Below are 144,179 nucleotides of genomic sequence, written 5' to 3' on the forward strand. Positions count from 1 at the left end.
TAAATATTACTGATAAAAATATTACTTAGCAAGCTAAGTTTCCCATTATTGTGTGACAGCATGAATGAAAGTCATGGTGAAATGCATAAAATATCAAATAAGTACCTAATGTTCATCATTCGTTCTTGATTTTTGCGATACCACAGTACATTTTATTGCACTGACTGGGTTCTCATCACATCAGTTTCTTTTTTTTGTAGGGGATTCTAAGCTGTCACACTGATTTTCTACATGGTGGCTCTGTGACATGTTGTGTAGGCTTGGTGGTCTCATATTTAAAGTGCTTTCTGTCATTTTAGCTTTACAGTGTCTTACACAGCTCCTTCACAACACAGGCGCGCAGTTGTTAATGTTTGATGTTCCCTGAGGTGAAGGTTGCCACGCCTTTGGTGGAATGTGTTCGTGAGAATGCCAGATGAAATTGTACGTCTGCGCACAGCCTCACACACATGCGTATAAATCGTGGAAATAAAGATAGGAACAAGATTTTCTTGCGTAGTGACACAAGAAGGTTACAGTTCTGGAGATGAAACTGATGGAGAAACAAACACATCTTTTGCCTGCTGGTGTTAAAGTCACAACTTGTCTTTTTCTCATCTTTTCTTTCCATCCGTTCATTGTTCCTTTGCTTCCCCTTATGCACTTTTCCACACACACACACACACACACACACACACACACACACACACACACACGCACACACGCACACACACACACACACACACACTGTATTTGTTATTCTTACTCTGAAAGGTTCAGATAAGCGTGTTCTTATCCAGGGTATTGCCCTTTAAATAAGATATTGTTATTTCTAGGGCCTACACCCTTACATTGTCAATATGACCCTTCTGGCAACTACAACTAATTTTAATCTTAAATTCCACTCCCTGTAAGTGTGTATGTGTGTTTTATGTGTGGTTGGCAGGTACAGAGCATAAGTTAAGCTTTCCAAATTCAGTTCATAGGTGTGTCTTCATTTGAAAACACACTGCTGTTAATATTAAGCGTCATTTGTACAGATCTACCTGCCATAAGTAAATTTGAATTGTCTACATAACCAGAAACCAAAGTACTTATAACCAACCACACCCATTTTATGGTGTTTAAAAAAGGTGTATGCAAAGATGTGCAAAACACAAATATTCTGTGCTCATAGTTGATGCAAATGACTTTGCGCTGAAATGCATGCTTAGGTTAATCAGCCACCAGCTGTTTGTGACATTCCTCATGACTTTTCTGGTCAACTGATTAGCATAAACAGCATAATTCTAGCCTGGGTTTTGGATTTGGAGTAGTTTACTTGTGCAGAAAGCTTTTTATTTAACTTCACACTTTAGGGAGCTAAAGGGAAAGTTAATTGTAATTAGCGTTAAAGGAATCATCTATTAATTTCTTAATTTTCCATTTTTGTAATAAACTACTGTATAATAATAATCCTTCCTTTATTTTTTAAAAGAAAATATCTATAGTAGTCATACTTCGTCCCAAGACATATCAGATATTTGAAGGTAGTGATTGTTTTTGCTGAATTGCTAAATAATCTGCTTTTTGGAGCTCCAACATTTTTAGACCTATATATGTATGTCTATTTAATAAAAAACTTCCAACATTCCACTTAATATCAATCAAACTGCCACTGTGTTGTTTTGATTAAGTAACAATAACTCAAAAAATACACCTAACTAACACAAAAACATTTATAGATAAAATTTAATGGTGTAGCACGAGTGCGATACAGTTTGGCAGGTGCATTAGACAGAGCCGCTTCTTTGTGTGAAGTGCTTTTGTCGTTGTGCTTGTTCCTGTGTGAGGTTAACTAATGGCGCACCACTATTTATTTTCGTTTTGCGATTAAAACTTGTTTTCCGACTGCATAGAGTCCATTGATCTACACTGTAAAAAATAAAGGTTCTTTGAGGAACCATTTGGGGTTCTTCACGTTGCCACGCCGGCAGAACCCTCAGGGGAAACTCAAGGCACCGCTTAATGAAGGGTGGTTCTCTGAGGAACCCTCTAAGGCTTCTTGGGGATCCCTTTTATGAAAATGGTCTGGAACCATCTTGGGTGCTTCAAGGCACCATTTCACAGTTTATATTTGCTATTCACAATGTTTTAATAAGCATAAATACTAAAACCAGTTTATTGATAAACAACAACAAGTTACATTGAATAAATAATCACAATAAAATAGTAAATATTGTACAATTCTAAATTCATGAAATCAAATGTATAATTAATATTGTGTTGGTGATATTGTTATAAATTCATCTTAACAAAAGTAACCAAATAATTTGCCTTAACTTTAAATATAAATGCAGAAATATTTCAGGTACTTTGTACAAAAGTACAATAGTAAAAAAGTCCAGCAAAAACGTAGTGTCTCATAGCAAAGCCTACACACATGGTAAAGTTGTAATTTGCCAAAAAGCAAATCATTGCGAGCAAGAAAAAAAACAATGTTGTTTTCTCCAAATGGGTTTCCTGCTATTACCAGCTGGTGTGAGCATCCATGTTGGCAGCGTCAAAATAATTTCTATAGTGTATTTCACAATTTTGTATTGCTAAAGTAGATATGTATTTATGGCAAAAAGAGAACAGGAGCTGCGGCTGTTGGCCTTCGGTGTCCCAGGCAGTGCAAGGATGAGCATCAGGGTGGGCTGGAGCTGGGTCTGTTGGCCTTGGGTGTCCCTGGGAATAAGACATGGAGACAAAAAGAGGGATTTAGTCTCATAAAACGTTACATTTAATCATTTAGCACATCACAAATTGGTTTACAAATGAATATTTTTACATGTGCAAATATAACAAATAACATAATAATATCATAATAAATATAGTACTTACTTTTTTTTGTCTGCTCAACTGGAAAATACAGAAAATTCTGAGGAAAAAGACAGAACTGAATATGACAAAATTTTTTAATTACAGACAATTTATGTAACATGGGTGGGGAAACCATTCAACACAAACAACAACAAGTAAAAAAAGAGCTATACATTCACTAAAAGTGGCTAAAAGTCATTGTTTGTCATTTAACACTACCGTTACCCATTTAACGTTAGCTCCACAAGCTTCATCATTAGCTTATATTCGTTAGCATCTCGGCTAAAACATGCGCTGCCTTCACTGTGTAAATAAACGGTTTACTTTAAACAGCCAAAAACGGCCATACAATTAGACGTGTCAGAGTATCGGTATGCATTTATATAAATAGTATATAGTTAATATATTTAAGTTATTTATATATTTTGACTTTACTTACCTCCAATGGGACAGTCGAGAGGCTGTTGTGTGCCATTATTTTGAATTCCCGCCTGTGGCGGGATGTTTGATCGCATACGGAAGGGCGTATGACATCAAAGCACAGTGAGATCTATTTGTGAACACTGACTGCTCTGTATGCTTCAGAAATGCTATTCTAATGCTGTATGCTTTTTGTCATAAAGGTGATTGGTCAGAGCTGGAAAAAGATAAACACACACAGAGTAACGAAAGCGCCACATGCATTGACGCTGCGACATTGGGCCAACAGCGCCACAGTACTGTGGAGGGCGAGACTGCACAATAAACACACAGAGCAGCTGCAGTTTGTTTGAATGGAAAGCACAACAACGTTTACATTTTCAAAAGATTTCAGTGACTTAGGATCTACTTATAGAATAAAAATGTTTAGTCTCCAATTAATATAGTAAGAAATATAAAATAATTAAAAGCTTGCAAAAAAAATTGAAAATAACATTTAGCCTTTTCTAATCATGTGCATGATTTTAAAATGTGTGTTCACTTAGCAGGGGCCAAAAACCAAACTTTGGACTATTCTTATTCTCATAAAACATCAAAATGATCAGACACTAAAAATCTCATGCAGAATTTTTGGGGGTTCCTCTAGATACTGTCTTGTACAAGAGAGATTCTCCAGAAACCACTTACAAGTTTACAGATCTTACAAGAACCATTTTTTAGAATTTGAGTTCCTTCAATAACCCGCAAAGCACTTTGAGGTCCCAGTGTAGTGAAAAGTTGACTCCAGAACTTCAGAACTGAATATGGGGTTATTCAAGAATCTTCTAGGTTCCTGGAAGAACCACAAAGAATATAGATGGTTCCACCAATAACCCTATTATGAGAAAAGGAGCTTTGGAGCACTTAAAATACAGTTTAAGGTTCTTTGAGTACACAACAGGATATTTGAGGCACGTTTTATTTTTACAGTGTAGAGCCCTATGATCTGCACGATGTGAGAAAACATGGAAGGAATCACGAAATTCTACTGTTTAAATATGTCCTCTGCTTGTTCTGCGTGTCTATGAGTGAATTAGTAGCACACTTTAACATGTTACAAGCGTGACACTCGTGAATTTGTCTGTATCTTACTATACAAGGACATGAACACATGAACTTCATCCACAGAGTTGTTCTAAGTTTATTTTACGAGCATTTCACTGTTTGTGTGAAGCTACTGTCAAACAAGCTGAAGCGCAAGCGTCTTCGCAACCATCCGCCAAAATAAAAGTCAGCTTAATTTAAACCAGATGATAAAATAATTAACTTGCAGTAAATGTATAAACTGTAGTATACTTTAATATTGACTATAGTATACAGTATTTTTATGGACAAATGTATTTACTACTGTATAGTAGAGCATTGAAAATACTAAACTCAGAAAAATTGTCACTCATTTTAATGTAAAAAAGTAGCGCAATTTACCTAAAGTTAACCCACCATTGATTTTTTTTGCATAACCTTACTTGTATAGAAACATACAGATAGCAAATTTCAGTTCAAAATGTAATATGCACTATGGCAATACAATATGTACAACAGCAATTTATTTCTCTATTTAAATGTACATTTTCATTATCATATGTGCAAAATTTGGTGCAAAAAAAAAATACCTTTATTACATGTGCCTAGTTTCAATATATAATCTAAATACTACTGTATTTTGCACATATTCAAATACATATTGCGTATTACACTCTAAACTGAAATTTGTATGCTTTCGTACGTATGCTTTGGTTGATGTTTAATCGCAATTCGGTTGTCTTACCACGCTAACTATAGTTATACCACATTTATAACATAAATTGTTTCATAATTGTAGTAAATTATTTTGAAATCTACTTGTGCATGAACACCTGAGAATCTGTCATCTTATGTAATGTGTTCAATTGACGGAAGTGAGTAATATCGAGGTTACTGTAGTTTTGTTGTGTTAAATCATTATTTTAAAGCTGTCTGGGGCATTGTGCTCTTTGGGTTTTGAACTGTGTGCTGATATCTTTCACACACAGACTTTGCTGTTTCTTTGTCTACTCCAGCATGCGTTAGTGCTTGACACATATGGCCGGTGCCAGTACTGATATCAAGAACAGACCGAGCACAGAAACCACCACTGACACTTTCCTCCTCTCATGCTTAAATTCTTACAATGTTATACAATCCTTACCACTATACTAAATGTAAGGATACATTATTGTCTACTGTATATACTCAATGCAATATAATACAGCAAATGAGATGAACACAGAAATGCTACAATGGAAAACGGTAATTGTTTGTCCATTTATAAGGCTGATCCAATGGATGAATGTCATGTTACACTGAAGTATGTCTTTCACTGTTGTCTGTTGCCTGTTACTCTTCCTGTTTAGGAAAAGCAGAGCTGATGAATGACATCCTGTGCTGTGTTCTCTAATGCAAACAACCATAACACACACTCTCCTCTACACTTAGTCACACCCACACACACTGTCACTCTTACCTTAATGCTCAGGTCGATACTCATCATCTTTAACACACACACGCTGTGTTTCAAACCTACTGACTTGCCCACTGCCTAAATAGGCTCCATACAAAGGTAGCATCAGAGTCATTAGTGCTCCATTGAAATAGCACTTCGCAGATTCAACTTGTGAGTTTAATCAAATATATTAATATTAACAAGATGCTTGACTGCCATTGAAATGAATAGGGAGGAACGCAACACTCAATATGGCCGCCCTAGCAAAGCTTTGCGCATGTCTAGTATCTAACACCGTGTCTACACCCGAGGCGACATGACAAAAGACATTAGAAACGCATTAGAACCCATTATAATTTTACATTTTGTCCACACTGGATGCAGCACGACGCGAAATTACCCATTAAGAACAGTCGCGTCCGGTGTAGACACGGCGTTAAGCAACATGAACATTTTTTTAAGCACAATTTGATCATAGGAACCAAATGTTATGGTACAGTTTACATAATTTTTATATGTTGTTTTTAAATATGTTGTTTAATTGGGATTTTAGCCGGTGATTGTAGAAATATCAGTATTCCCCATTCACTCTTGTTTGAATTACGTAATAACTGCCCGCGCGTTGGCGGTTGCAAACATGGCCGCCGAGTGGCACGACTTCCCTAAAAGGACTTTGGTTTAATGATAGCATGTTGCTAAGCTAGCAGTGTGACTCTAATAAGAATACAAATGCAATATTGCTATATTGGGTCAAATAGGTCATAGTTTGGATTATGACATTTCAGTATTGAATAAAATAAATCTGATTTTCTCCACCATCTTGTTTGTGTGTTAGATACACAGTACCCTCTGTAGGCTCCTCATTAAAAGCAACACGGTCGAATGAACACCAGTTCAACCAGTGTTTTCCTATGAGGTCATCCCAGTATTTTCATGAGATCTTTCTCTGTCGTCTTCCTGTTCTGTTTTTCCTGGTCATTCTTTTTTCTTCTAGTCACACCAGCAGCTTCTGGTTTAGCCCTAAGTCAACTGTTTATTACTTATTTCATGCCTCATATAACAAACATTATTCTTCCCCTGAGAAATGCCAGCAGCTGCCCAGTTATCCAACCGTGGCATTACCTACAGTAATGCTGATATCAGTGGACTGGTGTTTTCAGGGCAGTTTATAACAGGTTATTGAACTGATTCAGGGTGTGCTTTTGAGTCGTGTAGTGATCTGCTTTTCTGGTCTATGAAAATATGGTTTTATGCCTCTCTGGGCAGATTGCATCTCTACACTGAATGATTGGTTAATGTCCAGGTCTGATACTGTGATGTCACACCCAAAGGGAGCGGCTGACTGTATGGCTGAGTGTATGACACAGTTGCTCTGTGAGTTTAGCAGCTCCTCCTGGTGGTCGTTTGCAGTTCTGCATTATGAATCGACTGCAACCTTTAAACCTATTATCTAAAATCTTAATGAAATATTTGCCTTTTTTTGGTAGGTTTGTTTAAAAGCTGTGGCAGAAAGCACACATTTACCCATGTTTCTAGCACGTTCCACAGATTTGTAACTTGTATGACTTTTCCATTGGGTGCAGAAGGAGCTATCAGTTGACAAAGCTGTAGTCATTGGGTGTCAGTTGAAGGAGAATTTTACTCTAAACCAACAAGGTTAAAACAAATGACATATTAGGCTGTCATTGGATGCTAAATGAAAGATATTACAGTGGTGCATCTTACACATGATTGTAGAATATTAGTATTTGGTCACACCTTAGCTTATTTAGGATATGAAATGAACGTGAATGCTACTGATACTTTAATATACAATGTTTGTTTTTTCATGTCTACAGGAGCTGGTAAAACGGTGTGTGGGACAAGGACAAGAGGAGAATAAAGACACAGACAATCTAGTGCAGGAGACAGACAGCCAGTATGGCACATGGGAGACGGGACTTCGTACAGATGAAAGGTGAACACACGCACACAGTCTTCAGCATTTAGTGGAGGTGATAAGACACACTCAGCAGGTGTCAGGTTCTTGTACAGTGAGAAAGTTGAAGTCCGACATCTGATTGGCTGATTTTCTGTAGATTTATAGGCATATGCTTCATTTACTTCTGACGTCTGTGTGTAGCTGTGTCAATCAGAAAGAGAGAAAATCTGCTCGCTTCAGGATTAAATAAATGACCAACAATACAGAAAATTTAGAAAAGAATGAACATGTTAAAATGCAGTCATATCTGTTGAATTCGCTTGAATGAAGAGCTCATTGCAAGGAATAAATGCAGCTGCTCAGACCTAAAATACAAAGTTGCATAAAATAAAGATACAATAATATATCACAATAATAAACATGCCCGATAGGGTGTCTGCAGGGTCTTAAAAAGTATTAGAAGTTGATCATACATTTAGAGAAAATGAAGGCCCTTAAAAAGTATTGAAAAGACTTAAATGCCATTTTCCAAGGTATTACATTTTGTATCATCTTTTCATATTTGTCCAAAGAGTTCATATGCTAAAGTTTTCATAATCATTGTGTTGGCGAATAGTGGGAGGTCCATTTACACCCGGTTGTTAAACAACATTGTTGACTAATGGGGAAATGCAAATGGTTGGAGGATAAAGAGTTGGAACCATAGCTGAGGGCCGTCTGGGAATAACCGTGAGGTTTACTGCTCTGTGTGTCGGAAGGTGATTAGCGTAGCCTTGTTTCTCTTTCTAATAAACCTTGCATTGGGTTAGCGATTCTCTGGGGCTTCGTTCCCACCCTTCTGAATTATGTTGCATTAATAAGGAGTTATCACAAACTACGACTGTTTAGTTGTGCTATCTCACAATCAGTATATAGTAAACATAAGATAAAGTGTCGCCATTGTACGATTCAAACATGAAGTGGTGATGAGGTCTTAAAGGGGCGGTTTCCCAGACAGGGATTAGGTTAAACCAGGACTAGGCCTTAGTTTAATTATCAAATCTAAGTAGTTTTAACAAACATACCTTACAAAAAACATTACTTGTGTGCATTTTTGAGACAACACAAAGACACTGATGTATTGTAAGATATGTCATTACAAGCTGTTTTCAGTTTGGACAGCTCTTACTTTTATTTGTCTAGGACTAGTCTATTTCCTGTCTGGGAAATCACCCCAAAATGTATGGAAAGAGTCTTAAAAAGTATTCAATGTATCTCCATGATTTCTGTGTATACCCTGATCATGCACTCTTCAAAATACTGTGAATAATAAGAAATTGTTCCGATTTTAAGAATGCACCTTTTTTCCACCAGCCTGTTCAAATTTACAACACTTGTGTGCTCTGTTTTAGGGACTGGATTAAAATGCTTCTGGCTTTGAGTATACGGTAATCAAACAGACATTACATGAGAGTGACTCATAATAAAATCATAATAATCATAATTAAAGTCAAATATTATCATTTTATATACTGTATATTATCATTTTTATCTGGACTAAAACTTAATGGTTACTTCATACATTTTTATTCACTCATAATTATTTTATATTACAAAACATTTTTTTTAAGTTGAGCATGAACAAATATACATTACATACACAGCGCCAACAACATCAACATTTCAGACACTGTTTGCAACTCTACACCAGAATCTATTGAAATCAGTAACTGAGTTTTGTCTCCTTTTCCAATGATCATTTTGTGGCTAATACATCTGTATCGCAGACTTGGGCCAGTTTGGAAGGTTTTGTTATTGTACTGACTAACGCATTAGAGATTTAGAGTAGATGAAATGAGATTGAATCACTAGGTGGATAGGTTTTTTATCGTAGTGTTAATATGACCTTTGGACAAGTACAGGTTAGATTGTGTTGGCAGGAGGATGGCTTGTAATGGTTGGAAAACTCCACCACCATGTGGCCACAATGCGGTCTGCAGTGAATGCCTCTGAATACCAGTTAAAGGATTAGTTCCTCCAGCAATGAAAATTCTGTCATCCTTTACTTACCCGTATGGTTTCTTTCTTTCATGGAACACAAGAGGAGAAATTTTGTTGATGCCTCTTATTTTTTTAATCTTTTTGTGGTGCATGAAGGCCAGAAAGTCATGTTGGTTTTTATTATAGTAGTAAATGATCCTTTTTGTTCTCCTCAGCCTTACTCCAGCTACACCTTCATCTGAAAGCAACCTCACCCCATCGCCACGGAAACCCAGCCCACCCCACACGTCAGAACAGAGTCTTCTCATCGACACAACAGACGGCTATGCCACCTCTCCTCACACACAGACTGAGCTCCCATTTCCAGAGGTCAGTCTTAAAGGGACAGTTCACCAAAAAATCAAAATTCTGTCTTCATTTATTCACCCTGGATTAAATCAGTGGGGACTGTCACTGAGGCTTTCTTTCATCATACTTTGATTGTTTCGACGTAAACAAGCAAGCTTTTTGTCTCTATCCGCACAGACACCCACAACACTGTTAGACACCAGTGCACAACGTGCCAAGGCTCAGTTGAGAAGTAAGAGCACTCGCCGAGCCCCTCCCTCTCGAGCTGCCCGGCACAGCGCCGTGTTATCACAAGTACCTGAAGGGAGCGGAGCAGGAGGCGATGAATGGCGCTACAGAGACACAACAGGTATTCAACAAGTTTTAGCATCTAAACACCTGTTTATACATTCCTACAAGTGCTTCTCATCCCATAAGCGTTGCTTTTAGCAGATGATGGCTCGTAACTCAACCATAATTGTCTCTTATGTGTAGTGTAAGTGAGGTCGATAAAATCCTCAACACTCACTCTAGTCTCTCCGTCTGTCTGTCTGTAGAGGATAAGACTGACTCTTCTAAACCGGAGGAGGAGTCAGACTCCGAAGAGCAGACCAAGGGACCGAAGTCCCGTACATCTTCCAGCTCTTCTCAACCGCAGAGAGTGGCTCTCTTCCCGGGAATGGACCCATCTGCCCTCATGGTGAGAGAGCTTCCTAGACAATGTGAATGAATTAGCATTGTCATTCCATTTTAGACATGCAACATACATGTCTGAAAAATCTGAACAATCATGAAGTGTCACCAGTTTTACCCTTATGTCTCTCCTATGCTTTCTTCTCTGTCTATTTCATTGGTGGTTGTTTATTGTGGCTCTAGCTTGTTTGGAGAGCCTGCACACCTGAACTTTGGTCAGCCAGATTTTAAGCAGGTTTTCAAACAGGTTTGAAATCTGTAATCTGTCGTAGCGTTAGAAGCTAGTTGAAGCATGTCTCACAAGTGTGCTGTAAAACTGCGGCGTCAGGTGTGTGATGCGATATGTGGCATAGTCACCATGAAACGGAAGTTGCGATTGACTTCTTTTCTATATCGTGGCATAGATCCGAGTGAAACGGCTTCTGAAATTAGAAAAAAATGTAGGGCGGGGCTTTATTTTGCCCTTCCCTTTTTGATTGGTTTGTGTAAGTTGGGCCTGGAGGCGAAAGTCCTACCTCTTTTTTGTTGCTGAAGTCATGTGGTGAAGAGTTGTTGTTGAGAGGGGACGAGGAGCTTAATGGTTTTGATTAAAGATTACAAGTGCAAATGAATAAAAAAAATAATAATGGTGTGCACGGATAAATCCTTTATAATAATCACTGCAACACTGTGTAAAACACTTTTTAGAACACAAACATTTCCTGTTTGATTTCATGGTGACTAATGAAAACATCAAAGGGGACAGTTTCATGTGACCTTGGATTTAAAAAATCATGAAAGTTGTTTGAAGTGAGTTTTGTTTGTTGTTACAGGCCCAGCTAAAGAAGAGAGAGTCAGACAATCAGACAGATGGACCCTCACCCTCACAGCTCTCACGCTCACCTAAGTCTCCATTCATGCCCCGAGCCGCCCGTGTGCTGCCTCCTGCTGGTGGCAAAGAGAATGGGTGAGTGCTCTTCAAGAGATCAAAAGCCCCCTACACATCGAGTTAAAATCTGTGGTGATCTACTTTAAACATTAAGCTTATGGTTTGGTAGAATTATTTTTTGTGTGTTTTATTGACATGCCTGGAGTTATTAATCACAAATTCATTCACAAATGGTCACAGGAATAAACAGTTATGCATCTCGGCACATCGTCTATGATCAGCGGTTAATACCTGGGTAAATGGGGTCGAAATGTTTTCTGTCTACCATTTAGCACTGTGCTGGTCTTCACAAGTATTCTCGCATCTAAAGATTTCATCTCTATATTTCTCCTCAGAGAGGAGTCTTCACCTCAGTGGCTGAAGGAACTGAAGACTAAAAAACGTTTGAGTCAGTATGAAAACGATAATACAGCCTGAACAGACAGGTAAAGCATCGATTCTATTTTGTGCTGTATATTAAAACAGACTGTTTCTGACTTCAGCGTACTTCTCATGTAATACTTGAGTAACACAAAGCACATATGTGTGTTGTTCCTTACCATCTCAGGATGCCTTATAACTGCAGTATCTGTAGCTGTAAATCATGAAAGATGCCTTAACCTTTGACCGGGAGTTGACGGGAATTCTGCTGCTGCTGCTGCTGCTGACTACGACATCATTTTGTTTTCGTTTGTTTTACCATCCTGTCGTGTACGCGTGCATGGTGCCTTTCTAAAAGATTTCTGGCTGAAAAAGGGCAAAGCAGAGATCTGTGTTTGAAAGCGTGTCTGTGTTTCTGTTGGAGTCCTTCGTCATGCAAGAGAATTATTTTATTTCAAAAAGCCACTTTATCTTCTAGTGAGCAAAAGATCACGATTAAAGTGGAACTGATGTTTCCAGCTCGTGTTGTCATCAGGATTTATTCCACCTGTGGGACCACACGCATCTACAGTAACCTGAAGTACTTCATACTACTGGAGTATGGACCGGTTATTTTGTTTATATTAGTAGAGCTTTCATATTCTTTGTGTTATTTTTAACATTTTCATTTAGTTGATGGGTATAGACGTCAGTTTCACAAGCATCTCCATAGACATCATGATTTTCTTTAACTAATCAACAAATCAATGCGGCGCTAGCTGTCTGTATAGAAAATGTATTTAGTTATGGCAGATATTAATGTAATCACAAAATGTTATATTTGTATTAATGAAAGTGGAAAATGGTTTGTGTAACTCCGTGAAGAGTTCTTCATGTAAGAAGCAAGCGGACTGTGTGTGCGTGTGCGTGTGTGTTAGTGAATGCAGGAGCGAAAGAGTTTGAACCTTTGTTTGGTTGGGTCACTGAATGCATTTAGTTGATCATTTGTTTGCACATCTCCACTCCAAATAAGCCAGATTTTTGACCAGACAAGTAGATTTGATTCATTAAAATCATCTGTTTCACTTTTAGCATTCCATTTCTCATTTGAAAAAATTGCAATTCAAGCGCATGTACAATCAATCATTCCCTTTATTTCCAAAATGTTTTACTTTAATACCTGCTTTAAGGATGGGCCAAATATTAATGAGGGTAAATTGCAAGTTAAAATGTCTCGTAGACCAATCATCCGTCTTAAAATGTATTGATACAAAGGGAAAAATGTTAAAATTTTATCCTAACTGTAGGTCATACAGCTTGAGCTTAATATTTTTTTATACTAGTTAGCTTAAGCAGAATTTGAAATATAAATGTACTGTAAGCATAGTTCACGTTACATTGCACATTTGTTGTATTTTTGAAAAACACAGGGCCATGGTGTCATTCCCACCTAAAGAGCTGAGTTTCAACAAGCACTTTTCACCTGTTAAAGAACAGTACTGTTTAGTGGTCACTGACGAGTAGTCACTTTTAAGCATGAGTTGTCACCCTTGATGTCAATATTGTGATGTCTGTATGCTGAAGGTATGCGAGTAATGTGTCTTACGGTTCTTTTTATTTTCCTTTTTTGTTTTCTGCTTCTTTTCTTTGCGTACTGTTGTTATAGTCTGTTTAAGGGTAATTTGTCCTTTTTATTTTAAATATGAGTGTAAAGATGTCTATTGCACTGTTGTAATGCCAGTGTCCAGAACTGTAAATTCATAATAAAATTTACTATAAATTGACTGTTTTTTTTGGAATCTAAAAAATGTTCTACAAATTTTTGGGCTACATAAAAGTTGTAGGCTATATATATATATATATATATATGTGTGTGTGTGTGTGTGTGTGCGTGCGTTCATGTTTGTATATCCCGGTGGGGACCTAAACCTGAATACACACCAACACATGGGGACTCGTGTCACCGTGGGGACCAAAATTGAGGTCCCCAGGGGCAAAAAAGCTAATAAATTGTACAGAACAATATTTTTTACAAATCTAAAAATGCAAAAAGTGTTCTATGATCTTTAGGTTTAGGGATAGGGGATAGAATATACAGTTTGTACAGTATAAAAACATTATGCCTATGGACTGTCCCCACAGGGATAGTCAACCAAAGCCGTGCGTGTGTGTGTGTGTGCGTGTTCCAAAATGATATAAAAAAATCATGTTTTTTACTATGTTAACATGTTTTTATTGTGATAGTTAGCTGTATTTAAATGTAAAAAACTGCAGTTTGATTGATATTAATTGGACTGCACAATAAAAAAAACATGATCTCATTTTGGAACTAAAATCTTCATATATATATATATATATATATATATATATATTATAGTCTATATAATATATTTTTATCGGGAAAAAAGGAAAAGTGAAAAAATCTTTAAGAAGTGCAATTTATGGGGCAAACACAACCATTACTGTAAACTAAAAGAATCTAAAGTAATCCAAGAATTGCTGAAGATGACACATTTTACGATAGATTAAATGTATTATAGTATTTGTTGTCATATTAATGCAACGTGTTGTATGTGCGTGTGAGAGAAAGAAACCTATAAGTGCACGTGATGCCCAGACTTCCTCATTTTTCTCACTTGAAAACCTTACAATTGACGCCAATAGACAGACGGAGCAACAGTGAAGAGTGCGTGTGAAAATGAATACTGTGTGACGAAGACAAATTTATTATCCAAGGACCTATAGCTAAACGGATATTCAAAATCTTATGAAGCAAAGAATTTCCAGAAGTTTGCGCTATGGAGGAAGAAAATCATGTCGACAGCGATTTATCGTCTGGTGAGATTACACAGCAGATCTGCACACAAAGATCAAACGAAAACGACGACGACAAATGTAACGTTAAATAGGCTATAAAGTCAGTGGTGGACAGTAACGAAGTAAATTTACCTGAGTACTGTACTTAAGTACACTTTTTGAGTATCTGTACTTTACTTGAGTATTATTTTTTCTGAGTACTTGTACTTTAACTTCACTACATTTGAAAGACAAATATCATACTTTTTACTCCACTACATTTATAAAAAGGTCCAAAAGTAGAAAATGGTTTCTATGCAGCGGGGTTTCCTGTGTGCGCAATTTATCTGGCTTGCGATCTGCCAGGACCTTTTACTGTTGCCAAGTATTTCAGCTTTTAAAAGCTCGCAGTTTTCCGGCAAGCTTTGAATGGCCATTTGGCAGATTTTTTAACGCAAATCTGGCAACTCTGGGATCTTCCCCGCTAAACTAATGTAAACGAAGGCGCTGCTACACCATTGATAGCGCTCTAAAAAGGCAAATAGAACAATAAAAGACGAAAAGGCACATGTTAAAGTTTGGTGTTATCATCTGTGGGTTACGATCAGTCAAAGATCGTAGAAACATTGTCATGAAAATGATCGGCATAACGGCTAAACGGTAAATAAGCATCACATACACCTTGAGCTACACGTGCGTGTTAACTTCTGATCTGCTGCTGTATCATTTGAAGCGATTTGGAAAATGAATGATGTTTTTACTGAAGTAACTATACAGTTAGGGCCATAAATATTTGGACAGAGGCACATTTTTTGTTATTTTAGCTGTGTATCAATATGTTTTCGAGTTACAGTTTTATAATAGATATTGTCTTAAAGTGCACACTCTCATCTTTATTTAGAGTGTATTCACATCCAGATTAGCTGAAGGATTTAGGAATTACAGCTCTTTAATATGAAGCGCCCCCCTTTTTCAAGGGACCAAAAGTAATGGGACAGTTGAATCAAAAGCTGTTTTATTCACATGTATGGGCTTTTCCTTAAATAATTTTGTCATAAATGAAGCATGTTAAAGGTCTGAAGTTGATTCTACATGTGGTGTTTGCATTTGGAAGCTGTTGCTGTGAACCCACATCATGGGGTTCAGGGAGATCTCCATGCAAGTGAAACAGACCATAGTTAGATTTTAAAAACACTACACATCCGTCAGAAAGATGCCAGGAACATTAAGAGCGGCCAAATCAACAATTTGGGACATTCTGGGGGAAAAAAACACACCGCTGAGCTCAGTAACAAAACAATCCTGGGCGTCCATATGAGATAAAAGTGGTGGATGATGACATTATCCTCTCCATGATGAAGAAAAACATCTTCACAACTTCCAGACTCCAGGTGTACAATAGGGTCCTAGATGTTCAAATAGTTTGGCTTTTTAGTTACAGCATAGTAACTACTAAGTAGTTACATTTAATTCCAAAGTTTTTATACATTTCCTGGTGTTCTAAACAGGGGGTTTCAAACATTTTCATGCCAAGGACCCCAAATTTATGATGAACCTTTTGCGAGGCACCCCCTTTGTAAAATACGTGTATTTAAAAAAAAAGCACTTATACTTTTAGACAAATAGTGTGATAGGACAACATATTGTTTGTGGAAATGAAACTGTATAAATCTTCAGTAGAATTTTACAACTTTTGTTTAAAAAAAATCTGTGGATCCCGAACATTCTGGACCCCAGTTTGAAAACCCTCGTTTTAAAAAAAATATTTAAAAATAAAATATGACTCTTACTGTAAATGTTAGTGTAGATGTCATTTTGTTAGTAGTTTGTTTTTAAGTGCTCTCCAACTTAATTTTTTATGGTCTTGTTGGATATATTTTTCAATTGGCTTAAACGCTTGTGATCAAGGTCTGTTGAAAAGACAAGTAATACATTTATGAAATTCATTTATGAAGTTGGACTCCAAAAGTGTTTGGAAGTCACTTTGCTTTCAATTGCAACATTTGATTGAAGCAAAAATGTGTGAAAATAAAACAGGACATTAACATCACACCATAATCTTACAGGTGATGTGCACCATACCTCAGAGTTGAGAATTTTACTTCTAGGTAATAAAGCAGCCGGCAAGAGCTCATCTGGAAACACCATCCTGGGCAAACAAGAGTTCACTGTTAAAACTGCTCAATGTGTTAAAAGATGTGGAGAAGTAGAAGGAAGGAGGGTTACTGTGGTTGAAGCTCCAGGCTGGTGGAGAAATTACCTCATCAAGGACACACCAGCGCTACATTCAGAAGAAATCGTCCTCAGTATGTCTCTGTGTCCGCCCGGACCCCATGCAGTGCTGATAGTTGTGCGTCTGGACTCAGAAATTAACCAAAAAGCAATTGAGGAGCGTGCTGTTCAGCTTTTGGGTGTGCATATTTGGAATCACTGTATATTGCTGTTTACCCATGGGGACAATCTGCAGGACACAAGTTTTGAGGAGTATATTAAAAACAAAGGACGAGCTCTTGAATGGGTCATTGCGAGCTGTATGAAAAGATGGCATGTTTTCGACAATGATACCAAAAAAGACAACAAACAGGTAATAGAGCTGCTACAGAAAATTGATAATATGGTGGCAGAAAACAATGGCCATCATTTTGCGATGGATTGTGCACTTTTACTTGAAATAAAATCGAAGAGAAAAGCAGAAGAGAAAAGGGTAAAAGAACGACTTATGGCAATAGAAAAACAGGAGCAGGACTTATTACCTCGTGCAGGTAAGACACATAGTAAAAACACAAATTTACTGTGGTCTCATAACAATATTGGTTTACCTAGACTGTACTTTTACAATATTTTGCTGTTTTATTTTACATTTTTTTCACAAATTTCAGAAATATTGTAAAAAACATCAAATTACATTGTAATCGCACACTGTAAAAATACCTGTAAAAAATGCTAATTCCAAAATTCCAGCAGCTGGGACGCTAGAAAAAAACATAAAATAAAAAAAAAATGTAAAGTAAAATTACATTTTCAATTTTACACAAAATGTAACATTTTACTGCATTTAAAAAAAAATGTGTGTAAAAGCCTGTAAAATAAAACAGCAAAATTCCATAAAATTACATTTATTGACAGTGCAGTGTGGTATTGGTGGTAAAAACTGTGGTAATAAATCAATGAATCTGTCAAAAAACACATGGGGCCTCATTTACAAAATGTTGTTTTTCAAAGAAAACGTGTGTGCGCTCTTCTTTCAGATGTGAAATCTATAAATCGCAAATAATCTTGAAATTTTGCGCAGCCGAACAGTTTCAGATCTCTGCCTTGTAAACGATGTCTAATAATGTCATTGACATATTAAGAGCACCTGTCAACATCCAAATCCTTTACAAGCGACAGGAATGGCTTATATTTCCAAAAACATGCCGTCTGCTCAGACTCTGACATGGCGCTAAGCACTTTTTCACATCATCGAGCATTTTTAAAACTATGAACGTTGCATGGATTTTTGCGTACACACACTCTATGATCAAATCTGTGCGTATGCACGATTTAAAAATGAGCCCCATGGTTAAACTATACTTGTACTATAATAACAAGCTTCCTAAGGGTTTATGAACCGAATTACTGATCGATTTCAGCAAGTCATTCATAACTAGAGATGCAGACTGACTAAACTTTTCTTCGGTTTCTCTACCAGGTCAAATACAATCACAGATGAGAATCATTCTTGTAGGCCACAGATATTCAGGAAAGAGCTCAGCGGGAAATACAATCCTGGGCAGACAGGCGTTTAATCTATGCAGAAGTTTTCAGGCTCTGGGGAGGCAGGGAGAAGTCTTTGGAAGGAAGGTGACAGTCGTGGAGGCTCCAGGCTGGTGGAACAACTATCTCCTGGAGGATTCACCTGAACTTTACAAACAGGAATTTGTGTTAAGCGTGTCTCTGTGTCCACCAGGACCGCATGCTCTACTCTTGGTCATACGAGTGGATGGCTCATTCACACCAAAAAATAGAATAGCTATTAAGCAACACCTTGAATTTCTCACAGAAAGAGTCTGGAAGTACACAATAGTATTGTTTACTTATGGAGACTGGCTTGGAGACACTACAGTTGAGCAGCACATTGAAAGCGAGGGGGCAGCGCTGAGAAGTTTAATAGGAGACTGTGGCAATCGATATCATGTTCTAAATAATAACGATTGGAGTAATGATTCTCAGGTGACCGAGCTGCTGGAAAAGATCGAGAAGATGGTGTGCAGAAACGATGGCCTTCATTATGAGTTTGATCGAGAGTTTCTGCAAAAGATGGAAGAGAAAAAGAGAAAAACTCGAGAATGTGCAAAGCAACGAATCACGAAGGTGAAAAACAAGACAGAAACTGAAGTTTGGATAGGTGAGATGAATCATCTTGGAAATGCTGTCTACAGTAATACAATAATATGATGAAAACTGTTTTTATGCCATTTAGGTGATACACGTTTTCTTCCAAAGCTGAGAATTGTACTGTTGGGCCCTAGGTTTTCTGGAAAGAGTTCAACAGCAAAGACAATTTTAGGAAATGAGCAATGGGTTGCTATAGCAGGTGTACAGGGGGTGACACGAAAATCAGCAGGAAGACTTGTGACTGTAATTGAAAGTCATGGATGGCAGAAGACGATGGCTGAATGGATTAAATGTGAGATTTCTAAATGTGTTAAATCATGTTCTGAATATCCTTTTGCTGTGCTTCTGGTCATAGAAGCAGACACCTCCTTCACCGAAGCCAAGAAATCTGAAGTTGAAGAATACATGACAATTATGGGTGATAGTGTGTGGAAGCGCACTATAGTGTTATTCACTCGCGGTGACTGGCTGGGTGACACAAACATTGAGCAGCACATTGAAAGTGAAGGTGTGGCCCTTCAGTGGCTTGTAGAGGCATGTGGAAACAGGTATCATGTATTCAACAACATGATACAAGATGATGAAACACAGATCTTGGAGTTGATGAAGAAAATAGAGCAGATGTTATCTGAGGGTGGTGGCCATTTTTTCACGAAATCATTGCCAAGCATGGGTGTCATCACCAATGATGTTTCTGAACCATGTTCTTATAGTACCAAGGAGTGGAGATTATCTGATGTTTACATCCGGGACAATCAAAGTATTCATCATCCACCAACAAGTGAGAAAATACTAATTTTACTACGTTTTCCTTCTTTACATTATGTAAGTTAGTATTTATGTTTTATTGTTTTTTGCTTTTTTACAGTGGGTGCATATGACAGATCTTTAACTGGCTCAGACTATGACTCACTTCCTGGATCCAGTCAGAGTGGATCAATGACCTTATCACTGAGCTCTGGGATTGGCTCACTGAGAGAGCAACAGCTCAGAGCTTTCTATAAGAGCAGAGCAGAAGGGGACACGTGTAGTGTATCATCAAAATCAAGTAAAAAGGAATTTCTGGATGAACAAGACTGAGTTGTTGGATCCTGCCATTAAAACTGGGCTGCTGTAAGGACGGAGTGAAGTGGCCCATAGGAGAATAAAAGAATGACTCGATATTTTTTTTTTCTAAACTAAACCATAAAATTCTAAATATAAAACGGTTAGTTCTGGTCCTTGATTCTGATTGGTTGAGCCGTGTTCTTAGCTGTTGTAAAAGTCACAAAACATACAGCTGACCTCATACTGTTAACCCGAATGTTCAAAGTAATTATGTTGGCTTGACAGAACCAACATACTGATCTTGTATCTAAGCTTATTATTCTTCCGATTCTTCTTCTGATCCCCAAAATTTCTGACTGCTACTCCTCCTAGAGCTTTCAAACTACATCCACCAAACTTTCCACAAACCTTCAGTCTGGTCTGACTTGAGTTGCTATATCTTTTCTAACTGATCCGGGTTCTGGTTTTCAAAAACCGGACTCTCAAAACCGCCTAATTTCCCATAGACTTAACATTCGTGTGTGTTACATCACTCTACAGTATGTGAAGGCTGTTTGTTAATTTTTGATGCAGCTGAAATGTTTAGGTTGTCTCAATAAGTTCTTTCTATTATTTAATTGTAAATAAACAAAGTTACCTTAGTAAATGATCAAAATTAAAAGGAATTCATATGCATGAGAACAACAAACTCAAAACAGAGTTTTCCCAACTTATCCGGGTTTTCAGGGACTGCGCCACTATATGTTGCTGCATCTGTGTTGCTTGGCAACCGCTTTGTTGTTGTAGCAACCAAAGTTTCTTGGGGCTTATTGCTCATTGCGATTGCTTTGTGTTTAGATTAGTATTTTATGAAATGTTAAAATTCAATGAAATTCTATCATAATTTACGCATTTCTCTTTAATCCTGTATGATTGTTTTGTCCTTGAAAGACAAATGAATTGATGACTTTTATGCCACAAGCAGGTTTAGTTTTTGGTTCTTATTACTTGAAGAAATGTTCTTGTTTTACAACATAAATTTCACAATCACTGAAATTTCTAAATTGTTGTGTGCTTTAAAGAAATGTTGCTATGTTCAATAGGTTGCAAAGTAACTCAAAATGTTAATCACAGAACCTTATTTCAGTTTTCTTTTTTATAGTTTTCTTTTAGAATATAAATAATGGTGAACCTCTTTAAAAAAATTGAAATTTCAGTTTTATAGGATGTGGGTATTAGTTAATTTTATGTGTTATATATTGTGGTTAAAGATTGTGACTTGTTTTATCATTCTCCATGCAGCTCTGACCTCTTAAAATAGCTTGTTTTGTTTCTGTTACACTTGGGTCATAAGTGTACTGAAACCCAGTCCAACTAGTTTTCAAACTGATTAAAAGACGTGTTTTATCAGTACTTCCACATTGTCATTTACTTTGAAATATCCTGAGAAAATGGTGAAAAAATATTGAAATATGTAAATGTGAAATATATTCTTCCTAAAATATTTTTCCGTTTACTGAGCATGAGCAACTGCAATAATTATCATATATTGATTTCATAAAATTCAAGCCAGTTACAAACTATAAAACCCTAAATAAAAACTCATAGTCAACCATAGCGCAAAATCAGTTATTTTTACTCTGCAGTGGCAAATGGAATCACTGACACAACTGAAAGAGGCTTGGAAGATCAGCATTCAAAAGTGAAGAAGAGAGAAAGAGTGTCAGAAGCTGGGGGTGAAGAGATGTGCTGGTCGCTTAGTTAGAGGGGTGAAAAGCTCCTCTTTGGTGCCATTGCATGTCACGAATGCGCCTCACTGACTGGATCTGCGGCAGCACAGCCCCGAACTCAGAACACTCCTTATACTCTCCTTTCTCAAACAAGTACTGATAGCCTCTGTATCCCGGGTACTGATAACCCACCCAGCTGTTAAGAAGACAAGCACGAGAAGATGAATAAACATGCTCTCTATACAGAAAGCCAATGTTTGCATTAAATATCAAAATACCATGAAGTATTTCGGCTTTGGTTTACTCACGTGCCACACTGCACACGGACTGAGGAAACTTTCTCATGATATCCATGAGCGTGAAAGCTGGGGACATCATCATCTATGATCTCAATCTTCCTCCCAGCGAAGCTTGGGTTCTCGTACAGCACGATCTTGTGTTCCTGGCTGTCCTGCAGGGATACAGTGATGATGTTCAACAATGTATTGGAAGTGTTATGCTCATGAAATTAAAATAAAATAAATTCATATGCACTACCAGTCAAAAGTGTGATGGTCCAAAAGTTTCACAAACAAAAAAAAAGGTTGTGCCTAGACACTTAAAAACATTTTTTTGTTTGTTTTAAATAAGTTGGACCGGGCCCAGCTCAAAGGGAACGTATTCAGAAATTGATTAAATGTTTTCTGAATGTTCTTACAAAAGTTATCAAGAATGTTCCTGCAGCAACCTTAAAATAACATTTTATCTACATTGTATGTTCTTTCTAAATGTTCTGAAAAGATTATAAAAATGTTATTCGTATATCTACATAATGGGAACTTTAGCAAAACATTTTCAAAACATGTTTTTGTAAGCTGGTCGATAATAGCCCTCAAATGTCCAGCACACATGATAACTCCTTGTAAAGTGTTTTGAAATATTCCCATGTGGATACCTCATGAGGCCGGTTGAGAGAATGCCTGAATAATATAGGCATTTTTTTAAAGGAAGCTAGCTTTGATGTGTTTAACATTTAGACATTGTTACTGTACATAATTCTTAAATTTCTATTTGTGTTATTTTATAGTATGGTACAGTATAGTATGCTATAGGGTTACTCTGTAGTTGGGTTTGTCCATATATGATCTAACCATTGGTTGAAACAACCTAGCATTGTTTAGAGAAGTGCAAAGTTTTACTGGTAGTGTATACATAACCTGCAATTCAAAGTTCTATAGTAAAGTCTTAAAGTTACCACTTTAATGGGGCGGAAGGCGAAGATGCAGTCACTGCGTCTGCTGTTGGTCCAGGCATCCCAGCGAGGATACTCACCCTTCTCGAACACATACTGCTCCCCCTTACAGCCGGGCTGCTCATATCCCACCCACCTGCATACCAATTTTGCTCTGATTCACTGCACTATAGTCTCTGTAAACTACTATGCTTTCATAGCCACTTTCTTTTACCATATCTTTTTCAGACACATTCAAACAAACACTCACGGTCCACACGGAACGAGTATTGAGCCCACTTTCTCCACGCCCGCCTCCTGGAGGTTGTTACAGGGCCCAGTCAGCTCATGACAGCGGCCTTGGAAGTTTTCCTGTTCGTAGATCACCAACTGTGGAGGGAGAGAGAGAAGAAAACAGTATTAGGTAGGAATGACAGATGAGGCATACTGCCACGGATCGTGTGAGAATGTGCTTGTACCTTGAATGCACTGGTCACTGGTTGCTTTTGTTTGGTTGCAGGGTTCTGGTGATCAGTTGCCATAGTGAACCAGGATGGGTGTGATGAGCTTTGTTGAGAGAAATGACATCAAAAACATGTACGATGAAGAAAGCAATTATTATTTGTGTCAATTAAATAATACATAATTTAATGTATATAAACAAGATGGTTGAGTTGTTTCCCATTTGTAATGCCATTATAAAAAGCAGCAGTAATATGTAGTGTTCTCTTACCAGCTCCGGGGTGCCAGTCGCTGTGGGGTGGCATCAGAGGCTCAATATATATTGCATGCTCAGGGGCGGAAACACTGCCAAAACATTTCAACTGAATACATTCATAGGCCGGTCCCAATAGGCTGACCGGCTGGCACTGGGAGGGCAGAAGAAATACCAGCCAAACACACACACATCATTATCCTCGCCCTCTCTATATCGGCCCTCCCTGTTTTTTTGATGCCCCACAAAGTTATTTCATTAGTTGTAAGTTTCGCCCAGCCATGCTTTGTTATATATCCCATGATTCAGCACAACCTGTGCCAAGAGTCCAGCACCTACAACAAGTGCAACAGACTCTGGATGTCCAACTAAAAGAGTGAAACATAGTTGTAAATTTGCTACTTTCATTTATTTTAGTGAAAATATGTTAATGATTTTCTGTCAGTGTCAAATGCCATTTTTGAACTTGCTTTGGGAGTTGAGTTCGTCTTTTTTTAATAAACTCTTAGCATTTACTTTACCATCAGTAAATGAAATTTCTGAACTCGTTCAAAAATAATTTATATGAACAATTCCATTCTGGGTTCCGTCCCCTCCACAGCACAGAAACAGCACTCCTTAAAATCACTAATGATCTCCTTCTAACGGCTGACTCTGGTTTACTATCCATTTTTCTTCTGCTTGATTTAAGTGCGTCCTTTGACACAATCTCACATACTATACTTCTAGATAGACTTTCTTCTATTGGTATCACTAACATACCCCTCGAATGGTTCCATTCATATCTCTCTGGTCGCACTCAGTTTATTCAATTAAAATCATTTACCTCTTATCTAGTCTTAATACAGGTGTGGCCCAGGGCTCTGTCCTGGGGACACTGTTGTTTATCATCTACCTTCTTCCTCTTGGTTAAATCTTTCACAAACATCATGTTAACTTCCATTGCTACACAAATGACACCCAGCAATACCTTTGTACCTAACCCAACTCCAAACTCCCTCAATCCTCTCTCATTAATTGTCTTCTCAACATAAAATCCTGATTTACTTCAAATTCTCTCAAATTAAACGGTAATAAAACTGAACATCTTCTTATAGGCTCAAGATCAACATTAAACAAACTTCTGAACTTTTCTATTCCCATTGATAATTCCTTCTAACTCTCTTCAGATTAAGAGTCTGGGAGTCATCTATGACAGCACTCTCTCTTTCACCTCCCATGTTAATAATGTTACCCGGTCTGCTTACTTTCACCTACAAAACATTAATCGTTTATGTCCTTTCCTCACGCCTCACTCCACTGCCATTCTCGTTCATAGTCTAGTCAGTTCTCGCTTAGACTGTCATGATTCTGTCCTTCTTGTCTTGAGTTTTCTAGTTCTGTGGACAGAGTCGTGACAGTACCATGTCTTTTGTGCTTGTTGTTTTGTGTGTTATGTGTGGAGACACGTGGCCTTTGTTGTGACTTTGCGCCACGTGTCCTCCTGTCTTGTCTCTTAGCCCCGCCCCCTTGTTTCCCGTAATCTCATCCTTAGTGTTGATTCCCGTCACCTGCCCAAGACATGCCTTATTCATGTCTTGTTGTATTCCCTTGTCAAGTCACCCCTGGATTATATACTGTGTTCCTGTTTTTGCCTAGTACTGTTTTTGGATGTATATTATTTTATATTATTATATCATCTGGACTTTCTTATTTTTCCCTTCGTGGGAAGTTTTCTGTTGGAACTATTATTTCCTGTTTTGACATCAAGTAATTTTTTATCCCTTCCCGCTGCCTGCGTTTGGGCTTTCTGTCCGAGAGCAGTCCTGACATAGACTGTAATTCCCTTTTGTTCGGGCTTCCGCATAAAACCCTCAATAATTACGATTGGTACAAAACTCGTATTATAACTCGTACCCCCTCTATCCATCACATTACACTTATTTTGTACCTGTGCCAGCAGCCATATCACCCTGTAGCCCAAGACTGGTTGCCCACTGAAGCTAAGCAGGGCTGAGCCTGGTCAGTACCTGAATGGGAGACCTCCTGTGATAGCTAGGTTGCTGCTGGAAGAGGTGTTAGTGAGACCAGCAGGGGCTCCTCACCCTGTGGTCTGTATGGGTCCTAATGCCCCAGGATAGTGATGGGGACACTATACTGTAAAAAGCACCGTCCTTCGGATGAGACGTTAAACCGAGGTCCCGACTCCCTGTTGTCATTAAAGATCCCATGGCACTAGGGGTATAACCCCGGTGTCCGGGCCAGATTCCCTCCACTGGCCCTTGTCAATCATGGCCTCCTAATAATCCCCACTCTCTGAATTGGCTCTATCTCTCTCTCCTCTCCACCTATAGCTGGTGTGTGGTGAGTGCACTGGCGCCGATGTACTGTGACTGCCGTCGCATCATCCAGGTGGATGCTGCACACTGGTGGTGGTTGAGGAGAGACCCCCCTCATATGATTGTAAAGTGCTTTGTTTGTACAGAAAAGCGCTATATAAATGCCTCATTCATTCATTTTACAACAGCTTCATTGGCTCCCCATCACTTACCGCATTACCTACAAAATACTATTCATTATCTCGCACCTCCATATCTTCTTGACCTCCTCCATATTGCCATATCCGATCGCACTTTCAGATCTTCTTCCTCTATTCATCTATTTGTTCCTCCTGTCTGTCTTGTTTGGGTAGCAGAGCTTTCAGTCGCTCTGCTCCCTAGCTTTGGAATTCTCTCCCATCTGAGCTTCTTAATATTGACTCTCTCTCACATTTTAAATCTAAACTTAAACCATTTGTTTAGCATAGTTTACTCCCTTTGATTATAATTGTATTGTGTTTTTAACTGTATTGTATTTGACTGTCTTTATTGTTTTTGTTTTGCTAATAGTGTACGGTGACCATGAGTGTCAAGAAAGGTGCCTTTAAATGAAATGCATTACTATTATAAAACGAGAGAAAATTCTGGCTAAAAACTGGTTTGTGTGTTCATGCAATTAAGCTGCTTAAAAGCTTCATTCAACATTAAATATGTTTTGATTTGGTCTTTGAAGAATACATTGTCTAGGTGTCATGATCGGGTGGTGAGACAAGGAGAGAGGACCCAAGTGCAGACAGTGGGTAAGGGGTTAACAGGACATTTATTTCACAAAAGTACAAAACATAGACCCACGTGGGGGTAACATAATAAAACAAGGGGATAACACGACATGACAAGACAGGACTGAGACTAACTACACTGACCAGACTGGAGATAGAAATTAACAAGGACTACAATAAACTAAACTAGACTAGACTAGACTAGACTAGACACGGCAAGAAGCTCACCAGACAAATGAAACATACACGCACAATGAACCAGCACAGGACAGAGAACAAAGGGGCATTAAATAAGGGATCAAATCAAGAGGGGACAGGTGTGGGGCATGAACTAATAACGAGCACTAACGAGGAAACAAGAGGGCAGGAACAATGACGAGACGGGAGAGAGTATGGCAAGCCAAAAGGGCCAAAACGCCTCTCTCCACATGAAACAAGAGGTTCTGCAATGGCTCTGCCACAAGATCAAGAAAATAAAGACAAGATGGGGCAGAACCATGACAGAAGCCCCTCCTTAAGAAGCGGCAACCTGACGCTCCTCAAGGAACAAACAAGACAAGACAGACTGTGACATTACCAAAAAAAAACAGGGCAACATGATAAATATAATGGCTCTGGGGGGGGGGTTTGGTGGGGGGAGCACAAGAGTCCACAGGAGGAAGGCAAAACTGGCGAACACAAAAGTCCACACAAGTCCAAAGACACGGACTGGATGCTGGCGCTGCGGCCGGACCTGGACTGGATGCCGACTGACACACAGGCTGGATTGCCGGCTGACACACGGACTGGATTGCCGGCTGACACACGGACTGGATTGCCGGCTGATACACGGACAGGATTGCCGGCTGACCAACCGGCTAAGCAGGGCTGGGCGTCGACAGGACAGGATGTCGGTGGCTGGGCAGCGCTCTCTGGCAGCTGGGCAGCATTCTCCGATGGCTGGGCAGTGCTCTCTGGCAGCTGGGCAGCAACTAGGACACCGGCTGGATCGCTGGCGGGACAGGAACACATAGGACGGGGTGTCGACTGGACAGGCCTGGGTACCGTTTGGGATGCCGGCAGGGATCTGTGGCGGGAACAGGATACCGGCGGTCTCGACCCTGGAGGGGAACCCGACGACCTCAACCCTGGAAGGGAGCCCGGCAGTCTCGACCCCGGACGGGGTTCCAGCGGCCTCGACCCTGGAAGGGAGCCCGGTGGCCCCGACTCTGGAAGGGACACCGGCGGCCTCAACCCTGGAAGGGAGTCCGTCGGCTTCGACCCTGGAGGGGAGCCTGGCGGCATCGACCCCTCCCGCTGCGATCCCTCTGTCTGCTGGGTCCAATAATGGCTGGTTCATTCTGTCATGTTCGGGTGGTGAGACAAGGAGAGAGGACCCAAGTGCAGACAGCGGGTAAGGGGTTAACAGAACATTTATTTCACAAAAGTACAAAACAAAGACCCACGTGGGAGTAACATAATAAAACAAGGGAATAACACGACATGACAAGACAGGACTGGGACTAACTACACTGACCAGACTGGAGATAGAAATTAACAAGGACTACAATAGACTAGACTAGACTAGACTAGACAAGACTAGACTAGACTAGACACGGCCAGGAACTCACCAGACAAATGACACATACACGCACAATGAACCAGCACAGGACAGAGAACAAAGGGGCATTAAATAAGGGATCAAATCAAGAGGGGACAGGTGTGGGGCATGAACTAATAACAAGCACTAACGAGGAAACAAGAGGGCAGGGAAAATGACGAGACCGGAGAGAGAGTATGGCAAGCCAAAAGGGCCAAAACGCCTCTCTCCACATGAAAGAAGAGGTTCTGCCATGGCTCTGCCACAAGATCAAGAAAAGCAAGACAAGATGGGGCAGAACCATGACACTAGGGGTGTCATCTTCAGCTTTTCAAACCATTTTTCTGTCAGGTGTGTGTGTACCCACTTACAGTAACTATATTTTGGAGATAAATTTGTAAAGTGTGCAAAACCTGAAACCTGATAAACAATGTCTAGTACATAGTTTTTTTCAAAATGGTAAAAGTTTTATAGAGGTTGTAGGTTTCTGAAGTTTTCTGAGGTTATAGCATGTATAACTATAACAACCATAGACGTATATGAAATGTCCTAATTTCTAATGTAAATAAATACTCTGATATAAGAGTCATTCTAATTAGGGGTACATGTCATGTCCATAGATCATTTGTCCATTATCAATTTTATTAATTTTTCATTAACTACACTTCAAGCAATGATCACTTTTATATCAGGGGACATTTGTAATTAATTTAATACAAAAATCCAACAAATATCTTTTATCTTACAAAAATGGCATATTCTATACTGGAAGTTGCTGTTTTTGTGCTGTCCGATTTGGTCAATGTGAGGTTTTGCTCTTCAGATTAGCTCTAAACGACAAGTTTCTGTATATATTTCTTATAAATATTTGTCCAAAATATTCATTAAATTATGAGAAAGGTGTTTTAAAAATATTTTGCTCATGCATCTACATTAAATTATCCATTTTGTGTATGTCCGAGAAATCAGTGTCAACCGTGTTACTCCCTATAAAACCCCCTATAAATCAGCAATGGTTTGTTACCAAGTCACATGTCCAACATCACATGATGTAATTTCCTTTTTGGGGGGAAATTTGAAGACAGTGTGGTAAGTCATAACTTCTCCTCTTCAATATTTTATCCATAATATTGCCTTCACAAAGAGTAGATTAATTGACTGTCAACTTAACTGTGTTACCAGCATGTTCTGTTGAACTTGCATGACATGTAGTTTTTATAAATATGTAAACAGACACGAGGAACAGAGAGATGCATAGAGGAAGATCTGAAAGTGCGAGTGGGTGTGGCAATATGGAGGAGGTCAACATAAGAGAAAACATAAGTTAATCAAGGTCATGTACTAACTAGTCCGAGGTCAGCAGTTTGCACAAGGCCCTAAAATGGCCAAAATGTCAACTGTGTTACCTGTCAATGGTTGACAATGTTGGCAATAGTGTTGATTTATTATATAAAAAGTCATTAGAGCTTAAGCTTGCCAAATAATTAATTTTGCACATTACGGGGATATATTATTCAACCACCTAGTTTATTTATAAAAAAGAATAGTCATTTTCTGGCTGACATGAAATGTACCCCTAAATATAGAATGACTCATAAATTATGTTAAAAACTGGATGGACCGAAAATGGTTTCCATTTAGATTCACACCCAGTTTCTAATGAAAATTGCATGGTTTAACAACCAGTTTTTTGTAAACTGGTTCACTTTAGCAAACATTTTTATATTTTTTGTAAAACCATAATGTCTCGGTTACGACTGTAACCTCTGTTCCCTGATGGAGGGAACGAGACGTTGTGTTGAGAGAACCTATCATCTCCGAGAGGAATTTTAAAATGCCAATGGGCTTGGCGAATGGCACACGAACGCCAGTCCCGCCCCGTGCATACGGGTATAAAAGGAAAATGGCGGCGGTCATTCATTCACCCTTTGGGCTGAGGAACCTGAGATGTATCTCCCGGTCACTGCAGCGGGTCGGCGAAGCGTTGTGGCATGAAGACACAACGTCTCGTTCCCTCCATCAGGGAACGGAGGTTACAGTCATAACCGAGACGTTCCCCTTCAGTCGGTCTCTCAACGTTGTGTTGAGAGACAGACTGGGGACCTATCTTTACATGCCACGGCACTGAGCCGTATCACGACCTCAAGCGGAACGACACTGACTGGACTAGCGAGTCACAAGTGAGCGCTACCGCTAGATGTAATCTTCCAGTGGGATCAGCACTAGTAGCATACTGAGAAGCTTGTACCGAAGGTGGCATTCGTCTTTAGTAACGAGACGCCGTCCGGCACTGTAAGAACACTGGGAAAACACTGCTCTCCTCTTTGAAGAGTGTGTTAGGCCACATCCTACCACAAGGGGAGGTTACATGTGGAGACACCAACATGGTCTCACCAGTGGGGAGAACAACATGTGAGAATTTGTGTCAGCCCGGATGGGGGGACAGAACCCAGGTGGGGTAACCACCGGAGGGGAGGTCACAGGTTCACCAACAGGGGAAACAGGAGTGAGGAATTCAACATACGGGACGACCCTGCAGGGGAGTCACTACATATGGGGAAACAGTCCTAGTATAGGGGTCCACCTGAGCAGGGGCGACTCTACCAGTACTGGACTTGGTTCCAACAGACTTCTCTGCCCGGTCTGTTTACCATAATGCCAAAAAATACTTAGTGATGGATGGAATGCCTGTAATTCACCCTAAGGGGGGAAGTAGGGAGGCTAGATAGTGCGCTAGACTCACCTGGAGAGGGGAGAAGGCGCTTTCGCAGGCGTACACCCAAACCAGATGCCTGTCTTATACGCCGGTAGCGTGTAAGACATGGGCTGACACAGGTTCCACGCGGAGGTTGTAAAACCTTGCAAAGGTAGTGGGCGTAGCCCAACCCGCAGCATTACAAATGTCTGCCAGAGAGGCGCCCTGAGCCAGTGCCCACGAAGAAGCCATACCCCGAGTGGGCTCTCACTGCAAGCGGGCATGGGTGATCTTGGGACTGGTATGCCAAAGCAATGACATCCACAATCCAGTGCGCCAATCTCTGTTTGGAGACAGCCCTCCCCTGTTGCTGTCCCCCATAACAGACAAAGAGCTGCTCAGAGTTTCTAAGGCTCTGCGTGAGGTCTAAGTAGAGGCGCAGTGCACGTACTGGACAAAACACGTTGGAGGTTGGGTCTTTCTCCCCAGAGGGGAGCACCTGCAAGTTCACCACCTGGTCCCGGAAGGGAGTGGTGGGAACCTTGGGCACGTAACCGGGCCGGGGTCTCAGGATAATGTGAGAACCACCATGCCCAAATTCTTGGCACCCATGGGACACGGAGAATGCCTGGAGGTCCCCCACCCTCTTGATAGAAGCAAGGACCATCAAGAGTGCAGTCTTCATCGTGAGATGAGGAAGACTGGCGTCTCTGAGGGGCTCAAAAGGGACCTTACCAAGGCCTTGCAAGACCACATTAAGGTCCCAAGAGGGTACGGATCGCGGTCGAGGTGGATTCACCCTTCTCGCACCCCTAAGGATCCTGGTGACCAGGTCATGTTGGCCGAGAGACTTACCCTCCACGAGATCGTGATGAGCGGCAGTAGCGGCTACATACACTTTCAACGTGGATGGGGAGAGGTTACTCTCTAGTCTCTTTTGTAGGAAGGCCAACACTGACCCGAATCGAGCAATTCCGTGGGTTCTCCCTGCGGGAAGAACACCAGGACGAGAAGAGACGCCACTTATAAGCATATAGACACCTAGTGGAGGGGGCTCTAGCCTGCAGGACAGTCTCTCTGACCGCCGGCGGCAAGCCACTCAAGGTCTCCTCGTCCCGTCCAGGGGCCAGACATGGAGATTCCAGAGGCTTGGCTTGGGGTGGCACACCGTGCCCTTCCCCTACGACAGAAGGTCCTTCATTGGGGGAATCGGCCAGGGGGGATCTGTCGTCAGAGCCACCAGGTCTGAGAACCAAGTCTGATTGGGCCAGTAAGGCGCAACTACCAGTACTTGATGTCCCTCTTCCCTGACCTTGCACAGGACCTGTGCAAGGAGGCTCACTTGGGGGAAGGCATACATCCGCTTGTCCCGCGGCCAGCTGTGTGCTAAGGCATCCATGCCGAGGGGTCCCTCGGTCAGGGAGTACCCAAGCGGGCAATGGGTGGAGTCTGGGGAGGCAAACAGGTCCACCTGTGCCTGGCCAAACCGCTCCCATATGAGCCGGACTGTGCGGGGATTGAGTCGCCATTTTCCGCGGGGCATCCCCTGACGAGAGAGCGTATCGGCTGTCTGGTTCAGGTCGCCCAGGATAAAAGTGGCTCGCAGGGACTTGGTCAGGCACGACGCGCCTAGAAACCTGCCCAAGCAGAACTCCCGATCGGAGAAAGGCCAGATCTGACCAGGGGTTGAGGGTGAGAAGACACTGAGCCGTTACCATAATGCGCCTGGTGCCGCTGTGCCACGCCATCCAGGGAACACGACTCTGAAGCCAGTGCTGAAGCGGCCGCATGTGCATCAACCCGAGAGGGATTAACCCTGTCGAGGACGCCATGTGCCCCAGGAGCCTCTGAAAATGTTTCAGTGGGACCGCTGGAGTCCGCCTGACCAATTTCAGACAGTTCAGCACAGACTGCGACACCGACTCGTTGGTGAGACGCACTGACATACGGACAGAGTCTTGTTCAATACCGAGATAAGAGGAGCTCAGCCCTGGGGAGAGCTTGCTCTTTTCTAGGTTGACCCGTAGGCCCAGAAGGTCTAGGTGCCGGAGCACAAGGTCCTTGTGCATACACAACACATCTCGCGAGTGTGCCCATATAAGCCAGTCGTCGAGATAGTTGAGTATCCGCACGCCTTTCTCCCTGAGGGGCGTTAAGGTGGCCTCTACGAGTTTGGTAAAAATCCGAGGAGACAGGGCCAGACTGAAGGGCAGGACCTTGTACTGATATGCTCTTCCCTCAAACGCGAACCGCAGGAACGGTCGGTGTCGAGGGAGGATGGAGAGGTGAAAGTATGCGTCCTTCAGGTCGATTGCCACGAACCAATCTTGGTGACGAACTGAGCCCAAGATGCGCTTCAGCATCAGCATCCTGAATGGCAGCTTGTGTAGGTGCTTGTTCAGGAGGTGCAGATCCAGAATGGGGCGCAGCCCCCCACCTTTTTTGGGCATTATGAAATACAGGCTGTAAAACCCGGAAGACATCTCGGTTAGAAGGATGGGTTCGATCATGCCTTTCACCAGAAGGGCGGCAACCTCGTCCCGAAGCACGGGAGCATTCTACACTCGAACAGAGGTGTGGAGAATACCCCGAAACTTGAGCGGGCACCTGGCGAACTGGATCGCATAACCGAGACAGATCGTCCTCTCTAGCCAGCATGACGGGCTGGTGCCAAGAACCGTGACAGCGGAACCAGAGGGACAATCTGCTTCACCGTTCTGTGGGAGGCTAGTTCGGTGACTAACAGAGCGGTCACCTCGCACGGGGCGGAACCCCGGGTAGGTCGACGGCTCTGTTGACTTACCTGCTTGTTGTCGCTGACCGACGCAACGCGCGGTGCAGCAGGATCTGTTTTACCGCCTCAGTCTGCTTCTGCACCACGGAAAACTGTTGTGACACATCCTCCACGGTGTCACCAAACAGCCCAGCTTGCGAGATGGGCGCTTCCAGAAGGCGGGCCTTCTGGGTGTCGCCCATCTGCGCAAGGTTGAGCCACAGATGCCTCTCTTGGACCAAGAGTGTGGACATCGACCAATCCAAGGCACGTGCCGTGGCCTTCGTCACCCGGAGCGTGAAGTCAGTGGCAGTGCGTAACTCGCTCATGCGAGTTGGGTCGGCCTTCCCATCGTCCAGGTCTTTCAGGGCTTTAGCCTGAAAAATCCAAGGAGACAGGGCCAGACCGAAGGGCAGAACCTTGTACTGATACGCTCTTCCTTCAAACGTGAAACGCAGGAACGGTCGGTGTCGAGGGAGGATGGAGAGGTGAAAGTATGCGTCCTTCAGGTCGATTGTTTTAATTTGATGGGTGCAATAATATCTAATGTACAGTATTTAAGAATATGGTGTTCATAGTACTAGTGACTTCTTCGAGATCATGTGTGTTTACAGGTGCACATTTTCCTTCTTTGTGGTTGCCCAGTCACAGATGTTGTTAATTTAATGTGGTTTATGTGGCCGCTGAGCCATGACCAAGCATTGTTTTTAGTGTTCACTACTGTACTATCCACTACTACTGTCCTACTGATCTGATTATGGCGTTGTGTTGTGTTGCGTCTGTCAGATGTGCATGTGTGTGTGTGTGTGGTGTGGTCATCATGCTAATGCTGTTTTTATCGTTATGTTCTTAACACTGTTTATAATGACATACAGGCTTCGATTAAATGGTGGAGTACTCATGCAGGTGTAGTTGTGTATGTTGATAACAGGTGAATTTTAAATTTGGCTCACCTGATTTCTTCTGGGCCCACCTACATTCTGATTCCTGGCTATGCCACTGTCACAGCCTCCTAGAGATCACATTAGTATCAATAATGTAATATACTGTATGTATTAAGACTGTTTCACATTCAGGCTGGTATCAAATATTTTTCTTTTTACTTCTGTGATGTTACAAACACTCTAGACTCTCTAGAAAGAACATTTAAAGCTGACACAAGCTGACAGAACCTCACCTGATGTGCACGGGCTGGTTTAGGTCTGTGCCCGGTTGCATAAAGCACCTTAAGTGTAATTTTCCCTTAAGTTTTCCCTTAAGTTTCCCTTAAACTTAAGGGTGTTGCAGAAAATAATCCTTAAGTGTTACTTAAGGAAAATTTTAAGGGGTTTTTACGTTTCACTTAAAAAAAAACCTTAAGTATATCATTTTCACTTAAGTAATCCCTTAAAAACCGTTAAGTGTTGCATAAAGCCCCTTAACGTTAATTTCCCTAAGTATTACTTAAGGGCTGAAAAACGCAACCTTAAGTGTTTGACGGACAAAAATGGCTGAGTTTATGGAACTCGTTGAAGAAGATTACGTGCCAAGGCGAATATTTCGCGACAGGGAAAACCCTTTGGATCGTCTTAGTGATGAAAAATTGTTGGAGGATTATCGATTTGAAAAAGAGGTCATTCAAACCAGTTTTTTTCAGAAAGCAGGTTTTCCTCGAATAAGTGGTGTAATTGACGGAACACACATCAGAATACAGGCGCCCCGGACACACGAAGATCAGTACGTCAACAGAAAAAACTACCATTCAATAAATGTGTAGTTAGTGTGTGACCAAATGTGCAGAATAACAAATGTCGTTGCATCGTGGCCCGGGAGTACACACGACTCTAGGATTTTAGCAGAGAGCAAGATTGGGAGAGATTTTGAAGCTGGAATGCACACTGGTCTCCTACTCGGGGACAGTGGTTACCCCTGCCGACCTTGGCTCATGACACCCTTCATGAATCCTCTTAATGCTGCACAGGCATGTCAATTATAAATTCTTATGTCTGTTTTACGAATGTAACTTTGGTGCCTAAAAGATTTGCATGCGTATGTAAGGTTTGCAAAAAAATTTATCCAATAGTAAAAAAACGTAAAGTATGATTTTTTGTAACACATTTGCACCTTGTCGACCACTAATTTACTTTCCTGTTATTTATCTTATACCATTGTTGGTACTGATGCCGATCATGGATTTTCCCCTGTAGGAAAGATACAACAATGCCTTGACCCACACAAGGTTGATAACAGAGAGGACCATCGGACAGCTGAAACGCAGGTTTCACTGCCTGCACAGCGAGCTGCGTGTCGAGCCTCAAAGGGCTTGCAAAATTATTGTAGCCTGTGTTGTGCTCTTCGAAACAACATTTCGAAGATGTATTATGCCATTGAAGAGGAGAATGAGCACGAGGAAGAACAGGGTCCTGAAGAAGTGCAACCGATCCATGAAGATTTCCAGCAGGCTGGATATACTGCCCGAGATGCCATCGTCAATGCATTCTTTAATTAGTAGCCGTATAGCAACATTAGTAATTGGTGTATGATTATTAGTAGTAAGTAAATATTTAAGCTAATTATCGTAGGAACCGTTTCAAGTAGGGCTAATATTAGTGATGTTTATTATTATTAATAGCAGAAGTAGTAAAAAAGTATTTAGTCATTAGTCATTAGTATTATTTATTATATAATTTTTTTATATTATTGTTGTTGTTATTATTACTATTATAACATTAAAAACATAATACTTTTCAGATCTGCCATACAAAAAGTATTTATTCCTCAAGGTGTGATTGTTATTTTCCCTTCTCTCTGAAGCTGCAAAAGTTGGTTGTTTAAAATAATTTGATAGAGTTCCTGATTTTCCTTCTCCTTCCTTATTTTCTCAATCTCTAGCTGCAGTTTTTCTTTTTGTAGCTGCAGAACCTCTCTCTGTAGTTCCAACACTTCTTCTCTTGTTGGAACTGTTTGCGGTCTTCTGGAACACAGAAGCGGGAAGAAATTAATATTATAGTTGTTCTAAGTCAAAATAATAATAGCTTAATACATTAGATAACATGCAGCAATAAATCCTCACATAGCTGTTGCCTGGGCAGGTGCTCCTTTGGCGCTCTGGCGGTGCTGTATCTGCTGTTCCTCAGACGGCTGTAAAGGTCTAAGTGTAAAAGGAATGTCTGAGCCACCAGAGTGAAGTTTAATGATACATTGTTTAATGTTACACTGATACATATTAACAATATTGTCTCACTCTGTGATACATTGTTGCACTGGCTCAACTTCGCTCTCTATTCTACCAGGAATGCCAGCTAGGATAGGTGAGTCCGCCCCAAGGATGTCTTGCACAATTTTGGTACAGTCCGACAAGTCGGCTGGCGGTGGTCCTCCACCTGTTTGTTAGTTTAGTTTTCGTTAGCTCTCTGTGACACTATACGGCAGCACAACGCACTCTCCACTATACGGTGCAGTGATAACATAATCTTAAAAATGCAATAGTGTAGTTTTAACTTACCCGTTTTGTTGGATTCCCTCTTATGAAGACTCAACTCTTTTTTTAGCTACCACAGAGATGTTTTCGTATTTTTTATGACCTCCTGAACCGTCCTCTTCACATCGAGATTTCGTGCATTTATTTTTTCCGTTATTTCATCCCATTGCTTTTGTTTTTTTGACGCAGTTACGTTTGGATTTAGTTTGCTTTTTAAAATGGCCTTTCTTTTCTCGTATTCATCTAGAAGAATACATTTCTCCTCCTCTGTCCAATTTGGCTTCCTTTTTTTGTTTTCTTTATCCATTTCTCAATGGGTTTTGTCCTCCAACTCCCGTGAAACCTCTGCCTGCGTTTGTGTAAACAGTAGCGTATCTATGGCAACGACATAATTTTATAACGGCAAACCTGCGCCGATGTCGTGAAACACTTAAACACTTCCCTTAGGTAAGGGAAATCTTTAAGGGATTTTATGCAATGGCCTTAAGGTATTCCCTTAGATAAGGGGAAATCACCCCTTAAGTGCAACCGGGCACTGATGTTTACTGAGGTGGTAGATGAGAGGAAAACAGTATGGACCCTCTGGCTTGAGAGTTCTCCAAAAAAGATGGTAAGGATGTAAAATAAAAAATATGGAGCGAAAAACATTTAAATACAAGGAAATTGCTGTCAATAAAAATATTTTACTATACCAACGACCACAGCTAAACCTAACACTATAAATGTTAAAACTAAATTATGTTTTATTAACAAAGTTCGGGAGGAGCACGTGCAGGTAACTAACCCGGCTGGCTTGCTATGATCAATCTCACCAATCAGATAATTAAACCTGCTGGCTTTCCATGACCAATCTCACAAATCAGATAACTAACCAGGTTGGTTCTTGGATTGGTTATTTAAAGCCGGTGGCTGGTAATGATTTACACGGCTGCTGCAGCACCTGTCAGTAATGTTTGTCATTTGGCACACTGTAAAGGTTCACGAGTTCGCCTCACAGATAATAAGTACATATGATAAGGGATGGATGGTATGCGTATTTGGCGTGCTGTCCCGGGGAGAGAGCCCCCGGCACAATATACTGCGGTAAAAACGGGATGATGATGAGGAGTTGGGGTGGAGGAGGGATGCTGCGAAAATGTAGAGAGAATGAGGGTAAGGCATCTTGTCTCTTTGTAGGGTATTTTTTTCCGAACTAAAAGGATGATTGGTGAGATTGGTTAAAGGAAACTCTAGTTACTGCTCATTAGATGTGAACTGATGAATTTAAGACGTATTGTATTATGTTTCCCATACCTCTCGGTGAACCTGTAGACGTCGATCAACTTTTGCTGCCAACATTTACATCCGGATCATCTCTTTAATCATCGTCACCCTCACTTCTCGTATAGGCCCACGTGCCTCCTCCGAAGATTCGGCAAGCTTGATGAGCTTCATCTCTGCCTCGTCTCTGTAAGGGAGGAACAACATCTTTGTAAACCAACTCAGCTCTCTAACAATGATCTATATTCTGATGATTATTCTCCGTCACAGCCTCCTAGAGATTATCATCAATATAGAGTAATCACACATTGTATTAAGACTTTTGTGATGATACAAACACTCTAGCTAGGCTCTTTTGCTTTAGCATCAGCAAGTCTAAGAGGCCTACTTTAGGATTTTAAAATAAAGACTACTGATAACATACAAACAGCATGAGCAAAACTGGTTCTAAGTCTTCCTAATTAAAACATGGTTAATATGAAATGCTAGTAACATTATTAATATCCTTATGTATAAACATATACAATGTGCAATGTAAGTCGCTTTGGATAAAAGCATCTGCCAAGTGCATAAATGTAAGACGTTAAGGTTTATAATCTGTCCTGGTATATACAGTATAGCAAACAGTACTGACTGACCGATAAAAATTATTTATTACTACTGCATTTTCGTTGACTTCAGTACAGTTACAGACAGTAAAGGCGTGCATTTATTTACATGCTTTCGGTGTCTGTGGGTTTTTATGCGTACGCCGTTTTGGGAGAGGCAGCGCTCGCGGAGCGAGTTCAAAGCGCGATATCCCAAATAGAATGATTCACACGCCTCGTGGTCCGCCACTGCCCTAAACTTTATGATTAAACACTTGTTAGCCAATTTTCAAATATTGCCTTCATTTCATTGAAAGCAAACGACTTTTCGATCTGATATTATAACCAATAAATTACAAATAAAAATACTTACATTTAATTTAAAGATTAAACTTAGAGTGCATACCGCCACCTAATGGCTTGTGTTAAGACTTTACAGATTTTGATACAACCCCAGCTAACACAGTACGTTCTGTCGACGTCGCCAGTTCGTCTTCATTTGGTCACCGTGACATTACTTTATGACCACGTTCTGAGGACGTCTTTGCAACGTTACGTTTCTTAGAATTTTTGCTTATGTTCCAGAAACGTCCTAGCCACGTCCTCAAATAACGTCATGAATTAATCCCATGGATAACGTTGTAGCGACGTGATGTACTGGTCTTCAGATAACCTGGACACTGGTCATTTGATTAATGAATCTGGTCATTGCTATGTATTATGTTATTGTGTGAAACATTTATGATCAGAGTAAAATCTGTTATAATGTCAAGACGAATGCAATAAATCCCACTTCTGACAGCTATTAAACACGAGTTTAATTCGATACCACAATTAAAACTGCGTTTCTATTTATTTAGTGCGCGGCTGCGCGCACGCGCCTTTTCTGTTCTGCAAAGAGCCGCGCGCTCGCAGGCCATTTCTTTTTTCGTCACTGCCTGATATTCCTTTGGAGGTTTAATAAAATTCTTTCTATACTTTATGCCTTACAGATGTGAGAGTAAACACATATTTTAGTGATTTTCGATCGATTTGGCGCGTTTAAATGAACGGACCCTGATGTTTGTGAATGTGACTAAGAAGCTTTTGATTGTTGTTTTTAAAAACGGACAACCTGCTAAACGTATGTGGTAAGACAACAATAATGTTAAGCTTAAACATAATGTTTATTCATCTCTTTCAGTAAATATCTGCTTTAAATCCTCTATATTGTGTTGAAGTCTTTGATTATTTATGTCATGTACTACAGTATAAATAAAATATCTGATTGTGATGTACAGTGCTGTGTTGAGTTTTATAATCGTTATACTGTGCTTTATGCATATTTGAATTACTCCAATTTTAATCTTCAACGCACAGATTAAATAACAAATTAATTTAATCCTCCATGTGAGGGATGATAATTGTTTAAATTAAATAAAAAAAAAAGATTTTAACAACGTGACTGCTTGGTGGTTAGGAAGTGCTCATCACGTCCCAGAAACGTTATTTGGGACCTAGCTGCGACGAATATGGTACGTTCCAGGTATGTCTTCAGGAGGTAATCACCATGTCCCAACAACGTCCAATGTTACGTCCTCAGGACGAATATGGGAATCACAAAGTTACGTCGCTGGAACGTTAATATGGTACGTCGTGGCAACGAATATGGTCCGGTCCAGGTACGTCGTCACAACGTAACTGTGTTAGCTGGGACACAGTCTCAAGGGAAGCTGTCAATGCATTTAGACTCGATATCGTTCGGCAAACCAGAAGTAAAACACCAACACACACCATCAAGTTTTTCTGCACGTCGGACATCCAATGGGACAAAGTTGGAAAATGGCAGGAGTGGGGGAGGACTACGGTGTTTATTTTCCTCCAGCCACAGATGGTTTTAAAGGCTGTAGAGACACACAGAAACACAGTCGGGGATGCATGAGACCACAGCTCTGCCAACATCAAAAGCGACGTTTATCATCTGTTATTTTAAAACGCTATTTTTCTTAAGAGACTTATAGTGGAAGTTACCAAACCATAGTCTGGCGAACTTTTATTTATCTTCCGTTTGTTTTGTTGTTTTACCCTTTTCTTGAAAGTGAATTTATGTCTATGATCAAGTCGCTTTTAATGAAGTCCATGTGCATTTGGAGAGCAGTCTCGCATCTGATGAAGACCCGTTTTAACACGAACAGAGATCTTGCTGCTTACTAAGAAAAATATCTTGAGGGAAAAGTATTGCTTGGACAGCTCGGGCACAGGACACAAGCCCTAATAATGTTAATGTTCGTGCTCTTTTCAGTTGTCTTATCCATACGAGCTGGCGAAGGTTTTCCCAGTTACAAATATGACTACATGGATGAAGACCTAGCCACCTTCGACTATTATAAAGGTGCGGATGAGTTTGACGAGCGGAACGGGGCGGAAGTGTGCGAGGAGTGCGTGCCGGAGCTGTGTCCGCTCGCGCAGGGCTGTAGAGCGGGGCTGGTGAAGGACAGCTGCGGCTGCTGCTATGAGTGTGGGAATCTAGAGGGACAGGCATGTGACCTCGGACAGAGAAACGTCTATTATGGGCTGTGTGGAGAAAATTTGGAGTGCCAGCTGGAGAGGTCTGAAGGAGTCGACGGAGAGGAGCAAGAACACCAGTGTGTGTGTTTGTCTCAGAAGATTCTGTGTGGGTCAGACGGACAAACATACATGAATCTCTGCAAGTTTATAGAAGCGAATTTTTTAAAGCCAGGACTCAATACGACCGACGGGCCGTGCAAGACAGGTATTAATACTTATAACTAATCGCTAATAATAAAATAATAGTCAAAACACACTCATTCACACACTTTCTGTCTATCTCTCTTCCATTCTTTCTGTCTATCTTTCAATCTTTCTTTCTGTCTGCCTGTCAATCTTGCTTTCTCTCTGTCTTTCTTTTGTGCTTGCTTGCTTTCTGTCTATCTTTATTTCTTTCTGTCTGTCTGTCTGTCTCTCTCTCTTTCATTTTTTTCTGTCTGTCTATCTTTCACTTTTTCTGTCTTTCTCTCTTTCAATTTTTCTGCCTGTCTCTCTTTCCTTCTTTGTTTCTTGCTGTCTGCCTGTCTCTTGTTCATTATTTCTGTCTGTCTGTCTGTCTGTCTGTCTTTCTTTCTTTCTTTCTTTCTTTCTTTCTTTCTTTCTTTCTTTCTTTCTTTCTTTCTTTCTTTCTTTCTTTCTTTCTTTCTTTCTTTCTCTCTCTCTCTCTCTCTCTCTCTCTCTCTCTCTCTCTTTCTTTCTTTCTTTCTTTCTTTCTTTCCTCTTAAGTCCCCGTCATCAAGGTGCCACCACATAATCTGGTGAATGTAACGGGAAGCAGTGTTGCATTTCTGTGCGAGGTGTTTGCATTTCCCATGGCATTGGTGGAATGGAGGAAAGATGGAAAAGAGGTCGTTTTACCTGGCGATGATCCCCACATATCAATTCAGGTAAAGAACTTTCAACTGCAAGTGCTTTGTGTGAAACTGAAACTTTGCGGGGTAATAAAAAGTCTTGATTTATGTCAGATGATCTTTTGAAGGTGTTTACAGTTCAGAGATTTAGGGGACACCGGACATTCCAGGATATATGTCTCAATTAACATGCCAAGGGCTTCAGCAGTTACATATGGACCTCAGCTGCCTTAGCCAACAGGAAATGTTGTTTTTTCCAGTAGCCACCTCTGCTTTTCATTTCTCCATTTGCCCTGCAGTCACGAGGTGGTCCTCAGAAGTATGAGCTCTCTAGTTGGCTGCAGATTGAAGTGGCCAGTCAAATGGATTCTGGCACATACAGGTGCATCGCTCGAAATGAGCTTGGCCAAGTTTCAGCCACAGCAATTTTAGGGGTGTTGCCACCAGGTACAATATATACCACAAGCTCCAATACTACTGGTTTCATTAGCTGTTTATAATCTCTTTTCCCCTTTCTTTTGCTTAGATGAGATGTCTGCTTATTTGGAACAAAACAAGAATGCAGCGATGGACTATGACCAATTACAGGACTACGACAGGGATTATTACTAAACCTTGGATGCAAACACCCTCAAGCATACATTCTTACTGAGTGAGACATTCAATTTAAAACTTTAAAAAGAAAAGATAATCAGGACACGATTGTATATAAGCCTGTAAAGAACAAAAAAACATCCCCTCCGGAATTTATGGAACATCTGGGCAATGAAACATGCAGATGGATGGCGAGGAAGAGCTCGAGTGAATTCCCAACGGTATGAGATGGATGAAAAACACAGAATGAGACGACTGGAGGAGTGAGTAGGGCACTTCAGGAGCTAGATGTAGAAGTGTAGCTCAGTGTAGAAATGAGGATCAATGTCTCTTTTGTTCTACCAGTGCTGTTCTTCAAAGCCCTTGTGACCAGCTGGATAACAAAACACACAAAGTGAAGAGACACGAGAAACCGAAGAGTGAATTCTGAGCGCCTTCCAAGTTTTCACAAAATTGTGACATCTTTGCGCAACCAAATTTAGAAGAGCAGCACAGTTTTGAGTCATCCTTTTTCTCTTCGAAGCAGAATGCTTTGTATCAGCCTTTGGGTTTATATACAGTTTGTTCCCACATATGGCATCTCTTTAACCAGACATCTCTTTGAGCGTGTGTGTTAGATTTGGGTGAGCCAGTCCACAGCTGGCTTTAATACATCTTTATGATCTCCTGGTTAAAAGCAGCCATCCTGTTTTAATGTTTATGTGCTTACAAGTCACACTTACAGGTCTTTCTTCATTGAAACACCATACGGCCGCTTGTTGATACAACAAACATCTTGACTCTGTAATTTCACCTCTGTTAAGTGAGGGGAGACCTGTAGTTAACAGGAAGGCTGTGGATAACGCAGCTTTTTAATCTCTGCTCTCCTCTGGCCTCCCCTTTCATAATGTTCTCTGGTTTCTTCAACTTCTTCATAATTATGGTAACAGTAATTGCATGTAATGGTAGGTTAGATTGCTACCACATTATATAAACAGTGTAAAATGTTTATGTTTTGACACCATGTTGTTTCCAACATAAAAGGCCTCTAATTAGAGGATCTGTGAAACTTTTGATGTTTTGCATACGTGTGTTTTACTGTATAGAGAGTTACGCAGATTCATATACTATAGCATTCTTTCCAAAAACATTATTTGGGTAATAAACCAAATGTAACAACAAACGGTTGCAGAGTCCATTTGCGCGACTTCGTCTCGACATCAGCTGTTAAAGCAATTAGACTGAGGTCAGAAATCATTCCTCACTGCGAGCACCCGGGGACATATGCCTATTTCCTTTCACTTTAAACAAGCAAACACTAAGAAGCTGCTGGTGCTGAATGCTTATACAGATTTCGTCTGATGTGTCAAATATAACTATACTTTTTAAATGTTTAAGGACAATATGTTATGGTTGTCCCAGGGCTTGGGACAATCTTCCAGCACCAACCAATATAATGTTACAATAACAGCGCTTATTCAGAAAATGCATGTTTCCCCCAAACAAGTAGATGGTTTTATTTTCACAGGAGTCCGTTTTTTTCCCATTCCAGTTTCCCCTCGATTTCTATGGAAAACTGGGTAAATAGTCGGGGGATTGTATGAAAATCCAGAGCCAGAAACGAGGGGCTTCTCATCTCAGCCCAAGTATCCGCCAATTTCCTGTGTCGTGAAAAGACATTACTGGCACAGAGATGGGAGACCAAAAAAGTCAGAGGCCTGAATTCTTATGGACTGAAAACCATGTGTGAAATGCAGTAGACCACCACATACTGTAGATGCCTCTTTTTGTTTGAAGACTATCAGGGAGTGGGGAGGCTTGTTGGTTGTGGTTCGGGGCGTTTCATTTGTTGGGACTGTGTGGGTCTGGTCTGGTTGGTCTTGTTTTGTGGTCGATGTCGGACAACAGAGGAATAAAGTTAATTATGCCATTACTACTTTTCCCTGGTTGTTCCTCTGTTGTCTGTTGTTGATCGCGGAATGGGACCGGGTTGGACCTGCACGGTTTCGGCGGGTGGGGCTTCCTGGGTCGCGGCTCGTGGGCTCTCCCTGTTCTTCATGGATGTTGCTCGGTGGCTTTGGTCGGGGTCACTGAGTGCAGCTATGACACGTCATAGGAGATCTGGCCCTCCCGGCTGAGCCTGGTTTCTCCCGAGGTTTTTTTTCTCTCCATTATTCATCATTGGAGTTTAGGTTCCTCGCCACAGCAGAGCAGTGCAGTGTTGGCTTGCTCACCGGGAGACTGCATTTATTTATTTATTCATTTATTTATTAGATATTATTTATTATAATGATCTTGCTTGGTCTATAAACACCATGCACTGTGCTGTGTTTTACCTTTCTGTGTTTTTCTTATTTGCTCCTGTAAAGCTGCTTTGGAACAATGCACAGTGTGAAAAGCGCTATATAAATAAAATTGAATTGAATTGAATTGAATTGACTATCAGAAGAATTAAAGGGACAGCTCACCTAAAATGAAAATTCTGTCATCTTTTACTCATCCCCGAATTGTTCCAAATCTGTATACATTTCTTTGTTCTGTTGAACACAAAACAAGATATTTTGAAGAATGTAGGAAAGCAAAGAGTTCTGGGGCACTTTTGACTACAATTGTAATTTTTCATACTAAGGTAGTTAATGGTGGCCAATTTGCATTCTTCCAAATTTCTTTCTCTGTGTTGATCAGAACAAAGAAATGTATTCAGGTTTGGAACAACTCGAGGGTGAGTAAATGATGACAGTATTTTTATTTTTGGGGGAACTGTCCCTTTAATATCTAAACAATCTGAGTTTGTGCTTGTTGGAAAATCATAGTTTCCCATATAAAATATATAAACAACAAAAAGTTGTCATTAATTTTCCCTGTTGGTCTCTATCAATGAACAAAATCACCACAAGCACTCCAATTTCCCTGTAGAATTCGCAGCATGGCCAAACCATGCTGAAACCATGACAGCCATTTAGAAATGCCTCTGTGATCTCCCACAGTCTGATTTAAATAAAGACAAACATTCCCAGACCCGCTGGTTATGAACAAGTCATTCTCAAGCTTGTGTTTTCTTTCCAATTTTGAGCAAAATGAGATCCATGTGCTCTAAAATCATAGCTCTTGTAAGTGGATTTATTGCAATCAATACAGTGAAATGAGAGCACAACATAGGAAGAGTTATTTTTAATGACTGTGGAAGAATAACAGACAAAGCAGGAACTCGGAGTAGACAATGAAAAGGAAAAAAGAAGTCAGATGAACTTATGAACCAAACATAAATCATTCAAGTCATTGGAGGTTTGCATATTAAAGAGTCATCCGATTGTTCAAAAGGCTTGCTCAGTGGAGCAAAACAACAATGACAAATCTCACTGGCTTTGAATAATAATATAGGCTAATATATGATATATGTCTCATATATGTAGTTGAACAAGACCACTTACTACCATGGTTTTTGAACAATTTACACATATTTCAACAATGTGACAGGATCAACATGTTTTTAATTTAGCCATAATTTAACACCACAACTGAATTTTTTGTAATGTTGACTGATCTTGTGCAGTATCTGTTTTCAGGCACTAGAGGGCAGTGAGAGGACACAGCGTGAATTTTAAAGCGTTTCTATACATTGGATTTTTTTTAAGCTATAAGGTAAGAATTACTATTACTGTTGTAATGCAATGTTCTCACATACTGTAAAGCATGTTAAATAGCTTACTTTTAGGCACGTGGACAGGCTTAGGCATTTGGGGAAGTAGTAAACCTCTGATGTGGTGATGTTTACCTGCATGAGTCCTCAAATTGTGCAACTTGATGACGAAAGGTGTGCTGTTCTTCTGAGACTACATTCACGATTCTCACCTGAATGATGAAACAGGCTAAAATGTCCCGCAGACCTACATTGAGCAAAGAAGTCGAATCATCCATACTTGCAAATTTTGACATTATCATGTTTAAGAACTCACGTTTCCAGATATCGCGAGATAGCGCTGACGACATTCCAATTATTAGGCTACTACACCATGTACATGAAAAATGTGTTTTGTGCAAATGTAAAACGTGTTCAAATGTTTCTTGAATATTTTATTGGTGCAGACTCAAGAGATGTTTGTTTTGTAAAACGTTTATAACTGCTTTTTATCACTTAATTTGGTTGATTAAGTCCACTTTCCAATTACACATTTTAGCACAATATATAAAAAGTATACGTTTTAATAAAATAACTTTTAATGTAACTTTTCAATATAAATACAATATTCTCATATTAAAAACAACTGCTATGGAGCAAAAACATTAAAACACATTACATTTAAGTAGAGGGATAAAGGAGACCTGACATAACCTAAAGAAACAGTAATTGATGTTGTGTCTACTTAATTTAACAGGCTTTTCGTGATCAACCAAAAGCAGCCTAGACAAATTGTGATGTAGATCGGAACCACTGAACAGACATTCACATTTAAAAGAACAATGAAAATGAGAACTACTGCCACAACTGAATCAACATTTTTGCACTTGCTAAGTGTGTCTCATTGGGCAATAAAGTTCTACACACACTTGTGACTTGGAATAATGCCACTTGAAGGCTTGGAATATATACAGGAAATAAGTCACAAGTGGTTAAGTGCAAAGACCGTAAATGTGGGTATTTGTGCAGGCCCAGTATAATGTGGCTGGTTAAAAAAAACTAGTTTTCATATTTGTGTGACTTTGGATAACTAAATAGTAACTTTTCTGATGAAGGATGACTTGTTGTGGTATTGGTTTGACAAGCCGCACAGCATAATGAAGACAGAGGCCAAAATGAGTGAAAGCTAGCCTATAGGTTGCTGGCTTTGAGTCACTGCAGTTATTAAATTATATAATTGATTTCACATCAGATGCTTTTTTTTAAAAGAAAGTACCCACACTGGTCATCGGTATTTGTTGTGTTTTAGCTGATGTCCCCTCCAGTTTTCAGGGCTAGCTGTATTTGCAAGACAAAACTATATATAAACTTGTAAAAACTAACACAGATGGAAGGTATAAGCTGATGTTTTCTGAAGGTTTTAATAATTAGCCTTATACTACAAATGCAAACTAAAGTGTTGTGAAGCAGAAAGACGCTGAGCTGTAATGATAACAATCATGTGACTTATAAGTGTTTGTTTGTGTGCGTGTGTGTGTGTGTGTACGTGAGTATGAGTGATGGAAACTTGACACACCATTGAAAGGGAAGTTAGCAATTGACCACAAAGTCAGAAAAAAATGTTCCAGTCAGATCTTAAAATAGCTATAATGTGACAAATATAAATCAGTGATGATCTTATATTTTCATTAAATGACTGTTTTATAAAAAAAAACAATTACAATTAGTTAACAACAACAACTAACAACGAACACCTTTGTTAGTTGTTTGGATTATAAAAACAACACGCAGAATGAGGGAATCCTCATCTCCCCCTAAAAAAAGATAACTTTATGAAATTAGCATTTCTGTACTGTATTGGTTTGTGATGTTTTATCACAAATCAATTTGTTTCTTCACCTATTTGTGAAGTAAGTTAAAACACAGTGTTGTTCCCATTTGGGTACATCAAAACATTCAAGATCTTGAATAATCATTGTGGCTGAAAGAGTACAGCATGCACACACACACACACACACACACACACACACACACACACACAACACACCACACACACACACACACAAACACACACACACACACACACACGCACACACACACGCACACACACACACACACTTTTGCAGAGTTCTGCAAAAAAAAATGTGTGAACTCTTTTGGGCTCTACAGGAAGTACAAATGGCGGAACTTGGAGAGCTTGTGTTGTCGTCACAAGCACATTCAGCAGAAGTACTATGATACACTAGACGCAACAGTCTCTTGGAGTCGATTCGGAGACGTACAGTGAAATGGAGGAGGACATTCGAAAACGGGGTTTACTGTATTTACAGCAGCAGAGGTTTGGGAAGGTAGGACAGAACATGCTTTACTCGCCAAGTGGCTTCAGGTTATGTTAACTTCAAGATATGTTAAAATCATGTTTATTGTTTGAGAATTGTTTATCGGTAACTTGTCATAGCACACAAAAGGCAGTGCTATAACCAGAGGGTTAAAATCGATGGTCTCACTGTATTATGCAGACACTACATTACTTTAATAATCAGAAAGCAATGACATCCACGAAAACTTGTTTTATCATTGTGTAAACATGCGAAGACTGATGTGAAAGTCACAAAATGTACATTTGAAAAACACTACTACTGTGTTTTCTGTGGAGCACATTTCTGTGTACTACTTTGTCAAATTGCAGAACAAATCATATTGCAGACAGACAGCTAGAAGGATGGAGAGAAAAACAACAAAAACAAGAGCCAGGCATAAAAGTTGTAAATATGTATTACCCCACTTGGGAAAATATTGAATTGTTATCTGCCGTGTTTGCATGAACATCCAGAACTGAAGAATTATCAGTGAATGATATGGTGTATTTGTGTGCGTTTAATGTGCCTTTTATTGCAGTTCACTGGCAAATAATATTAAGAAAATAATAAATATGTCTTTGAGAGATGACTTGTGCATTGTACACTGGTGTTGAGCTTGTTAAGCCCTGCCTATACATTTCAATTAGCAGCTTTCACTTTGCTTAATTTGAGCCACATGTTTGTTGGCAAATACTGTATTTGTGGACCATTTACAATAGGAGAGAGATTCATGCATCATATTAACTCGCTCGCAGTGTCATGAACTATAAATGAGATCCAGATATGTTCATATTCTCATCTAAAACCTTTTTTTGCCTCATTTTGATTAATGCCACTGATAATATTGTCGCTACCGCTATGGGATTGCAGTAGAGCAGTTCTCAAACTTTTCATGTCAAGTACCACCTTTAATAAAATTAGTTCTTCCAAGGACCACCTAATGACCCCCATAGAAAATCATATGAATAAACACTTAAATTAGTAGTAGAGCTGTGAATCTTCCTCTTTACACCTAGTCCTCCAATTCTAATGTCGGCTATTATTAATACTGTATTACAAACACTTTTTTATTTACCAGGTGTTTTCAAACTACTGAACATGTTTTTTCAATGTTTTCCAAGTTAGTCAGCAGTAATAGTGGACACAAAACACTTTAATGAACTGTAAACAGGGCTCTGTAAATTACTCTTAAGGGGGATTTATTAACTTTGTGGGCACTTGCAGAAAGACTACAAAATTATATTAAAGACAAACAATGTGAAAAGAATATTTAACACAGAAGATAAATAAATATACGTATACTTAAACATCAAGAGAACAGCTGCACTGTAAAGCCAGTCAAGTTGAGTGTACTTAAACATTTTGAGGTAACCGATTACCTTAAAAAAGTTAAGTAATGTGTATTTGATATTTGAGTAAAGAGAACTTAAAATGTTCAGCTCATCCAGCATATTAAAGGGCATTGCACTAAATTCTAAGTAGACTGAACTTTAATAATTAGTAACATCAACTGCTCTGACAAACTGTGAAATGCAATAAGTTGACTTTACTTAAAAAATATGAGGAAACCGATTACTATTTACTATTTACTACGATTACTATTACCGATCAATATTTTTATAAGTAAAGTAGTGTTTTAATTTTAAGTTAGTTGAACTCAATAATAATTGTTGGCTGAACTTACTGATCAAATATAATTAAGTACTGCTGACTCAAAATCAGTACTTAAGTTAACTTATTATAATAGGTTTCACTTTACTAAAAAAATATTAGCAAGTGATTACCATTATGGTGATCAGCGTTTGCTTTAGTTGGGCTCTTGACTCTTGGCTTCTGTTAAGTTAACTTCTCTGTCAGTGCTTGTGTGTGTTGCGCATTGACGAGAAATAGATCTTTAAAAGGTCAGTTTGGAGTAGATTTCCTAATGTCAATTATTAATAAAGTACAGAAGCTGTTAAATGAGTTTGATCCTTTTCTTACTGATTAGAATGTTTCAGTTCATAAACGCACAAGGATTGTGTCAAAATTAAGAACGTTTTACTGACACACTTCATCAACACTCATCACACAAACCTCAACAATGGTGACAATCATCAAACAAATTCAGATAAACAACTGCAATGCATGCTGGGAATAATGAGTTTTGTACTTTGATGTTACCCAGCATGCATTGCAGCATGAAGTTTTATTTTGTTGATTGTCACCATTGTTTAGTCAGTGGTCTCAAACTCAATTTCTGGAGGGCCGCAGCTCTGCACAGTTTAGCTCCAACCAATTCCAACCCACACCTGTTTAGAGGTTTCTAGTAATCCTAAAGACCTTGATTAGATAAATCAGATGTGTTTGATTAGGGTTGGAGCTAAACTGTGCAGAGCTGCCGCCCTCCAGGAATTGAGTTTGAGACCACTGGTTTAGATTCATGATTATGATCTGATCATGTCTAATTTATTTATTAGTTAAAAGGTTTTTAAGCATATTTAATTTGTCTCTGAGGATATGTCATAACACTAATCTGTAATATAAATCAGTTTACAAAGTAATAACACAACACACTCTTTATCAGTGATTCTTAATGATCACCAATTGAAATCAGCTACCGGATTTCTTTGCATTTTAGCCCAAACAAACGTGTTTTAACACACTGTTTCAGCAGTTAAAGAGAAGCTAAGCAAATGTTCTACTAGTGAGTAGTCAAGAGCCCAACTAAAGCAAACACTGATCACCATAATGGTAGTCTGGTTAAATTGGAACCTTTTTAAAAAATATATTCAATGGTTGCTTGCTATCTGGGACACTTTAAAGTTTTAAGTAAACAGAACTATTTCAGTTTTGAGTACAGTTAACTCATTTTAATGAGTTGTACTGTTCAGGATTACAGTGTGTATATAACAAACAGAGACATACACTTTACTGCAGCAGCTCTTGTCAAAGTACGCTTCATTGATTTAACCTCGAGTAGATGCAGACGCATGTTGAATTAGCACTTTACAGCAATAACAACAGCTTTAAACAGCGGTTCAAGTGCAGAAATACATAAGAAACTTAATTTGCACGCTGCTCGTCGGAAGAGAGGGAGCGAGAGGGAGGGAGGGACTCACAAGCGTCCGTCTGCTCCCGCTCTGTGTTTGAGCTGCCCATCATGCGCCAGAGTTACATCGACCAATGATAAATAAACAATAATTCATACAACTATGAATGTTTGGTTACTGACATTCTTCCAAATATCTTCCTTTGTGTTTAGCAGAACAAAGAAATTTATACAAGTTTGGAAAAACCTGAGAGTGAGTAAATTATCATTTTTGGGTGAACTATCCCTTTAAATGGCCCATGTTCATGCTCTTTTAACCAATATTAACATCTCATTATCTCAATGAACATCTAATATGCTTTGTGAACATGATTTGAAACAGGATGGTGGAAATCAAAAGCCGAGAGCTGAAGTTAAACTACTTGTCTTCTTACTACAAATTTTAAAACCGTTGGTGTAAAATTCTAGAACAGACTGTGTAAAATGTGCCTTTATAACTGTGGGAACACACACTCTGAGTATTTTTGCCACTTCGCATATGCATTTTGACCACTTCCCATTTTAAGGTCAAAGAAAAGCTAACCATTTGACTGACAACACTGACCTTAAAACTTTACTTAGTTGTGCCATTTTCGTTCAGTAAACTATAACATCAATAACAATATTGCTGGAATTGACATGTTTTCCTCTCAACCTTTGTAACAGTCCAGCAAACTTCTTTCTCCCATTCATCTTGTTTGTCTCCGTTTCAGAAATGGCGAAAGGTCTGGTCCGTGCTGTACAGAGAAAGCTCGTGTTCCATCTCTCGTCTCGAGTTCTTCGAGTTTAAAGATGGAACTGGGAACACCATTGAAAGAGCCAACCGCAAGCAGGAAAACAAAAAGGTGAGGATGAACGCAACAAATAGGGCCGCTCAGATTTCCCCTGTGCTGTGAACATAAGAATTACGATCCGTACCTTGTCATTCCTTGATCTGTCACGGCACACCAACAATCACACTCGGCAGGGGGTCCGGCACAAACGGGAGGCTATGTGTGGGAAGATGTGCACAAACATTTTGCAGCAAGTGTTATTTAATTTCTTCCCACTGCAGCTATGAATTATAACTTTTTTGTATGCTTGAGAGAAAAACACCTCCCCAAGAAAAAGGAACAGGCATACGAAACATTATCACAGAAAATGCCACCTTCAGAAATAAATTTGTGCGGATGAGGATCAGTTCTGTAAAAAAACATGCTCAAATGTCAACCCACCCAAATGACAAATCTGGATAAGCTTGAAGTGTGTTTGAAGCAGATAGTACCTATGGTGGATGTTAATAAAACCGATTCACCTCATCAAAATGTTTGAACGCTTTATTACATAAACACAGAGTATCTGGGATGTTCAAGAAGTTTGAATTTAAGCATTTGATGGCTGATTGTTGACATACTCTCAATGCACATGAATTGCAGAACACCAAACATTTATGAAACAGTAATTCTTGAGTTTTATGTCATTGCAGGTGATAAAGTTAAACGACTGCATTCGAGTGTCAGATGCTGATGTGGAAGGCTGTCCACGGGACTGCGGACCGTTTTTGGTCGAGACGACAGAAAAGACGTTTGTTTTTGCTGTCGAGACAGCTGAACTGGAGGATTGGATGCAGAAACTGTGTGAAATCGCTTTTCCGGTAATTAACACTGAGGGAATGTTTCCATTTAATATACTGTGCAATGACTTTGAGGGAGGTCAATTCCTATTGGAAATGTTGTACACGTTGAGTTTGATGTCATGCAAGTTGTTTTTGGCATGGCTAACATGGATAGACAAACATAAACATCTTTGGATCTTATACAAAGTTTATGCAATATTTTTGAAATATGTTTATAATTTTTGGACAGTTTTTATGTGCTGTCTATTTTCCGTCCAACCAGAATGCTAAGGAAAATTGATAAAAATGAATAAAAATACATTTTAAGAGTAACTTATGAGCTTATTGGTCAACCTCTCTGTGAAAACCAGGCAAAAGTCTTAAAGGGACAGTTCACCCAAAAATGAAGATTCTGTCATGAATTACTCACTAGTTGTTCCAAATCTGTATAAATTTCTTTGTTTGGTTGAACACAGAGAAAGATATTTGGACGAATGCTTGTAACCAAACAGTTCTTGGACCCCATTGACTACCATAGTAGGAAAAATAACAATTGTAGTCAAAAGTGCACCGGAAATGTTTGCTTTCCTACATTCTTCAAAATATCTTCTGTTGTATTCGACAGAACAAAAAAATCATAAAGTAATTTTTCCTACCATGGAAGTCAATGGGGTCCAAGAACTGTTATCTTTCTCTGTGTTCAACCAAAAGAAGACATTTATACAGGTTTGGAACAATTCAAAGGTGAGTAAATTATGACAGCATTTTTATTTTTCGGGTGAACTCTCCCTTTAATGTAATTCTGAGATAACAAACATCAAAGTTTGATTTCAGTCATTAATTTTACTATGATTTCAATCATTGACATGGCATTACTCTGTTAATATGAAAGATATTAAGGTATATTTAGGTGTATTTTTACAGAATGTTCTTTACATTATGTAGGATGATTTTATGTAGAAACCTTGGTGACAAGATATATTTTACCTTTAAGGTTTTGACTTCAGCCCAAAATTTGCACGCTGAATTTTAAACCACAAATGTTTCTTTTTTGAACTGTTATGGCCTAACACGTCCTCTGACACATTGCAACAGTCTATAACGCTTATGTTCAAGTTTCCAGGCCATTTCGTAATCGCGGCAACATCATGTTTGTACTCTAAAACTTGCTTCTGTCCTTTGCCATAACTTTAAAGAGTACATTCCTCAATATTTTTAAGGGCTTATTTTGGTTTATGGAGTGTCCGACAACAAGTTTATGTACATACATGATGTAAAAATACTATTATTTCGTAATAATAAGCAGTTTTTATTACCTTACTTCTTGACTGACTCTCAAATGATTCGTTCCGCGATTCATCTGTGTAATCTCCGCCTTTCCGCCAGCGTAGTCTGATCTGATTGGTCAGATAGTGTAGTCTGCTGTGATTGGTCAGATGGTCTAGTCTGCTGTGATTGGTCAAACGCGTTCAGCATGTGTCGCAAATGGACCGCCTATCATTACTGCTGTATTACGGTTTGCAGGTGGTTGGATATTAACAGTGTATAGAGAGAGATGGCGTCGATTTTACCTTACCAGTTCGAGCCCGAGTCTGACGAATCATTCTTTAATCCTTATACAGATGCCAGTAAGAAAAAGGACTGTTTTAGACACTTCTCTTGTAACAGTTAGTTATCACGGCATACAGTGTACGGTGTTCGTATCTTCAGATGTTATTATAACTATAGTACACCACGCAGTTCTTGAAATAAAGACTTTGCGAGTTAATATGGTTGAACACTTACATTAGCGCAACGAGTTTATAGCTACCGTTAGGTAAACAAACAGTAACAACCCCAAAAATAACGGTAACGTTAGCTAAACACAGACATGAGATAACGTCACACAAATTTAATTTTAAGTAAAGACAAAAATAAAGAGTCACACTTACAGGTTGTGATTCGGTGGAGCTTACAGGTCCAAATAAAGTTGGTATTGCAACATCTTTTAAGGAAAGACGTTTAATGTATCCTGCAGTAAAGGCGCCAAGATTGATGAAGCAATCTTAGGTAAAATGACGCGCGCAAAGTAAAACATTCGGTTTATACTCCTTTGGTGTCGTTTGAAAAATAAATAGTAACCATTTTTTCCTCAGAAGTTCTTCCTTTGGTAGTGAAAATAAGACTGACTTAGTTTCACTACATAGAACACAGCTTCTCTTAGACATGATGCACACGTCACGAACGAGCTAGTACAGTGTTTGGGGAGGAGAGAGTTAAGTTTTCGCAGTCAGTAGGCGGGGATTATTTCTAGTGACGTAGGTACATTGTGGTTAAAGATTCGGACAGGTCATGACTTGTTCGAGTGATTCAGAGTCGATTACCTTTTTTATAAGCTAATAACTTTGTTATTCGTTCACCTTCGGATTTACAACTTGGCAGATTGCTTACATTCAAACACGGCAAAATTAAACACTTGAAATGTATTTTTTATGATCTCGAGGAATGTACTCTTTAAGGTAAGATATTTTCTGACATAGCTGTTATTTTTAACACACACTAAATAAGATAAACATAGCTCTTATTGTTAGGAGTTAGCCAGAAGTTGGTTTTGTTACACTTACAGCATACCCGTACTTGCTTTTTTATATACAGTATAAAAAAAATGTTGTGTTAACTTGATTTATTTAAGTTAATTGAACAAGCATCAAATATTATTTTGATCTACTTGATTGAAACATGTTAATTTAAAATGTAAACATTTAGTTAGGCCAAAGCATTACTGCTTTTGGTCCGTTTAACACAATGCAATTGTGTTTGAAAATAAAACCTAATACAATGGTTTTAAAACAAAATGAATTGTTTAAATAAAGTGAACAGTATCGTAAAATCATTTCTGAGTGCAGCTTGTCAACCTCATACTAAAATTTTTACTTACAGACATGAGGCAAAGGATTTGAATTACAGCGACTTGCCACCGTTTCTTGTCACATCAGCAGCCGTAAAATGTCTCTTGAGGCTGATCAGAAACCTGCAAGTATTTGTGCTTTGATGCTGTGACTCACTGTGTGTGAGCATTCTAATCCTGCTCTTGTTAATGTGAGTGCAGAGAAGAGCTTTTATTTCCAATGAGTTTTGTCAGAAATGTTACTGTATAGCATATGTATAGAAAAGCAGTCTGTGGGGAAGTGTGTGTTTCTATCTGATGGTTCTAATGGTGTTTTTTGCATTGTGGGTGACAGCAATAATTTAAATAAAGGAAAGAAACAAGTAACCTAAATGGATGCTAGAGATGTATATGTAACATCTCATCAGGCAGTCGCAACTGGCAGAACCTCGGTCTTGCTCAGCCCTGGCCATGAGTCAATGTAAATTCATTGTGACTTTACACGAGGTTGAAGAAGATCCAGTGAGTGACCCCACTGTTTTTGTGCGGTGCTTTGCGATCTGTATTGTCCGATTTACCTCTGCGGGCAAAGGAAAATGAATATTTATGTGACAGCAGAACACTCACGTGTAAGAAATACAGAGTTATTTTGGACTAGCTGTATTTCAACCTGTCGTAGAACACGCGTTTTATTCGGCTGTGTACTGAAAGGATGACAGTGAGCAGCTAATTGACAACAGGATGCATTTCCAAAAAAAAGCTTACTTGGAATTTCTTTCTTTTGAGAAGAACTTGGAGGATATTTTTAACTCCTTTAGCCTAACTGATAAAACCGGGACCAGTTTTAACATTTTAAACCTTATGAAACTACTGTTCCAGGTAAATCAGGACTGTTGCTCACCGTAGTAATACGGGGCCTTTGCAAATCCCTCAATTGTTATGATGACAATGCATTAAAGGGATAGTTCACACAAAAATGAAAATTCTGTCACCATTCAGGGGCGATTCACATTTCGTGTCTTTTGCGCTTGCAAATTTGTTATTATGAATGTAGACAAGCTGCAGGCGCATGCAAATTGGGTGCGATGTGGTCGTGACGTGCAAATGGTGCGGCACGCACATTTTTGTAGGCGCGTTAGCGCAGCATCGAGATGGAAATAGTTCAACTTTTCAGAGTGCCCGCATTTTTTGCGTGGTTTTAGATGCTAAGTTTGGATCGCCCCTTACTTATCCTCACTTTCTGGGGCACTTTAGACTACCATAGTAGTATTTTTCCTTACTATAATAGTCAAGAGTGTCTCAGAACTGTTTGGTTACAAATATTCTTCCAAATATCTTTCTTTGTGTTCAATAGAGCAATAAACTTTAGACACGTTTGGAACCACTTGAGAGTGAGTAAATGATGACAGAATTTTCATTTCTGGCAGAACTATTTAAAGAAACAGTTCATTGGAAAATAAAAAGTCACCCTCATGCCATCTGAAGTGAAAATGACTTCCTTTCTCTTTTCTTTCAAACTTTACATTTGTGGGAGAGAACTATTAATTTTAAATTATTTAATTTTAAAATATTAAATTTAAGTTTAAAAAAACTATAAACTATAAATTTGATGATTGTCACGTTGCATTCATGTAAAAATTGAAGGCAAGTAAATTCAAGTATGGCAGCACATCAAATCTCAATAGTTGTCTTGTCTTGACTAGTTTTCATATGTGTGCTTTATTAACTAACTTTTTAAACGTATTGTTCTGCTTCACAAGACATTTATTAACCTACCGGAGTCATATTGGTGACTTTTATGATGTATGGATGTGCTTTTGGAGGTTTTTGTCCCACCTGAGTTCTGGCATCACTTTGTTGTTGTAAGGCAAAAATGTCCAAAACAAAATCATCCAGATGCCCATTCTTGGTGTTTCAAGGTTGTTACCTCATGACTCAAACGTCAAAAGATCTCAACTCTAATTGTGATCTTTTATTGTAAGTAGATTTATTACCAGTTTTTCTGAAATCGGGGAAAAATTATGCATCCAAAATTGCATACAACAATCCAGGGTCTGTCATTTCTGACAGTGGTCTTGTTTTTTTTTTATATTGTCCATTTGTTCCTGTAAGAGTAAGTAAGTTTGAATTGTTAAGTCTTATTTATCTTATTTACAGATTCTGTTGTGTGTTGTGTTCATTTGAAAAAAGAAAATTTTATTGCAACCGGTGCCTTGATCTTACTGCAGGTGTAATTGTGAATGTTTTTGTGTCTTTACAAAACTGCAGTGTGTTTGTTATGATACAGATGAGCTGGTCAGAGAAGGGAGCAGTGAGAGGAAACAGTTTACAAGCTGAATCTGATGATGTCACGATGGCGGACAACACCCTTTACTGCAGCAGAGAAACCGGTAAGACACAAAATTGAAAATTCCATTGCAACAAATGTGAATACATCAGTCACAAAAGAAGCATGTGGAACTGACTGGTTGGTGTTTATCCTGTAAAAGGTCAAAGAGACTCTTTATAATACACACATAAAATAGAGCCAAAAAAAGAACATTCATTAACCGCTCAGTTACCGCTTATTTTACTTGCTTGACACTTGTGGTTCTGCTACTGCTGAGAATGTGGAACAAACTTCTTCATTTTGCTACTACGTAGTGGAAAATTGTGGCATATCTTTGTGTTCTTGTGGTGGAAAAGATGTCAGACAAGTGTCCACCAATCTGCATAAATGCGCAACATCCTGCTGTTCATCAAGATAATTCACTAATCGCTCTGACCTTCTTAACACCAATCTCTTATTTTATAAAAACACTTGCAGATATGTGAGATTTTAAAAGAGAAATTTGGGATCTTTTCAAAATTCAACGCTTCTTTTCGAGTAGCTTTTCGGTTAGGCGTGGGATGAATCAGCCGACTCAGGACGAATGACCTCAACGGTTACACCAACTCATTGCACTGCACAGTATTTTAGTGCGCAAACCTGCGCTTATTCACCAACCGTCCTGTTGTGGTTTAAAAAGACACTGCTACTTTCTATGTAGATCAGAATTATAGATTCACATTAGCATAGCATGAAGGTATGGGGTAAATTAAGTTCTTGTGATTTACATTTTCCTGTGATCATGGTAGCAGTGATTCATATAAATGATGATCAAATGATGGAGAGCAGTGTTATAGCTGGACATATGCATTGACAAGTGCATTCTTAGCATCTTAAAGAGCCAGATCGGGTTTTTGTAGAAAGAAACACGAAAAATTATAATGCCTATAAATTGGTAAAGACAAAGTTTTCAGCAGACACTGTGGCTAATGCACACATGACAGCTGAAAAATAATACATGGATAGGAATTGCACATATACTGTATATATATATATATATATGATGATATATTTATTGCTTATTGCTTTTATATGCATTTAATACATGTAGAACAGGATTAAAATGAAGTGCTCATTCTTACACCGTTTCTACACCGGATGCGACGCGACATGATGCACGGCTTGTTCTAATGGGATTATCGCCTTATGCCGCATCCAGTTTGGACAAAATTTAAAACTATAATGGGTTCTAATGCGTTTTATTGTCTTTTGTTGTGTCGCATCGCGCCGTGCCGTGCCCGATGTAGACAGGGTGTTATATTAAATTTCTTATCGGCATGTTTGTTTTCTGTGTTTCTAACCCATGATCTTTGCTGTGTGACTAGCGAACTGGCTCTTAAAGGGAATGGGAGATGAGACTCTGATTGGTGTACTGCACGTTTTGCCCAAAACACACCCATGACTCATTAAGAGAATCTGGACAACTCGTTTAGACCATGCGCCGGGCGCGCCAACCGTTTTCCTGTTGTTAAACTATGGCGTTATTATAATGACAAATGTCGCGAGCGCATTATTACAAGGCGAGAGCGCATTCTTGTCATACGAGCGCGCGAATCTCTCCGCTCGCACGCCGATTTCCTTTGCTCGTGCACAAAACTGGATGCGCGCTTTCAACTATACGCTGCTCTCTTGTGAATTTTCTCTCCTCTCGCTCAGTGAGCGTGTGCGCACTCAAAATGCGTTCCGTGCGTCCACGAATCCTTTGGTACTCTTGCTCTCGAGAGGTCCTCCTGTGTGTTCCAGGCATTATAGGCTGTCAAAAGTAGTCAACCAATCAGGGATAGGCTTCCACGTCGGGCCAATGAAAACGCGACCTCTTAACTACAGTAGGCCTAATTGTTAAAAATGCTTGATGAAAAGAGTTGTTTTTCGTGTTCTTTTCTACAAAAGTGTCATGTTAATGTGTAATTCTTGTAAAATAGTACATTGTAAATTGCTGAGTTTCATTCTTATAAAATCGTTTAATATATAAATCTTTTAATGAGTGGATTCTTGCGTGTGGGTAGGTGGGTGGATGGGGGGCACCATGAGGTCTTAATACGCCTCTGGATCCACCACGTTCTCAGGTAACAATTTTAATATATTTGATGCAACATTATTAATCAAATGTATATTATAAACGAACGGTAAGGGAGCGTTTGGTATATTGCATAGAAGTTCAGTTTTATGCCCTGAACTTCTGGAACACTGAATGCAGAACACTTACAGTGTCTGTCTGCAAACGCATTAAATGCATAACCAAATAGGTATAGAATATTATATGATTTTCCAAATGCTCCAGTGCTATTATTGTTTTGATATGTACCGTTACTTGTAGTAAATATTATTTTAGAATAAAGCTAACTTAAGACACCAATCTAAATTGTTCGGTAATCAATATAGTACTATTTTAACAATACTATGTTTAGTGTAGGACATGCATGAGGACCACATGAACTTGAGGGTGTTGACCTGTTTTGTCTGAATAACATGGTAGTTAAACTGACGTTTATATGTAGCCTACAAAGCATCCTAATGCCCCGTTCATTTCTAATACACATTTGACTAATAATGTTGCATCAAATATATTAATATTGTTACCTGAGAACGTGGTGGATCCATCTAGCTTCGTTGAAAACGTCGAGTCACTTTCAACCAATAAGATGCCATGTAAAAGGTCGCGTTTTCATTGGCCCGCCGTGGAAGCCTATCCCTGATTGGTTGACTACTTTTGACAGCCTATAATGCCTGGAACACGCAGGAGGACCTCTCGAGAGCAAGAGTACCAAAGGATTCGTGGACGCACGGCACTCATTCTGAGTGCCCACACGCTCACTGAGCGAGAGGAGAGAAAATTCATAAGAGAGCAGCGTATAATTGAAAGCGCGCGTCCAGTTTTGTGCACGAGCAAAGGAAATCGGCGTGCGAGCGGAGAGATTCGCGCGCTCGTATGACAAGAATGCGCTCTCGCCTTGTAATAATGCGCTCGCGACATTTGTCATTATAATAATGCCATATTAAACTAGCAAAAGTGGATTCGGACACGCCCTGAGTGCACCTGCGCGGTGAGCTTTAGACCATGCACTTAGATCGTGAAATAGGGCCCTAATACTTTTGTGATATAAATGCATCTTTCTATCTCTAATGACTATAGATGGTTTCGTCGGACACGTGCCTGGCCCAAAGTTAATTTGTGGTCTGTGTTTGGTTATAATATAACAATTTATTTGATATTTAATTTACAGTATAACCGATAAACCGATTATATTTTCTAAGAGGAGGTTGGGAAAGTTTCTCAGATTAACTTTATACTTAGTCAGTGGTCACCGCCTACTGACATTCTGTTAGCAAACCTGATGCCACAGGAAATCCTTCACCTCAGCTGATAAAGCCATAGTATTGCTTTTCTAACACAGTAAGGCTAGCGATATTGTTCCAATGGGACTGAGAATTGGTGTACAGATCACTGAATCTGAAGAAAGCATCATACTGTGAACATTCAATAATCCAGATGATGATACACTGCAATCTATGCGCAGTTTTACATGTTAAAACACTAAAAATATCATCATATCACACACCAATGGGCATCTGTGGAGAGGGTAATGCAATTTTTTGGAGAGTTTGCTCATTTGCTTCAGATGTTTTTTGAAACGTATGAATTAGAAGACTGATTCTGATATTTGTGCACAATAATAATAAGGTGACATTTTCCCAATGATGGGCTCTTTAACAGATGCACACTGTAAAAAATGATTGAGTCATGGTAGATTTCATGAAATGAATTGAGTAAACTTTACTCTATTATTTTTTAACCATATTTGAGTTAAAATTGTGGAAAAAATCTCAGAATTGTAAATGCACAAATTATTGAGTGAATTCAACTTAATTTTATTATGTTCAACCCACTTAAACTTGTATAAACAATCTTTACTTAATTATTTTGTGTTGGGACTACATTAATTATTTTTGTTAATGTCACTAACTGAGCAGTGGATTTGGAGTTCCCAGCATGCTTTGTATGCGACAGCAGTAGGAGAGTAATTTTTGTAAAAAAGGGTGTTATTTTATGTGCTTTACAATAAAATGAAAGAGAAAGAAAGAAAGTTTATCATGTGACGTGCTTTATTAGTTTAGGTAATTTTACTTGATTTATTCATGGAATATTGCATTAAAAATAATCTTTAAAAATACTTAAAGGGAACCCAGCGTATAGAGAGATGTATGGCTTAATAAGTTGTAATAGCCTTACACTACTAGCATTTGTCGTTAGAAACACATCAAATACTTTCAATTCTTTAAAAAAATGTAATACTCATTTTAACCTAAGGAGGCCGCCATGTTCTTTTTCGATGACGTAAAATGGTTGCAGGCACAGCTAGGCAGCCAAATTAAACACAGACACACTAATCAGTTCTTCAGTAAATATAAGGTGCTGCAGGTAAAAAAATAATAATATATATATATATATAAACAATGCTAAAATACTAAAGAAAGAAAATAAAGACGCTATTTGGTGTATTTTCATACATTTTCATTTTGTTGGTCAGAAACAATACAAACATACATATAAATAAGCAAAATCATTTCGAATTTAATATATACACGATGTTTTTAGCATTAATAAGATGCATTTTATCCAAATTTTGACTTTTTGATGTTGATTTCATCAGCCTAACGTTATTGTCTTCTCTCTCTCTCTGTCATTAGTTAACGGGGCTAATATTCACGTGTGCTCTAATACAGAATAAATAACCAAACTGCAAGCATCATTGTGATCATTGTGTTTATCAGTATATTCTCATAATGTATAATGTATACGATAATGGTGGATGATAGTCTTAACTGTCTTAAAAACGGTCATTTAAAGCTATGATTTAATGCATGTTTACTAGACGCTTACTGAACGCATTCTTCTATCATGGCAGGCAGGCTGGCTTGTGTCAAGAGGACATACCGCCACCTACTGTCCCTGTGTATTTATATATATATGATCTTATGTTTGACGTATCATATTTTACTGTTATATATGGAAAAAGTGTGTGCTTCGCTGTAGCGAAAGAGAACAGGGGCATGTTCATGCTCAAACCGGTGCGCAACGTTTTGCAACGACACGTTTAAACAGTTTGCAACGGTGTGCAACAGGGTTTGAGATACGTTTTCTCTTGTTTGGTGGGTGTATCAAGAATGTCGGCCCAATCAGCAGCAACATGTATATAACCCACGCGGTATTAAAGAGACAGCTCGCACAATGGGTTCAAGTCAAGTCGTTTAAATGTGTCCGCTGCAGCTCGGTATACGCAACAACTGAAGATATTAGAAGACATGTATTTTGCAGTATTAAAAGCATATTTATACCGATTTCATCAGGCTCCGAAAATTATTCAAAAAGAACTCAAAGAATGGCCTTCTCAGCTGCCATAGTTAAACTCTTGCGTCATCACAACAGGGCGTCTAATCGCACCACAGTTTCCGTTTAAAACACGCTTTGCAACATTTTGTAGGGGCTGAACGCAGCCCTGGTTTAGGTTGCAACCATTTGACGTCACGGATTTTGACGCAAAAAAGGCGGCCTCCAAGTAATTTTTTTAACAATTTTTCAATTTTAAGTTTATGAATACTGTGACATTTACACCGTTTTTTAATTTCAAATTTATAAAGTCAATGCCATTGTTAATATAGTAAGCCATATAGGGATGCTCATATTGACAGTTTAACCGTTAACTGATCGTTAAAATTTTGACCGGTTAATACTATCAGTTAAACGATTTAAAAGGTATGTTTATTTTAAGTTTAATAATATTAATAATATAACAATAAAAATAATTTAATAATACGTTTTTAAATGACTATTAAATCGTACATGTTTTTAGTTTTCTGTATGGTGAAAGAAAAACATGCTAAGCATTAACTCACGGAGCGTGCAGACGTGCGACTAGGTGTAAATGCCCTCCGAAACGTTTTCGAGACCGATTAAAATCCGATCACGCAAATCACTTGACGAAACAGGACACGTGTAATTCATCTGATTGTTGAGGCCACCTTTGTCAGGGCTTTACTCCTCCAAACGGAGTGCCACTGGCAGCCTTGCCCAAGTTCTTTGTTTTAAATGTAGACACGGGACAATCGCACTCACAATGTGCTGTGACATTCTCTGTCTTCCCGGCGTGTCTACGGCTCAGCAAAGCTAATAGCGGAGCTACTGCAAGGGAATTTCGGTGCTAGCCATCAATTTATCCTTTACATAAACTCAAGGATGCCGGCTGCCCGTGCGCTTTGGAGAAGAAAACGGCGCGACCGGTGGTTTCACTGCCTTCTTTTAGACGTGACGTAAAAATACGAATGTGAAATATGAATAAGTAAAAAATAATGTTTGTATTGCGGGTGGTATAGGAGATCGCATTTATATATGTTTAGCTAAGATTGGCTGGTGGAAAGCAAATGTGACGCGCTTCCCCTGATGTAATCGTTATGCTGCTGTTTGCATGATAAAATAAATCTGTGAAAAAAAATGTTTGTATATTTAAAGAGTACATTCCTCAATATTTTTAAGGGCTTATTTTGGTTTATGGAGTGTCCGACAACAAGTTTATGTACATACATGATGTAAAAATACTATTATTTCGTAATAATAAGCAGTTTTTATTACCTTACTTCTTGACTGACTCTCAAATGATTCGTTCCGCGATTCANTCTGTGTAATCTCCGCCTTTCCGCCAGCGTAGTCTGATCTGATTGGTCAGATAGTGTAGTCTGCTGTGATGGTCAGATGGTCTAGTCTGCTGTGATTGGTCAAATGGTCTAGTCTGCTGTGATTGGTCAAACGCGTTCAGCATGTGTCGCAAATGGACCGCCTATCATTACTGCTGTATTACGGTTTGCAGGTGGTTGGATATTAACAGTGTATAGAGAGAGATGGCGTCGATTTTACCTTACCAGTTCGAGCCCGAGTCTGACGAATCATTCTTTAATCCTTATACAGATGCCAGTAAGAAAAAGGACTGTTTTAGACACTTCTCTTGTAACAGTTAGTTATCACGGCATACAGTGTACGGTGTTCGTATCTTCAGATGTTATTATAACTATAGTACACCACGCAGTTCTTGAAATAAAGACTTTGCGAGTTAATATGGTTGAACACTTACATTAGCGCAACGAGTTTATAGCTAACGTTAGGTAAACAAACAGTAACAACCCCAAAAATAACGGTAACGTTAGCTAAACACAGACATGAGATAACGTCACACAAATTTAATTTTAAGTAAAGACAAAAATAAAGAGTCACACTTACAGGTTGTGATTCGGTGGAGCTTACAGGTCCAAATAAAGTTGGTATTGCAACATCTTTTAAGGAAAGACGTTTAATGTATCCTGCAGTAAAGGCGCCAAGATTGGTGAAGCAATCTTCGGTAAAATGACGCGCGCAAAGTAAAACGTTCGGTTTATACTCCTTTGGTGTCGTTTGAAAAATAAATAGTAACCATTTTTCCTCAGAAGTTCTTCCTTTGGTAGTGAAAATAAGACTGACTTAGTTTCACTACATAGAACACAGCTTCTCTTAGACATGATGCACACGTCACGAACGAGCTAGTACAGTGTTTGGGGAGGAGAGAGTTAAGTTTTCGCAGTCAGTAGGCGGGGATTTTTCTAGTGACGTAGGTACATTGTGGTTAAAGATTCGGACAGGTCATGGCTTGTTCGCGTGATTCAGAGTCGATTACCTTTTTTATAAGCTAATAACTTTGTTATTCGTTCACCTTCGGATTTACAACTTGGCAGATTGCTTACATTCAAACACGGCAAAATTAAACACTTCATGAAATGTATTTTTTATGATCTCGAGGAATGTACTCTTTAACGTGTCACAGACCCTCGTCAACTGTAGCTGTGTCTCATTTCGAAGTCTGCGTCCTCCGGATGTCACATGCGAAGGCGTATGCGGCAGACAAACGCGACCTCCGGAGGACGCAGCCTTCGAAATGAGACACAGCATGTATTTTTTTAATTCCAGTTTATTATTAGAATCTTATCGGTTAACGGTTAATGTTCGGATAACGAGTGTCGGTTCTCGGTTAGGGAAATTAACCGAAATGATCATCCCTAAGCCATACCTCTCTCTATACCCAAGGTTCCTTTTAAAAATATTTTGTGTAATATTGTTACCATATTTTTTTGTAAATATCACGTATAATTTTTTTACAATGTACCCAGTAAGCACCATACATGGCAAAGCACTGTATGTGTGAGGCATTACTACTGTTTCATATAAAAAATAGATACTATAATTTGTAATATATACAATTGTAATACATTAGAAATATGCAGAATAGACACACTGGACTCCACAGTATATTTAAGCTAAATTAGTTATTTGCTCAAAATGCACCCTTACGGTTTGAAGAAAGAATTCTTTACTTCCTGCAGACAACACACACCTGGAGGGGAGAACGATAGAGTGTGAGAAAATGTTATGCAAATGAGGTCATGTGGAAAGTAAGGTGGTAAAGAAATGGAAGGTGGGGGGGGCAGAACCACAGTTGCTGTAATTTGGTGCATTGCCAATGTGTTTTGAATCCGAGTCGACATGAATCTAAATTTTGCTCACTAACAGGATGTAAATGTGGAAATGCACAGAGACTCTTGTTACAGTTCACACTAGTCTATATATTTTGTGGCTTCTCTGTTGTTGTGCTGAAGGAAGGAACTGTGTCATTCTTTCATTTGTGGAGTATTCGCCTCTGTTTTAACAGCTGCAAACAGAAGCCGGCATTGTCTTTGCGAAGGCACACTTCCTCGAAGAAGTTTTACTGCGGCTGGAATAGCCACATGCTTCAAACGGAAAAGATACCTCCAAACCACATGGCTGTTTCTTTCTCTGTCTCGCTCCCATTTTTGGTATTGTGGTGGTGCCTAAAACAATGGCATAACGAATGCATGCAGAATAGAGACAGTCTTGTGCACTTGACCAAACTGTGATGGCTTTCCTGGGATATTTCACGAATTATTGAAGTATAAGCTCTCCTTTAAATATGCATATATAAGTATTGGTTTTAATTACATACTATGGATAATTTCAAGGGTATTTTTAACTACAGATATACAATTCTTTGTTGCGTTGACTGCGATGAACATTTTCTGGGTCACACTTTTTTATCAGAAGTTTTCTGTATATTACGTAACAAGTCTGGGATTTTTAATTTTGTAACTTTTTAAAGCTCCACATTAGCATTAAATGTGTGCAAAGTCATACCCCACACGATTAGTTTTATTAGGTTATTTTTTGGTTCGAATAGCATTAGAAAAGGTGAAGCACCTTAGGACATTTATGGAATTTGAACAGTCATGTCTCTTGCAGAAAATCTGCATGGCAAGCCCGCCAACATACGAACCCACTGAAAACCAACCAAATCTTGCTGAGCCACAGAGTTCACTCTGCACAGCCGCTACGAATGAGGTTTTGACCTTTCTACACAGAGAACAACTAATGAGATGCTTTCTTTCAGCCGTGTGCGCGCAACCGTGTGCACTTGTGGGAAATACCAATTATAATGTGCACAACTTCACTTAAATTGAAACAACAACAACACTTATACAGCTTTCGAACAATTTGAGGGTCAGTAAATGATGACAGAATTTTCATTTTTGGGTGAATTTATCCTTGAATTATTACAGTTAGTAGCATGTTTTCATTTTTGTTCTTGAGTGACATTATTGATTGTTACAGTACCAATGATGTGCTTTATAATAAAAATGTTGATGTTTGTTAATTTTCTTCTCTTTTAAATAACAATGATAGATGGCACAAGAGGACATCTAAGCCCACAAGTGTACAGAATGCACTATTCTTTTTTCATCTGAGAACATTTCAGTCCTTGTGTTAATCTGGTTGATAGTTGTCTATTTGTTCTTTTCAAACATTGTTAATCTAAAGCTTTTACTCTCTGTTGTCTTCAGCTATGAAAGACTTCAAGGTAACAGTGAGACGCACAGAGGCTTCTGAGAGATGTGGACTGAAAGGTTCACTGTTGTTGCGGACAGATCTTGATAGCCTTCTTCTGAAAGACCCTAAAACTGGAGAGGTTTTGTATTCCTGGCCCTACAGATTCCTCCGGAGGTTCGGACGTGACAAGGTACGACGATCTTGTGATCTGCAACCATTGATTTAATCCCTTATACAGTGTCCCAGTTCTATGATTTCTACTGTCGCTGCAAAAAATCTGTTAAAAAGTTTATAAAATATTTGTTATAATTTATGCAACACATTCTAATGTATATTAGTTTATATATATATATATATATATATTACTTTCAGTAACTTTGTAAATAACTTTCAGGAATTGTTTTCATTGCAAAATATAAAGTGGCATCTGTTTTACTGTAAATGTAATGCACATTCTTGTAAATAATATAATATCCATGAAAATATAAGTAATTCATGCTTCTTATTAAAAAAACATGCATTTTACAGTATTTTTAAAGTAAAATTACACAATTTATATAATGGACAGTCAACCAGTTAATTTTTTTATTGCTACTTTTTAATGAAATTTTGTATTTCAAAATTCATAAATGAATTTAGTATTCTTTTACTACTAATTACATTGTCATTAACTCTTGCACAAACAGGCAACATTCTCCTTCGAAGCTGGCCGAAGATGTGACTCAGGGGAGGGTAACTTTGAGTTCGACACAAAGCAGGGAAACTCTATTTTTCAATCCGTGGAGGCTGCCATCAATGTGCACAGAGCCACTTTACCTCAAAAGCAGGTGTCGGGTGCAGAGCGAGAGCCTGTGCCCTCTGTTCCTTGCTTGAAAGCTACCGTGGACGACTCCAGCGTCTACAGTATGGTGTCCGAACATCAAGTCAGGGAGATGCCCAAACAACAACAAAACCCCCAGCCCTCAAAACTTGAAGCCCCATCAGAAAAACTTCTAACTGGTGTTAAGAGTCTGAACCTGGACTCCAGACCTCCACCACGTAAAAGCCAGGTCAAGAACTTTAGAAGTTGCCCCTTGGTCAACACCGAAGAGGAGACTTATTCCCGCGCCATGGCGCCAGCTCTGGATCGGGGCAGTCCCGGGGAGAGGAGAGAACCGAAGGACAGACGTTCCACATGCTCCAACCCTGAGGATTCTGACTACTCTTTGCCCTTTGACAGCATTTCCAAAAACGTCATGGCGGACATTTTGGCAGCATCTAACCCGCCACCAACTTTAGTAGAGCCAGGTTCTGAAAACGAAAAAAAAAAAGTTCCAGAAAACACAGAACCGCTGTACGACAGTATAGATGAAACTGCCATTAGAACCCGTTACACGCATAAAAGCCATTCTCGCCCGACCTCTTACAAAAGAGTGGAGCACATCTATGATGAACCTGAGGGTTGTGCTATGACCCCAGGTGGTCATCCGTCACTCTATGATGAACCAGAGGAGGTCAAAGGTCATGCCTGGAAGATGCTGGGTACGGTAATGGATCCAAGCGGTCACGAGTATCCGTACAACGCTAGTGTGGATGACTATGCCGTTCCCAAACCTCCAAGGAGGGCCTTGCTGCCAGAGCAGGACAATGAGGAGGAGGACAGTTCACCGTATGATAATATCATGGTGAAAGTAATACAAAAGAATAACTAAAGACTGCTTTAGAACCATTCTGTTATGATAACTGAGGAGAAATATGAGAGAGTGAGTGAATGCAAATATTTAATCAGATAATGAGAAGAATGGACAATACTGCTTTACTGTTCTCCAACAGCTGTGACCTGAGGCTGAACTGAAATTCATATGGGCCCATACTATTATCTCACAATATCCGTTCATTACATATCCGTTTTCAAATAAAAAACGGAAAATGGAAAAACTTTACACAAACTTAACACAAAATAAAAAAGGAAAAACGTTTTTTAAAAAAGTAGAAATATTAACTTTTTCTATATTTTGTTTAAACTGGGAAAATTAAATAATGAATATATGAAATAATGAATAATACCTGTTTTTTTTCAACCTAGAGCTACAGTACGTTTTTTGCAAACAGTTGCAAATGTCACCAACAGGCGGAGCAAAGACGTTGCAAAGCAGCTACAGTCATTCAGCTCTGTACATGACCGCAGTAAATACACAGATTGTGTATATAGCCTATGTATAGGCTATGGTAATGTATAGAGCTTGCGCTTTGCCAGACTTACGTTTATTACTCGCGGGAATAGTACGTTATTTTCGCACAAGGCAAATTTCTCGCCCGAGTTTTTATTCTTTCAACGTGCCTGTCTGTGTGTTGTGCATGAGGGTGTGTTCGGTGAGTCTGTGTTGTGAGCGTATGTGCTTGCTTCTGTGCTTGTGCGTTGTGTCTGTGTCACTTTGCTCTTCATTTTTTACTTTCTTTCTTTCTTTCTATACATGTTATGGATTGCTTGTAGGTATCATGTTTCACGTACAGCTGCTTTGTGAAAACTGTAAAAAAGTTGGGTTGAGTTCACCCGCTATTTGCTTAAGAATGATTTTTGTCCCACGCAGCACATGCACATGCAGTCCTCAGATCAGGCTGTACTTGTGATCTGTTAGAAGGATGTCGGGAGTTGGCTATTTTATAGGCAACGAAAATTTAATCCATCTCCGCAAGAATTCGGGGAGAGCCGCAGTAATGCAGACCTCTAGTAGACAGTCTATTATGCACACCACCCTTAATACAAACCCGTTAAGTTTGCATCAGACGCATTTATACTGTAAAATATTAGTGATCAAGGCTATAAAAATAAGGCTTACATTTCTGAAACTGGCCTTAGATGAGTCATATTAGACTCAAATAGATTATTCAGAGTTTTTGCCTATTAGCCTAACCTTTCCTAATGAACATAATATGTGCGCCTCCTTGCTTTGCAGCGTCTTTGCTCCCCCGGTTGGTGACATTTGCAACTGTTTGCAAAAAAACTTACTGTAGCTCATGGTTGAAAAAACACGCATTGTTCATTATTTCATACGTTCATTATTTAATTTTCCCATTTTAAACAAAATATTGAAATATGAATAAGTAAAAAATAATGTTTATATTGTGGGTGGTATAGGAGATCGCATTTATATATGTTTAGCTAAGACTGGCTGGTGGAAAGCAAATGTGACGTGCTTCCCGAGGCGTTATCTCTACATTCGCTGGACATCCGTGCCATCTGAAAGGGTGTCTAATTGTCAACAAGCTTCAGACTGTCACCACAACACGTAAACATGTTACTTTATTAAATAAAAACTCCAAGCTTTGGATTGAGGTAGGCATGCTATTTTTATTTGATGAAAAAACTTTCTGACGGATATAAACTTTTCCGGTTCTTCTGTGTTTTCGTTTTGTCATATTTTGTTCATTAATTCATTTTTTTCTTGCCTGTTTATTTTATGCTTTGGATTTATATATTATTTTAGTTTTTCTCCATTGTCCAAAACGCTGCAGGTTCGTGAAAATGTGATAATATGTGAATGCAGGTGCTGTTGTTGATGTAATCATTATGCTGCTGTTTGCATGTTAAAATAAATCTGTGAAAAAAATGTTTGTATATTTAATGTGTCACAGACCCTCGTCAACTGTAGCTGTGTTCTCATTTCGAAGTCTGCGTCCTCCGGATGTCACATGCGAAGGCGTATGCGGCGGACAAACGCGACCTCCGGAGGACGCAGCCTTCGAAATGAGACACAGCATGTATTTTTTTAATTCCAGTTTATTATTAGAATCTTATCGGTTAACAGTTAATGTTCGGATAACGAGTGTCGGTTCTCGGTTAGGGAAATTAACCGAAATGATCATCCCTAAGCCATACCTCTCTCTATACCCAAGGTTCCTTTTAAAAATATTTTGTGTAATATTGTTACCATATTTTTTTGTAAATATCACGTATAATTTTTTTACAATGTACCCAGTAAGCACCATACATGGCAAAGCACTGTATGTGTGAGGCATTACTACTGTTTCATATAAAAAATAGATACTATAATTTGTAATATATACAATTGTAATACATTAGAAATATGCAGAATAGACACACTGGACTCCACAGTATATTTAAGCTAAATTAGTTATTTGCTCAAAATGCACCCTTACGGTTTGAAGAAAGAATTCTTTACTTCCTGCAGACAACACACACCTGGAGGGGAGAACGATAGAGTGTGAGAAAATGTTATGCAAATGAGGTCATGTGGAAAGTAAGGTGGTAAAGAAATGGAAGGTGGGGGGGGCAGAACCACAGTTGCTGTAATTTGGTGCATTGCCAATGTGTTTTGAATCCGAGTCGACATGAATCTAAATTTTGCTCGCTAACAGGATGTAAATGTGGAAATGCACAGAGACTCTTGTTACAGTTCACACTAGTCTATATATTTTGTGGCTTCTCTGTTGTTGTGCTGAAGGAAGGAACTGTGTCATTCTTTCATTTGTGGAGTATTCGCCTCTGTTTTAACAGCTGCAAACAGAAGCCGGCATTGTCTTTGCGAAGGCACACTTCCTCGAAGAAGTTTTACTGCGGCTGGAATAGCCACATGCTTCAAACGGAAAAGATACCTCCAAACCACATGGCTGTTTCTTTCTCTGTCTCGCTCCCATTTTTGGTATTGTGGTGGTGCCTAAAACAATGGCATAACGAATGCATGCAGAATAGAGACAGTCTTGTGCACTTGACCAAACTGTGATGGCTTTCCTGGGATATTTCACGAATTATTGAAGTATAAGCTCTCCTTTAAATATGCATATATAAGTATTGGTTTTAATTACATACTATGGATAATTTCAAGGGTATTTTTAACTACAGATATACAATTCTTTGTTGCGTTGACTGCGATGAACATTTTCTGGGTCACACTTTTTTATCAGAAGTTTTCTGTATATTACGTAACAAGTCTGGGATTTTTAATTTTGTAACTTTTTAAAGCTCCACATTAGCATTAAATGTGTGCAAAGTCATACCCCACACGATTAGTTTTATTAGGTTATTTTTTGGTTCGAATAGCATTAGAAAAGGTGAAGCACCTTAGGACATTTATGGAATTTGAACAGTCATGTCTCTTGCAGAAAATCTGCATGGCAAGCCCGCCAACATACGAACCCACTGAAAACCAACCAAATCTTGCTGAGCCACAGAGTTCACTCTGCACAGCCGCTACGAATGAGGTTTTGACCTTTCTACACAGAGAACAACTAATGAGATGCTTTCTTTCAGCCGTGTGCGCGCAACCGTGTGCACTTGTGGGAAATACCAATTATAATGTGCACAACTTCACTTAAATTGAAACAACAACAACACTTATACAGCTTTCGAACAATTTGAGGGTCAGTAAATGATGACAGAATTTTCATTTTTGGGTGAATTTATCCTTGAATTATTACAGTTAGTAGCATGTTTTCATTTTTGTTCTTGAGTGACATTATTGATTGTTACAGTACCAATGATGTGCTTTATAATAAAAATGTTGATGTTTGTTAATTTTCTTCTCTTTTAAATAACAATGATAGATGGCACAAGAGGACATCTAAGCCCACAAGTGTACAGAATGCACTATTCTTTTTTCATCTGAGAACATTTCAGTCCTTGTGTTAATCTGGTTGATAGTTGTCTATTTGTTCTTTTCAAACATTGTTAATCTAAAGCTTTTACTCTCTGTTGTCTTCAGCTATGAAAGACTTCAAGGTAACAGTGAGACGCACAGAGGCTTCTGAGAGATGTGGACTGAAAGGTTCACTGTTGTTGCGGACAGATCTTGATAGCCTTCTTCTGAAAGACCCTAAAACTGGAGAGGTTTTGTATTCCTGGCCCTACAGATTCCTCCGGAGGTTCGGACGTGACAAGGTACGACGATCTTGTGATCTGCAACCATTGATTTAATCCCTTATACAGTGTCCCAGTTCTATGATTTCTACTGTCGCTGCAAAAAATCTGTTAAAAAGTTTATAAAATATTTGTTATAATTTATGCAACACATTCTAATGTATATTAGTTTATATATATATATATATATATATTACTTTCAGTAACTTTGTAAATAACTTTCAGGAATTGTTTTCATTGCAAAATATAAAGTGGCATCTGTTTTACTGTAAATGTAATGCACATTCTTGTAAATAATATAATATCCATGAAAATATAAGTAATTCATGCTTCTTATTAAAAAAACATGCATTTTACAGTATTTTTAAAGTAAAATTACACAATTTATATAATGGACAGTCAACCAGTTAATTTTTTTATTGCTACTTTTTAATGAAATTTTGTATTTCAAAATTCATAAATGAATTTAGTATTCTTTTACTACTAATTACATTGTCATTAACTCTTGCACAAACAGGCAACATTCTCCTTCGAAGCTGGCCGAAGATGTGACTCAGGGGAGGGTAACTTTGAGTTCGACACAAAGCAGGGAAACTCTATTTTTCAATCCGTGGAGGCTGCCATCAATGTGCACAGAGCCACTTTACCTCAAAAGCAGGTGTCGGGTGCAGAGCGAGAGCCTGTGCCCTCTGTTCCTTGCTTGAAAGCTACCGTGGACGACTCCAGCGTCTACAGTATGGTGTCCGAACATCAAGTCAGGGAGATGCCCAAACAACAACAAAACCCCCAGCCCTCAAAACTTGAAGCCCCATCAGAAAAACTTCTAACTGGTGTTAAGAGTCTGAACCTGGACTCCAGACCTCCACCACGTAAAAGCCAGGTCAAGAACTTTAGAAGTTGCCCCTTGGTCAACACCGAAGAGGAGACTTATTCCCGCGCCATGGCGCCAGCTCTGGATCGGGGCAGTCCCGGGGAGAGGAGAGAACCGAAGGACAGACGTTCCACATGCTCCAACCCTGAGGATTCTGACTACTCTTTGCCCTTTGACAGCATTTCCAAAAACGTCATGGCGGACATTTTGGCAGCATCTAACCCGCCACCAACTTTAGTAGAGCCAGGTTCTGAAAACGAAAAAAAAAAAGTTCCAGAAAACACAGAACCGCTGTACGACAGTATAGATGAAACTGCCATTAGAACCCGTTACACGCATAAAAGCCATTCTCGCCCGACCTCTTACAAAAGAGTGGAGCACATCTATGATGAACCTGAGGGTTGTGCTATGACCCCAGGTGGTCATCCGTCACTCTATGATGAACCAGAGGAGGTCAAAGGTCATGCCTGGAAGATGCTGGGTACGGTAATGGATCCAAGCGGTCACGAGTATCCGTACAACGCTAGTGTGGATGACTATGCCGTTCCCAAACCTCCAAGGAGGGCCTTGCTGCCAGAGCAGGACAATGAGGAGGAGGACAGTTCACCGTATGATAATATCATGGTGAAAGTAATACAAAAGAATAACTAAAGACTGCTTTAGAACCATTCTGTTATGATAACTGAGGAGAAATATGAGAGAGTGAGTGAATGCAAATATTTAATCAGATAATGAGAAGAATGGACAATACTGCTTTACTGTTCTCCAACAGCTGTGACCTGAGGCTGAACTGAAATTCATATGGGCCCATACTATTATCTCACAATATCCGTTCATTACATATCCGTTTTCAAATAAAAAACGGAAAATGGAAAAACTTTACACAAACTTAACACAAAATAAAAAAGGAAAAACGTTTTTTAAAAAAGTAGAAATATTAACTTTTTCTATATTTTGTTTAAACTGGGAAAATTAAATAATGAATATATGAAATAATGAATAATACCTGTTTTTTTTCAACCTAGAGCTACAGTACGTTTTTTGCAAACAGTTGCAAATGTCACCAACAGGCGGAGCAAAGACGTTGCAAAGCAGCTACAGTCATTCAGCTCTGTACATGACCGCAGTAAATACACAGATTGTGTATATAGCCTATGTATAGGCTATGGTAATGTATAGAGCTTGCGCTTTGCCAGACTTACGTTTATTACTCGCGGGAATAGTACGTTATTTTCGCACAAGGCAAATTTCTCGCCCGAGTTTTTATTCTTTCAACGTGCCTGTCTGTGTGTTGTGCATGAGGGTGTGTTCGGTGAGTCTGTGTTGTGAGCGTATGTGCTTGCTTCTGTGCTTGTGCGTTGTGTCTGTGTCACTTTGCTCTTCATTTTTTACTTTCTTTCTTTCTTTCTATACATGTTATGGATTGCTTGTAGGTATCATGTTTCACGTACAGCTGCTTTGTGAAAACTGTAAAAAAGTTGGGTTGAGTTCACCCGCTATTTGCTTAAGAATGATTTTTGTCCCACGCAGCACATGCACATGCAGTCCTCAGATCAGGCTGTACTTGTGATCTGTTAGAAGGATGTCGGGAGTTGGCTATTTTATAGGCAACGAAAATTTAATCCATCTCCGCAAGAATTCGGGGAGAGCCGCAGTAATGCAGACCTCTAGTAGACAGTCTATTATGCACACCACCCTTAATACAAACCCGTTAAGTTTGCATCAGACGCATTTATACTGTAAAATATTAGTGATCAAGGCTATAAAAATAAGGCTTACATTTCTGAAACTGGCCTTAGATGAGTCATATTAGACTCAAATAGATTATTCAGAGTTTTTGCCTATTAGCCTAACCTTTCCTAATGAACATAATATGTGCGCCTCCTTGCTTTGCAGCGTCTTTGCTCCCCCGGTTGGTGACATTTGCAACTGTTTGCAAAAAAACTTACTGTAGCTCATGGTTGAAAAAACACGCATTGTTCATTATTTCATACGTTCATTATTTAATTTTCCCATTTTAAACAAAATATAGAAAAAGTTAATATTTCTACTTTTTTAAAACCGTTTTTCCTTTTTTTATTTTGTGAAAGAGATTAAAAAATGAAAGTTTTTCCATTTTCCGTTTTTTATTTGAAAACGGATATGGAATGAACGGAAGATACCCTGATTATTAATGTCCACTGGGGTGAATTCACTAAACGGTTATGTGTATTTTAGTCTAAAAAACGTATGATCATCTGCAACCCAGATTAACCAGGCACTGAATATAAGTATATGAATGAAGTCTTTCTAATTTGTTTTGACAAAACATTGACTCCTTTTATGTGAATTATTATATATTTCAAGAACATTATATATGTTTACATGTGTATATCATAGAATAAGTTATATGTATAGAGGGTTTGCATTGATGTGACTTTCCCACGCTCCGGCGTGCTCACGTGGTGTTCACGGGGTAAATTGACAACACATCCATACCCATACTGCCTGTCAGATTTTAGAACACTTAGCCTACTCACTTATAGGGGCCATTCACATTTCGCGGCTAAAACCGCACGGAAAACGCAAGCCTCTCCGTTCTTCCGAAGCGTTTGGGAGTTTGCGCTCTCCTGGTGTCTGCCGTTGCTAAGCAACCATGGACCACGCTTGCCGATTAGATGAGGAGGTATTAACAAAAGATTTATGGATTATATGCACTGAAAATACCTTTCAATAACTTTGATGATTTGTGTCTCCATCTTCGCTGAACTATTCTATATTGCTCCACAAAAGTTGAAGCTGATTGGTTGGTTGTTGTCACATGACCTGCGGTGCGCGTGCAGCATTCTGAAAAGTTGAAATATTTTTATCTTGATGCGGCTCCCACGTGCCTAAAAAAAAGGAGCGCGTCACACGCATGCCTGTAGTGACTGCATCGCTCTCCATTTCAGTTTGCTTGCCACGTGTCTAAATTTTAAACAGAACTTGCACTCGCAAAAGATGTACAATGTGAACGGCCCATTATTCAGATTTTTTTTTTACACATTTTGTAATAATACTCAGCAAAATTATAAAATAAAACAAAGGGGAATTATGTTGTAATTAGAAAAAGAGAAAAATAAAATCTTAAAAAAGTACATATTTATATAATATTGAATATTAAAACAGCTTCTTGATATCTCACCCTGAGATGCTTTTTAATCTGTATTGAAGGAGTTCCCATCTTTTCTGAGCTCTTCTTATTAGTTGCTTTTTCTTCATTATTTTATAAAAAAAAAATATATTTTTAAATAAAATTTAAATTTTGTAATAAAAAAACATATTTGCAAAATAACTTTTTGTTGTAATTTCAGACATTTAATCATACAAGTGTTATAAAACTTGACCGGCAGTTAAAAATCACTTTAAATAAAAAAATATAATTGTGCCAACATATTATTTTTATTAGAAAACCAAATTTTTATAAAAAAATGTTTAAGAAATGGATTATTTGGACCAAATAATAAATAAAAAGCAGTTAATAAGAGTCCAGCATATAGATGGAAATTCACTGTTTAAAAAAGCTTCCCAGGTTGAGACCTCAAGTGTAAGATTCTACAAAACCCCAGATGCACATATGATTTTTATAGTTCCTTTTGTGAGTAGGCCACTAAAACAACGTGACAATGACATATATGCATTTCATTCTTTGTGACCCCCCCCCCCACGTGTCCTAATAGCATCCGAGTGTATCCATTATGGCCTTTACTGTCTACAAAGTCATAGCTGATTTTATCTGCTTGTAATAATAGTAATTTGGATTCAGTAGCTCACAGGCTGTTCACGAGCTTTACAAGCCCATCTTCTCTTCTATTTTATTTGTCCTCATTTCAACAAGACTGTGATGTGCGCTCACACAGGTAATTAAAGTCCTGCAGATCTCACACACAATGGATGATGGCCATCACTTTATCCTCTGCTCGCTAATTGTGGAGAAGGGAGATCCGCAGCGCGCCGTGGTCTTATTCAGGGCAAACTCTGACTTTCCCTCTCACAGGCTTCCTATTTTGAGGAACACATGAATAATAATAGCTTGACTTGCAGAGGAAAACTGGAGCACTGTTGGGATGCTGCCGGGCTTCCTGCCTGCAACGGTTCATGAAACCCACACAGTCTTGACACTTCGAAAAGTCTCAACGTTAAAAGACTTGATAGTTCTCATCCATTCAGTTTCTGTTCTGTTCTTTTGACATTGAAATAATGTGATGTGCATCATCCTCTGTTGTACTACATGTACTACGTGGTACATCATTTACTGTATATAACCGGCTCACAGTTGAAAGAGTTCAGTAAATTTAAAACCTATGTGACCTTCTGGGTTGTTTTGTTTTATTTTGTGAAACACAAAGTGTGTGGTTTATAGTAAAACCTTTTCAATACATTGAAAATGAATGGTGACCAGAGGTGCAAGATTTTTAAAAGAGTTTAAGTGAAATTTTAATTCAATTGCTGTGTTTACTTGACACAAAGCTATCATATTGCTTCAGAAAAAATTGTGTACAAGCGTCTACTTCTGTGAGTTTTCCACTGTGTTTTAGAGCTTAATAGCCCCTGATCCCCATCCACTTTCATTGTATACAAATTTCAACAAGAATAGCTTTTAAAACCTTTCTATTCTTTTCACAGAAGAAAAGGTCATGTTAGTTTGGAATGACCTAAGGTTCAGTAAATGATGTCAGAATTGTCATTATTTGACATTCTGTTCATGGGCACTTTAAATGCACATCATTACCATCTTTGCAATAAGACCAGATACTGATCAACACATACTGTACATCAGGGCAATTCAAAGTTATCTTTCACCATCAGACTGCAGAGAGGAGTGGACCTTCATACGGTACAATGTCAGTCTCTTGGAACAGATTTTCACCGTCGTGCCACTCATCAAGTTTGAGTAAATTGGTGCAGACTTCAGACGTCACGCCATGCAGGCTGATGCACTTATTCCAGCTTTGTGAGACTGGTGTGAGATGAGCTCTTTGCTGAAATGCTGAAAAAGATGAAAGCTCTGCTGAGTACAGATTCTATGGCCTAGTTCCCGGTTTTGTAAAATGGGTTGTTAAACACCGGGGGGCACTGTTTCTCCTCAACAGGGAAGCTGTGTGATACTGCAGGGTTGGATTGATGGTGCTTGAGAGTGAAAAGCTTCAGGGATGTAGATTTTTTTAATAAAAAAATATTTTTCTCTGTTATTGTTGCGCAGAAATCGAGTTGAAGTATTCAATGATATGTTTCAAATTATTAATGGAAAAAGTAAACCGAAACGTGCTTGGTGTGCCCGCTGAATAAATACGAGCACTGTGATCTTATTTTAGGTGGAAATCATGAACCTCATGCCAAGTTATGTTTCATGCCCACGATTCCTCTGAGCTAAACTTGACAGTAAGTCTGTGTGCACCTAATCTGTGCTGATACATACAAGCCTCTTCCTGCCATTACAGTCTATGTTTGCTTTTTGTCTTGGTTTACGTATGTGTGATGTGACACTGCAGATACAATAGCTGCAAACACCTTTAATTTAAAGGGCTAGAAAAATAAATGCACAAAATGCACACAAAATGAAAACTTGCTTACCCTCACGTCGCTCTAAACTCTATGACTTTCTTGTGCGGAACAAGTGAATGGTCACCACAGCTGTCCCTGGTCTCCATCCACTTTAATTGGAAAAAGGTATCTTGGACATTTTGCTAAAGATCTCTGTATTAAAAGGATAGTTCACCCCGCATCCACCCCCCAAAAAATACATTAATTTACCCTTATGTAGTTCAAAACCTGTATGTGACTCTTTCTCCTGTGACCCACAAGAAGACATTTTGAAAAATGTCCCAGTGGTTTTGTGTCAATACAATGGAAGTCAATGGGGGCCAGTGTTGTGTGGTTACCAATATATTTTTTAAATGTCTTCTTTTGTGTTCTGCAGAAGAAATAAAATCACACAGGTTTGGAATGACATGAGGGTGAGTAAATGATAAAAGAATTTTCATTTTTGGGGCGAATTTTCCCTTTAAGGCAAGAATGTGGTTGCATGCTGTTATGTTTATTATGTAAGGCATACATCCTCAAGGCGCTTCACTGCAAAATAAAAAGACTTTCTTACTTAGTATTTTTGTCTTGTTTTCCTCTACAAATGTAAAGAAATTCTTGAAACAAGATGCATTTTCTTGATGAGCAAAATTACCTAAGCAAATAAGTCTTGCCATTTGACAAAAAAATATGAAACTTCAGTGAATTTGTGCTTAAAACAAGCAAATGAGGGTAAGAAAAATGTAACATAATGTTACAAAACGTAACCCTTAAAAAACCATTCTTACCCCATTGGCACAAATTCACTGAAATTTATTTTTTTTGTCTAAAAACAAGCCTTTTTTTCTTAGGTCATTTTGCTCATCAAGAAAATGCATCTTGATTCAAGAATTTTTAGACATTTGTTCTGGAAAACAAGACACAAATACTAAGTAAGAAAGTCGTTTTTGCAGTGTTGTAAAATCTAGCATGTTTCTTTCTCTTTCTAAGCCCCTCCCCAGAGCTATGCAAAAAATCTAATAGAATTTAAAGAAAAAACATGATTGTGCACCAGATATGGACGAAATAGTTGTTCTGCAGAGTATGCTAAGGATATGGATGGCTAACATGTAGGTTGCATGTTCAATCTCAGTAACGCAGCAGGGACTGTTTACAGTCAATCATTATTGTGCCCTTCAGCAAACCCCATCACCCCAGGATATCCCATGGGCATTGTGCTCACAATTAGTGCACTGTAAGCTACCCCGGATGAAAAGCATCTCCGCTAAAATGGCAAATATGTACCCAGAATAATAAACTGCAGTTGATGCAAACGGAGCTGATCTTGCTTTCTTCACTTGCTTCAACGAACAAACAAACTTTTATTATAATTAGACAAAATAACATACTTAGCACACATTGACACATTTTCGAGAAGCGTGCTTTACAGCGCAGATGACCCCACTTTAAAGCAATCTCGCGTCTGATCAATAAATACATGAGGACGCGCGCCGTTCAACGCCTTGGAGTGGTTAATTGGCTCCAGTGGATCCAATTTACCACTGACACTTTCTAATGATAAGCAACTACCTAATAGAATAGATCCAACTTAACTGCCGTTTCATATCCAGAAGCTCATATCCAGGCTTTTAAACACCAATTCATCAACACTGATTACACTAATGACACGATCTAAAGATTTTTGGTCGTCACGATCTTCGATGCATTTAAATATGCTTGAGTATGGGACAAAGATTCAGTTTGACTTTACCAAATGTGCGCTCATTTCAAAACCTCAAAAGGAAAGCACAACGCTGATGTTTCTGACTCCCGCGAAAAAAACAGAAAACAGAAAGAATTTCTTTTCCAGCAGCCTGCCACAAAGCAATGCTGTTCTGACAGCTTAATGTATGGCACTCAAAGCTATTTCGACAAAGGCACTTCTAGCCTCTGTGTGGCTGTGCGTCAAGCTGGGTGACAGGAAAAGCGGGGCGGCCGTCACTTTGAAGATGCTACAGGAAGTACTTGCATAATTAAAATAAATAAATAAAAATAAAAACGAACACCTGTTATGGTGCTGGTTTCGGAATTAGATGTCATACAGGGAGGTTGTCAGTGGATGGATAATATTTGTGAATTCTATCCTCCAAAATCCTAGTGTCTGCAGAACAAACTCCTTTATGTTTTTTATTTTATTTTAAATGAACATGAAGTTGCTATTTGCAGCTCTACAGTTCTTGACTCACGATCATAAAGAGGTCTAAGTGCATACTGTAACAGATCGAAACTGGGTGACAGGCAACACAGAATCTCGCTGTATGATGTATGATGAAGATATGGTTAATGTTTGCTACATGACTGCATAAGATTTCAGGGCTTGATTAACTTAGAGCTGTAATACTGCTATAAAAAACCCTAACCTATAGTCTAATGGTGAGATCACACATTAAAGTTACAAAGGGAACATACTGTTCTTGTGGAACTGATGATCTCAACACAGTTAACTTTATTTAAACTACAACTTATTGGAAGTCCAAATATGTACTGGACCAAACAAGTGAACTGGACCATGTGCCAGACTTGGCTATATCAATATTTGTAAATGTAACCAGATTACAAAAGTAACAGCTTGCAAAATAACACATAAACGTATTAAACATATTACTTCTTAATTGAAATACTCTGTCAATAATTAGGTTTGGATCATTCGCTTAGCTTCAGTTATATTACCTTTTTACTAACATTTTGCATGTAGTGGAGGATAATATGTGCAATACATTCAAAACAAGAATTATGTTAAATTTGTGATGATGGCCTTCAAAAGACCCCTTGGTGTGATATATCTGATGGGAGAGAATCATGACATAAATTTGTACTTCATGTGATACAATAGTTTCCAAAATTTTATTTCTGGAGCCAAATGTAAGTTCATGACTAGGTAACATGCTAGGTTTTGGGAAAGTGGCTAAACTTTCTTCGCCTCTGATGAAGAATTACCGCTTTTCTGTTCCTTTGCCATTTTTTCTGTTATGGATTTGCAATAACATGGACATATGATATTCCTTGATCAAAAACACTTAAAACTATGTATAGGGTTGGGAACACCAAAAATCAATTCTGATTCTGGAAGCGGAACTTAAAGCGACAACGATCAACTTTTTGACCTTAAAATAATGTCTCTAAAATTATTTAAGTGGTAGGTCAACTTTTAACTGGACGAATTTTACTGCCGTTGCTACCTGAGCAGCCTCCTATCGGCTGAAATTGCACTTGTAACTTTAGTGTTCGAGCCGGTACAAGCCCCGCCTATCCCCTGCTTTACGGCATACGTCACGTTTTACTCGTAGCCTGGGAGAAGTTGGCCAACAGCAGAGCTAACAGTAAGACGAAATGAACCAAAACATCACCATGGCACAGCCAGCCAAAAAAAAAACAAAGAGGGTTTTGTCGGAGGAAGCAAAGAAAAGAAAGCGAGAGAGTGATCGGACACGAGGCCGGTCACGAATCAATATCGGACGGGCTTACACTCGGTGGCGCGAGCAGCAAGAAGCAACGGGTTGCAAAACGGATGGAGACCTAGCGGTCCGGCTCCTGGATTTGTAAGTGTTATGTGTACCTTTTTTGTTAGTGAGCGTTAGTGTTATTAGTCTGTGTCATTGGTGCACCACCGGTTCACACTAGCTGAGAGATAATATAGAGATAAATAGCAGGGCAATGTTGGCTTGCTCACCGGGAGACTGCATTTATTCATTTAATTATTTATTAGATATTATTTATTAGAATGATCTTGCTTGGTCTAAACACCATGCACTGTGCTGTGTTTTACCTCTCTGTGTTTTTCTTATTTTCTCCTGTAAAGCTATTTTGGAACAATGCACATTGTGAAAAGCGCTATATAAATAAAATTGAATTGAAATGAAATAATATATGGTTGCCGGTGTCGATAGCTAGCATGTTGTCGTGTCTCATCATGAATATGTGTAGTGCTTGTAAATGAAGACTAAAAAACCACACTAAACGTGTTGTGGTAAAAAGTAGCAGATTATTTTGTTCAGACCAGTAAACCGCGTAAATGTTGAACAGTTCAGTCGTTGAGTAGGCTAATGTTGTCGTTATATATACTGTATATACATTCTATGCGCTGTTTTCATAGCGTATCTGGGTCCGCCGGGTCCGTGGGGCAACAGTGAGCAGAAGTTGCTCGTTGTCGCTTTAAAGGTTAGCAATCGTATACTTGATTTACGGAAAAAAAAGTAAAATTTCAATTCCTCTTATCAATTCCTGTGTGCATATTTTCTGAAATGTGCATGTGTTAACTTGTGATCTGCCAATATCTTAAAAGCCCTTATAAAAATTAACCATATTTTTACTATAATAACCATAGTTTAACTACAGTATAGTGTTTGAAGCGCAGCAATCACAAATTTACCATAGTTTCATTATCTAGTAACTACGGTTTAACCTTGATATTCATAGTTAAACTATGGTAAAATAAATTGTAATAAATCGCCGCAGAGGTGGGTAGAGTAGCCAAAATCTTTACTCAAGTAAAAGTACAAGTAAGAAATTGTTACTCAAGTAAAAGTAAAAGTCACTATTTTAAAAATTACTTGAGTAAAAGTAAAAAAGTATGCAATGAAAAAACTACTCAAGGAGCTAGTTACTTAGTTACTTTGTATCTGATTATATAGGCCTACTACATAAAATTAATATTAACGCCAATATTTTAATATTACATTTTAATCAATATTTTTAATTATCATAAGCAGATATCTTTGCAATATACTAGAGAGACTAAAGAATAGACAAACACAGAAGAGACAAGCATTTCTGTAAATTTCATCTAGTCCTGATGTCAATGTAGTTTACACAACTTATTTAGAATAATAGACCATGTCAAACTAAAGCATGAACTAAACTCAGAGCATTTCCTAAGATGATCTAGAGCATCTGCAGTGCTCTCTTAAATGATATACACATTTTTGAACAAAGCTCATGTTTTCTCGTGTTGTGTCACGTGTGTGTTGTGAAACGCTCTTACTTGTAAACAAACAGTAAACAGTGAACCACACGCCCATCAACAAGTTTTCTTCCTTCTGTTCTTCAAATGTATGTTTCTGCAAGCCCACGTCTCTGTGTCTGACAGGTAACGCGCATGTTGCTGTGTCTGACGAACAGGTCGCGCGGGTGCGCGCAAATGGCGGGCATTTATCATCGCTGGCAAACAATATGACACATTTGCAGTTTTGATTGTATAGATATAGATTAATATCCACTTCATCCAACGCTCTTTGTGTTCTGCGTGTTCTTAAGTTTCGCGCTAGGAGGAGTGAGTAATCCTGCTTCAGATGATTCAGATCGTGCTGCGAACTGAACAAATCATTTGAACTGATTCATTAGCCTATTCAAATGGTTTTGCCCATTGTTCAATTAATGCTTTCAAAAGAATCGACTCAAAAGAATCGATCACTCGGGAATGCCCGTAAAAAGAGACGACAACCTTGAAATAAACAACGCGTTTTATAATGCATATTTTAAAATGAAGGAATGAAGGAAGTCAAGCAATGTAAGTTATGTAACGAAGTAAAAGTACAGATTTTCTATTAGAAATTTACTCAAGTAAGAGTAAAAGTACACACTTTTAATTTTACTTAAAAAGTACATATTTTCCAACATATTACTCAAGTAAATGTAACGAAGTAAATGTAGCGCGTTACTACCCACCTTTGTAAATCGGTCAAAACATGATTGCTATGTACATATAGATGGTTTCATCGGACGTTCGCAGCTGGACTGCAGTTAACTTCTGGTCTGTGTTTGTTTATCGGTCTGGCTACTGCCTAATAATATAACTATTTATATTTTATTTAATTTGTGTTGATATTAATTTATATTATTCTTTTATTGTATAATAATTGTATTAAATAAACGATTTGTTGAATTTAGTTGTATGTTACCTTTATTGAGGTAATGCAGTTTTGTCGCATTTAAAGAAACCGTATGGGACATTGATATCTAGTGGTTGAACTTGGTATTGCAGTCTAAATTTAAAATATTGGAGAGGCAAGTTTAGACAATCAACGGTTCTTCTAGGTTTCTTTTGTTTGTTATCAGAAATAATCTACAGGTGCTCTATTGTTTGCGAATGTGTACCGAAAGTTAAGGGCAGCCCACGAACGCGTGCATGCGCAGTGACGTTTCTTTATGTTGTTACTTTGAAACTGTCTATATAGGCTAGATAAAACAGTGCTCACATATAATAAATTACCAAGTAGGTTGATATTTAATTTTTTTACAACTTTGAAATCGAAACTGTGAATCGATAAGAATCTTAGTTTGGAATTGATCAAATTCAAACGATACCCAAGCCTACTTAAAACTAAAAACACAGGGTGTCATGATTCTGCCCCATCTTGTCTGTCTTTTCTTGATCTAGTGGCAGAAGCATGACAGAACCTCTTGTTTCATGTGGAGAGAGGCGTTTTGGCCCTTGACATACTCTCTCCGGTCTCGTCTCTGTTCCCGCCCTCTCGTCTCCTCATTATTGCTTGTTATTGGTTTCATGCCCTACACCTGTCCCCTCTTGATTTGATCCCTTATTTAATGCCCCTTTGTTCTCTGTCCTATGCTGGTTCATTGTGCGTGTATGTGTCACTTGTATGGTGAGTGCCTGTTCTGTGTCAGTGTAGTCATTTGTAGTTCATGTTTATGTTAATCTTAGTCTTGTTAGGTGTAATTAGTCTTAGTCCTGTCCTGTTGTAGATTCCCCTGTTTTGTTATGTTACCCCCCACGTGGGTCTTTGTTTTGTATTTTTGTTAATAAATGTCTTGTTAATACCCCTTAACCGCTGTCTGCGTATGGGTCCTCTCTCCTTGTCTCACCACCCGTTTCATGACACAGGGTCTGCAGAGTACCGAATCTTCTTGACTGGTGCAGTTTAAAAATAGTAATAACCATAAATAAAATATAAAAATGCCTATTTAATAACATACAGTATATGAGATTATATTTACAAACAATTAAACCAAATTTATGTGGTTTGAATTTCGCATCTTGGCTTAATGTCACTGGTTTATCTTTGTGGTAGGTTTGCATTGTTGCAAATTGTTACAGTACTTAATAGTAATATTTCAAATCCTGGACATCCTGTTAGGGTTTATTCTGTGATTACATTGTAATATAAAATTCTTTGTTTAACACATTTTTGGCATCTATATTTGACATTAAAACCTGTAATTCTGCCGACCCCAGGGTGGATGTAACAACCACTATGCTTGAGCCGGCCACGCCCCCTGCATCCGCGCACTCCTCTGGTTTCACATGTTCCCGCTCACCAGCCTTCTAATTATTCCCGCACCTGACACTCATCACCCGGACTATTCAAATACTCTCACTTGTCCTTTGTTCTACGTCTGGACTAGTTGTCAGTTTGTCTTCCTGTACCATACCCAGTTGTTATCGTGTCTTCCCTGTGGATTTATGTGCTTGTGGACCATTGACTGTATTCCCGAGGACTTCGTACTCTATTTTCCCGAGGATTATATTTCGTGCTTTCGTGTGGATTACGTGTTTGTGGATATAGACCGTGTTCTCTCCGTTTGTGTTACTATTAAAACCCCTCATTCTACAAACATCTGTGTCCCTTTTTATGTCATGACAGAAGACCAGACCTACACCAGCGATGACCACTCCATCTTCACCATCACCGTACCCCTTCGCCGCCCTAGAGCCGTTCACCGACATCCTTTCCGACCTGGACTTTGACTTCACCTCTTCAGAGACCCAGTTTATGCAGCTCTGCCAGGAGGGCATGGATCTGGAGAGGTATGCGGAGGAGTTTTTTGAGGCGTGCAGACTGGTGACTTGGAGCGACCCCGAATGTAACCATTTATTTCTGTTGGGACTGGATGATGAGCTACTTGCTCTCATTATGCTTCCCGACGCGGATGAATACCCCCTGAAGGACCTTATTAACTGAGTCCTCCAGGCAGTGGGGTGTGAATTCTGCGCTGGGGAAAGTGATGAGTCCCGGACGTAAATGGCGGGGTTGTTTCGGCTCACCCGGGATGCGTGCCTCCATCCTCCGCAGTCCAGTGCTCTGAACCCCACGGATCCGGCCACAAACCAGAGACCAGCCAGCCACCACCCCTCAGCACGGAGCGCTCGACTGACATCACTGCAGATAGAGAGCATGAGCACACAGAGGCACTGACCCCAGCACGCAAGTCAGCGACTGAGCCTGCGTTCGCCCTGGAGCCTGAGCCCTGAGATGCGTCTGACCGTGAGCCGGCAACATTGTCCATCGCCGTGGGAGTTCTGGTGGACTTCGAGGGGTTTGAGGGAAGCCCCGCCTATACTCCCGCTGCTGAGGGTGAGCGGCAAACTGCTGGACTCTTGGACTGGACAAATGATATAAACTTTTGGCTGCTCCCTTCTCCGCTGGTCCCGCCCAGCCTTTCCATGCCCCCGCTGGTGCCGCCCAGCCTTTCCATGCCCCCGCTGGTCCCGCCCAGCCCTTCCTCAGCAACCAACTCTCCTTCGCCAGTCCCCAAGCTCCCAACCTTCCTCCCGCTACCTCCTCTGCCTTCGTCAGCCAGTTGTTCAGCCCTGGATGTGTTGAGAACAGGAAATCCCTCTGCTCACACTGATGAGCCTTTTGGATCTCCAGCTGCTAACTACACCTAAAATGGAGTATCCCATGTCTCCACCCTCGGACTTCGAGACCCAGACTCCACCTCGGTCCTCTGACCCAGCGGCTACACCTCGGCTCCTACCTCCCTCATCGTCACCGTGGCCCATCATCTCTCTAGCTTCACCAGGCTCCCTCGTCCCTCCGGCTCCGTCTTGGTCAGTCGTCGACCATCCGCCGCCTCGGGGCTCCTCTCCTCCAGCTACGCTTCATCTCTCCGCCCCTCTGTCTTCGTCAGGCTCCTCCTTCCCCTCAGCTCCACCTCCATCTTCAGTCGCTCTGGCTCCGCTGCCATCTGCCTTGGCCACGCTTTCTCCTCGGTTGCCTGAGCCATCGGCTTCGCCTCGGCCCTTCGGACCTTCAGTGTCACCTGGGCTCTCCGGTTGCGTGGCTCCACCCTGGACTCCTCCCTCATCGTCTCGCTCGTCCCCAGGGTTCCATCTGTCTGCTCTCCACCATGGCTCCTCCCTCTATCTACACATTCACAGCCCCATGGGCTACCCCCTGCCACCTTCCCTATGTCTACCCGCTGCCACCTTCCCTATTTCTACCCCTCGGCCACCTCCTTGACTTTATTCCCGAGGTCTTCGTACTCTATTTACCCAAGGATTATATTTTGTGCTTCCGTGTGGATTACGTGTTTGTGGATATAGACTGTTCTCTCTGTTTGTGTTTTACTATTAAAACCCCTCATTCTACAAACATCTGTGGTCTTCCCTTTGTATGTTGTGACAGTGGGAACCACTGATGTGGTAGACTGTACAACATTGTACCGAACAACAGGTTACCTGTCTTCCAACCCCTGATCATACTGATGACCCAAGCAGGGCCTTCAAAACATTATGTAAAATCCCAATGCAGTTAAGAGTTCAAATATACAGTAATATAAATTTTGTGCTGCTGCAATTTTTGAAAAGGTTATTCATTGATCTGCTGATATCAGTAGCTTTTTATTACACCTCTTTTTTGAGCCCAGACGACATTTACAACCCATATCATCTTCTCTAATTGCACTTCTAGTACCGCTAATACACAGTATTAAACAGAGACTGTGCCTTTTGTCCATACACATGCTTTTAGGATGAAAATTATGTGAAGTTTTATGCATGAGGCTCCAGGCTTTTAGGAAAGGGCCAAAGAAGCAAAGTGAACTGGGAGCCTCTCATTATGAGTCTGTGTGAATGTGGACTTTAAGAGGGCAATGGCGCCACAACTCACCCACTCCTAGACCTCGCACAACACGCCAACATGGCTAAACACATATTATTGCTCAATCATATGTATGAGCACACACGCTTACGCACGCACGCCGCGTGCACTGACCTCTGACCGAAGGCACTGCGCGACTTCTGCAGACTGACAGGTCAGTGGTGAGAGTTACCGGCTGCGTCAGGAAAAAAGATGGGAGAAAGCATGGTGCGTACAGCGACGGCCGCAATTCAGAGCCCACGCAGCATGAGGACAATTATCCCCATTTTTCAGCCCACCCTCCCTTTCTCCCCCTCAGCTAAGTCTTTGACTGCCAGCTCGAGCAAGTGCAGGAGGAAAGCGCTAGAGCGGTCCGCGTGACACCTGCATCTATTACCTCACCACAGTTCAGCTCGGTCACACCAGCGACTCGCAGAGCTGCTGTTTGCATAAAGCCCTGTGTATAATACTATCAAGCTGTTTTACCCAACTACTTGCCTAGAAATGAGAAAGATAAATAGACAAGTGCTCATATTAAGATACTCGGGCAAGGATGCGTGCAGTCGAAAGGATAGTCAGCTATGTGGAAAAGTAGTACTTGGGAAATAATAAAAGAGAGAAGGTGAGGAAATATTTTTAAGGAGTAATGAAGAAAAATACAAGTATTTTACACATCCTTCCTGCTGGGGTTCGTCCTCAAAAACACAGAGCAGGTGTCAGTTCACACCTGTTGCCTGTGTGCAGTCGGCTCCCACAGCCAATCCCACCAGCACTGAAATGCCAGATGAAGATTTAACGCTCTGTGACTGAACAGAGGACATTTTGCTTTCTGCACAGTAAATTAGTGATGCATCTGGATTGATACTGTACAGTATATGTCACCTTAACCCAGAGATATGTGGATCTATATCTGTTATGTGTCACAGCATAGCAGTATTGACAATAACCGTGATATTAAATACCATGATGATCATTTGGTTTATCTTGTTCATTCTACATATCTTTATATTGTAAATAATTTAACACCTAAAGAGCCACAATACAACCTTTCTCTCTCTCTCTCTCTCTCTCTCTCTCTCTCTCTCTCCCTACGCTTGTATTTTGAATGTGATTTTTTCCAGATAAATTGATGTTGTTACAGTTTTGTTTGCTTGCTTTGACCTGGTTAAAGAAACTAGGATCCACTCAGAGCAGAAGACACGTCTTTCAAATGTGTTAACCCTTTCTCATTGGATTGACACATTTTCCCCACCCTTTTGCAAAACAGTTAACACGGATGTCATTCAAGCAGTCCAAACTTCATTGTTTTAGCTATGGTAACCAAACAGAAACCATCTATTCCTAACTATTAAGGGCTCAGCATAGTCCAGGCGAATTGTGCTTTCGTTCTGCGTTTTGGGGTAAAACGAAGCTTGAAAACGTTGAGAGACGGTATAGTGTTTTCGAACAATCCAACACCCCTTTGTTTCTGGAGGCGGGGTTTACATGACGTATCCAAATAGCCTCTGTGCACGTGGCCACACAAACAACACACCCACCTATTACGTAATGGCCATGGACCAATGGTGGCTCGAGGGTGTTTACCGGCCAACACAAACTTTCCCGGAGAGTTCTGTTTGGTTAGATGCTGCGAACTAGTGAAACGAATTGTCGTTTGGACCAGATTTTGTTCGAAATAAGGTCACAGATGGTTGTTTTTCGATTTCGAATGTAGTATGCTGAGCCCTTTAGAAACTACCTAGATCAGTATGAAATCACTGAAGCACCTGTTTGACACTCCTTCACACAAATCTTCAATTAGCAATCAGTCTGCAGGCCTTATAAAAAAAAGGTGCCACGTCTGTGTTGTTCTCTGCCAGCATGAATGGAGGAGGTCTAAGGCAGATGAGAGTGAGAGTAAGAGGTAGAGGGGTCCGAGGAAGAGGAGTCCATGACTGGAGTCACCTTTCATTGTAATTTTGCCTTTTTTACTTGGAGAATAATGGACCTTGAAGTTGAGGGGGCACATCATGTCCTCATTTATGTTGATGAAGCTGGCTTCAATCTCAGCAAAGTGAGGAGACGTGGAAGGAACCTCATTGGTACAGGGCCACTATCACAGTTCCAGGACAGAGGGGTGCCAACATAACCATGTGTGCTGCCATCTCCAATGATGGTGTCCTATGCCATATCCCCACTATTGGCCCATACAACACCGAACGCCTCATAAAATTCTTGAATGCACTTCATGAGAGGCTGATCCCACCCGAGAAGAGAGGGCTGTTGAGGCCTGGCATGCCACTCTTCGTCATTATCTGGGACAATGTGGCGTTCCACCACTCTCGCCTTGTCAATGAGTGGTTTGGAGTACACCCTCATATGATGATGCTGTTCCTCCCAGCATATTCCCCATTTTTGAATCCCATAGAGGAGTTCTTCAATGCTTGGAGGTGGAAGGTTTATGATCACCATGCCTATGAGCAAATGCCCTTGCTGAATGCAATGACTGCTGCTGCCCAAGAAATAGGTGCAGAGGAATGTCAAGGTTGGATAAGGCATGCAAGAAGATTTTTCCCTAGGTGCATTGCAAGAGAGGATATTGAATGTGATGTGGATGAGGCCATGTGGCCCCATTGTCCTCTCTCATCGTGCCTTCCTGTCGCTCCTCCTCTTATGCTTCCGGAGCTCCTCCGTGAGAGATGCGAGACCGGTGTAATGCACAGCTGACACGCATTATCACTCGCGCCACCGGCCTCGCTTCCTCCTCTCACGGCTCTTGTCCCGCATCCCGCATCCCTCGTCACATTCATATTTATGTTTAAACAACACAAATGTTTTTATGTGTATTTTAGGATCTGTTCAAAATTGAATATTTGTTGGAATTTTTTTTACAACTTTCATGCATCTTTGAATTGCTGTTAGGTGACTTTGTCATTCCTAAAGTTTGTTTCTGTTGAAATTCAACAGACACTGGACTGGATTTGCCACAATACCTGTATAAATGCTGATTAAAGGCAACACTGGATTGATCTCTTAAGTTTTTCTGCGCCTGTAGTTTGTAAAGTGGGACAAAACAATGAAGAGTTTCTTTAAGAGTTGCTTAATATTGAGTTCCTTTGTACTGTAAATGGCCCATTGTAATTCTCAATGTGAAATTGTGTTATTTAATAGCAAATCTTAATTTAACAGCTATTAAATTTTAATTGCTAAGATCCGCACTTTATATGTGCAACTAAAAAGAAATTAATTAATTAAACATGCGATAATATTAGCACATGCTAAAACAAACAACTTAAGACACTTAAGCCAATATTTATATCTCCATCTAAACTCAAACCAACACATTCCAAGCAGCCTTTCCTTATTCTCTTCCATCTGTTTGAGATCATCCCCAGGCTCTTCATATGCAGCCAGACCTTGCCTTGTGTACAGAAAAACCCAAGCCTCAAGCTCACTAGCCAGATACACATCCACCGCGACAGCTAACTGATAACTTCGGTCCTTTTCACATATGGCCTTTGGCGAAACCCTTAAACACAGAGCCTATAGTCCCAGCCTTATTTGTTGGACTGGGCCTGATCTTAATCACTGACTTGTTATCCCTCTCCAACAAATGACAGAGAGAAAGAGGCCCAAGACTCCTCATCCCCGTTTCCTGAGAATAATTGAGCCCCGGCTCCTTCCCGCTTGTTTCCAGCAGATTCTCCCTGAGCTGCCCCCGAGGGAAAGCAGGCAGGAAATGAAATGATAACATCCATCCGCACCTGAAGAGAAGAGATGCTGGGAGGAGAGGAAGGAGGAAAAACAGTGGAAGGAAATAAAAGAGGAGAAGGGGGAAGTGAAATATAAGGGGAAAGAGAAAGATTGTAAGGATTTTTTTCTCCAAATGAGATATCTTTAATATCTGCATTGTTTTTCCTAGAAAACTACGAGATTTAATGGGGAGTTCAAGATAATTCATTTTCAACTTTTTAACAAAATGCACTGTAAAAACAACTATAGGATTTACTTATTTTGCATACTTCGTATCTTCGAAGAGTCTTTAGTTTGATCTCATTTATAAAAGACAGATACAGCTGTATTTCTGAAAACAGGCGAGGCTGAATGCTTTCGGGGGGGGGGGTGGCTTCAACAGCACGAGCTCACAATACATTGTCGCATTATCACTGCATAGCTGTTGATTCACTATAAGTTTGTGTTGTTTACATTATGCACTTACGTGCCGATGGCCAACAAAACACAGACATATGACTCAGTTTTACTTACCGCGTGCGGTTCATGACCGGCATCTTTTTACCGCTCCATCTATCAGTTTCAAACGATATCTAAATCCAGCATTATATCCAACGTTTATATAACATAACACTGCTGATCTTTGCGAACGCAGTGCTCTCTCTCTCTTGCTCCAGCTGGTTGACGTGTGCGCATGCTCCTCCTGCTCTCCCTGGTTGACACGTGGGCGTGCTGTTTCATCTCGCCCTTGTGGGTTTACACGTGGCCGTGCTTTTCCGGAGAATTGTCCAATAAGGGACTAAGAAAAGTTAGGGGAATATCATGTTTGAAAAAAACTTTCCGAAACCTATACGAACGCTGGGGGAGTGTATCGAGCACAGAAATACTACGTCACACATCCAACTCATTTTTTGACAAGTTGACAATGTCAAGCATGAGAAACCAGCACGTTCAACATTCCCAGATGTACTTCGTGATTTAATCCTTTTAAGCTTTTAATAATTTGGCTTTGTGGATTTTAGAAATTATTTGGCTTATTTGTCTTTGTAAATATCTGTGCACACTAAAACCGCCAGTGTTAAAAAAGGTCAAATTAACACTCGTGGATTATATAAACACTGTGAGAGTTAATTTGACCTTTTTTAACACTGGCGATTTTGCTGTGTGGAGATGCCCCCTTATGCAATATAATTCAATGTACACTCTTAACAAGCAATTTTTTTAAAAGTCACTTTTGTGTGCAGTTATGCAATGCCAAGATGTAAAAAGACACCCCCTATGTAATAAACACAGAGCTCTTATTCCTATCCAAATCAGTGCATGAAATAACAGACATGATAAGAATGCTACAGGGTTTTTTTAAATATAAAAATCGTCCTTATAGGCACACTTCGTGGTTGTCAAACATTATTGTAACATTAAGATAATGTGATGAACTATACATGTGTTTACTTTGCTAGTACACCGATGTGAACTTGAGGGAAACAGACATCATACTGTACATCCACTAAATTTGACCTTGAGGCCAGATGGTTGCAACTCATTACAACAATGGCTCTAAGAAATCAGCTCTGGCATACTTTGTTTGCAGATATTGCTGTGTTTTTGTAATATATTTTAGGTATGAATTCAGTTTACAAATATTGCTTTGGGTCAGGCTATACATTAACTATGTCAATCAGTCATTTCATTTGCATCTATTTTTAATGTTAAAGGTCCAGCATGTATTTTTTTGGAAGATCTATTGTCAGAAATGCAATGTAATATACATAACAATGTCTTCAGAGGTGTATAAAGACCTTACATAATGAAACGTTCTGTTTTTATTATCTTTGAATGAGCTATTTCTATCTACGCACACCGCAAGTCGCCTTACAGTACATGGAATTCACCATGTTGTTTCTACAGTAGCCCTAAACAGACAAACTGCTCTACAGAGCGTGTTTGGTAAATACGTTATCTCCTTCGGCAAAGAAGCGAAAAAGCGATGAGATCTTAGTCTTTTGTCAGCCACTGTAGTGCTTTGAAAGGGAGGGGGAGGGGTGGAGTGAGCCATTTGTTGCACAGCGCAACCACTAGATGCTGCTAAAATACCCACATTGCTCCTTTAAGCTTTTGCCGATATACCTAATAAAATATTTGAAAATAAAAGGTTTTGCAATAAAAGAGCAATCTCTGCAATATCAGGTAGAGAAGCAGAAAGTAAGATTTGTAGGAGCAGATACAGGGCTAGGACGGAGTATGAACTACTAAGCATACTCAAGGGTTTCCCGTGAAGATCATGATTTCCACAGTTAATCCACATTTACATCTCAGCTATCAATAATACATATTAGTCCCATTAAATCCTTATTCCATTCCCCAGAAAACCCCCTCATCTGCTTTTGTGACTCTTAAGATGAACGTTTCCCCAGCAACCTGACACACTTTTTATGGTTCGAGTGTGAGAAAGTGTGTGCGTGCGTTCGCATAGGTGGCTTTACCATCAACACATCCTCTGTGTTTTGGCAGAGCTCCTGCATTGCTCCTTGTTCATGGCTATTTAAAATTTCAGAAGCCTGTCGCCTTGAGTAACACAGAGCCGTGCTGTAATGAGGACATGAGGGAGGTTGTATTGATTTACTCTCTCGCCTATATTGTCAGTCATTGGGGCTGCTATATGTGCGTGCAGTAGACGGACCTCAGGCCTGTCGGTAATGCTAAATGTCGTTGCCTGTACCTGTTTGCCTATTAAGCGAATTGTGTTATGCAGCTGATGCTGTTGATGTAGTGTTTTAGCCACTTCAGTGGTTGCAAATTGAAGCCGGAGCACTGAAGAGCGTTTATTGAGTAGCTGAGATGGTTTGAGGTGGTGTGGATTTGCATGTTTTTTGTGCACATATACATTTACATTATGTCTATTATGTGTGCTGCAGTATAATGCACAGTGAAAAAATAGTAACATGATGGTAGAGCAAAAGTGTCATTAGTTACATTTATAATATTTTATATTATGTTTTTAGAAAATGAATTAATATCAAATAGATGTATAGGGACGTTTGTCTGTATAGTATAGAACATAATCTGAATAATTCTATTCTATTCCATTCCATTCCGTTCCATTCATCATATAGGCCTATTCAAAAATTGAGGTTATCACAAAAAAAGTAATGAACTTTTCCTAAATACATGTACAAATATTACAGTTGTATTGCTTAAAAGTGAATATGAACTTATTTTCTTTGCAGTATTTGAGGTCTGAAAAAATACAGAGCATCTCTGCAGTTATTTTGACCTGTTTCTCCAGTTTTCATTTTCTGGAGAAACAATATTTTTATTCGAAATTTGGCAGAAATACTGTTAGTAGTTCACAGAATGAAACTGTAACGAGGAAGGCCAGACGAGAGCTGTGAGAGATGCGAGACCGGTGCAACGCGCAGCTGACACTCATTATCACTCGCGTCACCGGGATGTTTTTATATATACTGTAGGCCTATATAGTATATATATATATATATATATATATACATATATATATATATATATATAAAAGAATGTAAACAAGCTATGGAACTGAATAACAAGTAGGTAAAGCCAATTAGATGTTTATGTATGCACACATACATTTGTCTATGTTCAGTTTGTGCAGAATATTAACTCACAGAAGTAGCCTTGGGAATAGACCTGGACTTTTCTTGTGCGCTTGCATCCGTGTAAGTTTGAACCAGTGGCATCCAGAAAAGAACCGTTCCCTGAGCAGGCAAGCAATCTTTTTAAGGAGTTCCTCCCAGTGCAGAGAACATTCATGAAGAATTCATGCAGAAGGATAAAAGTGCAAAAAAGAGCCATAATGAAGCTGTGACCAGGGCAAGTGTGCATCTAAGGGTGTAGGTGTCAGTGCTGCATTAAACGTAATGAGTGTATTTCCTCCTATATATGGCAGAGACCCAAGAAATAATGAAATACATGAAGATCGAGCCTTCTACCATGTGTGTTTAGCACATGAGACCCCTCACAAGGATAATATCCTACGATATTTGAGTAATGCACACTGCACAGCGAGACTATATCTATGCTAATCATCTACATTTGACAGAGGGAGCCAGACGCATAAGTTAGGAGGGAGAACATGAATTATGAATATGCAGTTAACGCGAGGCATGCCTAAATAGGACCAAAGATAAACGAAGCCTTTAGAAAATCAACAAGTGCTGATTCACTAAAGGAATTATGCAAATTAGGTAACAATGAGAACTGGGTTGTGGAAGATGCAGAAGACTTCTGCAATCTAATATATTTGATGCTGGAATTGTACTGCATTCCTTCACCACAGTTTTCTAGATACCTTAAAATGCTGAAAGTACACCCGACTACATCGTCCATCAGGATATATGCGCCATTATAATGTTCTCCATCATTTGAGCAATTATTGCTGTCATGATTAATAGAAAATGTGAACAAACATCTCTCATAAAATTAAGTTTACCGCCTGCTTTCATCCGGTGGTAATAGAGCAATGTTAATGGCTCTAAGCAAACAGAGTTAAGTTTGGGGAATTAGGTTTAAAGTTTAATAAGCCTAATTTGCATAGAAATAAAGAACAGAAAGACGACTTCATTTAAGCACATAAAAGGCGACTGGTTGGATTGTGGGTTCATAAATACATTAAACTGTCATTTTACTATAATATAAGTGATGATGGTTTTGCCTAAAAAGGATAGTTCGCCAGAAAATGAAAGTTCTGTCATCATTTACTCACCCTCAAGTAGTTCCAAACGTCTATATTTTTTGTTGTTCAAAGATATCTGGAAGAATGTTAGCAACTGACAGTTCTGGGACATCATCCACTACCATAGTAGAACAAATTAAATGGGAGTAAAAGGTGCCCCACAACTTTTTGCTTTCCCAAATTCCTCAAAATCTTCTTTTGTGATAAACAGAAGAAAAATGCTACATTGCTCCACCCACACCACTGCTCTGGGTGTACGTGTGGTCACCACTTGCTGTGCGTGTGTTCACTACTGTCTGGATGGGTTAAATGCAGAGGTCACATTTCGGGTATGGGTCACCATACCTGACAAATAGGTCACTTTCACTTTCACCATAGTAGAATAAATTAAATGGGAGTAAAAGGTGCCCCACAACTTTTTGCTTTCCCAAATTCCTCAAAATCTTCTTTTGTGATGAACAGAAGAAAAAAGTGTATAAAAATATTATTCCTATGGTAGTCATACTAGTCAATGATGCCCCAGAGATCTCAGTTGCTAGCATTCTTCCAAATATCTTTATTTGTGTTCAACAGAACCAAGACATATATACAGGTTTGGAACAACTTGAGGGTGGGTAAATCATGACAGATTTGGGTAATGTAACCTTTAATGTTTATTAAAGATGCTTTTGTATTGTGATAAACATAATGACAAGAACACAGATGACTTCTAAAGTTTTATGACATCTGTCGACTTCCGAATGATCTTTTACAAGGTCTCTGTCATAAAGTTTTAAGATTTCCACCTGACCTAGTGCTAAGCTGTGTTTGGAGAAACTGTAAATAGCGCTGATAGACGTTTAATAGTCTCCTTTTAGGCTGACCCTGAGTTTTAAGTGGTATAGACAAGCTATAAAAACTAATAAACAGAAGTGTATGATTAATGGGCTAAATAAAAGCTTCGACGCTGGACAGTAAAAGCTGGAACAACACAGGAGATATTTGTGTGATGCCAAGTGGCACAACAGAAATTACGTTTTTGAGAATTTGCAACAATAATAGGGTCATATATGGGCATTCTTTTTCACAGGACGGTTGGCGCAGGTGTTTGCTTCAACAGAGGTGTAATATAAATGACTTAAAGTGTATTGAATGGGTAACCAGGGGTTAAGTACTTTAGCTTCTTGATCTGGCAAGCTCTAATCTGATCGGCTGACCTTTGATATTTTAATTAATCAAGAAACAAAGTTGTGTGTACAAAGTACCAGGCTGATAAAATAAGTGTTTTTGATAAGATAAACATTTTACATAAATCCTCATTGAAATTAATGTTTTAATGATTTCTGTATGGCGTGCATTATTTCAATTAATATTTCACACTCTGGTTTTTTGTTATATTCTATTTCAGATAAATAAACTACGGATGGTAACTTCACTCTTCATGTCTAAGTGAATGGAATAAGCTGCAGAATTTATGCCATCAGTCAAAGGTCTGTCTATGAAACACCAAGATTCTGGTTGCCCCAAATAAGCAAGGCATTTGGGTGAAACCTCTCTGCTACTCTTTTCTCATTCGCTTTCTTTCCCCTCTCCTTGCACCCCCCTCCCAACACTCAACTTTCTTTCACCCAGATTTTACCGCTGTCCAGATAATAAACAGCTATCGGGGTTTGAATCATCTGCTGCAAAATTGCCTTTCATAGAGAGCCAAGCCTGGTGGCAGTCCTAGAGAATCCTCTGAGCCTTGCAGCCAGATTTCTTTCCCTCTCTCTCTTTGATAATACTGATTAAACACATCCATTCAGACACAAACAAGTACATAATTACTTAGCTATCAAGATATGCTTGCACGCATACAGAATATTTCATGTGTTTATCTAACATGCACTATGCTGAATACAAAACATGCAATTTGAGCTCATCAGAAATGTACATTTGTCAGTGCAAAGTCATGAACATGAACAATATCGATGGCTATAGACTGTTGTTGCACACACACAGAGACTATCACACATTTTGCAGTGTTATATTGCTCCGGGAAAGATTAGAAACATCAACCATTCAGCATACGCTGAGACAAACAGTACAGAGAGGGCCTTAAGACACTATCTATACCGGTTTTAAGTCTTCTATTTTCTTCTGTACATATGCTGCCTGTGTTTTTATTCAAGCCTGGAAAATCTCCAGCTGTTTTGCCGTTGGAGCAAACATTTCTCAGTTTACCCCTCAGACACATTCTGACTACATATCAACATCTCATCTTACGGATGTTAACCATAATCGCTTGAAAATTACTTTGTTTTTAGAAATGCTTTGTCCAGATCTCTTGTTCTACTTTAAGCAATATGGCGATTGCAAAAAAGCTAACATTAGACAACAAGAAATACGTAGTAGTAATGACGTACCCTAAGGGTTGAGTATCAGCTTGTCAAGAGTGTGCCTAAATTTGCTTTTTGCCTCTGAGGCAAAGCGAATACAAAACCATTTTCTAGGCCTTTATGATCAATCATAGAAGCAGTGAACCAGGAACTGATTCACAGGAAGAGGTGTGATATCTGAAAGAGAAAGTTGGAACTCTGAAAGAGTTCGGTGAGAGTTGTTGTACACAGCAGTTTTTTTTTCTGGCACCACTGGACTGGGGTCTTGTTGATGGACTAGAATGCCACACATCACAGTGAAAATCTGTTGTACATGCTGTGGCATTAAAGTGCCTCAGGTTCAGGTGAGGTGTCATTAGATAAAGCAGGCTAATGAAAAAAAATGATATTGAACATTGTATATTCAGTAAACAAAACCCCACAAAAAAAGTTTATTCAAGTGTGATATTAGTATACTTTTAGACACAGGATTAAGATGTCGTCACGTTTTCCCTTCTTTGCCGAAGGAGATAATGTATTTATGAAATGCGCTCTGTAGCGCAGTTTGTCCGTTTAGGGCTACTGTTGAAACAACATGATGAATTCCATGTAAGGGGTCCCACGGTGTAGATAGAAATATTGCTCATTCTAAGGTAATAAAAACATAACGCTTCATTATGTAAGATCTTTATACACCTCTGAAGACATAGTTATCTATATTATATTGCATTTCAGAAAGAGCTTTTAGAAAGAGCTTTATTGCCAAGTGTGCTTGGACACACAAGGAATTTGTCTTAGTGACAGAAGCTTCCAGTGCACAGACAGGTTAAAAAAGTGACAAGGCACAGGTAACAAAAAGTAAAAAATAAATATGCGAGAGACAATAATACACATTTGACAAAAAGGACAATATTAGACAAAAGGGCAATAGGCAGTATGTTGTATGTACAGATGTGCTATATACAAATTATACTGTTATATACAAGTTATGCATGAGAATGTGGATAGCTGAATATTATATCAACAACATTTGTATAATAAATATGAGTATATAGTTGTGTATTGCACGTGTTTTTATTGCACAGTAGAACATTTAACTGTTCAAGAGGTAGATGGCCTGAGGGAAGAAACTTTTCCTATGTCTGGCTGTTTTGGTGCTCAGTGCTCTGTAGCGCCGACCAGACGGCAGCAGTTCAAAGAGAAAGTGTACGGGGTGTGAGGGGTCCAGAGTGATTTTGTGAGTTCTTTTAATGGATGAGTACAGTTCTTGTAGATTGGGGAGGGTTGTGCCAGTGACTCTCTCAGCAGTCCGGACTATCCGTTGTAATCTTCGGAGGTCAATTGTAGTCTTTCTGTCAATGGGTCCTCCAAAAAATTACACACAGCACTTTTAAAGTCTGAAACCGAATGTAAACACTAGTAACTTTTTTATTGGCAACATTTCAATGAAAGTGTATTGCTTTTCTAATGAGATAATCAACAATATCTCTATAATGATGAAGCAAAAGAATTCACCATTACAGTCACCATCTATCTCTCTAATATTTCGATTAAGACTGGATTAATTTGTGGTAGTATTTTCTTGAATATCGTCTATTAAGTAAAATATAAGTATAAATAAAAAATAAATATAAGTAAATCTATAGACATTTTGTTTGCTAAATAAAAGTAACAGCGCGAAAAGGTGGTGTGCTACAGAGAAATCTTATGACTTTCTGACAGAAAAATTGCTTGTTGCAGGAATCTACATTTTATTTTATATTTTTAGTAGGAATGAGAGTTACTTAACGAAGCCAGCTAAAAATAACTTTTAATAGCTTTACTCAACCAAACCTACAAAGACATCATAGTTTATACAGATTAACCACCATTTTTTTTAAGTTGCCAACAGCTGATTTATTAGCAGGTTATAAGGTTGTTAAGATGAAAGACATACAGGATCGCCTGTGTCTCTGGCCTTCAAAAAAGCATTCAGATGGTCTTATGTTGGCGTCCTGTTAAACATAAAAAGTCATTACCTTCTGGAGAGCCTTCATCTCTGTCATTGCCGTTTGTGCTTTCTTTGTACGTTTCTGACAAGAAATGGGCTCACGTCGTTGTTGTCATGGACACACACTCTCTGCTTTTTGTTTTTGAAACATGACTTTAAAAGTGCATGTTCAAGGCGTACAGCCACCCACAGCAGAACAATTCAACTTTTAACAAAGATGGCTGTCTTTAGAGAGCTGGAAGATGGTTCAAAGTCAAGTTTCAAAAAGATGTACTATCGTGCATGGATAAAGCAATGTTTTTATGCATCACATTTACGAATAACCTGCGAAAAGTGGAAATCTTGCAGATCATTTTAAAGCACTTCCTATAGCTCTTATTTCCTTTTAAGATACAAGTCTTAAAGGCGTTTGTTTAACATTTCAATTGAGTCCTAAATATTCTGTTGGTTGTATTTTGTTCTAACATTTGCATAGTGTTAAAAACTATAACAGGAAGTGTTTCTGGACCAGTGTTGTTTAAATCTTGCAGACATTTTCTCTAATGAATAACCAGCATCCAGATTCTGGTGCCACCATTACAGAAGTATAGACGATACTTTTATGAACCATGTCATAACAGAGTAATATTTTAAAATGCCCCTTGGAAGCACATTTTAATATAGCCTACTGATTATAAGTTTGTTTTGTCATGAAAACGCATAATACTGTGCGCTGAATATATATATATATATATATATATATATATATATAACAAGCTCTCCTCAGCGATCAGCCACACCCCCTCCAGCAACTCCGCCTCCCAGAATCACCCGTTCACTCTCACCGGACTATTGACACTCACAAACTCCAATTCCCATCATCCCTTGCACTCATCATGATTACACCCGCACCTGATTCACATTACTTGGACACTGTACCCTGCCCTGTGTATTCCCAGGTGTCAGATCTAGTTGTTATTTCCGTTACTGTCTAGTGTCGACCCTCCTGTGTTTCCGAGTTCTCCTGTTTCTTACCAGTTGGATTATACCTTTTTATGGTTTCCCTTTTTGTGCCTATTACCCATTTTTGGATTTACTCCTTTGGGGTTTTTGGATTAAATATACCCTTTGCACCGTCTCCTGTTGTGGCATCGGTCTTCCCCTTATGTGTAGTGTTACAATATATCAGTGCCTTTACTTTAATGGACTTATACCGATACTAATACTTGAGCTAAACTTGAGTTTTCTACTCATTATTTGGGCTTATAAGGCTGATGCATTGCCTTGGAATTGTACACACTTGAAAGTGTTTCCTGCAGGCTACTGTAGTCATTTATCTCTACCCCACAAAAAATGTGTTATTTATATAAAGTATGTACACTCTTTGAGCGTTACTGTGTGAAATTCTGCTCCCCAGCCATAAATGAAAAGAGGAAGATGTCAGATAGATGAACCAAAACAGAGGTCTGCCGCTGTTATTTCTCTGACCAGCTTCAAACTTATGATGAAATGAAATTCCTGACACATACTGATGTAAAACAGAAATGATTGTCGCGGTGTGGAAAAACAAAACATAAAAGAACAGTGACCCAAATACAAACAAATAAACAAACAATTAGGAGAAGATAACACATGTAGGTTAGCAGAATATATATTCATTTAATAAGGTCATGCTGAACATGTTGTATAAATTGTAGGTAGTGTTCAATTATAAATAACATAACTGTGCAGTTGTACCCATTTCACAAACGGCTAACACTGTACAATCTTGCAGTAATTGTGTACTTAAGTGTCAAATTCAAGAGAAGCTTTAGTAATACTGTTGAATTCACTGTTACTATTAGCAACAAAATAGCTAAGTCAGCTAGTACAGTACCAGTATGGGGTTGGCCAGCTCACTGATTTACTGTGATTCTGACACTGTGCTTACAGTAAGGAATTTCAGCAGTGTTTCTAATCTAACTGCACAAAATATGTAACTATATGTCATTTATTGGCTTTTGGCCATATTTTAAGAGGCACTTTGTCCACCGACATGCAGGGCCTTGAGTGAATGTAACCGGATTTCTTTCTTTTGCTTATTTGAATGTAAAATTGGTTTAAGAAACTGAAAAATGTATTTTGTTTTAACTTTTATTACATCATTTAAAGTCCCAGTGAAATTAGAAATGACAATTCTTATTTTTTCATGAAATATTGCAGCGTTTATAGTAAATAGCTTATCAATGTGGGTCATTTTCTTTTTAAAAATTCATGTACCCTCATAATCTTCAGTTAAAATCTGAAAATGCACTTCCGCCCTGAAATGACTATCCATCGCAAATGATGTAAACTAGACGGCTTGGCCGGAGCATCCGTTAACTCCTCCCCTTCAACTGTCAGTCTGCTGCCAGCTTCATATCAAAATCAATGCAACAGCTGATTTTACACATCCAATCAATTTGCCGTGAAAAACGCAAGCCACGCCCACTAATTTTCTCCCTTGAAAATCCTTTTCACTTGGAAATGTGTCAGAATTGAAAACGATCTCAACTTCTGGTTCACGGGGACTTTAAAGAAAAGGTATGTTTTCAGAGAGGCTAGCAATATAGCAAGCTAGCATTTAGCATAAAATCGCTCCTTTCCTTCAGCGCACCTCCAAAACACAAGAACGTGATGATGACGGAAGATTGTCTGAAAGAATTGGTTACCCTGCCTCCAAAGCTGCAATCCATAAATTGTGTGTCTCTTTCACCATTTCTCTTTGAAGCATAAAATTGCAGGTTACTTTATGTACTTACTAAACTGTAGTTTCATTTGATTTTAGACTCATGAAACTACAGTTTAAGCTCCCAAAATTATTTTTTTATTCAGAAACATTTCCTAACTTCTCTAGATCTCTCATTCACTAACCTAAGTTTTGTGGAATTGCCTGCATCCATCCCCACTCCCCTCAACAAAATAAGAATAATCTCTCAGCTCTTGACAAGCCACTTGCACTGCAACAACCAAACATCAGCTTCCTCTCTCTCTCTCTCTCTCTCTCTCTATCTTTCTTTCTCTCTGTGTCTTTCATCATCCTCTTGCTGATGATATAAAATGATTGGGCACCATTAAGTTTGTGTGTGTGGCTCGGATGGTCTGGGGTTGTGAGGGTGCAGAAAGGCTGCTTGTGAATGTCAGTGATATGCTAACTATAAAACTATTGCATTTTTTTATAAAGACTCTTATAGATACAATATATAGATATATATCGTATATACTGTATATTGTATACATATTGTATAGATACAAAATACAACCAACAGAATATTTTTAACCGATGTAAAACAAATATATTGAAGATTTAATTATATATGCAAGATTAAAAAAAAACTGAAACCGGAAGTGCTTCTGGGCCAGTGTTTACATCTTGCGAAGTAGTCTATAAACGTATATGCTTTTATGATACTTACTGTACATGATAACAGTAGGGGTGTAAAATAAAAAATAAAAAAAACATATTGAATATAAACTTTATTTGGCAGACCAAGCATCTGAAGTGAACTACAGCTTCAACTGCATGTACACAAATACCATCTGTTCCTCTGCTAAAGATAGTTCATTATGACTTGGAAATCTAAAATTGACATGTCTCACTGAAACAAAACGTCTCGGTTACGGTTGTAACCTCGGTTCCCTGATGGAGGGAACGAGACGTTGTGTCGAACCGACAGATGGGGTTCGTCCCTGAGAACCAATCGCTTCCGACTTCTTAGAAAAGGCCAATGAAAATTGGCGAATGAAATTTGCATGCCGGACTCCGCCCCCGGATATCCGGGTATAAAAGGGAGACGGCATGCCTCATTCATTCACCTTAGTTCTGAGGAGCCTGAGACCTCTCACGACTGCTGCAGTGGACAGCACGTGTTGTGGCAAGGAGGACACAACGTCTCGTTCCCTCCATCAGGGAACCGAGGTTACAACCGTAACCGAGACATTCCCATTCTGTCGGTCTCTCGACGTTGTGTCGAACCGACAGATGGGGTTCCTATGGAAAACGCCATAACACTGTGCCCTGTCACAATCTCTAGCGAAGCGACGGTGACTGGCCTGGGCGTGTCAACCGTGAGCGCTACCGCGAAATTGTAACCTACCAGTGGGTAGGTAGGGGGTCCCAGAGCTTTCTTGAAAGGTGGGAATGCCCCTGCCTTCGGCCTCACAGGTGGCGGCCTTGTTTCTCTAACAGCGAGAAGCCGCCCCGGTACCGTAAGGCCACTGGGTAAGCGCTACTTCCTCAAGTGGGGGATGCGCTACAGAGACCACTTCCTACCGCAGGGAGGAGTCTAGTGGAGATACCAACATGGTCTCACCAATAGGGGAGAGCTCATGGGAAGAAAGTGCGGACTGAAGGAGTTAACCGCGAGGTGGAGGTCCACCTAAGGAGGTCATGGGTTACCAAGGTGGGAACCAGCATGAGGATACATCAGACGGAACCGCCCTACTGGGGGGTTGCAACGTCTGGTAGCACTAGGTCCGGTTAGAGCTATGTTGCGAATAACTCAGGAGATACCCGGCCTAAGGGGCAGGGCTGCTCTGCCCAGCCCGCCCGCAGGAGGTGCTCGCTAGTGATGGATGGAGTGCCTGTTCTTCACCCAGTGGGGGAAGAAGGGAGGCTAGTTAGTACGCTGACCCCCTTAGGAAAAAGGGGGGGTACTGTCATAGGCGTACACCCTACCGGCCGCCAGTCTTGCCTGATGCCTGCAAGACTCAAGCCGATACCGGTTTTATGCGGAGGCTGTAGGACCTCGCGAAGGTGATGGGTGTAGCCTAACCCGCAGCTCTGCAGATGTCTGCCAGAGAGGTGCCTCGAGCCAGTGCCCACGAGGAGGCTGTACTCCGTGTGGAGAGAGCTCTCACCCAGTGGGCGTAGGCGATCTTAGGACAGGTATGCCAAAGTGACGGCGTCCATGATCCAGTGCACCAATCTCTGTTTGAGACAGCCCTCCCTGCTGATCTCCAAAACAGACAAAGAGTTGCTCAGAGCTTCTGCGGCTCTGCGTGCGGTCCAAGCAGAGGCGCAATGCGCGTACTGGACACAACACGGATGGGGTTGGGTCTTCCTCCCCGGTGGGGAGCGCCTGTAAGTTCACCACCTGGTGTCTCGGGGGAGTGGTGGGAACTTTGGGCACGTAGCCGGGCCGGGGTCTCAAGATAGCGTGAGAATGACCGGGCCCAAGTTCTAGGCAATCTGTGGACACGGAGAATACTTGTAGGTCCGATAACCTCTTGAGCATCCTCCCGAGAGCAGTCTTCATCGAAAGTGAGAAAGAGCGGCATCTCCGAGGGGGCTCCAGGACCGCATCAAGGTCGTAAGAGGGTACGGAGCGTGGGTGAGGTGGTAGCCTTCCCGCGCCCCTTAGGAACCAAATGATCAGGTTGTGCTGTCCTAGAGACTACCAGCAACTGGGTCGTGATGAGAGGCAACAGCGGCTACATACACGTTCAGTGTGGAAGGGGAGAGATTATTCTCGAGTCTCTGGGAGGACCGCACCCACTTGATCAAGCAACTCTGCGGGTCTTCTCTTCGAGAAGAGCACCGGGATGAGAAGAGGCACCATATAGGCGTATAGTCGCCTAGTGGCCAGGGTCCTAGCCTGAGCAGTGGTCTTAACCGCCGCAAGGGTTAGGCCACTCAGGATCTCCTCGTTCCGTCCAGGGGCCAGACATGGAGGTTCCAGAGGTCTAGCCCATGATGCCATAACGTGCCCTTCCCCTGGGAAAGCAGGTCCTTCGTCAGGGGAATCGGCCAGGAGGGAGCTGTCGTCAAGAGCATTAGCTCCAAGAACCAAGTCCGGTTGGGCCAGTATGGCGCAACTAGTACACTTGATGCTCCTCTCCCTGACCTTGCACAGGGTCTGTGCAATGAGGCTCACTGGGGGAAAGACGTACTTCCGCTTGTCCCACGGCCAGCTGTGCGCTAGAGCATCCATGCCGAGGCAGGGAGTACCTTAGCGGGAAATGGGTGGTGTCCAGGGAGGCGAAGGGGTCTACCTGAGCCCACCCGGACTGTACCCAATGAGCTGGCTGCGCGGGGGTGGAGTCGCCACTCTCCGCGAGGCGTCAACTGACGAGAGAGCACATCGGCTGTCTGGTTCAGGTCGCCTGGAATATGTGTAGCTCGCAGGGATCTGCTCACCTGCGGACTCCACAGGAGGAGGCGTCGGGCGAGTCGTGTTAGCTGCCGTAAGCGAACGCCACCCTGGCGGTTAAAAACACTACGGCAGTTGTGCTGTACGACCGGACCAGCACGTGCTTGTTCTGCACGAGAGGTTGTAACCCCTTCAGTGCGGGTAGCACATCCCACAACTCTACGCAATTTGATATGCCTGCGCAGGCAGGGGCCCGTCCATCGCCCCGACACTGCGTGCCCGTTGCACACGGCACCCCAACCCTGCCATGAATCCATCTTGATATCTGATAATTGCCAGGATGTGCTTCTGTGTGAGCATCCTGAACGGCAGCTTGAGTAGGTGCCTGTTCAGGGTACGCAGATCTAGCGACCCCCGCTCTTTTGGGGACGATGAAGTACGGGCTGTAAAACCCGTTGAACATCTCGGCTAGAGGGACGAGCACGATCGCTTCCTCACCAGAGGGGTGGCGACCTCGGCCCGAAGCACGGGGCATCCCTGCCTCTGCTGAGGTTAAGAGGATGCCCCGAAACTTGGGCGGGTGTCCGGGGAGTTGGATCGCGTAGCCGAGACGGACCGTATCCCGTAGTCACCGTGACGGTTTGGGAAGCTCTTGTCAGGCTCCCAGGGACCGACAGGGAGGCTAGGGGTACGTTCTGGTTCATCGACCTCCCGGGGGTGGTTCGATGGCTGGCAGTGTGGATCCCTCGCCGTGGGGGGGACCCCCGGAGAGGAGATCGGCTCTGCAGTTTTACCTGCCTGGCGATGATGCCTGATGATTATCCTCGACATTGGGTCTTGCCGCAACGTCGAGTTGCCGAACACCGTCGTGTAGAGGGTGAGAGCGGCTGTGATAATACCCAGACGATGATGTGGCACAACGCACCGTCGATTGAGAGTGCTTAGGCTGCTGATTATCCTCAACATTGGGTCTCGCCATGACGCAACGTCGAGTTGCTGAACACCGTCGTGTAGAGGGTGAGAGCGGCTGTAATAAACGCCTAGAGAGGGAGAAAACTTTTAGAATGGGCTGTTGGGACGGGGCAGGAACCGTCCCGGATTGACCACCAGCAATGGAATGGCTGGGGTCGGGCCTGAAGGTATTCTCGATCTCCCTGGGGTCTTCCCATGAGGGCCGCATTGGCTTTCGCCGCGGCTGCTGACGGGGTGGTGGTCTGCTGACCAGGGCTGCTGGGAAGCAGACGGTGCACGGGATCTCGGCGGCCAGAGAGCGGTCGAGTCGCGGCTGGGGAGGACATACTTGATATCCTCTGTCTGCTCCCTAACTGTCGAACTTGACAGTATCACCAAACAGCCCCCCCTTGCGAGATGGGTGCATCGAGAAAGCGGACTTTCTCAGTATTACTCACCTGTGCAAGGTTCAGCAAGGTTCAGTCTCTCCTGGACCACAAGTGTGGACATCGCCCGACCCAGGGCCCGCGCGATCACCTTGGTCGCCCGAGAGCGAGGTCGGTGAAGCCACGGAGTTCCTGCATAAGCGCTGGGTCGGTCTTACCCTCGTGGAGCTCTCTCTGCGCATTGGCCTGCAGGAAGGCCATAGCGTGGAGAGAGGGGACAGCTTGGCCCACAGCAGAGTAAGCTCTCGACACCTCAGATGCCGAAAAGCCTACGTGCTTTGCACGGGAGTCTAGGTCGAGCCCCTGGGGGACATCGACGTATCCTCTAGCTGCCCCCCATCGAGGGAAGAAAGGGTGATGGAACTAGTTGACGTGCACGCGCCGAAGGGGGCGTTCCAGGTTGTACTAGGTTCCTCATGCACTTCCGGGGGAACACGGCACTGGGGGCGAGTGCGGCTTGGAGCAGCTCTCAAGCCCGATGTACCATGTATCCAGCCGCGAGCGTTGGGAGAGGCAGTGCGGTGCACCGCAACCCAATGCCGGCTGCCCTTGAAAGCATGGCTGACATTTTGACGTCCGCTTCTTCCTGATCTCGACCCTCCGAGGGAGGGAGCTTCAAGGAATCGTCGGAGTCTGATGCCAGTAAGTCACCCTCCGATGCTGCAACAGACATCTCATCATCATGTACCGTGTCCGATACGTGATTGAGGAATAAGACGGCGAACCGTCTCATGGGGAACGGTCAGACGAGCAAGACAAGGTGCGAACGGTCCGCGAGCCAGTGGCTGACGGATTAGTGCTCACAATAATCCTCATATCACCCTCGCTGCTCGCAGTAGCGGGCGGCAGGGCCGTAGTCCTGCCGTGACGGAACGGGATGCAGACAAGGTGGTGGCTGAGTCCCTTGGGAACACAGCCACCCGTGACGCAACGTCTGAATCGACAACCGCCCGCAGTGAGGGCAGGACGTATCCACAACATCTGCCCCAGCGTACTGGAAGCAGACATCGTGTCCGTCCCCCTCCTCGATGAGTGTGTTGCACCCACGAGAACAGCGGGACATGCCACGCTGGAGAAATTTGCTCTTTTAGAGAAAAAACTCGAACACTTCTGGAACCGCCGAGGCGCCCAGGGGAAGTCGCTGCAGGAAGGGACAGTCCGCACCACGTCGTAGAGCCGGCAGTCTTGTAGCGAAGTCTGTTGATCATGAGCGAAGGCTCCGAAGAACAAAAGGTGAATGAATGAGGCACGCCGTCTCCCTTTTATACCCCGATATCCGGGGGCGGAGTCCGGCATGCAAATTTCATTCGCCAATTTTCATTGGCCTTTTCTAAGAAGTCGGAAGCGATTGGTTCTCAGGGACGAACACCATCTGTCGGTTCGACACAACGTCGAGAGACCGACAGAAAGGGAGCTGAAGATATAATTCCTCGAGGGCAGAATCGGGTGTGTACCCTTCACATGATGAATTCAAAGAGTACTGTGCAATGACAGCAGCCTACAACAAAATTATGTTTTAAAAATGTTTGTTAACATACCCATTACATTTTATTCTGAATGTTTCAAATAATCCATTGATAACTAGGAAAAACGTTTTATACCAACGTTTTTATAAAATTTTGAAAATGTGTAGCAATTTCATATAACGTCGATAAAATACTATTTTAACGTTACTGCAAGAATGCTTTTTGATAACTTTGAGAGAACTTTGGGAGAATGTTAGAGAAGAGAGAAAGTTCTGAGAGGTAGGAAGGTGAGAGATACAAACCAGATTTTTGCATAATAATATTTAACATCAGATGTGCTCGCAGTAGAAGTGCTTGCAAATGTATTTACATTTAAAGGGGTCATATGGCGCGAATACGTGTTTTTCTGTGTCTTTGGTATGTTATAAGTCGCCCATGCATGTATTAGAAACGTAAAATTGCAAGTGTCAGAACAAAAGATGCATTCTATCTAAAAGCGAATGCTCACCCAGACCTGCCTGAAACGCGTCGCCCCCACAAATCTACGTCAGTTCGTGGTATGATTTGACTAAGACCGCCAAATTTTTACGGAAGTAAGATGGGCGTACCTGTCAGTACAATTGCTTTGGAACCTGATGTTCCAAATATGATAAGAGGCGTTACATTTCCGTCACATGCTTGCAGTATTCGACCAATCACTACACACTGGTTAACTGGCCAATCATAGCACACCTAGCTTTTCAGAGCTATGAGCTTTGTAAAAAATCTGTGCGTTTCAGACATGCACGGTATGTGGAAAATACAGCGTTTTTTAACCTTAAATCGTGTATACACATTGCATTACATCTAAAACAAAAGATAATATTAGTTTTAGCCCCCTGTCATATGACCCCTTTTAATGTATTTGTTATTCCATTAGGTATAAAATAAATTGCAGGTACCTACTGTATTTCAATATTCAGTCCAGTGTTTATTGCTCACAACAGTACAGAAGTGAGACGGGAAAGGGAAGGACTTTCAGATCCAATTAGGTCTGTGATACGATGTGGGAGTGCTATCATCCACAGCAACATTGTCCCCACCTCCATAACCACACTATACACTAAAAGAAGTGCGAGACAGAAAGAGAGAGAAGAGCGAGCGGGTTATCAAAAGGAGAGTAATGGATTTGCCGTTGTGTATTCTCTTTGCTCTGCTCTTTTCCCCCCTGCACACACATTAATCTCTGTCATAAATGCTCATTTTGTAGGCGCCTGCTTTTGCTACCCACCGTGCGTGGGAGAAGAAAGAAAGAGAGAGAGAGTGCAAGACAGGGACTCCCAGACTCACCTTCTACTGTGGTACTAAGGGTTATGGCAGACATGAAAGATGGAGCCAGCTTCTGACAAACATTGACTGAAATAAAGTTTCCAGAAACACTCTTTGACGCTTTGGAGAAAGAGATAGAAAAAAGCAGCTTCATATCTCAAGAATGTTGAAGCTTTCCCTAGACTTTCATGTTCTATTAAACAGATCAGTACGAAAGTTGTAGTCATCAAACTGACGAAGTCCACAAGACATGTCTCTTCTCCTTGTATCCACTCTTTTGCAGTTACCGGAAATGTACGTAGAATAATGGAAATTTCGCACACCATCTGGTGTTGATGGTGAGTAAATGGCAGGTAAGCCACTACAACATACGTAGAAAGCAGTGATCAGCAAAAAAGCACTGATGTTTTGTTGGCTTACACTGTAATCACATTTTTGCTATATTTAGAATGTCAACATTTTGTTTGTCGGTACGGAAAGTGCTTCTTGATTCACAACAAACGCATTTGAATTATCTTTGAAATTCACAGCTATAAGGCAATCTGCAAATGCACTTTTCATAAAATGATTAAGAAATATTGTATTTCAAGAAGAACAGTGCATTGTCCTTTTCACCCATCACACAAAGGGTATTCTTTAAATAATTTAAATGTCCGACTGAACAAGGGCAAGTAAGGTTGAAAATTCAGCAGGAAAATTTCACATAGTAAAAGGTCAAAGGCTCGTCTAATAACGCAACTTTTCCTACCTGCAAAAAGATATTAGACTTACTGACACGAAGCCAGCTGCACTTGTCCAGAATTACACTGAAGTGTAAAAATGCAATAATGGTCTAAATAATCGCTTCACATGGAAAGGTTGCTCTGTGCTCCTAAAAGGCCATTTCATAATGAAAGGAAATGTGTAGTGGCGACCCCTTGCTAAAGGTCACCGAATCGGTGGTTTTCCTTATACATTCATCTTACTCTGCAGATCGGTTTATTAAACTGTGACTTGATCCACCTACAGTATGTGTATCAGTCCCACTGGTAATCCCTACATCATATCCTGTTCTTTCATTTCTTGGATTCCAATTTTTTGCCTCTTGATTCCAGACCAAAGTCAGGAGGTTTGTAGTGAGAGCCAGTCGACTGTTTATGGTTAGATGGGAATGACCAAGTCAGACTTTTAAACAATTTATGTTGCATTTATTCATTCGCAACATGCTTTTAAGCGACCAATACTGCAGTCTACATCAGTTTTTTTGTTTCTTGGGATTCAAACACAAGGCTACTTTTTTACAGGCAAGCAACTGCCTTTGAGATTAATGTAAATGCTGATAGAATCTCTCTCCAGGTATAGTTTAAACTTCCTCGCTTGAGACAAGTGAACACAGCTTTTCTTTTAACAGTATAATGACATGCTCTCAAAAAATAATAATGGGTGACACTCATGAAGTTCTCAGGAAAACTTCTTTCAGACATGAAGTTTGAAGACTTAGAGTTCCTGATAAGAGGCAGGGAATAGTTACAGCAGTGAGTGATGAGACACAGCGAGGGATAATGGACACTATCTATAAATCATCCTGCGCAAGTCAAAAAGGAACAAGGAGACAAAACAAAAAGAATGATTGAGGACCAACGGCGAGACGTTTTGCAAATAGCTCAAAGGAAGCAATCAAGAGAGGATGAAGAGAGCAGAACTGGTGTAATCCACGCCAGTCATCTCAGCCAGTCACAAAACCCATCACTGAGTGATCCGTCTTTCAATTTATGAGTGTGACGGTTCACTCAAAGTTGGGAACAAAGGGAGAAGATATTACACAGCGGCGAGTCTGTGCTGTGGGACTGGCACACGTGTCAACACGCTCTGTGAAAAATTATCCTTATGAAATAAATGATAATAATTCAGTTGCTTATTCTTCTTTAACTTTTCTGTCAAGACACAGTTGCAAACTGTTGTCTTCATGAACATTTTATTTTTACAGTATGTAATAAAAATGTTACGGTAAGTCACAAAGACATAAACTGCATTAGTCTCTCAACTGTTCTCAACACTTCTTGTAAAATGGCGATAATGGGCAGATAATGGAGAAATTTTCACACTAAGGGTCAAACGAACCTTTATCATTTTTGACATGATCCTCTTGGATGTTTGGATCTCTCAGAGGCTCTAATGTGATTACGAGGCGGCTACTTTTGGGGTCGATATGTGGTTTGCATTATTTGGGTAAAGCCCTAATGTGGTTAGTCGGTTCAGATTCGCTGTGCCATCTGCCGCTGTTGGGTTCCATATGTACATACAAGCTTTGTTCCAAAACCTCGGGAAATGTTTACCTCTCATTGCAAAGGCTGTTCCAAAAAATAACTTAACCTCAACTTTTAATAAACGCTAATGGTTTTCAAGCAAAAACAGTGAGGAGACAGTGTTTGGTGATCTTCCCATTCAGCTCCAGGTTGTAAACAAGGTGGTTACATTACCTCCTTTTTCCATGTTAGCAGGGATTACTGGCTTTACCGTTATTACCTTAACATGACAACACCGTTGAAAGATTGGGTCACGCAGACTAGTAAGCCATTCTGTCATCATACTAGTCTCAGAGAAACATGTGTAATATTTAAGTCTTGTGACTATATACTAGGAGAGAACCGGGACGAAAGTAACGAGGGACGAAAGTAGCATAGCATTTTTCTCAGAGCCCTGACTACATTTGCGTTCCAAGCTATGACAGCATGTTCAGCACGCAGCCCTTGATGGAGCTGCTGAATATCACACGATTTCGTCATCGTTTTTTCACAGTTAGGTCCGGAAAGCAGTTTTCAAGCACAGAAAGAAAATTACTGAAGCGATGCTTTATTCTAATTACAAGTTGTGTTTTTCATTTCATGTGTCACAGTAATGATCAATCTACAGGTTATTTAGTGTTCTAACACATCTTGAAGTTTGACTTGTCAGAGTTTTTTCAGTATACAATAAGTATAAATTATTATTAAGACATGTTATGCTAATTTAATTTAACTTAAATTTCATGTTGTTCATACTGTTAAAATAGTCATAAAATGGATTGAAATTGCCAATCAAAAATATTTCAAAACAATTCAAAATTTTTACTTTTGAAACATTTGATAAAACGTTAAATAAAATATTTAAATTAAAATGTAATTTTATATATATTTTTTGGCAAAGATAAAGGACAAAATATGCTTGCAGTTACATATTAACAAGGTCATAGTCAGTTATATTTGATAAAAACAAGAGTAACACAAAAAATCTAGCTTGCATTGGTGTGTTACCTTCGTCCCAACTGACAGGGTTTGAAAGAAACAATGTGCAAATTATCTTCAAAGTGAAATTATACATAAGTCGTTCAACATTTGAACAAAATACCAGCTGGTATTGCAAAACCCCACTTGTGAGTTATTGACCTCTGCAAAAATCTATCTATTTTTTAAAAATTATATTTAAAAATTACATTTTTTTAGAAAAATTGTACTTTCGACCCTGTCTCCCCTACTTAGTAAGAGCCTCACTGTAACAACATTTTTGACACTAGGGACAAGTAAACCTTATTTTTCCTCAAATGCTTATTAAATTCCTTCAAATGAGCTTAATTTGCAAGCTGGAAGTCCTTCCTTAAATCTGTAGCCAAATTCTGGGGTTCCATTGCAAGCCTTTCCCAATCCCAAAATGCATTGCAACAAGCACAGTGAGAAACACATTCAATGGATGAGGAAAAAGAAAAGAAACGTGAATTAAACTTGCATTTTATTCATTACTTACAAGTACAAAAATAGTTCTGTGTAATTACAAAATGATTATTTCCATATTTATGTGTGCTGTTTATTTGAATCGTCTTTAGAGTATCGCACCACTAAATTAGCAACTTGTTGACGTCAAACTATTTCAATTACTCTCTTCAATCTCCAATTCTCTCTTTCTTTAATAGTGTCTCTCTCCCAATCCTGACAATGGTGGAAATTAAAGTAGGATGTGCTAGTGGTAGAATTATTATGAGGGTCTCAATAACTTGAGTTCATTCGCTGTGATCTCATTCCTCTCTTGATGTGATTTGAAGGCAGTGCGTCAGTCTTCGGTGACTAGAGAATGGTTCTTGTTAGTGACACCAGCGGTTTTCCGAGAAGGGGCTGAACGTCTTATCCTTGATTATTACATTACCTTTTGTCTTGCAGATAAATTGTGAGCACTCAGAGTGTAATTCCAGCGAGTCTCACAGCCGGAATAAAAGAACAAAGAAATAAGACCAGATGGTTTCAGTCTGGTAAATTATTTATACTATGCTAAGAAGCTGCGACTGGTACTTACTGCTCATTGTTCACCAGCGACGATGTAACAAACGTATGTGTGATATTGAAAGCCACAACACATTCAAGTCACAGGATACTGGTTACAAAATATTACCACAAGAGAGGATCAACAAAATATTAATTACTGAATAAATTGCACCAATGTGTGCTTCATTTCTTGTGAGCTTTTTGTATATTCGAATAAATTCCATATTTCCTGATACACGACAGTTTGCCATTTTGCCAAGTAAAACAAAAAACACCAAAACTTTGTGCAACATTTTGTAGCATACACCTCATACAGTATATGCAGGGTTTAAACTTCAGGCGGTTGTAGTCCTTGTGTACCTTCTCATAAAGGCAGTGAGTCAAATTACATGAATTCAGCCCGATTTGCATGTTGTAGGGTTTTAAGATTACATCGCTTCGTTCTATATACTTTTGTATAGAACAATCAAAACTGCACGACACCAGCATGTTTATTTTTCCTCAATGTTCACGACAGGTTCTGTCACAAACATTAGGAGCACAGATGCTCTTCCGTGGACAGCTTTCAAACATGGCAAAACGAAAGAGAAACTGATATGTGTGCTGCTGTGTGGAATTAAACGATGAAGAGAAGGTTTGTGGAGCTATGGCAGCAATACTTCAGCCTTTATGGTGTTTTTTCAAGCGAATACCACGGCAGAGTAATAAAATATGAATACTGGAAAACGCTAGTAGATGTGCTTGTGAGTATTTAACTAATAAATCTTTCATTATGGCAATGCGACAATCAAAACACATCTCATTGGTAGACACTGTTAGTTTACACACTTGTTTGTGGAAGTCACACTAGCTAGTTCTGCCTTTTGTCGATGACATCACGCAAAATGTAAAAGACTAAAAGATTACTCGCCAGAGAGCAACGTATAGTTGTAAAGGTCCTGTCTGCCCCCTTGTGTTCCCCTGCCAGTTTTCCCAGTGTTTTCACCCCATGGACTCATATTCACCGAACCTTTAACAGTCACGAACTACACTCCCCATAATCCTTTGCACCAGTTCGTCACCATCTTTGATTACACCCGCACCTGATACTCATGATTGTACGGAGCCCGTCTGATCACCCGTCGGAGAAAAAAAAACAAGACCCGCAAATCCGTGGCCACAGTTTTGTAATTCGTTCCCTCAGTTTATAAAACCGTGCTCTCGGATTAATAAACTGTACCCACGAGTTTTTGAAATTTGTTCCCACAAATTCATAATCTGTGCCCATGCTTTCGCAATCCGTTCGCAGTTTTGCAAACTGTACTCGCGGAATTGAAGCCTCTGCATTTCATAAGAACAAGCTACTGCAGGAACATTAACGAATATTGTATAGGCTACTGTTTTATTTTAGATTATATTATAAATTGTCTTAATGTGTTTACACACGCGCGCATTAAAAGCGCGGATAAAGCACGCGTTCATATGGAGGACTAAACCTGCAAAAATTATAAATAAATAAATGTATAAATAAATAAATATATAAACGAATAAATGTAATAATATGAAAATAAATAAAGGAATGAATGGTTTGATAAAACAAAATAATTCGTTTTAGCTATTATTGATCTTAGCTTTAACTTTTCTTTTCATTTTTTAAATTGATTTATTATTTTTTGTGTCCATTTTTAATTATTTTTAATTATTATTATTATTTATTTTTAGATTATTTTATTTATCATTTCCTTTTATTTTTACATTTATTTATTTATACGTTTATTTATTTTTATATTTATTTATTATCGCATGTATTTATTTCCACTTTTATTTATTTATTCTTGAATTTATTCTTACTTTTCTGTGTCTTGTATGATAATTAGATGGGTTGGTCTTGCCTACTATTGGTTCAGCGTAGATTGAAGCGTTTGATCGATTACTCTTGACTTGTTTTGGACTAACGTCACGTCACTCACTGATCGTTTGCTTCGTGTATAACGTTAAGTAACTATGGCGGGCGCACAATTAGCTAGAGAGTTACAGCATTTAGCCAATGAAGTCGATAACCATGCATCAAATGACTGTGTGTCATTTAGATTAGGTGCGCTTATTGATGATTTATTACAGATTGACGGCGAGATAAATGACAAAGTTCTTCAAAATCTGTGCGAGTCAGGGGGTGCTAAGGTGGTGACCAAGTTCCGGTTACAGGTCCTCTGCCAAAGAGGTGCATGAACGACCTCAGCAGATTCGTCGATTCTGAAAGCACAAGACGACTTGATATTAAGATGTCTAATAAACACAGACTTTCTTGTTACATGATTTTGACATTCTTGTTAAGATTGCAAATTATTGGTATGATCGCCCGTAACGGCTGAAGCGAGGTGAAAAAATAAATAAAGCGATTTGACACGGGATTCGTACCCATACAATAAAGCGAGGCAGCGTGTCACTACGGTAACAATCACACTAAGCTATTTCGCAATGCTAGCTGCTGCGGATCTTTGCAATAATATCAAGATGTCACACAACAATATGCAGCTGGATGAATCAAGGGAATATGCCCGTCTTAACTTGTGACCTCTGTGTTATTTATCTCTTATGGAATGTAGTTTACGAGTACCGTTTAGTAACCACGTCTTTTTAGAAGGAATGGTTTCCATTTGATGGCCCCTGTAGTGAAAGAACGATGCTCATTACTACCGTGTTAACTTGTGACTTAAGTTCACTATGTCTCAATTCATTTACATTATGTTACATCATGTTACATTAAATCTTTACGCTTTTTCTAACCGAAAGGCTGCTTATAACTATCACTTTGACAAAGCGTTAGCTTGCGACTTCGGTTTACAAGCTCATCTGTGTAGTTAAACCTTATTACATTTTGTGCTTTATGATTTTCACCAGTTGAACTGTAACACCACCATAGCACCCTCTGACTCGCACAGACTTTGAATGTGCTGCAAAGAGGCTAACAACCGAGGGAGAACTTTGTCATTTATCTCGCCGTCAATCTGTAATAAATCATCAATAAGTGCATCTAATCTGAATGACACATAGTCATTTGATGCATGGTTATCGACTTCATTGGCTAAATGCTGTAACTCTCTAGCTAATTGTGCGCCGCCATAAACGTTATACACGAAGCAAACGATCAGTGAGTGACGTGACGTTAGTCCAAAACAAGTCAAGAGTAATCGATCAAACGCTTCAATCTACGCTGAACCAATAGTAGGCAAGACCAACCCATCTAATTATCATACAAGACACAGAAAAGTAAGAATAAATTCAAGAATAAATAAATAAAAGTGGAAATAAATACATGCGATAATAAATAAATATAAAAATAAATAAACGTATAAATAAATAAATGTAAAAATAAAAGGAAATGATAAATAAAATAATCTAAAAATAAAAAATAATAATAATTAAAAATAATTAAAAATGGACACAAAAAATAATAAATCAATTTAAAAATGAAAAGAAAAGTTAAAGCTAAGATCAATAATAGCTAAAACGAATTATTTTGTTTTATCAAACCATTCATTCCTGTATTTATTTTCATATTATTACATTTATTCGTTTATATATTTATTTATTTATACATTCATTTATTTATAATTTTTGCAGGTTTAGTCCTCCATACGTTCATTGCCGCATTTAATTGGCATAAAGTTGGTTTGACATTAAACGTTCAATATTCGTGAATTTAGGGACCGTCTCTAAAGTTCCATGCACATTAAAATACATGTATCCAACTTCTATAGCATTTAAAGCCACAAAACTAACTGTAATGAAACACATAGGAATATTTGCATATGGTTTGACGGTTTTTCTTAATAAATATCAATAATCCATGGAAACATGTATTTTAATGTGTATGTAACTTTAGAGATGGTCCCTAAATTCACGAATATCGAATGTACAACGTCAAACCAACTTTATGCCAGTCCGCGTTACTTACGCACAACGGAACAATCTGTCTGCTGCAAATATAACACCTTTTTATAACATACTATTTTATAATTTTTTACCTATTTTGTCTACAGTTCTGATGAGTTTTAATTAATGCGTTTGAAATAAAACTGACCTGATCATAAAATATTTCGGGAGCTGTTTTTTGTTTGTTTATATAAAAAAGTGACATATAATTGCTTTCCAGAAAGTTATACTTAATGTTAAATCTAATATTCAATAACAATATCAAGGGGAATAATTAAAATGAACCTTTATGGGGTTTTTTTGCCATTGTGCAGCTCTAAAGAGAAACAAATGTGTATTTCTTCTATATTTCTATTGAAAAACGGTCCTGGCAGGGCCGGATTTAGGAGGATGGGGGCCCCTGGGCTTGAGTTGTTTTAGGGGCCCCCGTACTATTTAAAATCATATGTTTGTTAGCATTAGTAAATGTTTTGACCAACAATGACACTTGTTCATAGGTTTACACATTTATAATGCTTGTTTTGACAGTGGGAGCCACAAGTGGTGCATATATAGTGTGTAGGAAGTTTCAAACATACTTAAATGCAAAATCCAACATTAATAATCAACATAACAATATCAAGGGGACTACAGTTTTTGACATAACCATAAAGCCCTACCATTATGTATATTAAAATTAAATGTATTGATTCATAATAAGAAAACTACTAAAAAGGAACAAATGTGTGTGTTCTCCCTGTATTTCTGGAGGATCTTGAGAGATTATAGTCTCGGATCTAAAATTTGCGAACACCTGCATTAACATGAAACCAACAATGAACAATACAGTCAGCATTTATTAATCTTGTTAACCGTTTATGGTCACAGAACGGGAAATATTAGAAATAAACTCTATATTACCAGTTTTTATTCAGAGATGTCTGCAGAACACAACACTTTTCATAACACGTTTTTTGTAAAAGCAAAGAAAGTGTAACAACAACAACAGCTAGTAGACTCTACTGCATCTACCTGTGGATGAACCGATCTGTCGTGTTCAGTGAGCGGACACAGACTGTGAGGAGCGAGCGTCAAACGGATAACGCGGAATTTAATCATATAGCGGTGTATTCAGAGAAAGTTTTTCGCGGGGATGTGAATCCTCTCTACTCTACTTCATCTACCAAAGGGCGCCAGCCTGTGAGGGCAAATGGGCAGCGGCTCAAGCCACAGAGCCACCCAGTGAACGCGTTCCGGCTCCCGTCCCGAGTTTCAAAGGAGAAATAACTGAAATAAAACCGGAGGGCTGGCGGGAGATGGGTGTGAAAAACGGGATTCGCGTTCTTGTCTCTCAGTTTTTGGTTTTCTTTAAGCGCGGCACTGCGATTGCTCTTGTCAGCCATTAGAACAAGCGTCTTAACGAGCACGAGCAGACAGGTTTCAACTGAGGAAAACATGATGGATAGAATCCACAAATAACCAATCAGGAAACGCCAACATTACTGACGGAACGTTTAGCCAATTAAACGACATCATTCCTTACATAAGGCAGTGCTATTGAACCTTCGTAGGCCAATGCACAAAGTTTAAATGAAAAATAAAATGATTGGCATATAACTAAACAAATCAAATGAACGAGAGCAGGCGGGGCCCCTGAAGGGCGGGGCCCCTGGGCTGGTGCCCAGTCAAGGCCAATGGTAAGTCCGGCCTTGGGTCCTAGCATTTAAAAGGTTTGGCACAGATATCCGTGCTTCACAATCTTCCAAAGTCCATGTGTTTATTTGTAATGTAAGTTCACAAGGACTTTAAGAATAAAACCTAATCAATGTTATAATAATTACAGAAAAGCTCGAAAGACGTCTTCTTGTACTTGTGCTTCAATATTCCAATGTGGAGCTCATGCGCATTGACTTGTGTGCATTGTTTTTGCGTTCATGTTTTTATTGTTTTAACTAATTGACGATAGATATGCGCATTGTCCGTACAATTAACTAATAGGCTACGTTTTAATTCATGAAAAAAAATCTGACATATAATTAATGAACACTGACATAATTCTTATTTAAGATGTTCATTTATTTTAAACGTTTTGGGTAAAATTAGGGTCTAACTTGCTAAAACTATGGGAACGGATTGCGAAAGCTTGCGCACAGTTTATGAATTTGTGGGTACAGATTTCAAAAACTGAGGGGACGGTTTACAAAACCAAGAGCACGGATTGGAAACTCGTGGGTACAGTTTATTAATCCGAGAGCACAGTTTTATAAATTGAAGGACCGAATTACAAAACTGTGGCCACGGATTTGCGGGTCTTGTTTTTTTTTCTCCGACGGGTGAGCAGACAGGCTCCTCATGATTGCACCCACACCTGATCTTCATTCCCTGGACTCTTTATATTCCTTGTGTTTTGTTATTTTAGTTTGTCAGGTATAGTTGTACTATGCTTGTGCTAGCGCAGACTACTTTGTATTCCGTGGATGTTACCTGTTGTCTCTTGGATCAGTTACCTGTGAATGTTACCTGTTGTCTCTTGGATCATTTCCCTGTGGATGTTACCTGTTGTCTCTTGGATCAGTTACCTGTGAATGTTACCTGTTGTCTCTTGGATCATTTCCCTGTGGATGTTTCCTGTTGTCTCTTGGATCAGTTACCTGTGAATGTTACCTGTTGTCTCTTGGATCATTTCCCTGTGGATGTTACCTGTTGTCTCTTGGATCAGTTACCTGTGAATGTTACCTGTTGTCTCTTGGATCATTTCCCTGTGGATGTTACCTGTTGTCTCTTGGATCAGTTACCTGTGAATGTTACCTGTTGTCTCTTGGATCATTTCCCTGTGGATGTTTCCTGTTGTCTCTTGGATCAGTTACCTGTGAATGTTACCTGTTGTCTCTTGGATCATTTCCCTGTGGATGTTTCCTGTTGTCTCTTGGATCAGTTACCTGTGAATGTTACCTGTTGTCTCTTGGATCATTTCCCTGTGGATGTTACCTGTTGTCTCTTGGATCAGTTACCTGTGAATGTTACCTGTTGTCTCTTGGATCATTTCCCTGTGGATGTTACCTGTTGTCTCTTGGATCAGTTACCTGTGAATGTTACCTGTTGTCTCTTGGATCATTTCCCTGTGGATGTTTACAAATCTAGTTTTTTTGGATTTACTCACCTGTCTGTCTTCAACCCTGGGAAATAAACCGTTACGTTACACCTCAGTTCCCCTGTGTGGCATCGTCCTTCTGTTCTCTGGTAGTGTTACAATAGTCTGCTACTGTTTCTTGTGCATGACCCTACAAAAATTCGCAAAATCTGACACTGTGACATCGAAACAGACAAAACACTTTTTTTTCTGGAGCGGGCATTAAAGGTATAGTTTACCCCAAAATGAACATTTTGTTATTTACTCAGCCTCAGGTTGTTCCAATCCTGAATAATTTTATTTGTTCTTTTGAACACAGAAATATATTTGGCAGAACAAAGTAAAAAAATGTTTGAGTAAATGATAGAATTTTCATTTTTGGGTGAACTATTTAACAACAGAATTCTACTACACAGATTTTTACAGTTGATTGCGTATTAAATAAATAAGAGAATATGCAAAGTTGGGATAAAAGTAACACAAAATGTGTTGTCCTTAACTTGACACAGAAATGTGTTCAGTTAAGTACATACAGTATGTGACCTCTCTAAAACATAACAAGCCTTAAATAGCACTGGAAGACTTAATAAAAGCCAAAAATACATTCTATGGGTCAAAATGATCAAAAAATTATTTTATGCTAAAAATCACAAGGATATTAAGTAAAGATCATGTTCCATGAAGATATTTTGTAAATTTACAACCGTAAATATATCAAAACATTATTTTTGTGAGTGGATGGCCAGCTACAGCACCTGATTAATAACTTTAAAGGCAATTATCTCAATATTTTAAATTTTTGCACCCTCAGATTCCAGAGATTTAAACAGTTGTATCTCCACCAGATATTGCCCTATCCTAACAAACCATACATCAATACAACACTTGTTTATTTGGCTTTCAAATTATGTTAATCTCAATTTCGAAAAAATTGACCCTTAAGACTTTTGTTGTCCAGGGTCCCATATTGTTTTTTAACGCAACAGTTTTCAGAGTGTAGCAACTTAGCATCTAGCATCAAATATTAACTTTAAGCAATACAACAGTTTTACAATTCAGTTAGGTATGACTGCGTGTCATTAATGTTAAAACAGGAAAGTCTCTTTAATAACGGTTACTACCGACTTTTAATATATCCGAAACCTGTATAAAACTGTATTTTAAAAACCAACTCCCAGAAGTTCTAATTGTAAAACTTTTAACTTGACTAGTTAGCTTTCTTGGATGATATGACCTCATTCATGAAACGCAAGCAGAACGATTTTTTGTGTAAATCGTTCGTAAAGTCGTTTTGACGTAAATTTTCGGATTCATTTCAATCACATAACCCCAATGTTATCAACCCTTCACTGGTTACCCATTAAGTATCGTATTGACTTTAAAGTTCTTTTAATTACTTATAAAGCCTTAAATGGTTTAGCCCCTACCTACATAACAGAGCTTCTACCACACTACAACCCATCACGCTCTCTAAGATCTCAAAACTCCAGACTTTTGATAACACCTAGAATAACTAAATCCACCAAAGGGGGTAGAGCTTTCTCATACGTAGCACCTAAACTCTGGAATAGCCTCCCCGATACTATTCGAGGGTCAGACATGGATGTTACCTGTTGTCTCTTGGATCAGTTACCTGTGAATGTTACCTGTTGTCTCTTGGATCATTTCCCTGTGGATGTTACCTGTTGTCTCTTGGATCAGTTACCTGTGAATGTTACCTGTTGTCTCTTGGATCATTTCCCTGTGGATGTTTACAAATCTAGTTTTTTTGGATTTACTCACCTGTCTGTCTTCAACCCTGGGAAATAAACCGTTACGTTACACCTCAGTTCCCCTGTGTGGCATCGTCCTTCTGTTCTCTGGTAGTGTTACAATAGTCTGCTACTGTTTCTTGTGCATGACCCTACAAAAATTCGCAAAATCTGACACTGTGACATCGAAACAGACAAAACACTTTTTTTTCTGGAGCGGGCATTAAAGGTATAGTTTACCCCAAAATGAACATTTTGTTATTTACTCAGCCTCAGGTTGTTCCAATCCTGAATAATTTTATTTGTTCTTTTGAACACAGAAATATATTTGGCAGAACAAAGTAAAAAAATGTTTGAGTAAATGATAGAATTTTCATTTTTGGGTGAACTATTTAACAACAGAATTCTACTACACAGATTTTTACAGTTGATTGCGTATTAAATAAATAAGAGAATATGCAAAGTTGGGATAAAAGTAACACAAAATGTGTTGTCCTTAACTTGACACAGAAATGTGTTCAGTTAAGTACATACAGTATGTGACCTCTCTATAACATAACCAGCCTTAATTAGCACTGGAAGACTTAATAACAGCCAAAAATACATTCTATGGGTCAAAATGATCAAAAAATTATTTTATGCTAAAAATCACAAGGATATTAAGTAAAGATCATGTTCCATGAAGATATTTTGTAAATTTACAACCGTAAATATATCAAAACATTATTTTTGTGAGTGGATGGCCAGCTACAGCACCTGATTAATAACTTTAAAGGCAATTATCTCAATATTTTAAATTTTTGCACCCTCAGATTCCAGAGATTTAAACAGTTGTATCTCCACCAGATATTGCCCTATCCTACAAACCATACATCAATACAACACTTGTTTATTTGGCTTTCAAATTATGTTAATCTCAATTTCGAAAAAATTGACCCTTAAGACTTTTGTTGTCCAGGGTCCCATATTGTTTTTTAACGCAACAGTTTTCAGAGTGTAGCAACTTAGCATCTAGCATCAAATATTAACTTTAAGCAATACAACAGTTTTACAATTCAGTTAGGTATGACTGCGTGTCATTAATGTTAAAACAGGAAAGTCTCTTTAATAACGGTTACTACCGACTTTTAATATATCCGAAACCTGTATAAAACTGTATTTTAAAAACCAACTCCCAGAAGTTCTAATTGTAAAACTTTTAACTTGACTAGTTAGCTTTCTTGGATGATATGACCTCATTCATGAAACGCAAGCAGAACGATTTTTTGTGTAAATCGTTCGTAAAGTCGTTTTGACGTAAATTTTCGGATTCATGAAAATGTTCGTATTTTCAAAATGCTAGTTGGTACGAAAGAAGTTTACACCTGCTTCCTACCATGTGTAACTGGTGCTTAAAATATTCAAACGTTCTGTATTCTTTTAGACAAACTAATGACACTGCATTTTGATGCACTATGTATTATAATGATTTTTCACGAGTTCTTTTGCCCTGTCTTTCTAATTTTTTTACTCTTTAACTTTGGGTAAACCGCAGAGCTCGTCACTAGTGGTGGGCGGATTGATCCTGAAGTATCGTTACTTTCGATACTGAGGTTGTATCGAAAAGGATCGATCCTAACATAAAAATATTGATACTAATGTGTTTTTAGTTTTTTACTACTGATTTTATTTATTTACTAATGTAGCTAATAATTGTATAACGAAGAAAAACTATTTCCCCTACACCTAGTTTTGCACACGTTGCTCCTCCCTGCCCTGCTGTGTTTTGTAGTCCGCTATCACGTGACTCAAGTGCAAGCACGCAGACGCTGCTGCAGCCAGCGAAAAGAAGAGGAGCATCGTGTGGAGGTTTTTCACCTCGGTGAATAAAAACACTGCGAACTGCGATGTATGGCAGTGGGCCTTTGGGGGTAAAAAGCCAAAGATTGAAAGTACTTTATTGTTTGAGACACAAAGTAAATAAAGTGCTTAAATAATAGTGTGTTTGCACTTATAAATTCACTTAAAAAAGTGTAATGAAAGGTAAACTTGTTAATTTGTTCTATTATTTTGTCTAATTATAACACTGAACAAAAACGGAAAAGCAGTTTTAAAATCTTTGTTCTTGAGTAATAATTTTGTGCACTTTGTTTTTTTTAAAGCTAGAGAAGTAGTACTGGGATAATGAGAAATTGTTTTGTTACATATCGTTTTTCTGTTCTGTTAATCTGTTATNCACTCTCCCAATTTAAATCTAGATTAAAGACACATCTTTTCAGCCAAGCATTCACTAATACATAGCTAATGAACAGCAGCTACGCTAATTATTCTCTTTCTGTTTCTGCCCTCGCCTCGGGATGCCCATCCCGAGGTAGGGAGAGATTCCGCCAGGACCCAGATGAACGTCATATGCCCATCCACAACTAGAGATTACGCCAGCTACATCTGAAAATCCCGTGCCATCCTCCTGCGAGAGCCTGCGGACTGACTGACCATCCAGCTCCATCCAAGGCAATTCCATCACCACCCAAGAAAAAGGCGACCATCTGGCCGGCCCAGCTCAGACAATTCCATCCCCAGCCGAGAGCAAAGACGGACTACCTGTCACATAAATGCTAAATTTACAATACTTGGTATTTAATGCTAAACTTACATCACACGACAGCAGTTTGAAGTTATGGCTGCACTCAGTGACTTTGATTGGAGGTAGCTGGGTGGGTGTTGTGGGGAGTGGGGGGGCTTGTTGGTTGTGGTTCGGGGCGTTTCAGGCACAGAGTCAAGGCAGAGTAACGGTCCACCTGCGGGGAGGGATGGGGTCCCCGAAGAGGTGGCGCCGGTGGTCGTGGCAGGGGACCACAAACCCCACACAACCCGGGGCAACACTTCCCGTCACCTTCCAACCTACAGGCGCCTGTGCACCCAACATGGGGCCCGGAGGGTGGGGCGGAGGAATGTTGAAGGGGCCCACAGAGAACCACCATGAGAGGAATGGCTGAACCTCTCATGGAAATAGTGGTAAACCATCAACCACTAAAAGCTCTGGTAGATACCGGGGCCACATACTCCACTGTAACGAAGGGCACAATTGACAACAGCGATCTCACAAATCGCACAGTAGGAGTAATAGGATTCTCTGGTGAGGTAGAAAAATGGCCTATGACAAAGTTGCTGAGGGTACAAATTGATAAACAAATATTGACGCACTCATTCCTGTACTCTTGTAATGCTCCCATCCCCCTTTTAGGCAGAGATCTATTAATCAAATTAGGAGCCAGCATTTTATGTTCACCCGAGGGAGTGATAGTGAAATTTCCAGATGGTTCAGAAACAAATTGTTCCCTTGCAGGTCACACCACAGACAGTCAGTGGATGTTAACATCGTGTGGTGAGTTAGAAGATGCTGATATATATTGGGTTGAGCTAGATTCCAGTGTAGCCACTAATAGTATTGTATCTAGGTATAATGAACATCGCCAATGGATAACAAACATAGACATTTTTCTGCCACCAATAGACCCCTTACATTGCACATTGTTTTATGACAGGGATGACACCACACAATACCAAGATCTATTTCAGGAAATAGAAGACAGCAAATGGGTGATAAGGGGATCTGGTCTCATGATAGGAAAAGAGGGAGTAGTGACACCAATTTTACTGACAGAAGAGCAGATGAAATGGTATGAAATGTCTGATACAGCTGCACCACACGTCTCTGTAGCATTACATCCGAAACATGAAGCTAGGGAGCTAGGCAACATGACTAAGAGGCTGTTGGCAGCTAATGATTGGAAACCCACAGAAACTTGGGGTATCCTGTATTCCGAGACACAAAAAGCATATTGGGTGCAAGACCAAACAGAAGACACAGGGGTGTTGACACATAAACAGATCTCTAGAAGCCATGGTAGGGAGCAGACAGACGCTGACGGAGCAGAAAAAATGATTGACACATTGCCAGATAATCTATGGTCTCAAGGACCAACAGATGTAGGGTTTTGTAACATCAAACCTGTTAGCTTTAAGTTAAACACCACCACACCTATTTGGGTCCCTCAGTACCGCAACAAACCAGAAGCAGAAGAAGGTGTAGCCACCACTGTTTCTGGACTGATTGACAAGGGAGTGATAACCCCTTATAGGTCTAATTGGAACACACCAATTTTTCCTGTGCCAAAACCAGGCACTAACAAATACAGATTGGTACATGATTTACGAAACATCAACTCCATTGTAGCAACACCTACAATGACAGTGCCAAACCCATATATTGCGCTGTCCACATTGACACCAGCGCACCAATGGTTTACATGCATCGATTTGGCAAACGCTTTCTTCTGTATTCCAATCGCAGAGGATTGCAAAGCATGTTTGGCTTTTACATACAGGGGCTGGCAGTATTCTTACAACAGACTACCACAAGGGTTTATTTTGTCACCAGGAATTTTTAATCATGTTTTAAAACAACAGCTACAGAACTGTAGCTTACCTGAGAACTGTGTCATGATCATGTATGTTGATGACCTACTCTTGGCAGCCAGAACTGAAAAGGCGTGCTTGGAGGCTACCAGAGTTGTGTTGCTTCAGTTGCACAAGTCTGGTTTCAAGATAAGCAAGGACAAACTGCAGGTGTGCAGACCTTGTGTTACATTTTTAGGTCGACTGATCACGGCACAGGGATCAACTTTGACAGGGACACAAAGACAGGGTATACTCAGCCATCCTAAGCCAACCACAGTGAAAGACATGTTGTCATTTTTAGGCCTCACAGGATTCAGTAGGCACTATATTCCTATGTATGTTTCACTGACCAAACCACTCAGACAGTTGATCAAAGAGCATGGCATGAAAAATCTGAATGTTACTATTTTCCAGTAATAATTTGGTGCAAAGTTCATGTTTGCAAATTCGATTACAGGAATAAATAACTAAATAAATAGATTTATTTGGTTTAAATTATGTCCCGTGTTTTAACATCTACATGATTAATTAGCCTACAGGCACATTAAGAGCACAAATCACAAAATATTTTAGTGGTCATGAAAATGTATTCAGATTTAGCATATTAATGATGCATTCATCTGATAAATCATGACATTTCATTTACAGGAAAGTAAATGTAAGTTCAAGTGAATGCTTTTTAAAAGTAAAAAGTATTGGTATCGGTATCGAAATCGGCAATACTGGCCCTGCATCTACTTGGTATCGGATCGATACTAAATTTTACAGTATCGCCCACCACTACTCGTCACTGTCCTTTTTTGCACAGCTGTCCAACCACAGTGGAGGAGAGGTGGGACAAACACTACATTGACCAACCATCATACACAACAATGGAGAAGTTAATATTGCTGGTTACTGCATTTTTATAACGATCTATTCAGTAATATTCTTTAAAATAACACACTAGTAGGCTAACATGTAACTGTCATGGATATTCCAAATCTCATCAACCAACGCGTCTCCGGAAAAACGCGCAGTGCTTCCAAAGCGCTCTCAAGCCCACCAGCTAGTCATTTTCAGAAGAGCACCAGGTATTTTTTCAGCTGGCTAAAAACGCTTTGGTGGACACAGTTTAATATATTGATTTATCAGTAAGCATTTATACAATAATGTTGCCAAACCAGAGAATGAAGTCCAGAGGATTCCAGCATTCCTAGATACGTAATTTGTGTTGCTGTAGTGCAGAGGCGGAGATTATGATAATTCTGGATGATCGTGCATGCGCACACTGTTTACGAGTGATTGGAATTCATTAACATACACATTTCACCATCAAATCTGACGTTTACGAAGTATTTGTGAATCCGTAGGAAAGTTTTAGGGAAGGTCCGTTTTACACGCAAATTACTCAAAATTTACACATAGCTTATATTTACGAATGTTTCATGAATGAGGCCCATTGATTTTAATTGGGTTAACATGACTGCTTATGTGCAGTCACATGTTAGGAGTGATATCTTGTTTTTGCTACCTCATGGCTCTTGTCAGCACCTGCCATTTTGTTCCTTTTCAACTCAGGCAATCCCATGAATGAATAAGCAGTGGATTTACTTATGGAAATCTACCAATTACTAGAGACAGAGACTTAGTCAGGAATCTGAATGTGATGCATTCTGATGGGTACAGCAGCGGGTAGCCTAAATCCCATAATCCTGTGTGTCTAGGGGCATCTGCTCTAATGTGACACACCTGGTGCTTTCTGGATAAAAAGTGATGGGATTAACAAAGTTTCTGATGTTTAAGAAAGATATAAACGGCACATTTTCTATAACTTCGTTAGTAAATAAATTTGTCTTCCATTAATATTTAAGATTAAACAGAGCAACATCACAGACCTTGTCTTGCACAAACCATTAAAGTTACCCTCTTGTCATTTCAAACCAGTGTGACTTTCTTTCTTCTGCAGAACACAAAAGATATTTTGAAAAATGTTGTTAACTGGCCCCCATTCAACTGGCATTTTTTTGTGCCCATTAAATAGAAGTGAATGGGGTCCAGTGCTGTTCGATTACCAACTTTCTTCAAAATATCTTCATCAGTATGAAGAAAATCATACTGGTTTGAAATGACAAGAGGGTGAGTAAATGATGACAGACTTATCATTTTTGGGTGAACTATAACTTTAACTAAAAGTAATTTAAATCATCAGTGACATTGATAAACACATTTTTTATCTTATCAACATTTTTTATGTTAAAACACGCTGGTACAGTATAGTCAATAACATAAACCAGGATTTGGGCAATATTGAAATTGCCAATTTGTTATATGACTCTTTAGTAATTTCCTCATTAACATCATGTTAAATTTATTTGGTTTAAGAGAAAGTATATCAACACAATCTGGAACCTCCAAGAGTTATGGAAAAAACAATCACGTGTTGAAACGCTTGTGATGTGATATTTACTTTTATTCTTAGGGGAAACCGCAATCTCATTGCCTCCATTCATGGGCAAAATATTACATTCCAACTATAATGTCTTTAATTTGACTTCGGGTAAATACAATCTTGTTCATACTTGAAGATACAATCATAATTGAAATCTTTGATTTCTGTAAAAGCCATTTTACAATTGAAGATTGCAATCAAAACATGTATATGTTTGCATGTACTCATGAACATTAATGGTTCGGAGTGAAGCTGCCTGGAAGGAACATTTCAATGCAATCTGAGAATTTATCACAGGGCACATTAGTGCTAATTTACTCACATATTCTCAAACAGAAAGTGCCCTTTCTTTATCTATATTTTTTCTACCGTTTAGAATATACTGTAAGTAACTTAAAGGGGTCATATAGCGCGAATATGTGCTTTTCTGTATCTTTGGTGTGTTATAAGTTTAACACCTGAAGAACCTTTTTGTTTCACAAAAGGTTCTTTGTGGCGAAAAAAGGTTCTTCAAATTATAAAAAGTAAGAAAGAGATGGTTCTTTAATGAACCTTTGACTGAATGGTTCTTTGTGGAACCAAAAATGGTTCTTCTCTGGCATCGCTGTGAAAAACCTTTTAAGCAACTTTATTTTTAAGAGTGTACAGCATATACACACATTGTTACCTTATGGTGAGCTCTCTCACTGGAATGAAAAATAATTAAAGTGATACATAACAAAATCACAATACAGACTATTTATTTTTCTGTCATTTATGAATTTGTTGGCTGTTACATGCATAAACCTATTTCCTGAACTTTGAGAGACCTTCAACGAAATGGGTAAATGAGAGGAAGCTTTCTATGAATCTTGAATACAAATCTAGAGAGGAAAGGGCTGCTGGCAGACAGTGGTGAAGAGGGGAAGGAGAACAGTTGAGGAAGTGAATGGAAGGGCATCAGAAGAGAGGAAATCGTTCATTCTGCTTTTCAAAATCGAAACCATTATATTGTATTATGTGACGGAGGATCGTTTAAAGTTGCTTATAAGCCTCGACTGAGCCTTTGATATGGAAATGTATCATTCAAGCATGCTTGGCACAAAAGAGCTTTTAAATCAAATACAATCATGTCAGAAGCACTGTGTTACGGTCCAGTATGATAATAATTTAGTTGCAAATAGTTTTCATTCAGAATATATTACTTGATCTGACATCTAGCTGACTTGACATTCACATGAGGGGAAATATATAACTTTCATTTTACAGGGTTTCTCTTTGAGATGGGCAAGAGGAGAAATAACAGAAAGCTCTACAGTACAAGGGACAAGAAATGAAGTGTCACACAATAGAGCAGGTATATTGTATACGTCTGCAAAACAATTTGTAATTTTTCAGTTTTTTTCATGTTGAGAAAACAACACTTGCTCTATAATTGCTTAATAGCCCCATGTTGTTTTCCACCCAGTTCATAAATTAATCATTCTTTTCAGTCTGATCTAGCCCGCCGTGGAAGCCTATCCCTGATTGGTTGACTACTTTTGACAGCCTATAATGCCTGGAACACACAGGAGGACCTCTCGAGAGCAAGAGTACCAAAGGATTAGGACGGCAGGCATTTTGAGTGCGCACACGCTCACTGAGCGAGAGGAGAGAAAATTCATAAGAGAGCAGCGTATAGTTGAAAGCGCGCGTCCAGTTTTGTGCATGAGCAAAGGAAATCGTTGTGCGAGCGGAGAGATTCGCGCGCTCGTATTACAAGAATGCGCTCTTGCCTTGTAATAATGCGCTCGCGACATTTGTCATTAAAATAACTCCATACCATAGGGTTTGATTTCAATTACAACTGGGCACGGAAAACATTTTGGATGGTTAGCAAGTGGGCACGCAGATGCACGGTAATTTAGCTATGGTTAGTTTGAAATTGAGAAGGTCTGTGAAGAAGATTTCTATTATAGGACGACCCACTGAGAGCTGGATATCAGTGTGTCTGATAACAGATGATCAAAATTCTCTGGCATCAGAGGGAATTGTTTCTTTTGAAGATGTGTCGTCTGAAGGTTTCTCTAAAGTGTTGCTGTGAATTTAAGGACTAGGAATATGGTACGCAAAGATGCAAAAAATGGATGAAAGAAATAAAAAAAAATGAAAGTAAAATAAAAAGCAAAGACAAGGCACAGGAATCTTGACACTATAATACAAATGAAGAGATGCAAACCCTCTAAACACCACCTCCGTCAAAAATGAGATTAAAGTGATACCCAAAAATTCAATTTCTAAATTCTAAACGCACCCTCTACGCACCCTCTTGTCATTTCAAACCTGTATGACTTTAGTTTTTCAGCAGAACACAAAAGAAGATATTTTGAAGAATGTTGTTAACTGGCCACCATTCACTTGCATTGGTTTTGTGTCCATATAATAGAATTTGTTGTGTTGTTTGGTTACCAACTAAATACCTGCTAAATACCACACTCGGTCCGAAATTTTTGTAATTTCTGAAAGTAAATGTAGGAGCCTGATAAAAAAAGCTCATTTAAACGAAAACTGTCTGACGGATTAAGAGGGTTTTGCTATTCAAAAACACATTTAATACATGGTCCAGAAAAAAGAGCAAATTAGCTTGACTAAATCAGGTGTTTTAAAAATACTCAGGAAGAAATGAGCAGGTAAATAAAACTGTGCTTTAAAAAAGTTTTGGGCCTTTGTCTCAGGAAATATTAAAATGGACAAAGCATATTTCTTGTCTGATGGATTATACTGCTTTCTAAGGCGCTGCAATTATTTTTAGCTTTTTTTTGCTTTGTTTACCATTAATATAACATGACCATCCTTTCCTTAATTTAAAGTTTCTTAAAGATCTTATTGCTGAAAAATTTGGACAATGTATAGCTACATATCCACTGCATTGTATTTAAATCCATTTCCACATTGTCCTGTAAACAAAAATGTGTGTCGTTATGTTTTTAGGTCACGTTATTGTAAATGTCTCATAAACCCCTTCGATGTTTACCAAAATCTGTAAGAGCATCAGACACCAGAATAAATCATAACATTTCACGTCATCCAATAAAGTCCTCCAGTGACGGTCTCAGCTGATCCGTCGGCTCCCAGGCATCCTGTGCCATCTCCTAATTTAACACAGATGGATTCGCCCCGCGCTAACGTCTCGCTTGAAGAGTCTGGCTGTCTGCTCTTCGTATAATTGTTTTATCTGGTCAGTGGCATCTGGAAACTTTTGTATTCCAAAAACTGCCAAGGCTTCTCAAAATTGTCAAGCATGACAAAAAATTGTCTTTTAATCTGCTCGACTGTGAAGGAAGAGTTTCCTTAAGGCAATGAGAACGCCTGAGAGTTTTCGATCGCAAAAGAGTTTGTTGTTTCTTAAATGGATTGAGTAGGGATGGGAATACCACTTATTTTCCGTCTCGAGTAGCCTACACAGCCGATATCAATATTGGTGCTTTTATTAAATGTTTTGCATTTTCTAGAATAAAATAACAATCAAGCCATTTTAATACTTACAACATTAAATGCCAAATGAATTGTTTTATTTTACAGAATGTGATCAATCAAAAAATGTTTATTATAAACTAAGAAATAACAAACGACACAAAAACCGTTCTAATAATAGTAAATGTGGTTTTAATTGTCATTTAGTGAGAAATAACCCCAGACAATATTTCTGAGTGAGTGATGTTTGTGACTGCTGGGTTTAAAACACACAGGATCGATATTTTGTGTAAGGATCGATCTTCTCTATACAACATCTGTATCAGAAGCATCAATGCATCCCTAGGATTGAGACAAATAGTTTATCATTCACCTCAGGCTGTGATAAGTTGGACTGTTTTCTGTTGTTTCTTGGCCTAAATATATGCAAGTGACACCTGCCCATCACAAATCTCTTAAAATGCTTCAAGAAACAAAGACGCACTTCTCTTATCATTATAGCCTTAGAGAAAAAAACGTCTTGGTTACGGATGTAACCTCAGTTCCCTGATGGAGGGAACGAGACGTTGTGTCGAGCCGACAGATGGGGTTCGTCCTTGAGAACCAATCGCTTCCGACTACTTAGAAAAGGCCAATGAAATTGGCGAATGAAATTTGCATGCCGGACTCCGCCCCCGGATATCCAGGTATAAAAGGGAGACGGCGTGCCTCATTCATTCACCTTTGTTCTAAGGAGCCTGAGACCTCTCACGCCTGCTGCAGTGGGCAGCACGTGTTGTGGCAAGAAGGACACAAAGTCTCGTTCCCTCCATCAGGGAACTGAGGTTACATCCGTAACCAAGACTTTCCCTTTCTGTCGGTCTCTCGACGTTGTGTCGAGCCGACAGATGGGGTTCCTATGGAAAATGCCACAACACTGTGCCCTGTCACAATCTCTAGCGAAGCAACGGTGACTGGCCTGGGCGTGTCAGCCGTGAGCGCTACAGCAAAATTGTAACCTACCAGTGGGTAGGTAGGGGGTCCCAGAGCTTTTCTTGAAAGGTGGGAAGGCCCCTGCCATCGGCCTCACAGGAGGAGGCCTTGTTTCTCTAACAGCGAGAAGCCGACCGGTACCGTAAGGCCACTGGGTAAGCGCTACTTCCTCAAATGGGGGATGCGCTACAGAGACCACTTCCTACCGCAGGGAGGAGTTTAGTGGAGATACCAACATGGTCTCACCGTTAGGGGAGAACTCATGGGAGGAAAGTGCGGACTGAAGGAGTTAACCGCAAGGTGGAGGTCCACCTAGGGAAGGTCATGGGTTACCAAGGTGGGAGCCAATCATGAGGATACATCAGACGGAACCGCCCTGCTGGGGGGTTACAACGTCCGGTAGCACTAGGTCCGGTTAGAGCTATGTTGTGGATAACTCAGTTGTTCCCGGCCTAAGGGGCAGGGCTGCTCTGCCCAACCCGCCCGCAGGAGGTGCTTGCTTAGTGATGGATGGAGTGCCTGTTCTTCACCCAGTGGGGGAAGAAGGGAGGCTAGTTTAGTACGCCGACCCTCCTAGAAGAAAGGGGGGGAGGTATTGTCATAGGTGTACACCCTACCGGCAGCCGGTCTTGCCTGATGCCTGCAAGACTCGAGCTGATACTGGTTTTACGCGGAGGCTGTAGGACCTCGCGAAGGTGATGGGTGTAGCCCAACCCGCAGCTCTGCAGATGTCTGAGCCAGTGCCCATGAGGAGGCTATACTCCATGTGGAGAGAGCTCTCACCCAGTGGGCGCGGGCGAACTTCGGACAGGTACGCCGTAGTGACTGCGTCCATGATCCAGTGCGCCGATCCAGTGCGCCAATCTCTGTTTGAGAAAGCCCTCCCCTGCTGATCTCCAGAACAGACAAAGAGCTGCTCAGAGCTCCTGCGGCTCTGCGTGCGGTCCAAGCAGAGGCATAATGCGCGTACTGGACACAACACGGATGGGGTTGGGTCTTCCTCCCCAGTGGGAAGCGCCTGTAAGTTCACCACCTGGTGTCTGGGGGGAGTGGTGGGAACTTTGGGCACGTAGCCGGGCCGGGTCTCAGGATAGCATGATAATCACCGGGCTCGAGTTCTAGGCAATCTGTGGACACGGACCCTCTTGAGCGACATCCGGAGAGCCGTCTTCATCGTGAGGAGAGAAAGAGCGGCATCTCCGAGGGGCTCCAGGACCGCATCAAGGTCGCAAGAGGGTTCCCCTTAGGAACCAAATGATCAGGTTGTGCTGTCCTAGAGACTTACCAGCAACTGAGTCGTGATGAGCGGCAATAGCGGCTACATACACATACAGTGTGGAAGGGGAGAGATTACTCTCGAGTCTCTGGAAGGACAGCACGTTCCCAATCGAGCAACTCCGCGGGTCTTCTCTTCGAGAAGAGCACCAGGATGAGAAGAGGCACCACTTACAGGCGTCCAGGGGCCAGACATGGAGGTTCCAGAGGTCTGGCCTGGGATGCCATAACGTGCCCTTCCCCTGGGAAAGCAGGTCCTTCGTCAGGGGAATCGGCCAGGGGGGAGCTGTCGTCAAGAGCATTAGCTCCGAGAACCAAGTCCGGTTGGGCCAGTATGGCGCAACTAGTACACTTGATGCTCCTCTTCCCTGACCTTGCACAGGGTCTGTGCAATGAGGCTCACTGGGGGGAAGGCGTACTTCCGCTTGTCCCACGGCCAGCTGTGCGCTAGAGCATCCATGCCGAGGGGGGCCTCGGACGGGAGTACACTAGCGGGCAATGGGTGGTGTCCAGGGAGGCGAACAGGTCTTCCTGAGCCCGCCCGAACTGTACCCAATGAGCTGGACTGCGCGGGGGTGGAGTCGCCACTCTCCGCGAGGCGTCAACTGACGAGAGAGCGCATCGGCTGTCTGGTTCAGGTCGCCTGGGATATGTGTGGCTCGCAGGGATCTGCTCACCTGCGGACTCCACAGGAGGAGGCGTCGGGCGAGTCGTGTTAGCTGCCGTGAGCGAACGCCACCCTGGAGTTGATATACGCTATGGCAGTTGTGCTGTCCGACCAGACCAGCGCATGCTTGTCCTGCACGAGAGGTTGTAGCCCCTTCAGTGCAAGTAGCACATCCAACAACTCTAGGCAGTTGATATGCCTGCGCAGGCGGGGGCCCGTCCATCCCCCCGACACTGCGTGCCCGTTGCACACGGCACCCCAACCCTGCAGGGAGGCGTCTGTCGTCACCACGACGCGCCTAGTGACCTGCCCGAGAGGGACCCCCGTCCGTAGAAAGGTCATTGAAGACCAAGGGGTTAGGCAGAGAGGCGTAATCACCATCCGCCTGCTGCCGGTGTGCCACGCTCTCCAGGGAACTCTACTCTGTAGCCAGTGTTGGAGCGGTCTCATGTGAATCAACCCGAGGGGTGTCACCACCGACGAGGATGCCATGTGCCCAGGAGCCTCTGAATTTGTTTCAGGGGGACCGCTGACTGCTTGAAATATTCCAGGCAGTTCAACACTGACTGAGCGCGTTCTGTAGTCAGTCGCGCTGTAATGGAGACAGAGTTGAGTTCCATACCAAGAAAGAGGATGCTCTGCACAGGGGAGAGCTTGCTCTTTTCCCGGTTGACCTGTGGTCCCAATCGATCTAGGTGCCGAAGCACTAGGTCCCTGTGTGTACATAACAGATCTCGCGAGTGTGTCAAATGAGCCAGTCGTCAAGATAGTTTAGTACCCGCACACCTCTCTCCCTGAGGGGAGTGAGGGCGGCTTCCACGATCTTCGTGAAGACTCGTGGGGACAGGGACAGACCGAAAGAGAGGACTCTGTACTAATATGCCCGACCCTCGAAAGCGAACCGTAGGAACGGGCGATGACGAGGGAGAATTGAAACATGAAAGTAAGTGTCCTTCAGGTCGACTGCCATGAACCAATCTTGACATCTGATAGATGCCAGGATGCGCTTCTGCGTGAGCATCCTGAACGGCAGCTTGAGTAGGTGCCTTTTCAAGGTACGCAGATCTAGCAACCCCCTTTTTGGGGACGATGAAGTACGGGCTGTAAAACCCGTTGAACATCTTGGCTAGAGGGACGAGCACGATCGCTTCCTCTCCAGAGGGGTGGCGACCTCGGCCCAAAGCACGGGAGCATCCTTGCCTCTGACTGAGGTTGAGAGGATGCCCCAAAACTTGGGCGGGCGTCTGGGGAGTTGGACCATGTAGCCGAGACGGACCGTATCCCGTAGTCACCGTGACGGTTTGGGAAGCTCTTGTCAGGCTCCCAGGGACCGAGACAGGGAGGCTAGGGGTACGTTCTGCTTCATTGACCTCCCGGGGGTGGTTCGATGGCTGGCAGTGCGGATCCTTCGCCGTGGGGGGGACCCGGAGAGGAGATCGGCTCTGCTGTTGCACAAGGATGATGTAGCACGATGATGTAGCACAAGGCACCATCGATTGAGAGTGCTTAGGCTGATGATTATCCTCGACATTGGGTCTCGCCTCAACGTTGAGTTGCCGAACACCATCGTGTAGAGGGTGAGAGCGGCTGTGATAATACCCAGACTATGATGTAGCACAACGCACCGTCGATTGAGAGTGCTTAGGCTGCTGATTATCCTCGACATTGGGTCTCGCCGTGACGCAACGTCGAGTTGCCGAACACCGTCGTGTAGAGGGTGAGAGCGGATGTGATAAACACCCAGAGAGAGAGAAAAACTCTTAGAAGTGGGCTGTTGGGACGGGGCAGGATCCGTCCCGGATCGACCAACCAGCGATGGAATGGTTGGGGTAGGGCCCGAAGGTATTCACGATCTCCCTGGGGTCTTCCCATGAGGGCCGCTTCGGCTTCCGTCGTGGCTGCTGACGGGGTGGTGGTCTCCTCTTCGATGTCTTCTTCCGGTGGGCCGCCTGAGTAGGGGGGCGCCAAAACCGGAAGGCGTCGAAGAGAACCAGGGCTGCTGGGAAGCAGACTGTGCACGGGATCTCGACGGCCAGAGGGCGGCCGAATCGCGGCGGGGGAGGATATGCTTGATATCCTCTGTTTGCTTCTTTACTGTCGAGAACTGAGGCTCGACAGTATCACCAAACAGCCCCCCCTTTCGAGATGGGTGCGTCGAGAAAGCGGACTTTCTCAACATTACTCATCTGTGCAAGGTTCAGCCAGAGGTGTCCCTCCTGGACCACAAGTGTGCACATCGCCCAACCCAGGGCCCGCGCGGTCACCTTGGTCGCCCGTAGAGCGAGGTCGGTGAGGGCGCGGAGTTCCTGCATAAGCGCTGGGTCGGTCTTACCCTCGTGGAGCTCTCTCAACGCCTTGGCCTGATGGACCTGCAGGATGGCCATAGCGTGGAGAGAGGGAACAGCTTGGCCCGCAGCAGAGTAAGCTCCCGAAACCTAAGATGCCGAAAAACTTACATGCTTTGGACAGGAGACTAGGTCGAGCCCCTAGGAGACATCGACGTATCCTCTAGCTGCCCCACCATCGAGGGAAGAAAGGGTTATGGAACTAGTTGACGTGCACGCACCGAAAGGGGGCATTCCAGGTCGTACTAAGTTCCTCATGCACTTCCGGGAAAACACTGCACTGGGGGCGAGTGTGGCTTGGAGCTGCTCTCAAACCCGAGGTACCATGTATCCAGCCGCGAGCATTGGGAGAGGCAGTGCGATGCACTGCAACCCAATGCCGGCGGCCTGGGAAAGCATGGCTGACATTTCGACGTCCGCTTCTTCCTGGGCTCGACCCTCCGAGGGAGGGAGTTCCGAGGAATCGTCAGAGTCCGATGCCAGTAAGTCACCCTCCGATGCTGCAACGGACATCTCATCATCACGCACCGTTTCCGAATACGTGGTTGAGGAACGAGACGGTGGGACCGTCTCATGGGGAACGGTCAGACGAGCGAGACGAGGTGCGAACGGTCCGCGAGCCGGTGGCTGACGGATTAGCACTCACAGTAATTCTCATATCACCCTCACTGCTAGCAGTAGCGGACTGCAGGGCCATAGCCACTGCTGTCACGGAACGGGAAGCAGACGAGGTGGTGGCTGAGTCATGTGGGAACACAGCCACCCGTGACGCAATGTCTGAATCGCCAACCGCCCGCAGTGCGGGCAGGACATATCCACAAGGGCTGCCCCAGCGTACTGGAAGCAGACCTCATGTCTGTCCCCCTCCTCGATGAGTGTGTTGCACCCACGAGAACAGCGGGACATGCCACGCTGGAGAAATTTGCTCTTTTAGAGAAAAAAATCGAACACTTCTGGAACCGCCGAGACGCCCAGGGGAAGTCGCCGCAGGAAGGGACAGTCCGCTGCACCACGTCCTAGAACCGGCAGTCTGTGTTGTAACAGTAGTAACGAAGGTCTGCAATTCATGAGCGAAGGCTCCGAAGAACAAAAGGTGAATGAATGAGGCACGCCGTCTCCCTTTTATACCCGGCTATCCGGGGGCGGAGTCCGGCATGCAAATTTCATTCGCCAATTTCATTGGCCTTTTCTAAGTAGTCTGAAGCGATTGGTTCTCAAGGACGAACGCCATCTGTCAGCTCGACACAACGTCGAGAGACCGACAGAAAGGGAACTATATCTAACAAACTGAGCAAATACAAATATTGTTAGTTGGACTTATGTGTAGCTTTTAAAGTAGAAACGTGCATCCAAGTACCATGTTTTTGATGTGTAATCAACTTTTAAAGCCACACAACATCACATTATTTACTCTGTGACCTTAAATTACATTGGTCCGCAGTGCAGCCATAATAGATAGTT

At 40.3% G+C, this 144,179-nt stretch overlaps 6 protein-coding genes across 8 annotated transcripts in view; 5 read left to right on the plus strand and 1 right to left on the minus strand.

The window, feature by feature from the left end:
- Positions 1–13,715, plus strand: part of si:ch73-138n13.1 (capping protein-inhibiting regulator of actin dynamics) — a 49,901-nt gene extending 36,186 nt beyond the window's left edge. Inside the window, exons 7-13 of the mRNA XM_057356070.1 lie at positions 7,582–7,700; positions 9,860–10,013; positions 10,170–10,341; positions 10,529–10,671; positions 11,477–11,610; positions 11,928–12,017; positions 12,140–13,715. Coding sequence (XP_057212053.1) covers positions 7,582–7,700; positions 9,860–10,013; positions 10,170–10,341; positions 10,529–10,671; positions 11,477–11,610; positions 11,928–12,009 — 804 coding nt within the window. The 3' untranslated portion in view covers positions 12,010–12,017; positions 12,140–13,715. The remainder of the gene's footprint in view (positions 1–7,581; positions 7,701–9,859; positions 10,014–10,169; positions 10,342–10,528; positions 10,672–11,476; positions 11,611–11,927; positions 12,018–12,139) is intronic.
- A 751-nt stretch (positions 13,716–14,466) lies between these two features.
- Positions 14,467–21,618, plus strand: LOC130568484 (GTPase IMAP family member 8-like). 3 transcript variants are annotated; one of them, XM_057357369.1, is made up of 6 exons: positions 14,467–14,769; positions 16,794–17,489; positions 18,419–19,114; positions 19,190–19,273; positions 19,457–19,885; positions 19,973–21,618. In XM_057357369.1, exons 1-6 carry the CDS (start codon positions 14,730–14,732, stop codon positions 20,182–20,184), a joined length of 2,157 nt encoding a protein of 718 aa, XP_057213352.1. In that variant the 5' UTR covers positions 14,467–14,729; the 3' UTR covers positions 20,185–21,618. The 3 variants fall into 3 exon arrangements, with proteins under 3 accessions (XP_057213352.1, XP_057213351.1, XP_057213353.1); XM_057357368.1 differs by having other exon boundaries at positions 14,470–14,769; positions 19,190–19,885; XM_057357370.1 differs by lacking the exon at positions 19,190–19,273 and having other exon boundaries at positions 14,470–14,769; positions 19,460–19,885.
- A 127-nt stretch (positions 21,619–21,745) lies between these two features.
- On the minus strand, positions 21,746–23,836 carry crybb2 (crystallin, beta B2). Its single transcript, XM_057357372.1, has 6 exons — positions 23,804–23,836; positions 23,550–23,637; positions 23,342–23,460; positions 23,095–23,227; positions 22,169–22,311; positions 21,746–22,056 (listed from the first exon to the last, which is right to left on the minus strand). Exons 2-6 carry the CDS (start codon positions 23,610–23,612, stop codon positions 21,888–21,890), a joined length of 627 nt encoding a protein of 208 aa, XP_057213355.1. The 5' UTR covers positions 23,613–23,637; positions 23,804–23,836; the 3' UTR covers positions 21,746–21,887.
- Positions 23,837–40,834: 16,998 nt separating this feature from the next.
- On the plus strand, positions 40,835–44,358 carry kazald3 (Kazal-type serine peptidase inhibitor domain 3). Its single transcript, XM_057357033.1, has 4 exons — positions 40,835–41,967; positions 42,489–42,649; positions 42,913–43,060; positions 43,140–44,358. Exons 1-4 carry the CDS (start codon positions 41,472–41,474, stop codon positions 43,223–43,225), a joined length of 891 nt encoding a protein of 296 aa, XP_057213016.1. The 5' UTR covers positions 40,835–41,471; the 3' UTR covers positions 43,226–44,358.
- Positions 44,359–49,039: 4,681 nt separating this feature from the next.
- Positions 49,040–71,982, plus strand: dok2 (docking protein 2). The gene is made up of 6 exons (XM_057355790.1): positions 49,040–49,153; positions 52,946–53,077; positions 53,698–53,865; positions 58,980–59,082; positions 68,994–69,169; positions 69,666–71,982. The coding sequence occupies exons 1-6, from the start codon at positions 49,094–49,096 to the stop codon at positions 70,668–70,670; spliced, it is 1,644 nt and encodes a 547-aa protein (XP_057211773.1). The 5' UTR covers positions 49,040–49,093; the 3' UTR covers positions 70,671–71,982.
- A 2,701-nt stretch (positions 71,983–74,683) lies between these two features.
- Positions 74,684–80,130, plus strand: LOC130568157 (docking protein 2-like). The gene is made up of 2 exons (XM_057356853.1): positions 74,684–74,857; positions 75,354–80,130. The coding sequence occupies exons 1-2, from the start codon at positions 74,684–74,686 to the stop codon at positions 76,356–76,358; spliced, it is 1,179 nt and encodes a 392-aa protein (XP_057212836.1). The 3' UTR covers positions 76,359–80,130.
- The last annotated feature ends 64,049 nt before the right edge of the window (positions 80,131–144,179 follow it).

The sequence above is a fragment of the Triplophysa rosa genome, linkage group LG17 (assembly GCF_024868665.1).
Source record: "Triplophysa rosa linkage group LG17, Trosa_1v2, whole genome shotgun sequence".
Classification (NCBI taxonomy): Eukaryota; Metazoa; Chordata; class Actinopteri; order Cypriniformes; family Nemacheilidae; genus Triplophysa; species Triplophysa rosa.

Coding starts and splice junctions, on each gene's coding strand:
- LOC130568484 (XM_057357368.1), top strand. CDS start 14,730: ATGGAGGAAGAAAATCATGTCGACAGCGATTTATCGTCTG. Junction 19,115..19,189: donor AGAAACTGAAGTTTGGATAG/GTGAGATGAATC, acceptor TATGCCATTTAG/GTGATACACGTTTTCTTCCA. Junction 19,886..19,972: donor TATTCATCATCCACCAACAA/GTGAGAAAATAC, acceptor GCTTTTTTACAG/TGGGTGCATATGACAGATCT.
- crybb2 (XM_057357372.1), bottom strand. CDS start 23,612: ATGGCAACTGATCACCAGAACCCTGCAACCAAACAAAAGCAACCAGTG. Junction 23,461..23,549: donor CAGTGACCAGTGCATTCAAG/GTACAAGCACAT, acceptor CTCCCTCCACAG/TTGGTGATCTACGAACAGGA. Junction 22,057..22,168: donor GTCCGTGTGCAGTGTGGCAC/GTGAGTAAACCA, acceptor TCTTCTTAACAG/CTGGGTGGGTTATCAGTACC.
- kazald3 (XM_057357033.1), top strand. CDS start 41,472: ATGTTAATGTTCGTGCTCTTTTCAGTTGTCTTATCCATACGAGCTGGC. Junction 41,968..42,488: donor CGACGGGCCGTGCAAGACAG/GTATTAATACTT, acceptor TTTCCTCTTAAG/TCCCCGTCATCAAGGTGCCA. Junction 42,650..42,912: donor ATCCCCACATATCAATTCAG/GTAAAGAACTTT, acceptor TTTGCCCTGCAG/TCACGAGGTGGTCCTCAGAA.
- dok2 (XM_057355790.1), top strand. CDS start 49,094: ATGGAGGAGGACATTCGAAAACGGGGTTTACTGTATTTACAGCAGCAG. Junction 59,083..68,993: donor TTACTGCAGCAGAGAAACCG/GTAAGACACAAA, acceptor TGTTGTCTTCAG/CTATGAAAGACTTCAAGGTA. Junction 69,170..69,665: donor GGAGGTTCGGACGTGACAAG/GTACGACGATCT, acceptor TTGCACAAACAG/GCAACATTCTCCTTCGAAGC.
- LOC130568157 (XM_057356853.1), top strand. CDS start 74,684: ATGAAAGACTTCAAGGTAACAGTGAGACGCACAGAGGCTTCTGAGAGA. Junction 74,858..75,353: donor GGAGGTTCGGACGTGACAAG/GTACGACGATCT, acceptor TTGCACAAACAG/GCAACATTCTCCTTCGAAGC.